General features: G+C 42.7%; 5 protein-coding genes across 11 annotated transcripts; 3 read left to right on the top strand and 2 right to left on the bottom strand.

The window, feature by feature from the left end:
• Window positions 1-44,413: 44,413 nt before the first annotated feature.
• Window positions 44,414-51,886, bottom strand: LOC311105037 (protein FAM199X-like). 3 transcript variants are annotated; one of them, XM_084147015.1, is made up of 7 exons: window positions 51,754-51,886; window positions 49,859-50,042; window positions 49,522-49,741; window positions 49,274-49,426; window positions 49,028-49,189; window positions 48,640-48,897; window positions 44,414-45,820 (listed from the first exon to the last, which is right to left on the bottom strand). In XM_084147015.1, exons 2-7 carry the CDS (start codon window positions 50,026-50,028, stop codon window positions 45,644-45,646), a joined length of 1,140 nt encoding a protein of 379 aa, XP_084003141.1. In that variant the 5' UTR covers window positions 50,029-50,042; window positions 51,754-51,886; the 3' UTR covers window positions 44,414-45,643. The 3 variants fall into 3 exon arrangements, with proteins under 3 accessions (XP_084003141.1, XP_084003142.1, XP_084003143.1); XM_084147016.1 differs by having other exon boundaries at window positions 51,723-51,794; XM_084147017.1 differs by lacking the exon at window positions 51,754-51,886 and adding an exon at window positions 50,166-50,694.
• Window positions 51,887-58,052: 6,166 nt separating this feature from the next.
• On the top strand, window positions 58,053-64,449 carry commd5 (COMM domain containing 5). Its single transcript, XM_084147363.1, has 7 exons — window positions 58,053-58,358; window positions 58,495-58,655; window positions 58,789-58,817; window positions 59,450-59,500; window positions 61,181-61,276; window positions 61,549-61,624; window positions 62,314-64,449. The coding sequence occupies exons 1-7, from the start codon at window positions 58,217-58,219 to the stop codon at window positions 62,413-62,415; spliced, it is 657 nt and encodes a 218-aa protein (XP_084003489.1). The 5' UTR covers window positions 58,053-58,216; the 3' UTR covers window positions 62,416-64,449.
• A 5,342-nt stretch (window positions 64,450-69,791) lies between these two features.
• Window positions 69,792-76,572, top strand: LOC311105254 (LON peptidase N-terminal domain and RING finger protein 3-like). Its single transcript, XM_084147343.1, has 10 exons — window positions 69,792-70,558; window positions 71,389-71,507; window positions 71,617-71,889; window positions 72,001-72,223; window positions 73,682-73,772; window positions 74,176-74,412; window positions 74,568-74,726; window positions 75,059-75,221; window positions 75,333-75,482; window positions 75,586-76,572. Exons 1-10 carry the CDS (start codon window positions 69,913-69,915, stop codon window positions 75,745-75,747), a joined length of 2,223 nt encoding a protein of 740 aa, XP_084003469.1. The 5' UTR covers window positions 69,792-69,912; the 3' UTR covers window positions 75,748-76,572.
• An 8,367-nt stretch (window positions 76,573-84,939) lies between these two features.
• LOC311105151 (uncharacterized protein) lies at window positions 84,940-113,148 on the bottom strand. Of its 4 annotated transcripts, XM_084147193.1 has the most exons (13): window positions 105,383-105,622; window positions 98,695-98,777; window positions 95,532-95,706; window positions 94,808-94,940; window positions 93,296-93,436; window positions 92,735-92,800; window positions 89,271-89,432; window positions 88,869-88,956; window positions 88,572-88,694; window positions 87,057-88,487; window positions 86,468-86,610; window positions 86,098-86,185; window positions 84,940-85,789 (listed from the first exon to the last, which is right to left on the bottom strand). In XM_084147193.1, the coding sequence occupies exons 1-13, from the start codon at window positions 105,415-105,417 to the stop codon at window positions 85,635-85,637; spliced, it is 2,823 nt and encodes a 940-aa protein (XP_084003319.1). In that variant the 5' UTR covers window positions 105,418-105,622; the 3' UTR covers window positions 84,940-85,634. The 4 variants fall into 4 exon arrangements, with proteins under 4 accessions (XP_084003319.1, XP_084003318.1, XP_084003316.1 ...); XM_084147192.1 differs by lacking the exon at window positions 105,383-105,622 and adding an exon at window positions 113,067-113,148 and having other exon boundaries at window positions 87,057-88,694; XM_084147190.1 differs by having other exon boundaries at window positions 87,057-88,694.
• Window positions 113,149-115,690: 2,542 nt separating this feature from the next.
• On the top strand, window positions 115,691-122,997 carry ids (iduronate 2-sulfatase). 2 transcript variants are annotated; one of them, XM_084146888.1, is made up of 9 exons: window positions 115,691-115,937; window positions 116,279-116,415; window positions 116,558-116,735; window positions 117,276-117,364; window positions 117,644-117,844; window positions 118,339-118,509; window positions 118,827-118,953; window positions 119,299-119,472; window positions 121,834-122,997. In XM_084146888.1, exons 1-9 carry the CDS (start codon window positions 115,862-115,864, stop codon window positions 122,361-122,363), a joined length of 1,683 nt encoding a protein of 560 aa, XP_084003014.1. In that variant the 5' UTR covers window positions 115,691-115,861; the 3' UTR covers window positions 122,364-122,997. The 2 variants fall into 2 exon arrangements, with proteins under 2 accessions (XP_084003014.1, XP_084003015.1); XM_084146889.1 differs by having other exon boundaries at window positions 115,732-115,937; window positions 116,558-116,709.
• Window positions 122,998-144,179: the final 21,182 nt, after the last annotated feature.

Raw genomic sequence — 144,179 nt, 5'->3', positions numbered from 1 at the left:
ATCAACTTTCAAAGCAGAATAACGTTCCCATTGTTCCTCATCTGTAGTGTATGATATACAATTTTCTAGCTTTGAGTCTCTACTTTTATCCAATGTAAAAAACACAATTTCTAATATTGCTACATAAGACCGAATCGAGCCGGTCGGTCACAAATAATTCCAATCCCAATTGAAAGGCAAATGCAGTTTAGCGTTTTGGGATGGGTGAAAGGCAAATGCAGTTTTGCATTTTGGGATGGGTGACTTTAGGACCATGCGGATGCCTAGGAGCAGGAGGGAAGGCTGTTTGTATGGCTGGCTAGCTTTATGGAGAGCAGAGATCTATATAACGGAGATGCTCATGTCTCCGCCCTAACAATGGGGGTGTCGTTGTCCCAAAGGCGGGAAGGCAGGCGACAAGTGTAGGTCCAAAATGAACCTATAGAAACTGAGAGATTTGGGCGAGAGTGAAACCTCTCGCTTCGCCTCTTCCTCTCCGTGGAGAGCACATCGAGGCAGCTGCCAGAAACAGCTGGACTTTTTATCAACACATTGCAGAAGATGGCTGTAGTAGATGGCTTTGACTATGTAACTGCTGTTTGACTTGACATGAAACTAAACTAGAGTTTTGTGGGGATCTAGATGTGATGACTAGCTTAGAAAGAATGCATTAATGATCAAACATAAAAGGTTTGTACTGTACTGATATAAATTGTTTCACATAACAAGCTGTGATTCATGTGAGGAACGTTAGGGGGTAGGATGAGATAAGACTTGTATTTCTCACAGACACATACACACTGCCTCTTTGTTAAACCATCATACTCAAGGACATGTGTACTACAAAAAGTTCTGACTTTCTGGATAAGTTGCAAAACGACTAGACACCTGGCAACAGTGAAGCGCCAAGGGTCTGGGACCAGCCTGTGCGCCAACGATTGGCTGAGTAAGTCTAAACCACGCTCAGTCTCTACTCTGATTGGCCAGCAGGGAGCGGGAACTATCTCTGTCAGAGTATTTTAAGAAGAACTCATAACAATGGCTTAGTTTTCTGAGTGCCCTGCGTGGTATTTCAGTGGACCCGTAAATATGAACATCATATTTACCATTGAAGTGTTTCCATTAATTAAAATACTAGTCTATTTTAGAAGACGTGTGTTGACCTCTTTTGTTCCTAATACCAGATTTGAATTGACGCAATTTAACAGTTTTAATCCCGGTGCTGAGCTAGTGCATTGCAGGCAGCTAATTCTTGTATGACATGTGTTCATAGAATGTTAAGTGCCCTACTGACTGAGGTGAATGAAGCTACAGCTACAAGGTGATTGATAATGTCTGGAGTCAATTTTGGTAGTTTTTGCTGTTCTCCAGATTGCCTTTGAGAGTTTTTAAATTGTGTATAAATGCAGTAAATGAGCTTCAAATTTGGGATGTTTTGCCATACACTAGATTTAGCTGAAATGATGCACTTCTGCCCAATATTCTCCCAACCTGGTCTCAGAGCAATTCGTATTATTCTGTATGTAATTCCGAGACACTCCATTTAGTATGATATGTTGCATTTTGTATGGTATGTATTAATTTGTGGATGTCCATCACCCATTTCGTATGATATGTTACGAATTACAATTCATATTATATGTTACGAATTAGCAAAATGTACAATATGTTACGAATTTGGAGAATATTTGATATGGTACGCATTCTAGCTAGGTGGCTAGTTGGCTAACGTTAGCTAGCTGGCTAACGTTAGCTAGGCTAGGGGTTAGGGTTAAGTTAAGGAATTAGGTTAAATGGTTAGGGGAAGGGTTAGCTAAAAGGGTTACGGTTAGGGTTAGGGCAAGTGTTAGCTAACATGCTAAGTAGTTGCAGAGCAGCTACAAAATAGTAAGTAGTTGAAAAGTTGCTAATTAGCTAAAATACTAAAGATTTCTGTGATAAGATTCAAACTCGCAACCATTGGGTTGCTAGATGTTCAAGTTATACGCCCACCCTTACCAACCACCCTACTTTTGTTTTGCCTTAAGTAACCATCTGTTTTATGTAACCGTACCAAACATAGGCCCCTTACTTTTTTCAATCTTTACTAACAACATGCATTTGAGTAAAGCCAGTGTGTCTATGTATGCAGATGATTCAACACTATACACGTCAGCTACTACAGCGACTGAAATGACTGCAACACTTAAAGAGCTGCAGTTAGTTTCAGATTGGGTGGCAAGGAATAAATTAGTCCTAAATATTTCAAAAACTAAAAGCATTGTATTTGGGACAAATCATTCACTAAACCCTAAACCTCAACTAAATCTTATAATAAATTATGTGGAAATTGAGCAACTTGAGGTGACTAAACTGCTTGGAGTAACCCTGGATTGTAAACTGTCATGGTCAAAACATATTGATACAACAGTAGCTAAGATGGGGAGAAGTCTGTCCATAATAAAGTACTACTCTACGTTCTTAACAGCACTATCAACAAGGCAGGTCCTACAGGCTCTAGTTTTGTTGCACCTGGACTACTGTTCAGTTGTGTGGTCAGGTGCCACAAAAGGGACTTGCAATTGCAATTGGCTCAGAACAGGGCAGCACGGCTGGCCCTTGGATGTACACAGAGAGCATGTCAATCTCTCCTGGCTCAAAGTGGGGGAGAGATTGCATTCATCACTACTTGTATTTGTGAGAGGTATTGACATGTTGAAAGCCCAAGATGTCTGTTTAAACTACTAGCACACAGCGCAGACACCCATGCATACCCCACAAGACATGCCACCAGAGGTCTCTTCACATTCCCCAAATCCAGAACAGACTATGGGAGGTGCACAGTACTACATAGAGCCATGACTCCATGGAACTCTATTCCACATTAGGTAACTGATGCAAACAGTAGAATCGGATTAAAAAAACAGATAAAAAATACACCTTATGGAACAGCGGGGACTGTGAAGCAACACAAACATAGGCACAGACGCATGCGTATACACACGTACACATGGATTTTGTGTTGTAGATATGTGGAAGTGGAGTAGGGGCCTGAGGGCACACACTTAGTGTGTTGTGAAATATGTTATGAATGTATTGTAATGTTTTTAAAATTGTATAACTGCCTTGAATTTGCCGGACCCCAGGAAGAGTATGGGGATCCATAATAAATACAAATAACATAAGTGACCGACCGTCTAGATTCGGTCTCATGTAGCAAAATTTGAAATGGTGTTTTTTACAGTCCCTGTCGATGAAAATCATCCCCACAGCATGATGCTGCCACCACCATGTTCACTGTTGGGATGGTGTTCTCGGGGTGATGAGAGGTGTTGGGTTTGCGCCAGACATAGCGTTTTCCTTGATGGCCAAAAAGCTCAATTTTAGTCTCATCTGACCATAGTACCTTCTTCCATATGTTTGGGGAGTCTCCCACATGCCTTTTGGCAAAAACGTGTTTTCTTTTTTTTTCTTTAAGCAATGGCTTTTTTCTGGCCACTTTTCCGTAAAGCCCAACAGAATAAAATTCCAAAAGGCTTTGATATGCAATCATTGACCTGCCTTGCTGAGGACTGTGTCCCAAATGGCACCTATGGGCCCAGGTCAAAGGGAGTGCACTATATAGAGAATAGGATGCTATTTGGGACACACACAAGGAGCCTTTTTGAATCCAGCAAGAGTTCACTTTGCTGCTGAACACTGGATTCCGTGTTAATAGAAGTATTTCATCTGTGATGTCCTCTATGACCTTTAGATGGGAACCTCTTCAATGTACACAGCATAATGAGATGTACCTGGGAACATCTGCAGGGCATCCATCATTGACAGCCCAGCCAACTATCGCAAACAGTTATTTTTTTTTTTTTGGGGGGGGGTAGATCAGTCTAATATTGCAGACAGATTGTAACTTCCATCAATGTAATTGTCTGCATCACTTCCAATCCCCCATGTTTATATATATATACAGTGAGGGAAAAAAGTATTTGATCCCCTGCTGATTTTGTACATTTGCCCACTGACAAAGACATGATCAGTCTATAATTTTAATGGTAGGTTTATTTGAACCGTGAGAGACAGAATAACAACACAAAAATCCAGAAAAACGCATGTCAAAAATGTTATAAATTGATTTGCATTTTTAATGAGGGAAATAAGTATTTGAACCCCTCTCAATTAGAAATATTTCTGGCTCCCAGGTGTCTTTTATACAGGTAACGAGCTGAGATTAGGAGCACACTCTTAATGGGAGTGCTCCTAATCTCAGCTTGTTACCTGTATAAAAGACACCTGTCCACAGAAGCAATCAATCAGATTCCAAACTCTCCACCATGGCCAAGAGCAAAGAGCTCTCCAAGGAAGAAACACAAAAGAACTGTCAATCTCCCTCGGCATGGGGCTCCATGCAAGATCTCACCTCGTGGAGTTGCAATGATCATGAGAACGGTGAGGAATCAGCCCAGAACTACACGGGAGGATCTTGTCAATGATCTCAAGGCAGCTGGGACCATAGTCACCAAGAAAACAATTGGTAACACACTACGCCGTAAAGGACTGAAATCCTGCAACGCCCGCAAGGTCCCCCTACTCAAGAAAGCACATGTACAGGCCCGTCTGAAGTTTGCCAATGAACATCTGAATGATTCAGAGGAGAACTGGGTGAAAGTGTTGTGGTCAGATGAGACCAAAATCGAGCTCTTTGGCATCAACTCAACTCGCCGTGTTCGGAGGAGGAGGAATGCTGCCTATGACCCCAAGAACACCATCCCCACCGTCGAACATGGAGGTGGAAACATTATGCTTTGGGGGTGTTTTTCTGCTAAGGGGACTGGACAACTTCACCACATCAAAGGGACGATGGACGGGCCATGTACCGTCAAATCTTGGGTGAGAACCTTCTTCCCTCAGCCAGGGCATTGAAAATGGGTCGTGGATGGGTATTCCAGCATGTCAATGACCCCAAACACACGACCAAGGCAATAAGGAGTGGCTCAAGAAGAAGCACATTAAGGTCCTGGAGTGGCCTAGCCAGTCTCCAGACCTTAATCCCATAGAAAACCTGTGGAGGGAGCTGAAGGTTTGAGTTGCCAAACGTCACCCTCAAAGCCTTAATGTCTTGGAGAAGATCTGCAAAGAGGAGTGGAACAAAATCCCTCCTAAGATGTATGCAAACCTGGTGGCCAACAACAAGAAACGTCTGACCTCTGTGATTGCCAACAAGGGTTTTGCAACCAAGTACTAAGTCATGTTTTGCAGAGGGGTAAAATACTTATTTACCTCATTAAAATGCAAATCAATCTATATGATTTTTGACAAGCGTTTTTCTGGATCTTTTTTGTTGTTATTCTGTCTCTCACTGTTCAAATAAACCTACCATTAAAATGATAGACTGATCATGTCTTTGTCAGTGGAAAAACGTACAAAATCAGCAGGGGATCAAATACTTTTTTCCCTCACTGTAGGAGTGGTTAAAACATGCTAATAGCGGTCCTCTTAGTATATCAAAAAAGGTTTGGTATACTTCGACTGGTATGCCATCCAACCCTGGAGTTTTCCCAGACTTAAAGTCTTTAATTGCATCCAGAAGTTCCTCCTCTGTAATTTCACCTTCACATTAGTCTTTTTGTATGGCTGTTAATTTTACATTGTCAATGGAAAAAAAAACTCTACAATTAGCTTCAGTTAGAGGAGATGGAGGCAACTGAAACGAAAACATATGCTTAAAGTATCTTGTTTCCTCCTTCAAAATATCATTTGGTGAATCATGGGTTACTCCATCAATTTTAACCAATTTCATTAAATTACATTTGGTAGCATTCCTATTTTGAAGATTAAAAAATAATTTGGTGCATTTTCCCCCATATTCCATCCAGTTTGTTTTATTTTTATAATAAATTACACTTGATCTTTCTTGAATAAGTTTCTCCATTTCTTTTAGTTTTTCCTCTAATTTATACTGAGCCTCTATGTTACAGTTTTTATTGCCATCTACAGTGGGGAGAACAAGTATTTGATACACTGCCGATTTTGCAGGTTTTCCTACTTACAAAGCATGTAGAGGTCTGTAATTTTTATCATAGGTACACTTAAACTGTGAGAGATGGAATCTAAAATCTAGAAAATCACATTGTATGATTTTTAAGTAATTAATTTGCATTTTATTGCATGACATAAGTATTTGATCACCTACCAACCAGTAAGAATTCCGGCTCTCACAGACCTGTTAGTTTTTCTTTAAGAAGCCCTCCTGTTCTCCACTCATTACCTATATTAACTGCACCTGTTTGAACTCGTTACCTGTATAAATGACACCTGTCCAAACACTCAATCAAACAGACTCCAACCTCTCCACAATGGCCAAGACCAGAGAGATGTGTAAGGACATCAGGGATAAAATTGTTGACCTGCACAAGGCTGGGATGGGCTACAGGACAATAGGCAAGCAGCTTGGTGAGAAGGCAACAACTGTTGGCGCAATTATTAGAAAATGGAAGAAGTTCAAGATGACGGTCAACCACCCTCGGTCTGGGGCTCCATGCAAGATCTCACCTCGTGGGGCATCAATGATCATGAGGAAGGTTAGGGATCAGCCCAGAACTACACGGCAGGACCTGGTCAATGACCTGAAGAGAGCTGGGACCACAGTCTCAAAGAAAACCATTAGTAACACATCACGCCGTCATGGATTAAAATCCTGCAGCGCACGCAAGGTCCCTCTGCTCAAGCCAGCGCATGTCCAGGCCCGTCTGAAGTTTGCCAATGACCATCTGGATGATCCAGAGGAGGAATGGGAGAAGGTCATGTGGTCTGATGAGACAAAAATAGAGCTTTTTGGTCTAAACTCCACTCACCGTGTTTGGAGGAAGAAGAAGGATGAGTACAACCCCAAGAACACCATCCCAACAGTGAAGCATGGAGGTGGAAACATCATTCTTTGGGGATGCTTTTCTGCAAAGGGGACAGGACGACTGCACCATATTGAGGGGAGGATGGATGGGGCCATGTATCGCGAGATCTTGGCCAACAACCTCCTTCCCTCAGAAAGAGCATTGAAGATGGGTCGTGGCTGGGTCTTCCAGCATGACAACGACCTGAAACACACAGCCAGGGCAACTAAGGAGTGGCTCCATAAGAAGCATCTCAAGGTCCTGGAGTGGCCTAGCCAGTCTCCAGACCTGAACTCAATAGAAAATCTTTGGAGGTAGCTGAAAGTCCGTATTGCCCAGCGACAGCCCCAAAACTAAAACTACTAAGTATCCCTTCAATTGTTCTCCACTAATTCCCTGCTAAAGCCCCTCCCCATCCCAAGTTGAGCCGTCATCCCAGTGATCGGCATCCCACCCACATCCCTCCGGATCCCTAGGGCCCAGAAAGGCACAAAACAGAAGCAGATTAACCACCAAAAGCATTTCCAATGCTGTCACCTCTATATATAACTATTTAAAAATATATACAGTGGGGGAAAAAAGTATTTAGTCAGCCACCAATTGTGCAAGTTCTCCCACTTAAAAAGATGAGAGAGGCCTGTAATTTTCATCATAGGTACACGTCAACTATGACAGACAAATTGAGAAAAAAAATCACATTGTAGGATTTTTAATGAATTTATTTGCAAATTATGGTGGAAAATAAGTATTTGGTCACCTACAAACAAGCAAGATTTCTGGCTCTCACAGACCTGTAACTTCTTATTTAAGAGGCTCCTCTGTCCTCCACTCGTTACCTGTATAAATGGCACCTGTTTGAACTTGTTATCAGTATAAAAGACACCTGTCCACAACCTCAAACAGTCACACTCCAAACTCCACTATGGCCAAGACCAAAGAGCTGTCAAAGGACACCAGAAACAAAATTGTAGACCTGCACCAGGCTGGGAAGACTGAATCTGCAATAGGTAAGCAGCTTGGTTTGAAGAAATCAACTGTGGGAGCAATTATTAGGAAATGGAAGACATACAAGACCACTGATAATCTCCCTCGATCTGGGGCTCCACGCAAGATCTCACCCCGTGGGGTGAAAATGATCACAAGAACGGTGAGCAAAGATCCCAGAACCACACGGGGGGACCTAGTGAATGACCTACAGAGAGCTGGGACCAAAGTAACAAAGCCTACCATCAGTAACACACTACGCCGCCAGGGACTCAAATCCTGCAGTGCGAGACGTGTCCCCCTGCTTAAGCCAGTACATGTCCAGGCCCGTCTGAAGTTTGCTAGAGTGCATTTGGATGATCCAGAAGAGGATTGGGAGAATGTCATATGGTCAGATGAAACCAAAATAGAACTTTTTGGTAAAAATTCAACTCGTCGTGTTTGGAGGACAGGAATGCTGAGTTGCATCCAAAGAACACCATACCTACTGTGAAGCATGGGGGTGGAACCATCATGCTTTGGGGCTGTTTTTCTGCAAAGGGACCAGGACGACTGATCCGTGTAAAGGAAATAATGAATGGGGCCATGTATCGTGAGATTTTGAGTGAAAACCTCCTTCCATCAGCAAGGGCATTGAAGATGAAGCATGGCTGGGTCTTTCAGCATGACAATGATCCCAAACACACCGCCCGGGCAACGAAGGAGTGGCTTCGTAAGAAGCATTTCAAGGTCCTGGAATGGCCTAGCCAGTCTCCAGATCTCAACCCCATAGAAAATCTTTGGAGGGAGTTGAAAGTCCGTGTTGCCCAGCGACAGCCCCAAAACATCACTGCTCTAGAGGAGATCTGCATGGAGGAATGGGCCAAAATACCAGCAACAGTGTGTGAAAACCTTGTGAAGACTTACAGAAAACGTTTGACCTGTGTCATTGCCAACAAAGGGTATATAACAAAGTATTAAGAAACTTTGGTTATTGACCAAATACTTATTTTCCACCATGATTTGCAAATAAATTCCTTAAAAATCCTACAATGTGATTTTCTGGAATTTTTTTTCTCATTTTGTCTTTCATAGTTGACATGTACCTATGATGAAAATTACAGGCCTCTCTCATCTTTTTAAGTGGGAGAACTTGCACAATTGGTGGCTGACCTAAATACTTTTTCCCCCCACTGTATCTATTCATGTCACGATCGTCACATGATGAAGCGGACCAAGGCGCAGCGTGATAGGCGTACATCTTTTAATGAGTACTTTACAACATGAACAAAACGATACGTGAAGTCTAAAGGTTCACCAACACAAACCTATACAGAACAAGATCCCACAAATAACTAGTGCCAACAGGCTGCCTAAGTATGGTTCCCAATCAGAGACAACGAGAATCAGCTGCCTCTGATTGGGAACCACCCTGGCCAACATAGAAAACACGAACTAGAACACAACATAGAAAATCACACATTGAAAATCCACACCCTGGCTCAACATACAGTGGGGAAAAAAAGTATTTAGTCAGCCACCAATTGTGCAAGTTCTCCCACTTAAAAAGATGAGAGACGCCTGTAATTTTCATCATAGGTACACGTCAACTATGACAGACAAATTGAGGAAAAAAAATCCAGAAAATCACATTGTAGGATTTTTTATGAATTAATTTGCAAATGATGGTGGAAAATAAGTATTTGGTCACCTACAAACAAGCAAGATTTCTGGCTCTCACAGACCTGTAACTTCTTCTTTAAGAGGCTCCTCTGTCCTCCACTCGTTACCTGTATTAATGGCACCTGTTTGAACTTGTTATCAGTATAAAAGACACCTGTCCACAACCTCAAACAGTCACACTCCAAACTCCACTATGGCCAAGACCAAAGAGCTGTCAAAGGACACCAGAAACAAAATTGTAGACCTGCACCAGACTGGGAAGACTGAATCTGCAATAGGTAAGCAGCTTGGTTTGAAGAAATCAACTGTGGGAGCAATTATTAGGAAATGGAAGACATACAAGACCACTGATAATCTCCCTCGATCTGGGGCTCCACGCAAGATCTCACCCCGTGGGGTCAAAATGATCACAAGAATGGTGAGCAAAAATCCCAGAACCACACGGGGGGACCTAGTGAATGACCTGCAGAGAGCTGGGACCAAAGTAACAAAGCCTACCATCAGTAACACACTACGCCGCCAGGGACTCAAATCCTGCAGTGCGAGACGTGTCCCCCTGCTTAAGCCAGTACATGTCCAGGCCCGTCTGAAGTTTGCTAGAGTGCATTTGGATGATCCAGAAGAGGATTGGGAGAATGTCATATGGTCAGATGAAACCAAAATAGAACTTTTTGGTAAAAACTCAACTCGTCGTGTTTGGAGGACAAAGAATGCTGAGTTGCACCATACCTACTGTGAAGCATGGGGGTGGAAACATCATGCTTTGGGGCTGTTTTTCTGCAAAGGGACCAGGACGACTGATCCGTGTAAAGGAAAGAATGAATGGGGCCATGTATCGTGAGATTTTGAGTGAAAACCTCCTTCCATCAGCAAGGGCATTGAAGATGAAACGTGGCTGGGTCTTTCAGCATGACAATGATCCCAAACACACCGCCCGGGCAACGAAGGAGTGGCTTCGTAAGAAGCATTTCAAGGTCCTGGAGTGGCCTAGCCAGTCTCCAGATCTCAACCCTATAGAAAATCTTTGGAGGGAGTTGAAAGTCCGTGTTGCCCAGCGACAGCCCCAAAACATCACTGCTCTAGAGGAGATCTGCATGGAGGAATGGGCCAAAATACCAGCAACAGTGTGTGAAAACCTTGTGAAGACTTACAGAAAACGTTTGACCTGTGTCATTGCCAACAAAGGGTTTATAACAAAGTATTGAGAAACTTTTGTTATTGACCAAATAGTTATTTTCCACCATAATTTGCAAATAAATTCATTAAAAATCCTACTATGTGATTTTCTGGAATTTTATTTCTCATTTTGTCTGTCATAGTTGATGTGTACCTATGATGAAAATTACAGGCCTCTCTCATCTTTTTAAGTGGGAGAACTTGCACAATTGGTGGCTGACTAAATACTTTTTTTCCCCACTGTATAAGAGTCCCCAGAGCCAGGGCGTGACAATTCAAATATCTTGCATATCTTATTTTCCATCATTATCAATAAATATGCGTAATAATGTTGGCATTTCATACGTAGGATTTTAACATATAACCCGGATTGCCATTGTATTACATTTAATTTATTGACAAGCAATTATTATCCTAGCAAATAATTACCGCGGTCCATCCCATACCCCCCCCCCACCCCCCCCCCCCCCAACATCCCCACCCCCCCACAACAGATGCCGGCCAAACACACACGCACATACTCACATACTTCAACACACTCATCCCCCCTCCTCCACAATCCACCATAAAATCAGATACTCAACCGTTGTTATATCCCAGAGCCCAACTCAAGAAAGGACCTGATTTACGAGTGCACATACAGTTACAGCTGATTGAGAAAGCATGCAAGATTGAGCAGAAATTGACAACAATGTCAGATTTGATTATTCTACTTATTTTATGTCAAGTCCTAGGTGATGGAGATCAGATCCACCCTCTTCACCTGAGACACAAACACTCTGGTCCCCCGTTGTAACCATTTTTCCCAAGCATCTCCGTGCAGTCAGACCTTTGATTATTTTGTGCCACCTGGGCCACAATGATAAACCCCCTCTCTGATTGTCCGAGTGTGACCCCCTCCCCATGGGTTACTGCAGCCAGTGTTGCCAGCACTGCCACTACCTGGGTGGGGGTACCCCACCGGAATCCCCACCGGCTAGGTAAAAGGTCGTCAAGGTTCTCATTAGCAGCTTTGAGAATTTCCTTGTATATAATGCTCTCCCATCAGGGGGCTCTGGCTTTGTAGGACCAACCCTGCCAGGCAGGCTCAGAATCTTGAGGGGGCGGTGCTGCTCAAGTAGGTCTCTGACCGCATTTATTTCTCTGTTTAGGCTGCATACTCACAGCAGGTCCATAAAAGAGATGGGAACTTCTCTTTGGTGTATGGGTCACTCAGGTGGGTGTCCAGGATATAGGGTTGGGGATCTTTCCATCATGATAGGACAATTTAAAAAAAATTAGATGTATACTATATTTAGCTATGTACAGTATATCCCTCATCTACACAAAATTGAAAGCTCTCCCTCACTACCCCTGCTCATAGACACCCGTCGGCTCTAGGATATGCAACCATTTCCCCTCTCACTCAATTAACACCGCACCTTTCCAAACACAAAAATGTACACCACATGGTTGACTGCGGAGGAAATGGGCCGAGCGTGCAAACGCACCCACTTCCCACACCTGCCGCAAGGGGGAAAGGACGCCAGGGAGAACACAGGACCAACCCCAACAACCTTCCGCCAAAACAACAATTGCCCGCCAAAAAAGCCATGTTCTAATTAGTTGTATTTGAAGATGTATTATTCTGCTTGTTATCTTTTCTTGTTATATCGTTTTACCCTTTTTTAAATACTATACTTACTATAAATGTTATTTAATATTCCAATCCCTATCATTGCTAGTATTGGGTGTTCCATTATTCAACTCCTCTATTACAACTTTTAGAATAGCCATGGAGTAGTCTTTGTGTCTCTGAACATTTGGTTGTCAATATATAGTTTATCGACCACAAGTACCACACGTTTCCCTTTTAATCTATTTTCCTTGAAGATCGGATACAGAACTTTGCGCCTTTCTGCAATCTCCCTCGGGAACTGATCATTCATGCCTATTTTCGTGCCAGCAAGTCTTTTTCCTAGGCTTTTAACCATAACTTTATCCTTAAAAAATGCAAATTTGGCAACGATCGGGCGATCATATTTCTGTCCTCTTTGTCGAATCGGTGTAAACGTTCGAGTTGGATTTTATCGACAGCCTCGAGTGGTATTTGAAGCGCTCTATGCAGGAAATCCTTCAAAATATTCTCGGTTATTTCTCCCTCCTTTTCCTGAATACCCGTTAGTACTAGATTTTCTCTCATCGATCTAGTTTGGATGTCTAGTAAGGCTTCTCTCAGAAGGTTGTTCTCCTTTTTAAGTTCCCGAACGTCCGTTTCCATCTTAGTTACTGTCACTTTAAATTTTTTGTTTTCTGTTTCCATTATCGATGTTTTTTCGTCACACATTTTAAGACTCACTTTCAACTCTTTTACGTCCTTAATGACCAATTCTAGTATGCCCAATTTGTCATTTATCGACCTCAACAGGTCGCTTTCCACACTTACCAGACCCAGTGATGAAAAGCCTATATCATCTGTATCAGTCGACGAGTCGCGTTTCCTCTTGGGGATTGGTTCTCCTCGTTTATCTTCCGCCATGTTTGGGTGTTGCGTGTTGTTGTAATATTTGTCAATATATTTCTCTAGCCTTATGATTTGTTTTGTGTTATTATCCAGATTGAATTTTATTTACTGCGAATATATGAAATGCTAATATTTAGTCTAACTTACTGATTTCGAATATTATGTTTTTATCTTGAGGTGGTTTGTACCGCTTTCTATTCAATACGCCATCTTGTCTCCAAACTGCTCTTACAGCAGGTTGAATACTGGAAACCGCTGTACTATACTCAACTGTACAGTACAGGTTAAATAAGACAGCTCTCTCAAGGTATTTACAGGTAATTCATATTTTTTTCACTTCCCCTACATTTCTATCGCTGCTGATCTACAGTTGCCGGCGACAGTGCTCTGGAATAGCAATGATTAATGCCAACCATGTCCTATGACATTGTGCTGGTAGTTACAGTAAAATCACGCATGAGCAAATGTGGAATTATGATACGGCATACTGAGGCACATACAGTACCAGTCAAAAGTTTGGACACAACTACTCATTCAAGGGTTTTTCTTTATTTTTACAATGTTCTACATTGTAGAATAATAGTGAAGACATCAAAACTAGGAAATAACACATATGGAATAATGGGTAACCAAAAAAGTGTTAAACAAATCAAAATATATTTAAATATTATACTTCAAATAGCCACCGTTTGCCTTGATGACAGCTTTTCACACTCTTGGCATTCTCTCATCCAGCTTCACCTGGAATGCTTTTCCAACAGTCTTGAAGGTGTTCCCACATATGCTGAGCACTTGTTGGCTGCTTTTCCTTCACTCTGCGGTCCAACTCATCCCAAACCATCTCAATTGGGTTGAGGTCGGGGGATTGTGGATTTCAGGTCATCTGATGCAGCACTCCATCACTCTTCTTCTTGGTCAAATAGCCATTACACAGCCTGGAGGTGTGTTGGATTATTGTCCTGTTGAAAAACAAATGATAGTCCGACTAAGCCCAAACCAGATGGGATGGCGTATCGCTGCAGAATGCTGCGGTAGCCATGCTGGTTAAGTGTGCCTTGAATTCTAAATAAATCACAGACAGTGTCACCCGCAAAGCACCCCCACTACACATGTGGAGGTCATGCGTTCACCCACACAGCATCTCACAACGACACGGCGGTTGGAACCAAAAATCTCAAATTTGGAATTTCCACCGGTCTAATGTCCATTGCTCGTGTTTCTTGGCCCAAGCAGGTCTCTTCTTCTTATTGGTGTCCTTTAGTAGTGGTTTCTTTGCAGCATTTCGCCCATGAAGGCCTGATTCACACAGTCCCCTCTGAACAGTTGATGTTGAGATGTGTCTGTGACTTGAACTCTGTGAAGCATTTATTTGGGCTGCAATTTCTGAGGCTGGTAACTCTAATGAACTTATCCTCTGCAGCAGAGGTAACTCTGGGTCTTCCATTCCTGTGGCGGTCCTCATGAGAGCCAGTTTCATTATAGCGCTTGATGGTTTTCGCTACTGCACTTGAAGAAACTTTCAAAGTTCTTGAAATGTTTCCGTATTGACTGACCTTCGTGTCTTAAAGTAATGATGGACTGTAATTTCTCTTTCCTTATTTGAGCTGTTCTTGCCATAATATGGACTTGGTCTTTTACCAAATAGGGCTATCTTCTGTATACCCCCCCTACCTACAACTGATTGTCTCAAACGCATTAAGAAGGATAGAAATTCCACAAATTAACTTTTAAGAAGACACACCTGTTAATTGAAATGCATTCCAGGTGACTACCTCATGAAGCTGGTTGAGAGAATGCCAAGAGTGTACAAAGCTGTCATCAAGGCACACGGTGGCTATTTGAAGAATATCAAATGTTTTGGTTACTACATGATTCCATATGTGTTATTTCATAGTTTTGATGTCTTCACTATTATTCTACAATGGAAAACAATTTTAAAATAAAGAAATACCCTTGAATGAGTAGGTGTGTCTGACTAAGTCACAGACATACACGTATGCACAGTTTGCACACGCATACTCACAAACACACACATGCACACACACGCATGCACATGCTCACACACGCTCACCCTTGCATTCACTACTAATGTACTACTGAGAGACTTAAAGCAATTGATTATTTCTGACAATGGGGCCATCCAATGGATTTCTGTCCTCCAGGAAGAAAGTTTGAGTTCCTTGTGAGTGAGTTGTGATCCTGGAGTGACGACCATCCTAACTCGCCCAGACATGCTGTTTCAAGTAATGAAGGGGCAGTTGGTGAGGTAGGGCAGAGTGAACTGACAGGTGCCACAACCAGCCATCCACAACTGAACCGCCGGCTAGATTCCGTGCCCATATCACATCACCTCATGTCCCCCTCCACTCGGCTGTCAATGGCAGGGATGTCTCCACAGTGTCGACCTGCGACAGACCCCCTGATCCAGGGTCCAGTTCTACAGTGATGCTGTTACAGAATCCTGACACAGTTCCACTCCTCCTCAGTCCTCTGTGGGGTCTAGTCTACATGCTACACCAGAGGCCAGGGAGGGTCACTGCCTCCCTCCAGACCGTCCTCCTGTATGGTTGCCACATACACAATGGATCATGTCCCATCACCTCGCTTTACAAGCCACAGTAAATAGACAACCACCACTGATTTGGACTGCTAATCATACTGTACAACAAAAAACTACAAGCAAAGAGACAACAATGTTGTCATGAAACCCCTGGATAACAATATCTCATTCCAAATCATGTTTATATACTGTAAGCCTAAGATTTTCTTCATAGCAGCTTCTACAAAGATAGCAAGACAGTGAAAACAAAACATCTTCTAAATTGCCCCCCAGACATAAGTAACATAGTTTTGTATCATTGGTATAGTACATGGAGTAAATTAATGTCCTGCCCTGCTGAAGAAGCTGGCTCTCCTTTCCCAAATGATTCACTCAGTATCAGTGTTAGGCCTAGTTAGTACGTGTTTTATTACACTATGAGTACAGTCACAGGGACTTGGATATTTCACTCACAGCATAGTGAGGCACAGAACAGTTAAAACTCATCATTAGGAATAATTTAGGGTGATGCTTAAACTAATTGCCACAATCTCACAGCTCCTCCTTGTGGATAAGATTGCCAACATAACATCACAAATTTGCTCGTCATTCCACCGGGAGGAAGTATGTGAGCACAGAGATGCTCTGCTAACTTACAGAGAAGCAATGTGATGAAATTGTTGGCATGATATTCATAGTCATGACATGAGCCGCTCATAAAACTGTTGGAGATTGGGCCGTTACCCTCTAGTTTGATATAAAACTGTTGGAGATTGGGCCGTTACCCTCTAGTTTGATATAAAACTGTTGGAGATGGGGCCGACACCCTTTAGTTTGATATTAAACTGTTGGAGATGGGGCCGTTACCCTTTAGTTTGATATAAAACTTTTGGAGATGGGGTCGTTACCCTTTAGTTTGATATAGAACTGTTGGAGATGGGGCCGTTACCCTCTAGTTTAGTATAAAACTGTTGGAGATGGGGCCGTTACCCTCTAGTTTGGTATAAAACTGTTGGAGATGGGGTCGTTACCCTCTAGTTTGATATAAAACTGTTGGAGATGGGGCCGTTACCCTCTAGTTTGATATAAAACTGTTGGAGATGGGGCAGTTACCCTCTAGTTTGATATAAAACTGTTGGAGATGGGGCCGTTACCCTCTAGTTTGATATAAAACTGTTGGAGATGGGGTCGTTACCCTCTAGTTTGATATAAAACTGTTGGAGATGGGGTCGTTACCCTCTAGTTTGATATAAAACTGTTGAAGATGGGGCCGTTACCCTTTAGTTTGATATAAAACTGTTGGAGATGGGGCCGTTACCCTCTAGTTTGATATAAAACTGTTGGAGATGGGGCCGTTACCCTCTAGTTTTATATAAAACTGTTGGAGATGGGGCCGTTACCCTCTAGTTTGATATAAAACTGTTGGAGATGGGGCCGTTACCCTCTAGTTTGATATAAAACTGTTGGAGATGGGGTCATTACCCTCTAGTTTGATGTAAAACTTGCTGGCTTGTTTTTTGCTAAATCTCGGCCGATAACACACCATTAAAAATAGGGGGAATCTAAAAAGAGCATAGTGAATTATGGTTGCCTTTCAACTTTGAAACAACTTGGGCTCTGCGGCAGAGGAGACAACAGCTCTTTTGGTTGGAAGGGTTTTATCATTCCCCTCTCCCATCCACCCACCCACAGAGCAGAGGGTCTGCCACCACCTGTTCCCCACCAACACTGCAGCATCAGCCATTCATCTTTAATGGGGGCACAGTCACACACCCAACATGCCACGTTTAGGCTATTGTAACATCAGAAGTATGTAACTACTGTAGATTACGTCAGACATTACACAAACTCCATTTACGAAACAATCAAATACAAAAAAACTTAGCGCTGGATAGATAGTGGTGATAAAGTTAATGAAATATTTCAATGATGCAGCATGCAGTCAGTCCTTGATTATTCTACAGTTCATCCCCATAGTTATGAAGAGAAAGATCCAGCTAGCCTCCTCCATCTGTTGAATAGAACCTGTCCACGGATGTCACCAGCATGTTACAGAGACATCACATCAAGTCAAGACAACCTTTACCCGGCAACAGAAAAAAACCCTGGCACAAACAAAAAGGTAAGGGTGACAAGTTCTGAAGTTCTGACTCGTCTTTAGTTGGCTTTGCTGGACTTGTTTAACTTTTTAGCAGAAGTGACGTAGAGGGCTTATTCACACGTTGGGCTGTCCTTATCCTTCAATCAGTGCCGTTGCTCACCACGGTGCATCATTCATAATTTGTGGAGTATGACTAATGGCTCCCTGTACCACTGTGCAGTAAAACTCTGGAGCATTCACATTTTAGGATTTGGGACAAAGCAAAATTAGCATGTTGTGGAAATCAACTTTCACCGTACTTGGTGTTATACACACATTTTGGAATTCTACTTTAATTATTTATGCAGACAAACACTCGTCCCCTATTCCCTTCCTCAGCTGGGAAGCATCTCTTCTCTTTGTTCCAGAAGAAAAGGAACTGGCTAATTAACGTGCTAGAGGAGGGAGGGTGTTTGTGGAGACTCTCTCAACTGTTGATTTGGAGAGAAAAATGCAGTGGAGAACTTTTAATGAGATCAGCGGACGCTCCCATTATTTTTCGATTATACATATCATTTCCCTGTCATATCAATTACATAGCCTTCTCTCTCTTTCTCTCTCTCTCTCTCTCTCTCTCTCTCTCTCTCTCTCTCTCTCTCTCTCTCTCTCTCTCTCTCTCTCTCTCTCTCTCTCTCTCTCTCAATTTCAATTCAATTCAATTTAAGGGATTTATTGGCATGGGATACATATGTTAACATTGCCAAAGCAAGTGAAGTAGATAGTAAACAAAAGTGAAATAAAAAATAAATATTAACAGTAAACATTACACTCAGAAGTTCCAAAAGAATAAAGACATTTCAAATGTCATATTATGTATATATATACAGTGTTGTAACAATGTGCAAATAGTTAAAGTACAAATGGGAAAATAAATAAATATGGGTTGTATTTACAATGGTGTTTGTTCTTCACTGGTTGCCCTTTTCTTGTGGCAACAGGTCACAAATCTTGCTGCTGTGATGCACACTGTGGTTTTTCACCCAGTAGATAAGGGAGTTTATCAAAATTGGGTTTGTTTTCGAATTCTTTGTGGATCGCTGTAATCTGAGGGAAATAAGTGTCTCTAATATGGTCATACATTTTCCTTAAGTTTGGGTCAGTCACAGTGGTCAGGTATTCCGCCACTGTGTACTCTCTGTTTAGAGCCAAATACCATTCTAGTTTGCTCTGTTTTTTTATTAATTATTTCCAATGTGTCAAGTAATTCTCTTTCTGTTTTCTCATGATTTGGTTGGGTCTAATTCTCTCTCTCTCTCAATCTCTCTCTCTCTCTCTCTCTCTCTCTCTCTCTCTCTCTCTCTCTCTCTCTCTCTCTCTCTCTCTCTCTCTCTCTCTCTCTCACACACTCACACACACACACACACACACACACGGGCCAAAGAGCGAGACAGACTCAGCTGGTAGAGCATGCCGCTTGCAACGCCAGGGTTGTGGGTTCGATTCCCATAGGGGACCAGTACGAAAAAAATATGAAAATATATGCATTCACCACTGTAAGTCTCTCTGGATAATGTAGAGAGAGAGAGAGAGATACTGACCCGGTTATTTCTCAACCTGAACTGGATGTGATCTAAAGGAACAAGTTTGAATCTCCAACCTGGGAGGAGAACCAGGGAAGCGGAGGAGCTTCAGATTACTGTCACGTCTCAGGAATGATTTCACGTTCAGGATTCCTTGTCTTTTTAAGAGCAAGAAACAAGCCTAGCTTCATCCTTCACTGTGAATTTGGAACCATAACGAAGAACCTCATGACAACAGCAGGAACAAACATACCATGATCATGGGTGTCAAGGCTGCTTTTGAAATGATTGCCCTGGCTTTGTATGTTTGAATTACTAAATGCACCCCCCCCCCCCAAAAAACACAGAGATACGGGTTGATGTCAATTTGTTGCTAAAGCTCCCTTGAGTTGTCTCCCCCAAGCAGCCTGTCCCCATCTAAAATAGTTTTAATAATTGAATGAATTGTATACAGAAAATATTTGGCAGCCTATATATGGAGGACAGTGGGCATACATGCAGAAATGAGGTCAATGGAACGCAGACCATGGGGGAAAGCGCAAGGATGCTATTCAAAATATTTGATCTAACAAAGTGGATATTCGCAAAATCCGTCATGATTTATGTATTCTAACAGGCCCACAATATGGTTACTAAAATCCGATTTGGATATATTTGTCTGTTTTCGCTGTATAATATTTAGATGTTGTCCTTGATTTGGTTTAGAAAAAAAGTTATGCTAAATGCTTTGTAAATTCTGTTTGTATAAGCTGGTAGTATAGCTAGCCATATATACTGAACAAAAATATAAACGCAACCTGCAACAATTTCAAAGATTTTACTGAGGTACAGTTCATAGAAGGAGCCCAGTCAATTGAAATAAATTCATTAGGCCCTAATGTATGCATTTCACATGACTGGGCAGGGGAGCAGCCATGGGTGGGACTGGGAGGGCATAGGCCCACCCACTTGGGAGCCAGGTCCACCCACTGAGGAGCCAGGCCCAGCCAATCAGAATTAGTTTTTCCCCACAAAAGGGCTTTATTACTGAGAGAAATACTCCTCAGTACCCCTCCTCCCCCTCCTCAGATGATCCCGCAGGTGAAGAAGCCGGATGTGGAGGTCCTGGGCTGGCGTGGTTACACATGGTCTGCGGTTGTGAGGCTGGTTGGACGTTCAGACAAATTCTCTACAACGATGGCTAATGGTCGAGAAATTAACATTCAATTATCTGGAAACAGCTCTGTTGGACATTCCTGCAGTCAGTATGCCAATTGCATGTTCCCTCAAAACTTGAGACATATGTGGCATTGTGTTGTGTGACAAAACTGCACATTTTAGAGTGGCCTTTTATTGTCCCCAGCACAAGGTGCACCTGTGTAATGATCATGCTGTTTAATCAGCTTCTTGATATGCCACACCTGTCAGGTGGATGGATTATCTTGGCAAATGAGAAATGCTCGCTAACAGGGATGTAAACAAAATTGTGTACAACATTTTAGAGAAATAAGCTTTTTGTGCATATGGAACATTTCTGGGATCTTTTATTTCAGCTCATGAAAAATGGGACCAACACTTTACATGTTGCGTATATATTTTTGTTCAGTATAGAAATCGGTCGTTGTAGTTGAAGCCATTTTTAAATGTAATTCAGTTGACTGGTGATGATGACATGAACATAAATTGAACAAAAATATAAAGGCAACATGTAAAGTGGTGGTCCCATGTGTGGAATACACGTATAAACACTAGGCTAAATGTAGCCTAATTGAGATGGGTGGCAATGAGCTGATTCTGAATCTTTGTGTATGTGGTGTTTCCGTGGCATTTCCATTGTTTTGGTCAAATTCCATTGATCTCTTTATTGCATCGATATCTGAACGAATAAGACAATCATGTGGCAGTTATTTTCTGTTTAAAAAAAAAAAACGCTTACAAAATAGCCTTTAATCTTAATATTAGTGTCTTTCCCTAGATAAATGCTCTATTGTGAGCAATGCACTGATGTGATTTGTGTTAAACGATAACTCATGACCAATGATCTGCTTGCAACTCTCATCAATTAAATATGAAGGATAGCTTTTTGATAGAGAGAGCGAGAGAGAGCGAGAGAGAGCGAGAGAGAGAGAGAGAGAGAGAGAGAGAGAGAGATTGAGAGAGAGAGAGAGAGAGAGAGAGAGAGAAAGAGAGAGAGAGAGAGAGAGAGAGAGAGAGAGAGAGAGAGAGAGAGAGAGAGAGAGAGAGAGAGAGAGAGAGAGAGAGAGAGAGAGAGAGAGAGAGAATTAGACCCAACCAAATCATGAGAAAACAAAAAGAGAATTACTTAACACATTGGAAAGAATTAACAAAAAAACAGAGCAAACTAGAATGCTATTTGGCTCTAAACAGAGAGTACACAGTGGCGGAATACCTGACCACTGTGACTGACCCAAACTTAAGGAAAGCTTTGACTATGTACAGACTCAGTGAGCATAGCCTTGCTATTGAGAAAGGCCGCCGTAGGCAGACCTGGCTCTCAAGAGAAGACACACTGCCCACAAAATGAGGTGGAAACTGAGCTGCACTTCCTAACCTCCTGCCAAATGTATGACCATATCTGTTGTGCTTCTGAAAATGATTTACTAGTGTAAATAATGAAAAGGACAAAACGTTACATTGTCTTTGAATGCTGAAGAAATCACTGTGTGTTTGTGAGAAAATATGTGTTTGGTTTTGCCTGGTGTGCTTCAACTGTAAATACCTGAAATGTTTCTGTAATTCTCACGACTTCCCTATAGGCTGTTACAACTATAGATAACAAGTGAAGCAAGGATGAACAGTAGATCCTGGACAACTAAGAAAGGGCAATACTATGACAGCCAGTGAGGTGCTTAGATTCATGTTCTGACCTGCAAAGTCCTCTACAGCTTCCTGTAGTCTGTAAGAAGTCCAAATATCAAAACTTGTATCGTATATGATACATAAAACAATACAGTGACACATGCCTAAGTGAGTTCAAATGAATGTCAAATGAATTCCAGTACTATAATATACAGTACTTTATGCTTATCCGAGAAGCCTTTCTCCTCTGCCATGTGTCAATCAACCAGGGTCTTAGCATGCATCCACTGTCTCATCACTCCTGTCAAGATTACTTTTGCCTGATGAGACTAGTGTTGGCTAGTGTTGACTGGCATGACCTACTATCACAGAGGATGGCTCTAGGCTCTAGGGTTTGATCATCCCTGAGTTCAGGAACTTAAACCAGCTACTGGCAGCTAGAGGCTGGAAAAGAATCACATTCAATAATTCCTGAAGTCCCACCACCTGCAATTATAATCACTAGGGATATTGATTAATTTCACTATTAAGTGTACTCTCTCACTGTCCTAAAGGTACAGTCAATATCAGAGAACAACATTGGAAGTTGCTATGTGAGAGCAGGAGAATATCTAGACCCAAGCAATGCTATCATTTATTTAGATTTGATAATAATCCTCCCCAGTCTAGCCCCTGCAAGACTCTAGCCTAACAATACCTGATACCTGTCTTTTGTGATTCTACACTGTAACTGAGGAACCATTCGAGTGATGACTGTCCTCGGTGTGTGATGCCATGCATCAGCCAGTGTTGGGGACCACAGTGAGGCCATTAGATGGCCTGCATCACACTGCAACTCCTCTAATCAAGGAGAAAAGCAAATGCCACGTGTTTGAAGGAGCCCTTCAATTGTGCCCTCTTTGTTGCCGTCAGAATAATCAGACTCACAGGCTAATTAAGAGGAGCCTTCATGCCTCCACATTAAGTGACATTAGACCCATCTGCAGTGTCCCCTCCTCCGGTGACACCCTCCTGGGCAGGGAGCCGAGATGGTGAGGCCCACTCCGCTATCACTGGCAGCACAGCCTGCCTGATGGATCAGTTAAATGTGACAGGGTCTGTGCTGTTGTCAGGGACCTGCCTCCCTGTGTGATGGGCTCTGTAGGTGACTTTACTGTTGGGTTTGAAGGGGTGGGGATCAGTGTGTGTGTGTGTGTGTGTGTGTGTGTGTGTGTGTGTGTGTGTGTGTGTGTGTGTGTGTGTGTGTGTGTGTGTGTGTGTGTGTGTGTGTGTGTGTGTGTGTGTGTGTGTGCGTGTGTGCGTGTGTTTGTGTGCGCGTGCATGCTTTTGTGTGTGTGTGTGTGTGTGTGCATGCATGCGTGGGTGTATGTATGTAAGAACAAGAGAGAGAGAGAAAGCTGTCATTAAGGTGTCTCTAATGTCTTAGTTGAGGTGCTGATGGTGATGACACCACATCGCCCAACACGCACAACAGCCTTGAACCACTGGCTCTTGATACCATTAAACCTACATCACTTAGGCATGGAGCTCAAGAGGCTGGTTGATAGTTAGTCTCAAGAGGCTGGTTGATAGTTAATCTCAAGAGGCTGGTTGATAGTTAGTCTCAAGAGGCTGGTTGATAGTTAGTCTCAAAAGGCTGGTTTACAGTTAGGCTCAAGAGGCTGGTTTATAGTTAGTCTCAAGAGGCTGGTTTATTGTTAGTCTCAAGAGGCTGGTTGATAGTTACAGTGAGGGAAAAAAGTATTTGATTCCCTGCTGATTTTGTACGTTTGCCCACTGACAAAGACATAATCAGTCTATAATTTTAATGGTAGGTTTATTTGAACAGTGAGAGACAGAATAACAACAAAAAAATCCAGAAATACGCATGTCAAAAATGTTATACATTTTAACAAGGGAAATAAGTATTATTACTTGGTGGCATAACCTTTGTTGGCAATCACAGAGGTCAGACGTTTCTTGTAGTTGGCCACCAGGTTTGCACACATCTCAGGAGGGATTTTGTCCCACTCCTCTTTGCAGATCTTCTCCAAGTCATTAAGGTTTTGAGGCTGACGTTTGGCAACTCGAACCTTCAGCTCCCTCCACAGATTATCTATGGGATTAAGGTCTGGAGACTGGCTAGGCCACTCCAGGACCTTAATGTGCTTCTTCTTGAGCCACTCCTTTGTTGCCTTGGCCGTGTGTTTTGGGTCATTGTCATGCTGGAATACCCATCCACGACACATTTTCAATGCCCTGGCTGAGGGAAGGAGGTTCTCACCCAAGATTTGACGGTACATGGCCCCGTCCATCCTCCCTTTGATGCGGTTGTCCTGTCCCCTTAGCAGAAAAACACCCCCAAAGCATAATGTTTCCACCTCCATGTTTGACGGTGGGGATGGTGTTCTTGGGGTCATAGACAGCATTCCTCCTCCTCCAAACACGTCGAGTTGAGTTGATGCCAAAGAGCTCCATTTTGGTCTCATCTGACCACAACACTTTCACACAGTTCTCCTCTGAATCATTCAGATGTTCATTGGCAAACTTCAGACGGGCCTGTATATGCGCTTTCTTGAGCAGGGGGACCTTGCGGGCGCTGCAGGATTTCAGTCCTTCACGGCGTAGTGTGTTACCAATTGTTTTCTTGGTGACTATGGTCCCAGCTGCCTTGAGATAATTGACAAGATCCTCCCGTGTAGTTCTGGGCTGATTCCTCACCGTTCTCATGATCATTGCAACTCCACGAGGTGAGATCTTGCATGGAGCCCCAGGTCGAGGGAGATTGACAGTTATTTTGTGTTTCTTCCATTTGCGAATAATCGCACCAACTGTTGTCACCTTCTCACCAAGCTGCTTGGCGATGGTCTTGTAGCCCATTCCAGCCTTGTGTAGGTCTACAATCTTGTTCCTGACATCCTTGGAGAGCTCTTTGGTCTTGGCCATGGTGGAGAGTTTGGAATCTGATTGATTGATTGCTTCTGTGGACAGGTGTCTTTTATACAGGTAACAAGCTGAGATTAGGAGCACTCCCTTTAAGAGTGTGCTCCTAATCTCAGCTCGTTACCTGTATAAAAGACACCTGGGAGCCAGAAATCTTTCTGATTGAGAGGGGTCAAATACTTATTTCCCTCATTAAAATGCAAATCAATTTATAACATTTTTGACATGCGTTTTTCTGGATTTTTGTATTGTTATTCTGTCTCTCACTGTTCAAATAAACCTACCATTAAAATTATAGACTGATCATTTCTTTGTCAGTGGGCAAACATACAAAATCAGCAGGGGATCAAATACTTTTTTCCCTCACTGTAGTCTCAAGAGGCTGGTTGATAATTAGTCTCAAGAGGATGGTTGATAGTTAGTCTCAAGAGACTGGTTGACAGTTAGTCTCACCTATCAGATGTTCCCATATATGTTCTGTAATGGCTTCAAGTGGCATTATGTTCTATGTGCTGTACACATTTTTATTATGTTTATTTTATACATAAACTATATTGTGATACATTCCAATATAGTCTAATTACTTGAATGAAAAAGACAACAACAGGAACCTACCACAACAGAAGTAAACAGTCTAGCTATGTTGTACACAGTGAGACCTGAAGGGGCACAGATCTGTTGCAGTGAGAGCAGAATGTATTTGATGATTGTAATTAGTGTCCAATTATCTGAAACATAGACAGAACCGGTGAACAAAGGTGGCTCATAAGGTCTGAAACTCTTCTCAAACACTGGTCCTTAAAGAGCATTCAGCTAGATGTACAGCCAATGCAACACATTGTATTTTCCTTCAGCAGACAGTGTATTATACCCACCTTATTGCTAAAGCTAGGAATATCCCTCTAATCAAAACATAGCCACGCTTGTCATGAACTTTATTAAGGCCAACAAGTGGGAGAGAAGCCCAGACTACAAATCAAATCAAATCAAATTTTACTCATCACAACACGTGTTTAGCAGATGTTATTGCGGGTGTAGCGAAATGCTTGTGCTTCAAAGTAGTTGCTCTAGCCTAAATTGCATTTCTCTTAGATGAACAAAGAAATAGAAATCCAGGTGGTTAAACTGCTGTACCACAGCTGGCTTCAGAGACCACAGATTACTGTCAACATTAAGAAACATATACAGAAAATTAAATGGAAAACCCAATGTTCTTCCAGAGGAAAACCCAATGTTATTCCAGAGAAAACCCAATGTTCTTCGAGAGAAAACTCAATGTTCTTCCAGAAAACACATAGGAAAAGGGTACTGTCTGTTCATATATCAATGATGGACTGATTCTATAGACTGATTCTGATATCTGATGTAGATTGATTATTTAGCCTAATTTCTCCTTCCCATAATTCCAATCGCTTAAATATGCCATGAGAGCATATTGGGAAAGAAGAGATAGCCTTCATCGATAGGATGAGTCAATCTGTTTCATGATAATTATGCATGTATAGATGCTACAGTCGACAGAGAGTGTCATTCTCATGAAAATGCAGATGGTATTGTGTAAACTAGCATGGCCAATAGAACCCTGACTTAAACAACATACTGCAAGAAACACTATGCGCTCATTACTGTACATTTATTACACAACATGAACAATATTGTTATATTTGAAGCAAACACACTGCAAACAACCCACACAGTAGATAGGTAATGTACAGTTAACAGGACTCCATGGGCTCTGGCTCTTACCCTGAGAGCATCTTTGGCCTCACTGAACCATTATTGCATATTAAAGACGTCGTAATGCACCATCAGGTTTATGGCCCACTAATTCTGACTCCCTGCTGCCCAGCAAATCAGCACTTTACAGCCCATAAAGAGCCAATAATCGGCCCTAAACGAGTGTTAGAAAAACTGTGTCAAACACATGGCTTCCTTCCTCTATCAGGCTTTCAATGGAGAGAGACAGTGTCCAATGAATTAGCTCTGTATCTAAATCAGTATGAACCATCAAAAAGCTGCAAAATTAAACTATATTAAAAACCTACTAAAACAGTTCCGAGAAATGAAAATTGGTGTATAGCAAAATATGGAATGTAATTGAACCAAAATTGCCTTGGGGCTAATCCTGTGGAAGGCCAATAATTGACAGTGGTGTTTTGAGGTAATTATTAAAGCAAACACTTGACATATGAGAGAGGGTTGTAATAGGGAGATGTGGTGAATGATCAAGATGACCCCTCAGTATTTTGAGGAGGAAGTCTCTCTCTCTCTCTCTCTCTCTCTCTCTCTCTCTCTCTCTCTCTCTCTCTCTCTCTCTCTCTCTCTCTCTCTCTCTCTCCCCTTTATCTCTCTCTCTCTCTTTCTTTTCCCTTTATCACTCTCTCTTTTCCTGCCTCGGGTTCATCAACCGTAGGGATGTAGGGGGATGGCACTCAGTCTGGCGCAGGATGACAGGAAAGGATGAGGAGCCTCTACAGGTCAGTCCTCGCAGGACTCTAATGAGGTCTCTGCAGGTCAGTCCTCACAGGACTCTAATGAGGGAGTGGTGAATGCTGCCGTAGGGCAATATGCTGATCTGGACACAAACCCAAGCTGTGAAAATAGAAGAATAGCTAAAGCAAAAATAAATGTGATGAACGATTATCATCGAATGATTCCATGCTGGCTTGCATCCCAAACCAAGATAGAATTTTGAGAGATAATGAATTTGGCATTACAAAAGACATGTCAGACGTTACAGGGAAGAGAAGACTGATCAGTGTAGCGCAGTGGTCAGTAGATTGAATGGGACCACCGTTATTTTGAATTGTACTTCAACAGAAAATAACTTGTTTTCCACAGTCTCGGAGCAAGATGTCAGAATCTATCAATCTGGCTCAGTCTCAGCGCAGGACAAGAGCTTCCAACACTCTTCACGTCCCCCGATAACCCAAAGAGTCACCCCTCCTCTTCCCATTCTCTCTATACACATGTACACTTTTCCAGTTAACTTCTTCTGAAAAGTGAGCAATTCAGGGCTGAGCACATTCTGTCGTTGTTTGTCACAAAGACCCAGATCCCAGAGGTGTTTAATTGACTGCCACATGGGCTATGGTTCTGAGCAATGATCCAACAATTGATTTACTTTGAAGCATTCTTCTTTGGCCAAGTGTCAACGTAAAGCAAAGCGGTTTGCTATTACACAAGAGAAGAGAAATCTAATTATTTAAACCCTTATGACCACTACCATTTTGTGAATATTCATGTTTTCACTGTGTGCTCAAGTTGCATCTTAAACATAAGGGTCATTCCTGTGGATGAAATATTATTTCCTAAATTTTACAAATATAGATTTAGAATGTACCTTAGATATTATTCCACAGTGTATTACTGCCATCCAGTGGAATGAACCACAATAACTGTTGTGAGGCTTCGCTTTCTCCCTGTGTGGAACATCATAGGACAAATTAATTACATAATCTGATAGAAAATGGTTCAGATTGGTTGGTTTTCAACTTGTTGACTTGAAAATCAAACATGGTGATGCAGCGCACATGCACACACACCGATCTAACATTATCCTCACTGATTCATATCCATTTATGTCAAATATCCACTCCAGTGGCATGTTAATTCAAAAATATGATGTGCATAAGTGAAGCCGTGCTGGTGCACATTACCACTTTTCAAATTCCCAGCATTCCCAGCGCATTGCCCAGATGAAATGAATAGGATCCTGGTCATCTTCAAAAAGAGTGCTTGGTCAATTAGTCAGTTAGTCTGTATGCTGCTATTTTCTAAGTCTGTGCAGCAGAGAACAGGCTATAGCTCGCTGATTGAAGGACAGGCTGGCTGGGCTTCCAAATCAATGTGCGTGGCGATATTGACACCCTGTGTTTGCGTGAGAAAGTGAGATATTGAGGTTGGCAGTTTCAAATAGGATCCCTTCCTGGCACTTCCCTACTAATAGTTACTGTCATAAATCATGAAGAGACTGATCTCCTGTACATTTATCAGAGCCCCCTCCATGCTTCCATTAAACCACATTAACACCAACTTGTGGGCTGGCCTCCATATGCCTGCCTCCTCACTGATCAAATTAAATTAGCTGATTTTCACAGTCCTGATTTCAAATAGCCCCAGGAGTGTTTGGAATGTATCTATCAATGTGGGTTTTGAATAATTAATGACATTATTCTGGGCAAGTGCTACTATTGCTTGATCTGATTTGTGCTGTATGGACAACAATCAGTCACAACATTCTGAAATATGCACCAAAGAGCAAGTAAGCCTGAGCTTACGAGCCTATGTGAGAGCCCTGACTCTCCAAAAGCTCTCTGCAGCAATGTAGCTGTCGATGGAGAATGCCGCAATGATGGAAACCTCTGTCCTGCCACTACCAGCATGACATAGCATGCTAAGGTTAATAAAACATCTTTATAGATAGAATCCATTAACTCTTATTTGTAAAGAATTTACAAGAGGAGAGAGTTCCATATGTAGTTGATTTATTGACCAATGGAGCCAGGAGAAAATTCAGGCAAGAGACATTTCAGACTTTCTAGGACAATTTTTCTCATTAGGTCTGGTGTTGCATGTATACAAATATGTTACAGCTTTCAACGAAGATATGCTTAATTTGGTAATTTACAGTGCATTTGGAAAGTATTCAGACCCCTTGACTTTTTCCACATTTTGTTATGTTACAGTTTTATTCTTAAATGGATTAAATTGTTTTTTCCCCCTCATCAAATACAAAATACCCCATAAAGCAAAAACAGGTTCTTAGACATTTTTACTAATTTATTAAAAATAAATAACTGAAATATTATTATTTTTATTTTATTTTTATATTATTCTCGCAAATATATATACATACATACACATACATACATATAAATACATATTAATTCATATATTTACACATCCTTTAAAATATATATATTTCCCTTTATTACAGTCCAACCCCACCACCCCTTCCCTAATTGGAGTAAACTAGTGAACAACAATGATTTGGCCTCTACTTCCAGCTTATACATTTTATGGACACAGTCAATTTTACAATAATTCTATTTTGTTTGTTTTTACTCCTGAACTTCCTCTACCCTCAACCTCTCCTATCATTTTCATGATGTCCATCCGGTTTGCTTCTATATGCCATATCATTCTAACTGTACTCTTTCACAAAAGCTCTCAACCTATAACCTATATACTTATTATGGACACAGTATGCTTTACATTAGTTATCTTGTTAATAACTGAAATATTACATTTACATAAGTATTCAGTACTTTGTTGAAGCACCTTTGGCAGCGATTACAGCCTCGAGGCTTCTTGGGTATGCCGCTTGGCACACCTGTAATTGGGGAGTTTTTCCCATTTCTCTCTGCAGATCCTCTCAAGCTCTGTCAGGTTGGATGGGGAGTGTGGCTGCACAGTTATTTTCAGGTCTCTCCAGAGATGTTCGATCGGGTTCAAGTCCGGGCTCTGGCTGGGCCACTCAAGGACATTCAGAGACTTGTCCCGAAGCCACTCCTGCGTTGTCTTGGCTGTGTGAAGATGAACCTTCGCCCCAGTCTGAGGTCCTGGGCGCTCTGAAGCAGGTTTTCATCAAGGATCTCTCTGTTCTTTGCTCCGTTCATCTTTCCCTCGATCCTGACTAGTCTCCCAGCTCCTGCCGCTAAAAAACATCCCCACAGTATGATGCTGCCACCACCATGCTTCGCCATAGGGATGGTGCCAGGTTTCCTCCAGACGTGAGGCTTGGGATTCAGGCCAAAGAGTTCAATCTTGGTTTCATCAGACCAGAGAATTTCGTTTCTCATGGTCTGAGAGTTTTTAGGTGATTTTGGAGAACTCTGAGCGGTCTGTCATGTGCCTTTTACTGAGGAGTGGCTTCCGTCTGGCCACTCTACCATAAAGGCCTGATTGGTGGAGTGCTGCAGAGATGGTTGTCCTTCTGGAAGGTTCTCCCCTCACCACATAGGAACTCTGGAGCTCTGTCAGAGTGACCATTGGGTTCTTGGTCACCTCCCTAACCAAGGCCCTTCTCCCCCGATTGCTCAGTTTGGACGGGCGGCCAGCTCTAGGAAGAGTCTTGGTGGTTCCAAACTTCTTCCATTTAAGAATGATGGAGGCCACTGCGCTCTTGGGGATCTTCAATGCTGCAGACATTTTTTGGTACCCTTCCCCAGATCTGTGCCTCAACACAATCCTGTCTCGGAGATCTACGGACAATTCCTTCGACCTCATGGCTTGGTTTTTGCTCTGACATGCACTGTCAACTGTGGGACCTTATATAGACAGGTGTGTGCCTTTCCAAATCATGTCCAATCAATTGAATTTACCACAGGAGGACTCCAATCAAGTTGTAGAAACATCTCAAGGATGGTCAATGGAAACAGGATGCACCTGAGCTCAATTTCGAGTCTCATAGCAAAGTGTCTGAATACTTATGTAAATCGGGTATTTCAGTTTTTTATTTTTAATAAATTTGCAAAAATTTCTAAAAACCTGTTTTTGCTTTGTCATTATGGGGTATTGTGACTAGATTGATGAGGATTTGTATTTATTTAATCCATTTTAGAATAAGGCTGTAACGTCACAAACTGTGGAAAAAGTCAAGGGGCCTGAATACTTTCTGAAGGCACTGTATGTGGTGATGAAGGCACAACAAATTTAAACAGCGCCTCTTCAACTTCAGGAGGATGAAGAAATTCGCCTTGGCCCCTAAGAACATCACCAACTTCTACAGATGCACCTTCGAGAGCATTCTGTCTGGCTGTATCACCGCCTGGTACGGCAACTGCACCGCCTGCAACCGCAGGGCTCTACTGAGGGTGATGCAATCAGCCCAACGCATCGCCGTAGGAACACTGCCTGCCCTCCTGGACATCTACAGCACCTGGTCTCACAGGAAGGCCAAGAAGATCATCGAGGACCTCAGCCACCCAAGCCATGGCCTGTTCACCCTGCCACCATCTAGAAGGCAGAGACAGTACAGGTGCATCACAGCTGGGACTGAGAGACTGAAAAACAGCTTCTATCTCCAGGCTATCAGAACGTTAAACAGTCATCACTAGCCGGCCTCCGCCCAGTACCCTGCCCTGAACCTTAGACACTGTCACTAGCCGGCTACCACCCGGTACTCTACCCGGAACCTTAGAGACTGTTGCCCTATGTACATAGAGTCATTGAACACTGGTCACTTTAATAATGTTTCCACACGGTTTTACCCAATTTATATGTATATACTGTATTCTAGTCCAGGCTCATGCTATATAACTACTGCTGTACACACCTTTTCTATTCATATACTGTCAATACTGTCTATACACACCATATACAGTGGGGAGAACAAGTATTTGATACACTGCCGATTTTGCAGGTTTTCCTACTTGCAAAGCATGTAGAGGTCATTTTTATCACAGGTACACTTCAACTGTGAGAGACGGAATCTAAAACAAAAATCCAGAAAATCACATTGTATGATTTTTAAGTAATTAATTTGCATTTTATTGCATGACATAAGTATTTGATACATCAGAAAAGCAGAACTTAATATTTGGTACAGAAACCTTTGTTTGCAATGATAGAGATCATACGTTTCCTGTAGGTCTTGACCAGGTTTGTACACACTGCAGCAGGGATTTTGGCCCAATCCTCCATAAAGACCTTCTCCAGATCCTTCAGGTTTCGGGGCTGTCGCTGGGCAATACAGACTTTCAGCTCCCTCCAAATATTTTCTATTGGGTTCAGGTCTGGAGACTGGCTAGGCCACTCCAGGACCTTGAGATGCTTCTCACGGAGCCACTCCTTAGTTGCCCTGGCTGTGTGTTTCGGGTCATTGTCATGCTGGAAGACCCAGCCACGACCCATCTTCAATCCTCTTACTGAGGGAAGGAGGTTGTTGGCCAAGATCTCGCGATACATGGCCCCATCCATCCTCCCCTCAATACGGTGCAGTCGTCCTGTCCCCTTTGCAGAAAAGCATCCCCAAAGAATGATGTTTCCACCTCCATGCTTCACTGTTGGGATGGTGTTCTTGTGGTTGTACTCATCCTTCTTCATCCTCCAAACACAGCGAGTGGAGTTTAGACCAAAAAGCTCTATTTTTGTCTCATCAGACCACATGACCTTCTCCCATTCCTCCTCTGGATCATCCAGATGGTCATTGGCAAACTTCAGACGGGCCTGGACATGCGCTGGCTTGAGCAGGGGGACCTTGCGTGCGCTGCAGGATTTTAATCCATGACGGCGTAGTGTGTTACTAATGGTTTTCTTTGAGACTGTGGTCCCAGCTCTCTTCAGGTCATTGACCAGGTCCTGCTGTGTAGTTCTGGGCTGATCCCTCACCTTCCTCATGATCATTGATGCCCCACGAGGTGAGATCTTGCATGGAGCCCCAGACCGAGGGTGGTTGACCGTCATCTTGAACTTCTTCCATTTTCTAATAATTGCGCCAACAGTTGTTGCCTTCTCACCAAGCTGCTTGCCTATTGTCCTGTAGCCCATCCCAGCCTTGTGCAGGTCTACAATATATTTTTTTAGGGGGTAGATCAGCTATAATATTTCAGATAGAGTGTAACTTCCATCAATGTAATTGTCTGCATCACTTCCAATCCCCCATATGTTTTTTTCTCTCGCAAGTATATATATATATATATATATATATATATATATATATACATACATACACATACACATACATACACACACACACACATATATATATATCATATATATATATACATACATACATACATATACTGTCACGCCCTGGCTCTGGGGACTTTTATATGTTGAGACAGGGTGTTAGTTTCTATGTGTTAGTTTCTGGGTGTTAGGTTCTATGTTTCGTTTTCTATGTTCTTGTTCTAGTTTATGTGTTTTCTATGTTGGCCGAGGTGGTTCTCAATTAGAGACAGCTGTGGCTCATTGTCTCTGATTGGGAACCATACTTAGGCAGCGTGTTGTGCACTTGTCTTTTGTGGGATCTTGTTCCGTGTAGGTTTGTGTTTATGACCGAGGACTTCACGTTTCGTTTTGTTATTGTTAATAGTACTCAATAAAAGATGTACGCATTTCACGCTGCGCCTTGGTCCACTCATTACGACGATCGTGACATCTACACACACACATATCCTTTTTTAAATTATATTTCCCTTCATTACTTTCCAACCCCACCACCCCTTTCCCAATTGGAGTAAACTAATGGTGAAATTTCTAAAAAAGGTGAAAATAATTCTTACATGAATCAAAATCAAATCCAATTTTATTTGTCACATGCGCCAAATACAACAGGTGTAGACCTTACAGTGTAATGCTTACTTACAAGCCCTTAACCAACAATGCAGTTCAAGAAATAGAGTTAAGAAAATATTTACTAAATAAACTAAAGTAAAGTTTCACAATTCCTGACATTTAATCCTAGTAAAACTTCCCTGTCTTAGGTCAGTTAAGATCACCACTTTATTTTAAGAATGTGGAATGTCAGAATAATAGTAGGGAGAATGAATTATTTAAGCTTTTATTTATTTCATCACATTCCCAGTGGGTCAGAAGTTTACATACACTCAATTAGTATTTGGTAGCATTGCCTTTAAATTGTTTACCTTTGGTCAAACGTTTCGGGTAGCTGGCTCCAGGTCATCTATAAATCACTGCTAGGCAAATCCCAGCCTTATCTTAGCTCATTGGTCACCATAGCAACACCCACCCGTAGTATGCGCTCCAGCAGGTATATCTCACTGGTCATCCCCAAAGCCAACACATTTTACATTTACATTTTAGTCATTTAGCAGACGGTCTTATCCAGAGCGACTTACAGTTAGTGAGTGCATACATTTTCATACTGGCCCCCCGTGGGAATCGAACCCACAACCCTGGCGTTGCAAACGCCATGCTCTACACCTCCTTTGGCCGCCATTCTTTCCAGTTCTCTGCTGCCAATGACTGGAACTAACTGCAAAAATCTCTGAAGCTGGAGACTCTTATCTCCCTCTCTAACTTTAAGCATCAGTTGTCAGAGCAGCTTACCGATCACTGCACCTGTACACAGCCCATCTGTAATTAGCCCACCCAACTACCTCATCCCCATATTGTTCCTTATTTTGCTCATTTGCACCCCAGTATCTCTATTTGCACATCATCTTCTGCACATCTATCTCTCCAGTGTTAACACTAAATTGTAATTATTTTGCACTATGGCCTATTTATTGCCTTACCTCCATAACTTACTACATTTGTTTTTGACTGTACGTTTTGTTTAACTCTGTGTTGTTGTTGTTGTTTTTATCGCACTGCTTTGATTTATCTTGGCCAGGTCGCAGTTGTGAATGAGAACTTGTTCTCAACTGGCTTACCTGGTTAAATAAAGGTAAAAAAAAAAAAGCTTCCCACAATAAGTTGGGTGAATTTTGGCCCATTCCTCCTGACAGAGCTGGTGTAACTGAGTCAGGTTTGTAGGCCTCCTTGCTCGCACACGCTTTTTCAGTTCTGCCCACAAATGTTCTATAGGATTGAGATCAGGGCTTTGTGATGGCCACTCCAATACCTTGACTTTGTTGTCGTTAAGCCATTTTTCCACAACTTTGGACGTATGCTTGGGGTCATTGTCCATTTGGAAGACCCATTTGCGACCAAGCTTTAACTTCCTGACTGATGTCTTGAGATGTTGCTTCAATATATCCACATCATTTTCCTTCCTCATGATGCCATCTATTTTGTGAAGTGCACCAGTCCCTCCTGCAGCAAAGCACCCACACAGCATGATGCTGCCACCTCTGTGCTTCACGGTTGGGATGGTGTTCTTCAGCTTGCAAGCCATCCCCTTTTTCCTCCAAACATAACGATGGTCATTATGGCCAAACAGTTCTATTTTTGTTTCATCAGACCAAAGGACATTTCTCCAAAGAGTACGATCTTTGTCCCCATGTGCAGTTGCAAACCGTAGTCTGGATTTTTTATGGCTGTTTTGGAGCAGTGGCTTCTTCCTTGCTGAGCGGCCTTTCAGGTTATGGCAATATAGGACTCGTTTTACTGTGGATATAGATACTTTTGCACCTGTTTCCTCCAGCATCTTCACAAGGTCCTTTGCTGTTGTTCTGGGATTGATTTCCACTTTTCGCACCAAAGTACGTTCATCTCTAGGAGACAGAACACGTCTCCTTCCTGAGTGCCATGACATAATTTTCAATGCAAAGAGTCAGGGTGGCCATTTGATTAATTGTTCAGTAGTCTTATGGCTTGGGGGTAGAAGCTGTTAAGGAGCCTTTTGGACCTAGACTTGGCGCTCCGTTATCGCTTGGTTGCAGAGAGAACAGTCTATGACTTGGGTGACTGGGGTCTTTGACCATTTTTTGTGCCTTCCTCTGACACCGCCTAGTATATAGGTCCTGTATGGCAGGAAGCTTGGCCCCAGTGATGTACTGGGCTGTACGCACTACCCTCTGTAACACCTTATGGTCGTATGCCTAGCAGCTGCCATACCAGGCGGTGATGCAACCGGTCAGGATACTCTCGATGTTGCAGCTGTATGACTTTTTGAGGATCTGGGGACCCATGCAAATCTTTTCAGTCTGCTGAGGGGGAAAAGGTGTTGTCGTGCCCTCTTCACGACTTTCTTGGTGTGTTTGGACCATGATAGTTGGTTGGTGATGTGGACACCAAGGAACTTGAAACTCTCGACCCATTCCATTACTGCCCTGTCGATGTGAATGGGGGCGTGTTCGGAGAGGATCTTGCTCACGTTGAGGGAGAGGTTGTTGTCCTGGCATCACACTGCCAGGTCTCTGACCTTCTCCTTATAGGCTGTCTCATTGTTGTCGGTGATCAAGCCTACCACCGTTGTGTCTTCAGCAAACGTAATGATGGTGTTGGAGTCGTGCTTGGCCACGCAGTCGTGGGTGAACAGGGAGTACAGGAGGGGACTAAGCACGCACCCCTGAGGGGCCCCCGTGTTGGGGATCAGCGTTGCAGATGTGTTGTTGCCTACACTTACCACCTGGGGGCAGCCCATCAGGATGTCCAGGATCCAGTTGCAGAGGGAGGTGTTTAGTCCCAGGGTCCTTAGCTTAGTGATGAGCTTTGTGGGCACTATGGTGTTGAACACTGAGCTGTAGTCAATGAACAGCATTCTCACATAGGTGTTCCTTTTGTCCAGGTGGGAAAGGGCAGTGTGGAGTGCGATTGAGATTGCGTCATCTGTGGATCTGTTGGGACGGTTTGTGAATTGGAGTGGATCTAGGGTTTCCGGGATGACGGTGTTGATGTGAGCCATGGCCAGCCTTTCAAAGCACTTCATGGCTACCGACGTGAGTGCTACGGGGCGGTAGTCATTTAGGCAGGTTACCTTCGCTTTGTTGGGCACAGGGACTATGGTGGTCTGCTTCAAACATGTAGGTATTACAGACTCGGTCAGGGAGAGGTTGAAAATGTCAGTGAAGATAGATAGATGACTAACTGTGTACTTTTACCAAACAGTGGATGCCATGGGCCGTACATCTCTCAAAGGGACTGAGAGTCAATCCAACAAGTCCAAGCAGATGTCAATAACACATCATATTGCTCCAGAGGAGAACAAACAACAGACTTCACAGCTACAAGAAGATACCAGGAAGGAGCTCCCAGTATATACTAGTAAAGAGACAGAGGTAGGCTCCAGCAGAGACCAAACAGAGCAGCTGAAAGCAGAAAGTCTAGGTGGACACAACTTCAACTCAACGAAGCAACAACGTTATCGAACCACCTTTACTGATTTCCAGCTGGACCAACTGGAGAGGGCTTTCCTCAAATCTCATTATCCAGACATTTTTGCCAGGTAATAACATTATGCTATTACTACTGGTTATTGACATTAATAGTGGGGGTTTTGTTACTATGAAGTATACGACATACCTCACCTTTCAATCATGTTTTATTTTAAAAGACTGTTCAAACCGTTCATAGAGCAATGGCTCTTTATTTCCCTAGAGAAGAACTGGCTACACGTCTAACTTTGACGGAGGCAAGGGTCCAGGTACAGATACTCAATCATTAGTTTTTGCCCTTTATACTGTAAGCAGGTAGCTTAGTGGGTAAGAGCGTTGTGCCAGTAACCGAAAGGTCGCTGGTTCTAATCCCCGAGCCGACTAGGTAAAAAATCTGTCGATGTGCCCTTGAGCAAGGCACTTAACCCTAATTGCTTCTGTAAGTCGCTCTGGATAAGAGCGTCTGCTAAATGACTAAAATGTAATGTAAATGTAGTCCTTGGAGCTGATTCTAATTTAGTGTGAGGCTGCAACACATAGTAGTCAGTCATGGATCCATCAATAGGCTCCTGACGTTTCTCCACTTGCTACACCTGTCTGTGTCCAGGTGTGGTTCCAAAACCGAAGAGCCAAGTGGCGTAAGCTTGAGAAGGCTGGCGTGTTGAGCTCGGTCCCTGGGCTACCTCTAACCAACCCCCTGTTCCTGGATGTCCCCCTGCACCAGGCCTCTGTGGTGGAGCCATCCTGGGGGGAGCCCCACACACAGCCTCTCTGCATGGGCCTGACTCTGTGGGAACCCTGGGTATTGGCACTCTGGCCTGGGCCTCAATGTGTGGACATCTTCTTATCCATCCAAACTTCAGCAGGTACTGTATTTAAGTCTTCTGTTGAGACGGACATACAATGCCTTCGGTAAGTATTCAGACCCCTTGACTTTTTCCACATTTTGTTACGTTACAGCCTTATTCTAAAGTTGATTAAATAAAACATTTTCCTCAGCAATCTACACACAATACCCCATAATGACAAAGTGAAAACAGGTTGCTAGACATTTTTGCAAATTTATTAAAAATGAACAACAGAAATACCCGATTTACATAAGTATTCAGACCCTTTGCTATGAGACTTGAAATTGAGCTCAGGTGCATCCTGTTTCCATTGCCATCCTTGAGATGTTTCTACAACTTGATTGGAGTCCACCTGTGGTAAATTCAATTGATTGGACATGATTTGGAAAGGCACACACCTGTCTATATAAGGTCCTACAATTTACAGTGCATGTCAGAGCAAAAACCAAGCCATGTGGTCGAAGGAATTGTCCGTAGAGCTCCGAGACAGGATTGTGTCGAGGCACAGATCTGGGGAAGGGTACCAAAAAATGTCTGCAGCATTGAAGGGTACAAAAAAATGTCTGCAGCAAGAACACAGTGGCCTCCATCATTCTTAAAGGGAAGAAGTTTGGAACCACCAAGACTCTTCCTAGGGCTGGCCGCCCGGCCAAACTGAGCAATCAGGGGAGAAGGGTCTTGGTCAGGGAGGTGCCAAGAACCCGATGGTTACTCTGACAGAGCTCTATAGTTCCTCTGTGAAGTTGGCAGAACCTTCCAGAAGGACAACCATCTCCGCAGCACTCCACCAATCAGGCCTTTATGGTAGAGTGGCCAGACGGAAGCCACTCCTCAGTAAAAGGCACATGACAGCCCGCTTGGAGTTTGCCAAAAGGCACCTAAAGACTCTCAGACCATGATAAACAAGATTCTATGGTCTGATGAAACCAAGATTGAACTCTTTGGCCTGAATGCCAAGCGTCACGTCTGGAGGAAACCTGGCACCATCCCTACGGTGAAGCATGGTGGTGGCAGCATCATGCTGTGGGGATGCTTTTCAGCGGCAGGGAGTGGGAGACTAGTCAGGATCGAGGGAAAGATGAACGGAGCAAAGTACAGAGAGATCCTTGATGAAAACCTGCTCCAGAGCACTCAGGACCTCAAAGGTTCACCTTCCAACAGGACAACGACCCTAAGCACACAGCCAAGACAACGCAGGAGTGGCTTCGTGACAAGTCTCTGAATGTCCTTGAGTGGCCCAGCCAGAGCCCGGACTTGAACTCGATCAAACATCTCTGGAGAGACCTGAAAATAGCTGTGCAGCGACGCTCGCCATCCAACCTGACAGAGCTTGAGAGGATCTGCAGAGAAGAATGGGAGAAACTCCCCAAATACAGGTGCCAAGCTTGTAGCATCATACCCAAGAAGCCTTGATGCTGTAATCACTGCCAAAGGTGCTTCAACATAGTACTGAGTAAAGGGTCTGAATACTTATGTAAATGTGATATTTCTGTTTTTTATTTGTAATAAATTAGCAAACATTTATAAAAGCCTGTTTTTGCTTTGTCATTATGGGGTATTGTTTGTAGATTGATGAGGGGAAAATTTTTTTTTAATCAATTTTAGAATAAGGCTGTAACGTAACAAAATGTGGAAAAAGTCAAGGGGTCTGAATACTTTCCAAAGGCACTGTATGTTATGTAATGTGTAGAGATTAGAATTCGGATTTACTCAGTGGCTGATCTGAAAAACACTTGCATAGCTACACATCTTGGTAATGGTTAGGACAGACTAAACCCAACCCTAACACCATGAGGGAGAGGGGTCTATGTGTTTTGGGGTTTCATTTGGCGATATACTACACTCTTAGAAAAAAGGGTTCCAAAAGGGTTCTTCGGCTGTCCCCATAGGAGAACCCTTTTGGGTTCCAGGTAGAACCCTTTTTGGTTCCACGTTGAACCCTCTGTGAAAAAGGTTCTACATGGAACTCAAAAGGGTTCTACCTGGAACCAAAAAGGGTTCTCCAAAGGGCTCTCCTATGGGGACAGCCAAATAACCCTTTTAGGTTCTAGGGGGACCTTGCGTGCGCTGCAGGATTTTAATCCAACGCGTAGTTTGTTACTAATGGTTTTCTTTGAGACTGTAGTCCCAGCTCTCTTCAGGTCATTGACCAGGTCCTGCCGTGTAGTTCTGGGCTGATCCCTCACCTTCCTCATGATCATTGATGCCCCACGAGTTGAGATCTTGCATGGAGCCCCAGACCGAGGGTGATTGACCGTCATCTTGAGCTTCTTCCATTTTCTAATAATTGCACCAACAGTTGTTGCCTTCTCACCAAGCTGCTTGCCTATTGTCCTGTAGCCCATCCCAGCCTTGTGCAGGTCTACAATTTTATCCCTGATGTCTTTACACAGCTCTCTGGTCTTGGCCATTGTGGAGAGGTTGGAGTCTGTTTGATTTAGTGTGTGGACAGGTGTCTTTTATACAGGTAATGAGTTCAAACAGGTGCAGTTAATACAGGTAATGAGTGGAGAACAGGAGGGCTTCTTAAAGAAAAACTAACAGGTCTGTGAGAGACGGAATTCTTACTGGTTGGTAGGTGATCAAATACTTATGTCATGCAATAAAATGCAAATTAATTACTTAAAAATCATACAATGTGATATTCTGGATTTTTGTTTTAGATTCCGTCTCTCACAGTTGAAGTGTACCTACGATAAAAATTACAGACCTCTACATGCTTTGTAAGTAGGAAAACCTGCAAAATCGGCAGTGTATCAAATACTTGTTCTCCCCACTGTAGGTCCTGCCTTATCTTACCAGACAAATAACACACATATTGTTGACCATTATTGTTCAACTAGCAATGCAGACAGGGGCCATTCAAATGTTTCATGGGTGAAGAGACTGACGTTCACGACCACATTTTCAAAATAAACTTTACTCATCCGCATCTCTGCCGATTCACCCTATCAGCTCTAACTGATATCATCAGCACTAGTGTTCCTACACAAGCTTGACTATGTTCTCCTGAAATAAATAAATGAATAGGAAGTTTATTTCTTCCGATTAGGGTTGTAAACATTGCTGGTGTGCTTAGTATTCAGTAAGAAGCACAGGGACCAATTTGTGGCTCTGATTCACCTATTCTCTTGGATGGGGACAAATACAACCATCAGAAAGGCAGTGGTGCAAGACCAAATACTTATTTCTACAGGACAGTCTGTCTGTGTACACTACAGAAAAGAAAGGTAGCGGCTGCATTGTGTTAAGTTGCGTCAATTCAAATCTGGTATTAGGAACAAAAGAGGTCAACACGACTTCTAAAATAGACTAGTATTTTAATTAATGCAAAATACTTCAATGGTAAATATGATGTTCGTATATACGGGTCCACTGAAATACCACGCAGGGCACTCAGAGAACTAAGCCATTGTTATGAGTTCTTCTTAAAATACTCTGACAGAGATAGTTCCCGCTCCCTGCTGGGCCTATCAGAGTAGAGACTGAGCGTGGTTTAGACTTACTCAGCCTATCCGTTGGCGCACAGGCTGGTCCCAGCCCCTTGGCGCTCCACTGTTGCACACTGTTGCCAGGCATAAGTTGTTTTCATCACAACCTGTAGAGTCAGCACCCATAGACACTGTTCCCCTGTACCTACGTCCTTGAGCGCGGTTCACAGATCACAAAGAGGCAGTGTTCGTGTCTGTGAGAAATACAAGTCTTATCTCATCCTACCCCCTAACGTTCCTCACATGAATCACAGCTTGTTATGTGAAACAATTTATATCAGTACAGTACAAACCTTTTATGTTTAATCATTAATGCATTCTTTCTAAGCTAGTCATCACATCTAGATCCCCACAATTGGCAATTGGTTGTTCTCATACAGGATATTTTCTCAAATTATGCAGACTTTGCCTCCCTCAGCGCAATTCAGAGAAATAGTGGGTGCATCAGTACTGTATCTGATGCTTTTCTTGGAAAAGAGGATGTGGTGAGTAGAGAGGGCCCGTCCTTTCTCAGTAAGATTTCAATGTTTCTTTGTAAGTATAAATAACCACTAGAAGTTCATGCTCTGGCATCATCGGTTCGCTGCCACATGAGTTGCCCTATTATTACATCAGTTCTTCAGCACTTCTTGCTCCATAAATTGTATACTATTCAATTGCTTGGGTCAACAGAAAATTGATTAAAAAGGACATTACATTGTGCATGATATAAGGCTTGATGCACTGGTGTAGCAGTAGCAGTGTCGATGGCTGTGTAACGGTCCCATTCCCTGTTGCAGCCATTCTCAGCCCGTTATTTATTTTTGCTAGGTAGTTAACGTTAGCTAGCGCTAGTTGGCTGTACCTGCAGCAAAACTTTCTCCACCTATAGCTTGGCCTCAATCTTCTTTTTGAAATGGCGAGCCAACGTTTTCAGCACTTTTATTTTCATGACTGATCAAAACTCCTTTTTATTATAGCTCTCTCTTGTCCCTCTGCAGCAGACATAGTGAACAATATGTTTTGAACAATAAATCAAAATCGCAGTATCGAACCGCAATACATATAGAATCGCAATACATATCTTATCGGCACCTAAGTATCGTGATAATATCGTATCGTGAGGTCCCTGGCAATTCCCAGCCCTCCTACTCACCTGTGAACAACAGGCACATCTAATTTACAGTAGTCTTTTTTCTCAAAGTTGCCGGAATGTCACATGCATCTCCTTATTTCAGTACATTCATAACAGCCTAAACATTACAAAACGTATATTCCATCAAATAGGACTGACGTAATTAGACACTCTCTCATAGACCTCCGTACAAAAAAATGCTTATCTTACATGGACATATTTTGGGTGGAGTAAATCATTTCGCTTCGTCTCTTCCTCTCTGGATATACTTGCCAGACTTTATTCCAAGTGCAGACAAAATAACCAGATTTGATTGAGTTTCAGGCATCCATTTCAGGGAAATAAGCCTCTAAAACAGTACATGTCAGATACGCCACATGAACGATTACTTTCTCGATTAACATCTTAAGTATTACATTATAAGAGCTAAGTTTAAATCAGATAATTTAGCATCCACTATTTTTAGTTAGTGGTTGGAATAACCATTTTTTAAAAGATCCAATATGATATGGAACATCCATCACCATTACGGTCTAGCTGAGTATGTGCTTGTATCTCTTCCAGATAACGCTAATGGAGCTAAACAAACACATTTCTAATGTACCCTGGACAGTGAGGAGTCACTAACACACAGATTAATCACAGATCAATTCCATCGCCTTCATTTACTCACTATCTGCCCCTTTAGAACAGTTGTCTCGGTTTATACCTATGATGTATTTCTTCTAGCTAATGCACTACCTATTGACCTTCAGTCTATGACAGAGGAAATTGATTTGCAATGAAGCTCAAATGATGAACTCCTTAGCCACCGCATCCTGTTACACAATGAAATACACTATTTTAGTCTTAACAAATGTCAGCCACAGAAGAAACCTGTTTATGTAATGACTAAGTATAGGCTAGTAAAATGAGGTGTAATAAAGTCATATTTAGCATGTTTTTTGTGAATACATTTCGGTTGTGTAATTCTAATTTGTCTCAAGAGATGTTGTATATTGCCCTTGTTAATGGCCAAGGTGTGAACACATCTTGGAAGACATTGCCCCCTTGTGGCCATTTGCATTGCAAAAGCCAATCTAGAAGTAGTTTATCAATTGATAAAGGTGATACCTCTAATGAAAACTAAAAGAAACAAAGGAAAATATGATGCATCGATGGCAATTTATTCCTCATTCTGCGTTACATTACTATTGAAACTGAGTTCTGGTATGCTTCTGTTCTGCAACACTATATTTCCAACACCTCGGGCAGGTCAGTAAATACATGGTTGTGACATACACAACAACTTATATAATTGGACTTCCAAGAAAGCAGCAACAAATACGTCCCATCTTGGTCCGTTGACCTTTCCTCCCCAGAATGAATGGTACAACAATTACAGAAATAGTTGTTTCATGGCTATTAATCATCTCTTTCATTCAAAATAAAGATATACTCACAATATCTAGTTGATCTATATTGTTTTCAGAATTACTTAAAAGCATAACTTTATACAGAAAAGACTAAGCAAACTAATGCTTCTAAGGTAAATACATTTTCTAATGTACAGCAGTTAGTGTTACCTGTTGAAGTTTAAAGAATAAAGCGTTCTACAGGATAGCCAAGGAGCCAAGGATAGCCAAGGAGTAAGCCAGGACATCATGAAATACCTTCCCATTCAAAGACAATGCAGTCATAGACATTTTCATGTCATTCAGAAACATAAAAATATCTCCCGTGTGCAATGCAATGGATATCTGCATTATTTTACATGTCATGCTCAACCCTAGACTCCATGCACAAAAGACATGGAAAATAAAAAGCTATGGAGAGTTGTTAGAGGCCAACACTGTATTACCATGTAACCATGTTGCATTTATGAATGTGTAAGCCTTCATATTTTAACTTAAAGGGGAAACTTGATGTAAAAACTGTTCTTTATGATTAACTGCATTTATACAAATTAAATAAAAACAAAAGAAGCTGTGTTAAGCATTTATAACTCATTATGCCAATGGTGATGACTTCCCATGCAGTGACTCAGTGTTCCCTCTATGCCTTCAAGATTAAATGAACCACAAAGAATTAGGAAGTTTAAGCTTATTTTAAGTTACATTTGGTCGTTTTACTTGAATACTCACATTCAATATTTGCCTCAGCAGAATCCTACTCCCAATGTTCATACATTAAGACATAAAGCTATGGAGAGAAAAAAGAGAACTAGAACCATTTTTGTGTGTGCAGGCGTCCAGATCTAAGGACATCAATTAGAACTCAAGAACGGTCCCAATTGGGCAGCTTTGCTTCAATATGACTGGGTGTGGGACCAGCTGTGACATTACTGGAGGATGTTATTGTGAGGCTTAGAGGGAACACTGACTCATTCATTCTTGTCACATCAAGACGTCGACCACGTCTTCTACACGGTCCTCCTCCTCTGTGACTTTGAGTGACAGCACCTCTTCGTTGAGGAACAGGCCACTCAGCCTCTCCTTGCGGGCCTGTCTCTGTTCCTTCAGCTGTCTCTTACGCAGGGCTTTCTGCTGCAGCTTCCTCTGCTTAGAGCGTTTCTACAACAAATAGGACAAGAAGATAAGAGATGTGTGGCAGTGGCACACCAAGCACACAACAAAGGCTCAGGCTACGGTTCCATGACTCAAATGTAGGCTAAATGGTTTTTACTTGAGGCAGGGGATCCATTTTCCATTATATCTGGTCACCTCATCTTACAGAAGGTCACCTACATTGAGAATATTTCCCCGTTATCGCTGCGCAAAACTACTAAACTGTAGGAGTGTGTACATATCAAATAGGAATCCATTTGAATACCTCGTGTAGAGTAATTCCCACCACGAGGTGACTGCAATAATTATGCAAGGAGGAATATATACATTGATGTCCCAATAAGTGACATATTTTTGGTTGTTTTGGCTCTGTACTCCAGCACTTTGGATTTTAAATGACACGATGACTATGAGGTTAAAATGTAGACTGTCAGCTTTAATTTGAGGGTATTTTTTAGAATATGCTTCTAAACACTTCTACATTAAATGTAACCTCATTCATTGTATCATTTCAAAGCCAACGTGCTGGAGTAGAGCTAAAACAAACTGTTTAAATATTTTTGAACCTCACTGCAGCCTTCAAAGTGAACGTTCGTTCATTGTGTTTTTTCACAATGCAGGTCTCCCGCTTTCCCTCTGGCTTGTCAACATCCTCCGTTTCAGTGTCAGTTTATTTTTTCCACTTGTCTGTGCCTCCCATCCGTGGTTCAGTAGCTAGTATACTAGCACAGTTTGTAGCATTTTTAAGCTAACTACTCGACCAGGCATACAATTACAGGAAGAAGAGGGAAGCAAAATTACGTCATCTAAATACTCCTCCCTGGTGGACTTCTTTAAAATCTATTCTAGGGAGATTAAAGCTAGTTAAACATAAAATACTGCGTAATACTGGATAAGATTTATTTTTGTATTACGCGAGATGCTGTTGGCGCTGGTAAATACTTTCTTCTGAGCTTCCCTGTCGAGGGAGATTTCCAAATCATTGGTCCAATTCTCTAGGGAGGATAGAGCATCACCCACTTCTGTCAGTTTTTTAAATACATTTTGGAAGTAATATTTCTTGAACTCCGGTTGTCTAAGAGAAATTGGCTTAGCTCTGATATACAGTGCATTCGGAAAGTATTCAGACCACTTGACGTTTTCCACATTTTGTTATGTTACAGCCATATTCTAAAATGGATTACATTATTTTTGTTCCTCAATCTACACACAATACCTCATCATGACAAAGCGAACAGGTCGGTAGACATTTTTGCACATTTATTAAAAATAAAAAACAGAAAAACCATATTTACATAAGTATTCAGACCCTTTGCTATGAGACTAGAAATTGAGCTCAGGTGCATTCTGTTTCCAATGATCATCCTTCAGATGTTTCTACAACTTGACTGGAGTCCACCTGTGGTAAATTCAATTGATTGGACATGATTTGGAAAGGCACACACCTGTCTATATAAGGTCCCACAGTGCATGTCAGAGCATAAACCAAGCCATGAGGTCGAAATAATTATCCGTAGAGCTCCGAAACAGGATTGTGTCGAGGCACAGATCTGGGGAAGGGTACCAAAAAAGGTTTGCAGCATTGAAGATCCCCAAGAACACAGTGGCCTCCATCGTTCTTAAATGGAAGAAGTCTGGAACCACCAAGACTCTTCCTAGAGCTGGCCGCCTGGCCAAACTGAGCAATCAGGGGAGAAGGGCCTTGGTCAGGAAGGTGACCAAGAACCCGATGGTCACTATGACAAAGCTCCAGAGTTCCACTGTGGAGATGGGAGAACCTTCCAGAAGGACAACCATCTCTGCAGCACTGGAACAATCTGGCCTTTATGGTAGTGGCCAGACGGAAGCCACTCCTCAGTAAAAGGCACATGACAGCCCGCTTGGAGTTTGCCAAAAGGCACCTAAAGACTCTCAGACCATGAGAAACAAGATTCTCTGGTCTGATGAAACCAAGATTGAACTCTTTGGCCTGAATGCCAAGCGTCACATCTGGAGGAAACCAGGCACCATCCCTACTTTGAAGCATGGTGGTGGCAGCATCATGGTGTGGGGATGTTTTTCAGCGGCATGGACTGGGACACTAGTCAGGATCGAGGGAAAGATGAACGGAGCAAAGTACAGAGAGATCCTTGATGAAAACCTGCTCCAGAGCACTCAGGACCTCAGACTGGGGAGAAGGTTCACCTTCCAACAGGACAACGACCCTAAGCACACAGCCAAGACAACGCAGGAGTGGCTTCGGGACAAGTCTTTGAATGTCCTTGAGTGACACAGCCAGAGCCCGGACTTGAATACGATTGACCATCTCTGCAGAGACCTGAAAATAGCTGTGCAGTGACGCTCCCCATCCAATCTGACAGAGCTTGAGAGGATCTGCAGAGAAGAATGGGAGAAACTCCCCAAATACAGGTGTGCCAAGCTTGTAGCGTCATACACAAGACTAGAGGCTGTAATTGCTCCCAAAGGTGCTTCAACAAAGTATTGAGTAAAGGGTCTGAATACTTATGTAAATGTGATATTTCAGTATATATGTATTTTTTTTGCAAAGAAAAATAAAATTCCCTGTTTTTCTTGGTCATTATGGGGTATTGTGTGTAATTTATGAGGGGGAAAAACGATTTACTCCATTTTAGAATAAGGCTGTAATGTAACAAAATGTGTTAAAAGTCCAGGGGTCTGAATACTTTCAGAATGCACTGTATGTTGTTGCTTTGGGTCGAATTGCAATTTAGATTTAAGTAGCTGTTTAATCTGTATTGAAAACTTGAGGAGCTATTCAAAAGCCATAGTGAACTTTAACAGTCAGAGTGAAACCCCTTCCTTACCTTGGAGTCACGGATGCGCTCAGCGGCACTGGACAGGTTCCCGTCGCTGTGGGCACGGCTGATGTTAGCTGTGCTGCAGTTGGACGTGGAGCCTGTGGATCCGGTGGAGCTGCTGGCACTGCTGACCAAGCTAGCATTGCTGCTGCTTGCCCCACTCACCCCACTAGTGCTAGCACTGCTGTGGCCATTCCTCTTCCAGCTGTCCCGGGTGCTGCTGGGGCGCTGCCGCGGACTGTGCTCCCGGATGTAGTTCCTCACCTGGAGGATAGGAATGTTAAAGCTTCACACATCTGAAAAGTTTAATTATTTATTTATTTAGATCAGAGTACACTGCACAGCACACAGTGTCACAATTTTAAAATGTTGTCATATTGTGCCATTCACTCACCTGTTTCAGTTTCTCATCTGTCAGGCAGTTGAGCTCAATTATGAACTCGCTGTCTGTAGGGGATATCTGTGCACACGGGTCAATGATCTTGATGATGTCCAACTGCTCTCGTAGCCCCATCTCTGTGCTGACCTTTCTGCTCAGATATTCAATATATTCCACCTGATAGAGAGATAAAGCATGTAACATCTGCAACCACTGCTTTATAATTCCTGGCATTGTGAATTTGAGAGCTGGTCTCCATACCTGTTCATCATTGGTCATAGCACTCCAGGGGAGCTCATCCAAATTTCTATGTGGTTTGGTCTTTCTATTGGAGGAGAGGCAAGGGGAGCTGGGAACACTGGGTATGATGTCAGAGAGCACATCACTTCCACTGGTTATGTCACTTCCAGGCAACTGTGGATAAACAAAAAACATTATTAACCCAAATGGAACAACCACCAACATAACTCGACAATAATATTTATGTTATCGCATTGGGGGGGACATACCTGCCACTCAAATTCGCTGTCTGACCAGTCCCAGTAAGTGCTGATAGAGGAAGACACGTCACTGCAGACGCTGCCCTCCGGGAACAGGTCAAAGGAGGTGAACTCCTGGTCGTCCAAAAGGGAGTAGCAGTCCTCCTGGTCTCCCACGGAGACGGAGGAGAACAGCTCCTCACTGCATTCTGAGCTGGCCACACTGGTTCCACAAGAAGTCAGGTTCCATCTGAAAACAGTCAACAAAAGGGACATTTTGGTGTGGTTAGTTTAGCCTGTTACAATACTGTCTTGATTTAAAAAGTGGAATGCAAGTCAAAAACAAGTAGCTAGCCATCAGCCTTACCTGTTACTATGGAAGCGGCGTAGAGGGTCTGTCCGGTGACAAGAGGATAACTGACAGCCAAAGTCACTGACATCCAATGTGCCTGCCTCACTGATGTTCCCTCGCTGAGACAGCAGTAGTGGAAAGTGCTCCTCGGGAGAGAGGAATTTTTCGTAACGAGCCTCAGACATTTTGTTTTCTCCACCTGAGAAAAACAGTGGGAAATAAGTGTAATTAGAAAATGTTTCATAGTTAGCTAGCTAGCTAGCTGGACAAATGTTAAACAAGGCTCCTTTCACTTGGATAATTAAGCAGATTAGCTACCTACCTACATGACCAAAAGTATGTGGACACCTGCTCGTCGAACATCTCATTCCAAATTCATGGGCCTTAATATGGAGTTGGTCCCTCCTTTGCTGTTATAACAGCCTCCACTCTTCTGGGAAGGCTTTCAACTAGATGTTGGAACATTGCTGCAGGGACGTGCTTCCATTCAGCCACAAGAGCATTAATGAGGTTGGGCACTGATGTTGGGCGATTAGGCCTGGCTCGCAGTCGGCGTTCCAATTAATCCCAAAGGCGTTTGATCAGGTTGAGGTCAGGGCTCTGTGCAGGCCAGTCAAGGTCTTCCACACCGATCTCAACAAACCGTTTCTGTTTGGACCTCGCTTTGTGCACAGGGGCATTGTCATGCTGAAACAGGAAAGGGCCTTCCCCAAACTGTTGCCAAAGTTGGAAGCACATAATCGTCTAGAATGTCATTGTATGCTGTAGCGTTAAGATTTCCCTTCAATGGAACTAAAGGGCCTCGCCCGAACCATGAAAAACAGCCCCAGACTATTATTCCTCGTCCACCAAACTTTACAATAGGCACTATGCATTGGGGCAGGTAGTGTTCTCCTGGCATTCGACCAAACCTAGATTAGTCTGTCGGACCGTCAGATGGTGAAGCGTGATTCATCACTCCAGAGTCCAATGGCGGCGAGTTTACACCACTCCAGCCGACGCCTGGCATTGCTCATGGTGATCTTAGGCTTGTGTGTGGCTGCTCGGCCGTGGAAACCCATTTCATGAAGCTCCCAACGAACAGTTCTTGCGCTGACATTGCTTCCAGAGGCAGTTTGGAAATCGGTAGTGAGTGTTGCAAAATACAATTTTTACACGCTACCTGCTTCAGCACTCGGTGGTCCTGTTTGTGTGGCCTACCACTTCGCAGCTGAGCCGTTGTTGTTCCTAGGCATTTCCACTTCATAATAACATAACTTACAGTTGACCTGGGCAGCTCTAGCAGGGCAGAAATGTGACGAACTGACTTGTTGGAAAGGTGCCACGTTGAAAGTCACTGCTCTTCAGATCAGTAAATCAATTTTACTGCCAATGTTTGTCTAGAGATTGCATGGCTGTGTGCTCGACTTTATACACCTGTCGGCAATGGGTGTAGCTGAAATAGCCGAATCCACTCATTTTAAGGTGTGTCCACATTCTTTTGTACATATAGTGAATCTATCTGAGCTTGGTTGGCAAGCGTAGCGACTAGCGGTCTGTTAACAAAACATTGCTAACAACGGCTAACTATCTAGTTAGCTAGCTTCCCAAGCAAGCTTCCGAGTTGGTTAGCGTCAGTTAACTAACAAGGTAACTTTACAGTAGATAGCTAACTTGTTCATTTCAAGTGTTAACGACATGGTACATGCTAATTATCTAGTTAGCTAGTTCTTTTGGGACAAAAAATACAACAATTTTGAAGGCAAACAACGAGGCCTCGTTAGCGTTAGCTAAATCCTCTGCGAAATCGAAAAGGCAGAGAGCTAACGTTAGCTGGCTTGTTCGAGATAATCCATTAGCAAATAATACGCCCAACATTATTTGCCGCGGAACATCTTGCCAGGTCGAAAGAAGTTGACCAAGCAACAAACCTGCCGTTGTTCAAAGAAAAACAGTTATTTCCTCCTCCATTTGCAAATTCCCCTCGCCGAGCAAATTCTTTTGACAACACTACGCAACTTCGCAATCACACACACGTCAATTCGACGCTTTGAAAACTACTGCGCCCCCTTGAAAATAGGAAGTAGATTCGTCTTCTTGTCCTTCTTCTGTGGATTTTATATGGCGGATGGCAACCAACTTTAAGGTGCATTACCGCCACCAACTGGACTGGAGTGTGGACCAGAGACCGTGAAGTTATAAATCCTACCCAATAATCTCGTCTCCCTAAGGAAACTAAAGACATAATTAAATACTAAATCCCCTGAAGATTTTCCCCAGCAGTTCACTTAATCCTGACTCTTCAATCCCATTACTCCACTCCTCAAATCTAATAACAATCACTCCCTTTCACTCACATTTCTGGCACTGAAATAGAACATGTTCCACTGTCTCCATCTCCTCCTGACAATGATCACACCTCCCAGTCAGATGTCTCCCCACCCCTTTCAATGTGCCTTGTGTGTCCCAGTCTCAGCCTTGGGACTACACTTTCCTTCCTTCTCTCTCTGCCTGAGGACCTCCCTGCCCCCACCTTTTCCTGGATCTTATACAGGCGTCTTCCCTTTCTCTCCCTGTTCCACAATCCTTGCCACTTATTTTTTAACCACTGTTCTTATTAATCCCTTGGCTTCTGCTTTACTGATTGACAATTCCATCTCAACATTAGGATGTTTAAGAGCCTGTTTGGCAATAATATCAATTTCCTCATTCCCCTCTACTCCCACATGAGCTGGTACCCAGAGGAACATCACAAATAACCCCCATGTTTCACCCTATACAAACACTGCAAAACCTCATACAATACATCCTGTCTGCTCTGAGACACACATGAATTTAAACTCATCAGTGCTGCACAGGAGTCGGAGCAGATGACTACCCTGTCTGGCCACACCTCCTCCACCCACTCTGCAGCTAATAGTATGGCCAACAACACCATTGTGTAAACAGATAAATGATTTGTTGCTCATTTCGTCACTGCCACCTTAAAATCAGAAACACTAAAAGCTGCTCTTGTCCTCCCTGTTTTAGGATCCTTAGATCCATCTGTGAATATATTCAAGAAAGCATAGTATTGTGTTCTTAAATGTTCACTTACAACTGAATCTACTCCTTCCTCAACATCTCTTACCCTCTCAAGCATCTTCTTCTTCTGTTCTTCTTCTGTGGGTTTTATGGCAGACTACAACCCAAAAAGGTGTATTGCCTCCACCAATTGGACGGGTTGAAAAACCAAAACAAGGTAAAAAATAAAATCCATATGTGATAGGAAAACTAACTTAATCCACCCAAATAAAATAGTACATTGACAAAAACAAAACAAAACTCCCACTTCTTCCTTCTTCTTTCAAATCTCCATATCTCCCTTCTCCGGCTCTAGGGCCTGAGAGGGTGGTACGGCTTGTGACAATATTCCATGTAACTCCTCAGCCGCCGAGAAATCTTTTAGTCCCAGGAACCGCTCCGCCGCTTCCACAATGATATCCATCTTCCCGGACCTTCTCTCCACCTTGGCAGTGCCATTAATCACCATAGCTTTAAAGGCCACAAAGTCCACCTTATTAACCTTTCAAATGTCAGGGTCCTGCTGGTGAAAGACATCCCATGCATCCTGCAGTGAAGGCCTATGCACCACCATGGACTCTTCAGGAGCACCATTCAAACTCTCAACCCTTTTAACAGCTGCTGCATATGAAATGCTCTGGATAGCCCTGACTTTGGCCACCTCATTCTCTTTCACCCTTGTCGGGCAATCGAAAGATGTAGCTTCATGGTTCCCACCACAATTGCAACATGTCACATGTTCCTCACTTTTAAAACACATGATATGATCTTTTCCACAACTTGGACATCTCGGCTTCTCCCTTCTGCAAACACTTGAAAAATAACCAAAAGCTTTACAATTATCACACTGCATTTGTATGGGATAAATGCTCTAACTCCGTAGTTTATATACACCAACTGGATTTGAGTAGGGAGCGACTCCATATCAAAAAACAAAAGAACAGATAGACTTCACTTTTTCAACATACGATTCATCCAACGTGCATCAATCACTCCAGGAATATTTTTAATCTCTTCAAAATCGACTTCCCACGAGACGCCAGATATAACCCCCCTGTTCCTAAGAGACACACACGAGACTTCAAACTGATCAAATCGGGTGAGACGCAACGCACGTTCCTTCTGATCCGCAGAAGCACAAACAAATCTAAACAAGCCCGCCTCTCGTGATCCTCCCCGCCTTCACTTTACCCAACACTCTCCACCAGTTTGGATATCTCAAATGGTTTCTTCAAGATTGGTAATCTGTACAGCTGCTCCTCATTAACAAACCGTACTCCTAATAGACACGAAGGGACATTCTCATCACTGTACACTGCTTTACTCCGTTTCCATTCTTTTGGACAGTACTCCAATTCTCCTTGATTCTACCGCCATTGCATTCAGAATCCACTTCATCGTCCGCTTCCGCCATCGTCTTTCCGTCCGACGTTCTACCCTCTCCACAAGAGGATGTAGATGGCATGTCACGGAAAATACTACTATAAGCACAAATAGAACAATGAGACAGATATTTCACCGAACGTATAAATCTGAAGCATCCCCTTGGCGTTTCCAATCACTACCAAATATGGTAGTGAGAGGAAGCCCAGAGGGCAGTGGGAGAAGGAAAGAGTTTTACATTTATGTCATTTAGCAGACGCTCTTATCCAGAGCGACTTACAGTTAGTGAGTGCATACATTTTTTTTTTTTTTCATACTGGCCCCTTGTGGGAATCGAACCCACAACCCTGGCGTTGCAAACGCCATGCTCTACCAACTGCTTCTAAGCAGATCACTGGATCCATAGTTCCCCTACCCTTCCTGAACCCACTCTGATGTGGCATACTAGCCCTCTGCTCTCCAGGAAGTAAATTAGCCTCTCCGTAATCATACGTTCCATAATCTTACATACATGTGATGTTAAAGCTATTGGCCGATTACTTGTTGGCTTCGTTGGATCCTTCCCGGGCTTCCGGATTGGTACCACTACTGCCTCCTTCCAACTGTCTGGTAGTTTCCCCTCCTCCCTAACTCTGTTGTACAACACCAATACCTTATCCTGTGCCTCATCACTAAGATGGGCCAACATAACATAACATAGCACACCTCATCTTTCCCAGGTGAAGTTAACCCACCCTTACCTATTTCTCTTTTCACCTCTGCCCTGGTAAATGGTGCACTCAACGCATAATTTACATCCTCCAGGATGCTCCTCTCTCGTGTTCTCTCTCCCCCTCTGCCCCTCCTCTGACAGATTTGCGGAGTTATGCACTTGGACAAATGCTTTGGCCATCATCTCTGCTTTCTCCTCATCTGTTACTGCCACATCCTTCCCACTCGTCAACACTGGATAATCCCATTCCCTTCTGATCCCACTCATCCTCTTAATCATCCTCCACACTTCTCCCACAGGTGTCGCCCTTCCAATGGTGTCACAGAACCGATGCCAACATGACCTCTTGCCTGACGGATAGTTCTCACTATGGCCTGGGCCTGGTTATACTGAATCAGATGTTGGAAGTTATGCGTCCTTTTCAGTACTCTAAATGCCCTGTTCCTCACCATTGCCCCACATTCCTCCGTCCACCATGGGACTGCTTTCCTCCTCCTCCTCCCTGAACTCTTAGGTATAGCCTCAGTAGCTGCCCCCACTAACGCTGTTCTCACCCAGTTATTCATACTATCTACATCCCCTCTCATATCCACCCGAGCCATCACCTGCTCACTCAGCTCCTGAAACTGATCGAAGGCGTTTCCTAACAGAAATATGCAAATATATGCAAGAACACTCCAATTGGATCTCGCTAGCTCGTGCTTGGCTCTGCCCACCTCCTTGCTTGTTCTGACCCCTATGACTAATTTGTCTTGGTTTGGTTATACAAATCTTTGCTACACAGTACCAGTCATAATACACACCTACTCATTCAAGGGTTTATCTTTATTTTTACTATTTTCTACATTGTAGAATAATAGTGAAGACATCAAAACTATGAAATAACACATATGGAATCATGTAGTAACCAAAAAAGTGTTAAACAAATCAAAATATATTTTATATTTCAGATTCTTCAAATAGCCACCCTTTGCCTTGATGACAGCTTTGCACACTCTTGGCATTCTCTCAACCAGCTTCACCTGGAATGCTTTTCCAACAGTCTTGAAGGAGTTCCCACATATGCTGAGCACTTGTTGGCTGCTTTTCCTTCACTCTGCTGTCCGACTCATCCCAAACCATCTCAATTGGGTTGAGGTCGGGGGATTGTGGAGGCCAGGTCATCTGATGCAGCCCTCCATCACTCTCCTTCTTGGTAAAATAGCCCTTACACAACCTGGAGGTGTGTTGTGTCATTGTCCTGTTGGTATGACACAACACACAACCAGATGGGATGGTGTATCGCTGCAGAATGCTGTGGTAGCCATGCTGGTTAAGTGTGCCTTGAATTCTAAATAAATCACAGAGAGTGTCACCAGCAAAGCACCTCCTCCTCCATGCTTTAAGGTGGGAACTACACATGCGGAGATCATCCGTTCACCCACACCACTTCTCACAAAGACACGGCGAATGGAACCAAAAATCTCAAATTTGCAATGGTCTAATGTCCATTGCTGGTGTTTCTTGGCCCAAGCAAGTATCTTCTTATTATTGGTGTCCTTTAGTAGTGGTTTCTTTGCAGCAATTTGACCATGAAGGCATGATTCACACAGTCAGTTCTGAGCAGTTGATGTTGAGATGTGTCTGTTAATTGAACTCTGTGACTATAATGAACTTATCCACTGCAGCAGAGCTAACTCTGGGTCTTTCATTCCTGTGGTGGTCCTCATGAGAGCCAGTTTCATCATAGCTCTTGGTTGTTTTTGTGACTGCACTTGAAGAAACTTTTAAAGTTCTTGAAATGTTCTGTATTGACTGACCTTCATGTCTTAAAGTAATGATGGACTGTCATTTCTCTTTGCTTATTTGAGCTGTTCTTGCCATAATATGGACTTGTCTTTTACCAAATAGGGCTATCCTCTGTATAACCCCACTACCATGTCACAACACAACTAATTGACTCAAACGCATTAAGAAGTAAATCAATTCCACAAATTAACTTTTAAGAAGGCACACCTGTTAATTGAAATGCATTCCAGGTGACTACCTCATGAAGCTGGTTGAGAGAATGCCAAGAGTGTGCAAAGCTGTCATCAAGGCAAAGGGTGGCTATTTGAAGAATCTCAAATATTCTACAATGTAAAAAATAGTAAAAATAAAGAAAAACCCTTGAATGAGTAGGTGTGTCCAAACTTTTGACTGGTAGTGTACATGTGAACTCCTTTTCTTTCCTATATTCCTTTCCTCTCTCCCTTTCCTTTCCTCGTTCCCTACCTCCCTTTCCTCTCCTCCTTCCCTATCTCCCTTTCCTTAACTTTTTTCCTAGCTAGGAAAGGAGGAAAATCAAGGGTTAGAAAAGGAGGAAAGGAAGCTAGAAAGGAGGGAAATAAAGGGAGTCGCGGTCTTTGTGGAGCGACGGGTAACAGTGCTTCGAGGGTGACTGTTGTCAATGTGTGCAGAGGGTCCCTGGTTCAAGCCCAGGTAGGGTCGAGGAGAGGGACGGAAATAAAACTGTTACATAAATATAACCTATTTTTGTAGCCCCGTGTAGCTCAGTTGGTAGAGCATGTCGCTTGCAACGCCAGGGTTGTGGGTTCGATTCCCACAGGGGGCCAGTATGAAAAAATAAAATAAAAATAATAAGTGTGTCTGGATAAGAGTGTCTGCTAAATGACAAAAAAAAAAAAAAAAGCTAGGAAAGGTATCTAGGGAATAAAATGGAGGAAATGAAAGGAAGCTAGGAAAGGAAGTTAGGAAGGATTTTTTTTTATAAAGATGTTTTATTGTCACATACACCGGATATGTGCAGGGAAATTAATCACAGGCTATGCTGTGGGGCTGCAGATGGATGCCTCTCGGTTGGGAGGTTGGAAGGGATTATGGAGATGCAGGAGGGTTTGTTTTTGTTAAAAGTTAGTAGGGCTCTTTTTATTTACTTAGTAGTACAGGATTAGGTAGGAGGGTTTCATAGATGTATTTTTTTGTGTTTGTTTGTTTTATTTTATTCTAAAGTCTGTAAACTATGCTTGACCACACCCTTCAGTACAGTAGGAGGCGGCAGGCACCTTTAACGTTTATTTGCAGACCGCCATTAGAAGAAGAAGAAGGCATATCATGTGATCTACCATTACGGAAATGGTCTGGAATAAATAAACCGAGAAACTAGTCAGCTAGCCAGGTCAAATACATCATCATTTGAAAATAAGTTACACTAATGTAGGTGTGTTCGAGAAGTTTAGCTATATATATGAAATATCATGTCTTCAAGCCATGCCAAAGTCGCGGTTGGTGTATCCAAAGACTCGAGTTTTTTGGGAGGGAGGATACCATCGGAAATCGAAATCATGGCTAAACAGCTGAAGGATTTAGACCAAGAAATGTTTAGGAAAATACTGAAAGGTTGGTTATTAAATTGCATGCCATTAACTTAGGTATATTGTTAAATTAATTAGTTTCCATTTCTCTCTCTCCCCCCGGTTTGTCCACACACACACGTTAACCATTTTGACATCACTTTTCTTGTGTCTATTCCCAGCGGTGGTGAATGCTATTGAGGGCAAGGACTGCAGAGAAGCAATGAAGGCTATTGCGGAAAATGCTGCCCTCCCTGAAGAACGGTTGAGTTATGTTGTGGCTGGAATGTACAGACTCCTAAAAGAGGCATTACGTATCCCCACATCATCTTTAAAACAAGAGGTAAGGAACTGGTTGTTGTTATGTTGTATTAAAACCATACTCTCATACACAATGCTCAGGTTGGATTTCTAGACAACGTCTGATTTCATGACTCCTTCATAACGTCTACAATAAAATGTTTTACCTCTTCTAGGTCTTCAAAGAAGATCTAAGGGAACTAAAGTAGGTTCTTCCATGTGTCACCTTCAGCACCTCATCACATCTCAAAGCTGTGAAGCATCACAGTTTATCTTGCCTATATCAAGGAATTTAACAACTACTTACAATAGGCCAGGGATCATCAACTAGATTCAGCCACGGATGGTAGGGGGCCTAATTACAAATAATTTGTAGACCGTAAATTGTCCGCAAGAAGCCCAAACAGATATTTGACCAAAACATAATCATTTCAAACCCTGCTTGTATTTATATACGATCACGTGTCTCTCTGTTTTTACAGTCTATTATTTGCTCAGAGAACTTAGGGGGCCAAATAAAACCACCCACGGGCTAAATTCGTCCTGCGGGCCGCCAGTTGGGGAACCCTGCAATAGGCAATCCAAGAACCCCATAATTTGTTTATAACAGAAGGAGCTGGCAGTATATTAGATCACACACATTACAAAATGTCAGTGTGTAAATGACCCCAAAGGTTTTTTTGTGTTTTTTTTTGTTGCATTTATCGTAATATGAAACACTGACTATACACTTGGCAGTCTACATTATTCAAAGCAATGATTCATACTGTACCATCAAAATATTATATGGAAATGTTTTGAATTGTTTTCAGCTGACATTCCATTCTTTCATTGTAGGATAGCTGAGGAATTCATCATAGACTTTGCAAGTGTGGTGTTTGGCAATCGGTATGTTGACTGTTATGGCTTAACATTAGCCTATAGTCCCACAATTAATTTTGTTGTTATACAGTGCATTCGGAAAGTATTCAGACCCCTTCCCTTTTTCCACATTTTGTTACGTTACAGCCTTATTCTAAAATGGATTAAATAGATTTATTTCCTCATCGATCTACACACAATACCCCATAATGACAAAGCAAAAACAGGTTTTTAGAAATGTTTGCAAATGTATTCAAAATAAACAACATAAATACCTTATATACATAACTATTCAGACCCTTTGCTATGAGACTCGAAGTTGAGCTCAGGTGAATCCTGTTTCCATTGATCATCCTTGAAATGTTTCTACAATTTGATTGGAGTCCACCTGTGGTAAATTCAATTGATTGGACATGATTTGGAAAGGCACACACCTGTCTATAAGGTCCCACAGTTGACAGTGCATGTCAAAGCAAAAACCAAGCCATGAAGTCGAAGGAATTGTCAGAAGAGCTCCGAGACAGGATTGTGTTGAGGCACAGATCTGGGGAAGGGTACCAAAGAATGTCAGCAGCATTGAAGGTCCCCAAGAAGACTGTGGCCTCCATCATTGTTAAAGGGAAGAAGTTTGGAACCACCAAGAACCTTCCTAGAGCTGGCCGCCCGGCCAAACTGAGCAATCTGGGGAGAAGGGCCTTGGTCAGGGAGGTGACCAAGAACCCGATGGTCACTCTGACAGAGCTCCAGAGTTCCTCTGTGGAGATGGGAAAACCTTCCAGATGGACAACCATCTCTGCAGCACTCCACCAAATCAGGCCTTTATGGTAGAGTGGCCAGACGGAAGCCACTCCTCAGTAAAAGGCACACGACGGCCCGCTTGGAGTTTGCCAAAAGGCACCTAAAGGACTCTCAGACCATGAGAAACAAGATTCTCTGGTCTGATGAAACCAAGATTGAACTCTTTGGCCTGAATGCCAAGCGTCACGTCTGGAGGAAACCTGGCACCATCCCTACAGTGAAGCGTGGTGGCAGCATCATGCTGTGGGGATGTTTTTCAGCAGCAGGAACTGGGAGACTAGTCAGGATCGAGGGAAAGATGAACGGAGCAAAGAACAGTGGCCCAGCCAGATCCCGGACTTGAACCCGATCGAACATCTCTGGAGAGACCTGAAAATAGCTGTGCAGCGACGCTCCCCATCCAACCTGTCAGAGCTTGAGCGGATCTGCAGAGAAGAATGGGAGAAACTCCCTAAATACAGGTGAGCCAAGGTTATAGCGTCAGACCCAAGAAGACTTGAGGCTGTAATCGCTGCCAAAGGTGCTTTAACAAAGTACTGAGTAAAGGGTCTGAATACTTATGTAAATGTAATATTTTATTTTATACATTTGCAAAAATGTCTAAAAACCAGTTTTTGCTTTGTCATTATGGGGTATTGTGTGTAGATTGATAAGGGGGGAAAAACAATGTAATCAATTTATGAATCGGGCTGTAACGTAACAACATTTTGAAAAAAATCAAGGGGTCTGAATACTTTCCGAATGCACAAAATGACAAACTTCATGAAAAGGTTATTTATTTCTTAAACTAAAATCCAGGTTTTCCAGCACTTAAGTGGTGGGTTTATTGTGCACAGAGAAACCTGTGGTGCTGACTCTGTGATTGTGGATCAGCTCACTGTCCCTTGCTTTCACTGTGGTTGTTTTCAGACGAACAACACTGGAGGCAGTGACTATGCAGCAGGGGCCTCGATTACCCTCCCTTAAGGATTTTAGATGGAGAGTGGATGTGGCCATTTCAACAAGGTACACTATACTTTCTTCACTATAACATAGGAGGGTCAACTTTTTGAAGGAGAAATTGAACAGAGAGAATTAAACTGAGAAAATATTGTGAGAACTGTAAATGTCCATGAAATGCATGCAGTGTTATCATTATATAGTAGTACAATAAATGGTTTGATAAATAGTAAACACATTTCATTATTGTGTAGTGAGAATTTAAAAATAAAACATAATTGCTTAAAGGCTCTGATTTAATAATACATGCATCACATAGTCTGTTGTTTTCTTGGAAGCTCCCTAGCTCGTGCCTTGCAGCCCTCCATTTTAATGCAGATGAAGCTCTCAGATGGAAAGGCCCATCGCTTTGAGGTAAAAATACTGTAACAACTTGCTGGTTATGGCTTTGATATGCATGTCTCCTCACAACTGGCTTACAAGGGTGAGGTTGATTTTAAGTTTGTCTAATGCATATAAAGATTGTTACGTGTAATTACTCAGCCTGTAATTATGTAGGCTTATCACAGTTGTAAGTAGGTTACTATGTAACAGTGTGCCCCTGCATTATACAACTGTAGCGACGACATGGTTTAGACTAGAGAATATGGTTAACATCTGTTTGAGACTATCAACATCTTATGGTGAAGGATTATGATATAACTGTCTGGTATTTCCAACACTTCCCTCAAACATAAATATTGTACTGTGTTCAAACAAGCGATCAGACATTGCATTTATTCCATAGTCCATTTGTATGACAGAGCTTGGTATCAGCATTCATAGTGTTAATAAGTGTTATTTCCTTCAATACAATTGGGTAATTTAAAGGTAGACTCAGCGATATGACCTAGATGCAGAAAGAAAACAGCATAGTTGATCAATTTCTACAACAACTAAGAGCGTTGAAGCGCGAGGCTCAACTTCTCCGCTGTTTTGGTCCCGTGGCTACCATGTTGTAAAAGCGTGAAGCGAACCCGTGCACATGCGCAGATACTGTGTGATGGCGAAGTTGTGCATCTCACTCATCGCAGTATCTGCGTGCTGCTTTTGTTTCTCTCTAGGTGCCTGTTTCCAAGTTTCAAGAACTCCGGTACAACGTTGCGCTTATTCTTAAAGAGATGAATGATCTGGAGAAGAGAAGCGTTTTGAAGATTCAAGATTAACTGAGCATGTCAGTAAGGTTATTAAAGGCCAGTAAGTGGTTTCATCAGGCAGGGTTTCTGCCATAAAACGGATTTATATCATTTTGACATGTCATGTGTAGATATTAAATATGATCAATTGTACAAAAATGGGTGTTGTGTTATTTTAAATATCAAATGTTTTTATTAGCATTTGACTTAATAAGGGTGTTAACGGTAAATGTATTGTTTGTGTGTTTTATAATCATCTGGTTACTTAAAGTTCAGTTCAAAGTAAAGTTGACCTAGAATTGCTAAGGTGACATGGGGAAAAGTTATGGGTCAGCCACAGGATTTAGGCTAAACCTCATCCAGGCCTAGACGAACTGACTGGGTTACACCGATGACCCACTTTCAGAGTCACTGTAAAAGAAGGTTGACCTGTCTGAAAATGGGATTGAGTTAATTTGCAAGCTCAGACGACCAACCTGTGTGGAGGAATTTGGGTAACCGCGTAACCCCCTAACTGTCTTTAGTCCTTGATTAAGAACACATTGTCCATGTAATACTGCCTGTAGCACAATGCCTAATGAATGTGTCACATTAGTAAAACAAGCTCAAGAATTTGTAATTTACATTTACATTTACGTCATTTAGCAGACGCTCTTATCCAGAGCGACTTACAAATTGGTGCATTCACCCTATAGCCAGTGGGATAACCACTTTACAATTTTTTTTATTTTATTATTATTTTTGGGGGGGGTAGAAGGATTACTTTATCCTATCCCAGGTATTCCTTAAAGAGGTGGGGTTTCAAATGTCTCCGGAAGGTGGTGAGTGACTCCGCTGTCCTGGCGTCGTGAGGGAGCTTGTTCCACCATTGGGGTGCCAGAGCAGCGAACAGTTTTGACTGGGCTGAGCGGGAACTATGCTTCCGCAGAGGAAGGGGAGCCAGCAGGCCAGAGGTGGATGAACGCAATGCCCTCGTTTGGGTGTAGGGACTGATCAGAGCCTGAAGGTACGGAGGTGCCGTTCCCCTCACTGCTCCATAGGCAAGCACCATGGTCTTGTAACGGATGCGAGCTTCAACTGGAAGCCAGTGGAGTGTGCGGAGGAGGGGGGTGACGTGAGAGAACTTGGGAAGGTTGAACACCAGACGGGCTGCGGCATTCTGGATGAGTTGTAGGGGTTTAATGGCACAGGCAGGGAGCCCAGCCAACAGCGAGTTGCAGTAATCCAGACGGGAGAGGACAAGTGCCTGGATTAGGACCTGTGCCGCTTCCTGTGTAAGGCAGGGTCGTACTCTCCGAATGTTGTAGAGCATGAACCTGCAGGATCGGGTCACCGCCTTGATGTTAGCGGAGAACGACAGGGTGTTGTCCAGGGTCACGCCAAGGCTCTTCGCTCTCTGGGAGGAGGACACAACGGAGTTGTCAACCGTGATGGCGAGATCATGGAACGGGCAGTCCTTCCCCGGGAGGAAGAGCAGCTCCGTCTTGCCGAGGTTCAGCTTGAGGTGGTGATCCGTCATCCATACTGATATGTCTGCCAGACATGCAGAGATGCGATTCGCCACCTGGTTATCAGAAGGGGGAAAGGAGAAGATTAGTTGTGTATCGTCAGCGTAGCAATGATAGGAGAGGCCATGTGAGGATATGACAGAGCCAAGTGACTTGGTGTATAGGGAGAAAAGGAGAGGGCCTAGAACTGAGCCCTGGGGGACACCAGTGGTGAGAGCACGTGGTGCGGAGACAGCTTCTCGCCACGCCACTTGGTAGGAGCGACCGGTCAGGTAGGACGCAATCCAGGAGTGAGCCGCGCCGGAGATGCCCAGCTCGGAGAGGGTGGAGAGGAGGATCTGATGGTTCACAGTATCAAAGGCAGCAGACAGGTCTAGAAGGACAAGAGCAGAGGAGAGAGAGTTAGCTTTAGCAGTGCGGAGAGCCTCCGTGACACAGAGAAGAGCAGTCTCAGTTGAATGACCAGTCCTGAAACCTGACTGGTTTGGATCAAGAAGGTCATTCTGAGAGAGATAGCAAGATAGTTGGCTAAAGACGGCACGCTCAATAGTTTTCGAAAGAAAAGAAAGAAGGGATACTGGTCTGTAGTTGTTGACATCAGTGGGATCGAGTGTTGGTTTTTTGAGAAGGGGTGCAACTCTCGCTCTCTTGAAGACGGAAGGGACATAGCCAGCGGTCAAGGATGAGTTGATCAGCGAGGTGAGGTAGGGGAGAAGGTCACCGGAGATGGTCTGGAGAAGAGAGGAGGGGATGGGGTCAAGCGGGCAGGTTGTTGGGCGGCCTGCAGTCACTAGTCGCACAATTTTATCTGGAGAGAGAGGGGAGAAAGAAGTCAAAGCATAGGGTAGGGCAGTGTGAGCAGGACCAGCAGTGTCATTAGACTTAACAAACGAGGATCGGATGTCGTCAACCTTCTTTTCAAAGTGGTTGACGAAGTCATCCACAGAGAGGGAGGAGGGTGGGGGGGAGGATTCAGCAGTGAGGAGAATGTGGCAAAGAGCTTCCTAGGGTTAGAGGCAGATGCTTGGAATTTAGAGTGGTAGAAAGTGGCCTTAGCAGCAGAAACAGATGAAGAAAATGTAGAGAGGAGGGAGTGAAAAGATGCCAGGTCGGCAGGGAGTTTAGTATTCTTCCATTTCCGCTCAGCTGCCCGGAGCTCTGTTCTGTGAGCTCGCAATGAGTCATCAAGCCACGGAGCTGGAGGGGAGGACCGAGCCGGCCGGGAGGATAGGGGACACAGGGAGTCAAAGGATGCAGAAAGGGAGGAGAGGAGGGTTGAGGAGGCAGAATCAGGAGATTGGAGGGAGAAGGATTGAGCAGAGGGAAGAGATGATAGGATGGAAGAGGAGAGAGTAGTGGGAGAGAGAGAGCGAAGGTTGCGGCGGCGCATTACCATCTGTGTAGGGGCAGAGTGAGTAGTGTTGGAGGAGAGCGAGAGAGAAAAGGATACAAAGTAGTGGTCGGAGACATGGAGGGGAGTTGCAGTGAGATTAGTAGAAGAGCAACATCTAGTAAAGATGAAGTCAAGCGTATTGCCTGCCTTGTGAGTAGGGGGGGACGGTGAGAGCGTGAGGTCAAAAGAGGAGAGGAGTGGAAAGAAGGAGGCAGAGAGAAATGAGTCAAATGTAGACGTAGGGAGGTTGAAATCCCCCAAAACTGTGAAGGGTGAGCCATCCTCAGGAAAGGAACTTATCAAGGCGTCAAGCTCATTGATGAACTCTCCAAGGGAACCTGGAGGGCGATAGATGACAAGGATATTAAGCTTAAATGGGCTAGTGACTGTGACAGCGTGGAATTCAAATGAGGAGATAGACAGATGGGTTAGGGGAAAAATTGAGAATGACCACTTGGGAGAGATGAGGATTCCTGTGCCACCACCCCTCTGACCAGATGCTCTCGGGGTATGCGAGAACACATGGTCAGACGAGGAGAGAGCAGTAGGAGTAGCAGTGTTTTCAGTGGTAATCCATGTTTCCGTCAGCGCCAGGAAGTCGAGGGACTGGAGGGTAGCATAGGCTGGGATGAAGTCAGCCTTGTTGGCAGCAGAACGGCAGTTCCAGAGGCTGCCTGAGACCTGGAACTCCAGGTGTGTGGTGCGTGCAGGGACCACCAGGTTAGAGAGGCAGCAGACATGTCACTTTATAGCCTACTGCAACATACTCTCTCAGAAAAAGTGTGCTATGTAGAACCATTTGTCCCTGTAGGAGAACCCTCTGAAAACCCTATTTGGTAGCACATAGAACATCTGCTTCCAAATCAAATTTTATTTGTCACATACAGTGGCTTGCGAAAGTATTCACCCCCCTTGGCATTTTTCCTATTTTGTTGCCTTACAACCTGGAATTAAAAATGGATTTCTGGGGGGGTTTGTATCATTTGATTTATACAACTTGCCTACCACTTTGAAGATGCAAAATATTTTTTTTTGTGAAACACAAGAAATAAGGCAAAAAAAACAGAACACTTGAGCGTGCGTAACTATTCACCCCCCCCAAAGTCAATACATTGTAGAGCCACCTTTTGTAGCAATTACAGCTGCAAGTCTCTTGGGGTATGTCTCTATAAACTTGGCACATCTAGCCACTGGGATTTTTGCCCATTCTTCAAGGCAAAACTGCTCCAGCTCCTTCAAGTTGGATGGGTTCCGCTGGTGTACAGCAATCTTTAAGTCATACCACAGATTCTCAATTGGATTGAGGTCTGGGCTTTGACTAGGCCATTCCAAGACATTTACATGTTTCCCCTTAAACCACTCGAGTGTTGCTTTAGCAGTATGCTTAGGGTCATTGTCCTGCTGGAAGGTGAACCTCCATCCCAGTCTCAAATCTCTGGAAGACTGAAACAGGTTTCCCTCAAGAATTTCCCTGTATTTAGCGCCATCCATCATTCCTTCAATTCTGACCAGTTTCCCAGTCCCTGCTGATGAAAAACATCCCCACTGCATGATGCTGCCACCACCATGCTTCACTGTGGGGATGGTGTTCTCAGGGTGATGAGGTGTTGGGTTTGCGCTCATCTGACCAGAGTACCTTCTTCCATATGTTTGGGGAGTCTCCCACATGCCTTTTGGTGAACACCAAACGTGTTTGCTTATTTTTTTCTTTAAGCAATTGGCTTTTTTTCTGGCCACTCTTCAGCTTAAAGTGGTCCTATGGACAGATACTCCATTCTCCTCTGTGGAGCTTTGCAGCTCCTTCAGGGTTATCTTTGGTCTCTTTGTTGCCTCTGATTAATGTCCTCCTTATCCCGGTTGGAGGATACCCGGATCTGAAGGGAATACACAGGAAATCCAGAATCCTCCAACCAACAATTTTGGAGAATCATTGAATTTATTGAAAGTTCCTGGGATTTTGCATCCCTACTCCAACGTGTCTAAAGTCTGACTGTATTGATTAGTAGTCTGGTAGAGAGTTGGTCTATATCATATCATCTGTTTATGTGGTCAACCAGGAGTGGATATTTGTTCAACTTTGTTTGGTCACCTGTTGTACTATGCTTGTGATCTTTTGTACTGTACTCAAAGAGAGACAGAGACAGAGACAGAGAAAGAGAGACAGAGATAGTGACTAAGTAACTCTTGGTGCTGTGCCTCCCTAGACCACCAGGAGGCAGAAGAGAGTGAACCGGGTGAGCAGCATGGATCTTTAGGTCGATACCAACATGGGGTTTGGGTAACATGGGGTTTTGGTATCATGGGGTTTTAGTAACATGGGATTTTTAATTATTTTAAGAGAGTTGCTCAATTACGTCTGTTTTGTGTTCCAGAATGTATTGCTTTTTGCTTTTGTCGTTATGTCTTTATCTTACTTAGTATTCTCTTATGTTCTTTATCTTGAAGTGTTTCCATTATTAGTCCATGTATTATTATAATCATCTGGTCATTCTTTGTATTTTGAAACATTTGAATAAAGGGGTCATCTTTTTCTCAAGTCATTTTAGTTTGTTGTTGGGGTTTGTTGTGTTGTTTATCTCATGATGTTATTGATTATAAATGTTATGATATTGATTAGGATGCAGATTATTGTTATGACGTTAGTAGTATATAGATGATGTTATTGATTATAAATGTTATGTTGATTAGGATGTAGATTATGTTTTTAGTAGTATAGAGATAATGATGTTATTGATTATAAATGTTATGATATTGATTAGGATGCAGATTATTGTTATGATGTTAGTAGTATATAGATAATGTTATTGATTATAAATGTTATATTGATTATGATGTAGATTATTGTTATGTTGTTAGTAGTATAGAGATAATTATGTTATTGATTATAAATGTTATGATATTGATTATTATGTAGATTATTGTGATGTTAGTAGTATAGAGAATGATATTATTGATTACAAATGTCATGATATTGATTATGATCTATATTATTGCTATGATGTTGTTAGTAGTATATAGATAATGATGTTATTGATTATACATGTTTGGATATTGATTGATGTAGATTATTGTTATGATGTTAGTAGTATATAGATGATGTTATTGATTATAAATGTTATGATATTGATTAGGATGTAGATTATTATTATTATTATTATGTTAGTAGGCAGGTAGCTTAGTGGTTAAGAGCGTAGTGCCAGTAACCGAAAGGTCGCTGGTTCTAATCCCCGAGCCGACTAGGTGAAAAATCTGTCGATGTGCCCTTGAGCAAGGCACTTAACCCTAATTGCTCCTGTAAATCGCTCTGGATAAGAACGTCTGCTAAATGACTAAAATGTAAATGTCTGAGTTTTGGTGGGCGGCCCTCTCTTGGCAGGTTTGTTGTGGTGCCATATTCTTTACATTTGTTAATAATGGATTTAATGGTGCTCCGTGGGATGTTCAAAGTTTCTGGTATTTTTTTATAACCCAACCCTGATCTGTACTTCTCCACAACTTTGTCCCTGACCTGTTTGGCGAGCTCCTTGGTCTTCATGGTGCCGCTTGCTTAGTGGTGTTGCAGACTCTGGGGCCTTTCAGAACAGGTGTGTATATATACTGAGATAATGAGACAGATCATATGACACTTAGATTGCACACAGGTGGACTTTATTTAACTAATTATGTGACTTCTGAAGGTAATTGGTTGCACCAGATCTTATTTAGGGGCTTCATAGCAAAGGGGGTGAATACATATGCACGCACCACTTTTCCTTTATTTATTTTTTTAAACAAGTAATTTTTTTCATTTCACTTCACCAATTTGGACTATTTTGTGAATGTCCATTACATGAAATCCAAATAAAAATCAATTTAAATTACAGGTTGTAATGCAACAAAATAGGAAAAACGCCAATGGGTATGAATACTTTTGCAAGGCACTGTACACACGTGTTTAGCAGATGTTATTGCGGGTGTAGCAAAATGCTTGTGCTTCTAGCTCAGACAATGCAGTAATATTTAAGAAGTAATATCTAACCATTTCACAACATATACCCAATACACACAAATCTAAGTAAGGAATGGAATTAAGAATATATACATGTATGGACGAGCAAATAGCACCTTTGAGATGGTTCTATGTGGAACCAAAAAGGGTTCTATCTGGATCCTTTTTTTTTTTTTTAGAGGGTTCTCCATAACACTCATTTTTTTCTGAGTGTAGAATGTGTCCATTGCTACGTGCATATGCTCTACCGTCCAAGAGACCAGTGATGGAATGCCTTCAGCCTACATACATATATACAAGTATTACGCATTTGACCCATTTCAGAACATTGACCGACTTCTATCCACAGTCCAGAAGCTCTCTGTGTTACAACTGAATTGTTATTAGGCAACCGCGTTAGAAACCTGTCCAATAGGAAGAGCTGGCTGTGGTCACATGACAGTTTATGTAACATTGTTTTTTTATTTTTTTTATTTTTACGATGACAATATTATTAATGGTGTAGGATCACGTCGTCTCAGAGTAGTGAGCTGAGCAGAGGCGAAGACCTCAGAAAATGAGATAAATAGAGAACGACCTGTTTCTTCCAAAAAGGAAAGATTAATTTCGCAAGACTATACCACACAACAGCAGTCATTATGGGAACGGATAGTACAGATTGTATGCTGCTTCTTGCGGCAGAAGCGTTTAAATCTAAAAACTTCGGGCTCGCTGCAGACATATACGAATGTCAAATGCTGCACCTGCGCGACCCTGGTACGCAGCAAGATCTGTTGGTGAAACGGGCGGATGCCCTGGCATTTGCTGGCAAATTGACCGAAGCCTTCGAAATCTACCGAAAAGCTGCTGAAATCGAGAGACTACGACCAGTCCATCTCGAGAATCTTATTATATATCTCTCTAACAGTATTAAAAGAAAGGATGGGACAGACAGTCAAAGCAACAGGCAGGAGACGAACTCTTATTGCGTTGGATATGATGCATTTACCTGCAGAATATGTTATGGATTTCTATACGAGCCAGTTACCTTGCCTTGTGGACACTGCTTTTGCAAAAAGTGCCTGGACAGAGAACAAATTAATGTCTGCTGCAAAGAGTGCAATGACATTACCAAATTCAATGATGTGGACAATTATAGAGTAAATGTTGTTCTTAGTAACTTGTTATCAAAGTGGTTTCCAGTTCAATTACTTGCTGTTCATCTGAGACGTGGGGGGAATGGCCTATATTCAGAGAAAATAATGGATGCGGCTTTGGACAAATACAACGAAGCAGTACAAATAGGTATGGTATTTTACCTTTTCATTTAAATCAATGTTCTAAATGGTATCGAACTCATTCTAAATTAAATTAAATGAATGGCCTATATCCTATGCAATGTTGCAACAGTATGTAGGCTACTGTTTCCAGTGCGTATGGGCTGGCTTAATTGACAGCTGAATCAGCAGGTTTGATGTAACATTGGGTGTGGTGTAAACTGCGCTACATTGTAACAATTCTATGGGGAAATTATTATAACAATGTATCCTGTTTATTACTTGGCTTTAACCCCTTAATTCTGAGAGAGTCGTGCTTATGTCACACATGGGTGTGTGAAGGTTAAATAAGATGTTATGTTGGCTAGGCCAGGGTTTCCCAAACCGGGCCCCAGGACCGAGTTTGGGAAACCCTGTGCTAGGCGACCAAACATTGAGTAACATGTGAGCCATGGCATTTTGTTGTGATTGTGTAACAGACAATTAAAGGAATGTGGGTCAAGGGTAATCAAAGTTCAACAGTAGACACCGCAGTATTGGTTCCACTGTCATTATTGATTAGACACATACTTCTTCAAATGTTGAACAACAATAATCTTTCAACAATAATCCAAAATCCCCACATTTTCACTGTGATCTGAAGAAAACTGGTCTTGTGTGACATTCAATTATAGAATGATGGAATAATGAATATATTATCACTTTCAGCCCCTATTTCAATTTCTATTGAATTTGACCTTGATTTTTGAGATGCCAAATGTCCACATTATATTGTATAAAGATATATTGTACAGTTATAGTTCTGGCACAAAGTAAATCTCTGTCCTTCCAAGTGAATATGTTGTATTTCTTTTCCAGCTCCAAGGGACCATGTTCTGTACAGCAACCGATCACAGATCAATTCCAGTCTGAAGAATTACCAGGATGCCCTTCATGATGCAGAGATGGCATGCAAACTCATGCCTCTTTGGTCCATGGTGAGGGTTGGACGTTTTGCCATGTTTAATTTAGATCTACCATCAGAACTTCACAATGCAAAGAAATGGTAGGATTTGCACTGATTACTCAACATTATTTTTCTTCCAGGGACATATTAGAAAAGCACAAGCTCTTGTCACTCTGGGGAAATGTGAAGAAGCGTTAAGAGAGTACCTGGTCGTCATTGCATTAGACCCTGAAAGTAAATTGGCAAAAACAGAGGCACAAAAGATTCTGAGTGATCTCCTGGCCCCTGTCACTGATCAAGTACACAACAGAATCCTAGACTGCACAAGTCTTCTATCTTCCAGAAGTAGATTTAAAGGTGGCATCCTGAACACCTCAAGCTGCATCATCACCACATCCTCCAAGTCTTACAAGGTAAGATAAGTCATCCATCTTCTTTTTCTATATAATACAGTACTATCTTATAGTGCCTGGAGTTAAGCTCATGAATTTACTAAAATGTCCTATCATCACCCTTTCTCACAGGATTACAAGAATATCATCACCTCTGACGAGAAGTTGACGTTGTCGCCCACACTGAGTGAATCTAAGACAGATGGCTCGTTTGAGACGTGCAGCGGAAAGAAAGGAGCACATCAGGTGAATGTCTGCCATTCCAGCGTCACCAACAGGAGTGTCTTCCTCAAACGTAGCTCATCCGAGGACAGCGAAGTGGACAGTATCGACATCTGCAAGCGTTCCAAATCTGGTAAGTTTAAAGAACTCTGGTCTCGCCCCTTAAATGCTCTTCAATTCAATAGAGCTTTATTGGCATGATGTACAGTGGGGGGGGGGGGAAAGTATTTAGTCAGCCACCAATTGTACAAGTTCTCCCACTTAAAAAGATGAGAGAGGCCTGTAATTTTCATCATAGGTACACGTCAACTATGACAGACAAATTTGAGAAAAACAAATCCAGAAAATCACATTGTAGGATTTTTAATGAATTTATTTGCAAATTATGGTGGAAAATAAGTATTTGGTCACCTACAAACAAGCAAGATTTCTGGCTTTCACAGACCTGTAACTTCTTCTTTAAGAGGCTCCTCTGTCCTCCACTCGTTACCTGTATTAATGGCACCTGTTTGAACTTGTTATCAGTATAAAAGACACCTGTCCACAACCTCAAACAGTCACACTCCAAACTCCACTATGGCCAAGACCAAAGAGCTGTCAAAGGACACCAGAAACAAAATTGTAGACCTGCACCAGGCTGGGAAGACTGAATCTGCAATAGGTAAGCAGCTTGGTTTGAAGAAATCAACTGTGGGAGCAATTATTAGGAAATGGAAGACATACAAGACCACTGATAATCTCCCTCGATCTGGGGCTCCACGCAAGATCTCACCCCGTGGGGTCAAAATGATCACAAGAACGGTGAGCAAAAATCCCAGAACCACACGGGGGGACCTGCAGAGAGCTGGGACCAAAGTAACAAAGCCTACCATCAGTAACACACTACGCCGCCAGGGACTCAAATCCTGCAGTGCGAGACGTGTCCCCCTGCTTAAGCCAGTACATGTCCAGGCCCGTCTGAAGGTTGCTAGAGTGCATTTGGATGATCCAGAAGAGGATTGGGAGAATGTCATATGGTCAGATGAAACCAAAATATAACTTTTTGGTAAAAACTCAACTCGTCGTGTTTGGAGGACAAAGAATGCTGAGTTGCATCCAAAGAACACCATACCTACTGTGAAGCATGGGGGTGGAAACATCATGCTTTGGGGCTGTTTTTCTGCAAAGGGACCAGGACGACTGATCCGTGTAAAGGAAAGAATGAATGGGGCCATGTATCGTGAGATTTTTAGTGAAAACCTCCTTCCATCAGCAAGGGCATTGAAAACGTTTGACCTGTGTCATTGCCAACAAATGGTATATAACAAAGTATTGAGAAACTTTTGTTATTGGCCAAATACTTATTTTCCACCATCATTTGCAAATAAATTCATAAAAAATCCTACAATGTGATTTTCTGGAATTCTTTTTCTCATTTTGTCTGTCATAGTTGACATGTACCTATGATGAAAATTACAGGCCTCTCTCATCTTTTTAAGTGGGAGAACTTGCACAATTGGTGGCTGACTAAATACTTTTTCCCCCCACTGTATACTGTAAGTGAAGTAGTCGTTGAGATTCACCATCTAACTCAAATGGTTCCCTTTTACAGAAGTGACCCAGAATGAACAAGCAACTTCCTGGAGTACAGTGCTTGCTGGCCTCATAGACCCGACTGACCTGGAGTGTTCTCTGTGTATGAGGTGAGCACTACCATCCATGACAATACGTGTAGCTGAATTGTAGTATTTGCCACTTAAGGCTGAAAGGATAGTAATATAGTGTGCTGCTTTTAATTCTGATGTTCTAGGATTAACAGTCATTTTCTTAGCCTCACACAAGTCAGTTATTTTACAAGTGAACACAAGATATCGATCTTCCTTTCTGATAGTATTAAGCAATAAAGATGAATAGGTAAACATTTAGCCTTATTTTTACCATTATAGCTTACATTTCATTATCAAACAATGTAATGGAAATGCAATGAGCTATATGTAAATAAGAACCTGAACGTAATCAACAATAGAGTAGTGAGAGATGTTCTGAGTGTCATTGTACCACTCCATTGCACTATATTGTGTCCTTTCTCTCCATGGTATACCCTAGACTATTTTATGAACCAGTCACCACTCCTTGCGGACACACCTTCTGTCTGAAATGCCTCGAGCGATGCCTGGACTACAACCCCAAGTGTCCTCTCTGCAAGATGGAGCTGAAAGAGTATCTGGCAGAAAGTAAATACAACAAGACTGTCTTGGTGGAGAACCTCATCTGCAAGTATCTGCCATCTGAGCTCATGGACAGGCAGAAAGTCAACGCGGAGGAGATTGCAGACTTATCCAAGTAAGAATCACGTCAGCATACAGACACTCTCCCATTGATCCAGTACTGTGTAACAAAGACATGTAACATGACATTTATGTTTCTTCACCTGTAACTTTGGATATATTATTTCCTCAAACTAATACTTTTCTCTACTTTGATTTCTTCTTTTGCAGTCTAAACAAGAACGTGCCTATATTTGTTTGCACCATGGCCTTCCCCACCGTTCCATGCCCGCTTCACGTCTTCGAGCCCTGCTACCGGCTGATGATCCGCAGGTGTATGGAGATGGGTACCAAGCAGTTTGGAATGTGCCTCGATGATAACCTCAAAGGGTGAGTAAAGCCTGGACAAAGCAGAGAAACATTGTGTTGCGTGTTCCTCAGTCAGACAGGGGATATCGGCGTCGTCTGGCAATTCATGTTAACAACTCAAAAGCCCCATTGGGTCAACTCTCTTGTTTGGCCCCATTGGGTCAACTCTCTTGTTTGGCCCCATTGAGGGCCTTAGGCTATTATCAGAGCTGAGCAGGTCTTGCATGTCATTTTGTAAAAGCAACTTCAGATAGTTTATATAGCCTACTTTATTGTTTGGTCCCTCTGTGAATGCCTTAGGCACGTTTTTGGTCTTATTTGCTTACCATATCTACTTTTTTGCCTTCCCATAGATTTGCAGATTACGGTTGCCTCCTGGAGATCCGAAACGTGGAATGCTTTGCAGACGGCCGCTCCGTTGTGGACACCATTGGAAAAAGAAGGTTTAAAGTCATTGAGCACCACCAGAGAGATGGTTACAACACAGCAGACATTCAATACCTGGAAGACGTTAAGGTCATTATTAATCGCATGAACTAAAGCATTTGCGTGAATGTTGTCTGAACATGTTTAAAGTGTATTAGTGTATCTCGCTGTGCTACTGAAGGCTGTTCTTGTTTTGTATAGGTGGAGGGTGTGACAGAGAAGGAGCTGCAGAGTCTCCATGATGCAGTGTACGACCAGGCCTTAATCTGGGTCAACTCCCTCAAAGCAGAACAGATGGAGCGGATCGTGGGGCACTTTGGGCCCATGCCGGAGAAAGACTCTGAACCACAGGTAAATATGTGAACCCTGGATACAGATCGTATATGTTAACTCTATTTTGATACAGTTTGTATTGAACAGGTTATGGATGGATTCTTCTGGTTGTCCCCTGTAGGCCAGTCCCAATGGGCCGTCCTGGTGCTGGTGGCTGCTGGCAGTCCTTCCCCTGGAGGGTCGAGCCCAGCTGCCCTTCCTGGCCCTGACCTCCCTGAAGGACAGACTCTGTGGCATCCGCAGAGTACTCCTCTTCATGACCCGCAACTGCTCCTCTCGGTGACTCCAACCCTCACACAACCATCCATCTCCTCCATGTGGATGTCTGTTTTGTCTGAAAGACCAAATGGTAACGAAAGCCTTCTGTGTAAATAGGTTATTGTCAAGTGGGCTTTGATTAGATTTCCAAAATGTGATGATGATTATTTCTTCCTTCCAAGGATTAGAAGAGGCTACTTATGGAGTGAATATTTTAATCAGTGTGCTTTAAAGACAATGATTGATTTAGTTTTTGTTATTATTTATAAACACTGCGTGTGCATGCAACATGTTTACATCCCTGGGAGGGATGACAAACTCTAAACTATTACATAACTTTTTATTTCCAAAGAGTTTATTAACCACCACAAATTACATATTATCAAAACCAAAACCCCTGAAAATGTAGAAAATTTGTGGACAAAATGACGATATAGTACTGGTTCTGCTGCTGCTTTAACTATATTATTCAGATAATATGATTTTCTCCCTGTTTTGGTGTAGATGAATGCAATACACCTCCAGTTGAAATGAGCTATCTCCTACTTACGATGGAATATGTATTGTTATTTATATGACCTACTTTGCACTTTAGTTGCAGCATAAGTGATACTCACATTTTCTTCATGCATGGTGAGCAAAGATGGGTTGTGAGATTAGCCTTTAAGAAAGGAAAACCTTTTATTGTTTTGTTGGATGCTACATGTTTCTTTGTCTGACATACTTTTTTCATAGTTTTCTACTGTTATTTCTATGTTATGATTATCACCTTTTTATACAGACAATGGTTATGTTGTAAAATCTTGTGGAAATGTGTTAATGAACAACAATTATATTTTGTATTCCAAGGGCCAATTGTAAGTAATTGTATTTATATAGGGCTGCCTTGTCTCTTATTTTTTGCAACATATATGCTCATAAATTAGAGATGACAGAAGTGACGAACAAACTAAAAGTGATTGCAATAACGGTTACCACTTGTGCAGCGTGATTCCTGGCTAGTATACATAAGGCAACGACGTGAATGTGAACATGCAAATAACTGTAGACGAGGGAAATATCAACTTTTAGAGTGTAGAGCGTGGTGGATTTATCAGCCTTTCCACTTTTACCACTTTCCAATATTCTCAGTTTGATTTGCGAAAAACCTTTTGCATTTGGTTGTCCTGACCTAAGCCCAAGACACTCTGAAATTATTTTCCTAACACATTACAGTCAGATGAAAGTCTAACCATTCTAAAAACTCATGAAGGAGTTGGAAGACTTATTTCTGACATTTGAACTGTCATCATCTTGTCTTTCAAGTTATTGTCCCATAAACGGTAGCATCAATCACTCAGTAATTTCTAATCTTTTTCAACATTTAGTGCCTTAAGTTGGATTTCTTCCATGATGCCAGTACCATAAAGCTCAAACTATGTAGCAGAATTCAGACTAAGGTTGCGTTCCATCGAGGCAGCAGAATTCAGACTAAGGTTGCGTTCCATCGAGGCAGCAGAATTCAGACTAAGGTTGCGTTCCATCGAGGCAGCAGAATTCAGACTAAGGTTGCGTTCCATCGAGGCAGCAGAATTCAGACTAAGGTTGCGTTCCATCGAGGCAGCAGATTTCAGACAGGTTGCGTTCCATCGAGGCAGCAGAATTCAGACTAAGGTTGCGTTCCATCGAGGAAGATTTGGCTTAAAGTCCAAACTATTTTGCTGAGGAGACAGTCATTTTAAACAATTCCAGTCCTGGTTCATTGTGAGTATTGCTGTTGTGGTAAGAAATATTGGTATTATATTGTATATCTTATCCCAACTAAATGAAAATCATCTTAATGCAAGAACACAATGAGGATTTTCAGTTGGACTTTCATAAACAACAACATTGAGCCTTGGTTAAGATTGAGTTAAAAAATGTCAGGATTATAGTTAATTGATTGGCATGTCAATTCAAGTATATCATTTTTACTCTCCAACATCACACATTTGCATGTATATTAATTTGATATGGCTGTTGCATATAAGCCAAATTGTCATTCATCTATGCAAAGATGCATTTTACCCATTTACATCAGAAAATGCCAAACCAATAGAAATGCAAAGGTAGTATCTTCCTGACCTTTTTGAATTCCACATTGAACCTTGCACTAATGATCGAAGCCAATCTACCTCTGACACACTGACCTGTAGCTCTTCCACCACAGAACATGCTAATTGATTCAAATTGGCATGTCATTTGTTTCTGTGGAGATGAGGTGACCATGGATGGAGTCTTTTTTTTGGTGATTGTATTACACAGGTATAATTGCCTCTAACTGTATGTGTTTACAAAATAAATAGAATGTATGTTGTAGGCATCTTATCTGACGTTATATTTCTGTTTTGATGGAAATGTAGTCATTGCAATGTTATACAATGTACAGAAAACACACTTCTGAATAAATATATATTTATGGAATAAGAGCTAAACCGATGGTCTTTCATTTGAAGTCTCTCTTGTCTCGTGTTCTACATTTTTCTCCTTTGGTTACGTGTTAGTCTAAAGCAGTATCAATGTAGCTCTTTAGAAATGTCTAGAATGTTGGGACATAACAGAAAGCTTATGTAGGGCTGCATTGACTTTACACAACAGTGTGAATGTAGGTCACGGTTTAGGAGGAAGGAAACACCATTCCACTCCCCCTGCCCCACTGACCCACATTCTGCAGCCCTGCCTTTTTGCTGGAGGAGATGACCTGACCCATACCGAACCACACCTCCCTGACTGGGAGGGATAATGGACTCCGAGGAAGAGGGGACAAGTAGCACCAATGTAATTAGCAGGCTGTCTGTCTGGTGGGAGTAAGGGAGGGGGAAGCCATGGGGATATGTTTAATAGGGCTTACATAACGGGGCAGAGTCAGACATTACGTCAACTTTGAAATGAGGTCAGCATCTGCAGAGTATCAGGGTATCTTGTTCTGCCTTTGAGAGCAGTCGGTCCTGGAATCATGCCAAAATGGCAAGAAACTATTTTTTCCCCGTCTTTGTTCTTTTGAATAAGGTGTCATGCTTTGTTTATTCAGGACAGAAAAATGCAGAAACAAACTTTAGTGAGTGACAAATGGGGTCTCAAAGGTGTGAAGCGACTAAACCAGATACTATTAAACTGTACCGAGAGCCCCACTGGAACTAAAGAGTATAAAGATCCTCTTTCTCAGCATATGCCTTAAATGAGATCCTTCATCAGTGTGTCCTAGCCACTTAACACTAGTCTTATGTTACACGCCAAGTAAGGTTATGTAACTGAAATGATAAGGTCACTAGAGGGGTTGCTATGGGAACTTGGCAGATACACCTTCCCCCAATTTTATAAAACATGTAACACCATGACATAAGTAGGGCAAAGCAGTGCATTGTGGGAAAACTGGTTACCTAACTTACCCAGAAAAGGCATCTGGGAGGTTAAGTGCCTGTATGTGTGCTGATGTGTCGACAGAACTTGCGCTTAGTGCTAGATAGTCCATTGTAAACAGTATGGGAAACTGCGTGAGAGAGAGGGCTGTGTGTCAGAGGGCTAGAATGTGTCCATGTGAGAAGTGTGTGACTGTGTGTGCCACAAGCTCATATGATACAGTGTTAACTGTGAGGAGGTGTGTCTACTCACATGCTCAATGTACTGTACAGCCTCCCATGATGGGCTGGGGAGTGAAACTGCACAGTAGATGATGGCCCCGAGATGCTGCTGCCTGTGACTGATAGCCCTGAGATGCTGCTGCATTTGGCTGATAGCCCTGAGATGCTGCTGCATGTGACTGATAGCTCTGAGATGCTGCTGCCTGTAGCTGATAGCTCTGAGATGCTGCTGCCTGTGATGATAGCCCTGAGATGCTGCTGCCTGTGGCTGATAGCCCTGAGATGCTGCTGCATGTGGCTGATAGCCCTGAGATGCTGCTGCATGTGACTGATAGCCCTGAGATGCTGCTGCCTGTAGCTGATAGCTCTGAGATGTTACTGCCTTTGGCTGATAGCCCTGAGATGCTGCTGCATGTGACTGATAGCTCTGAGATGCTGCTGCCTGTAGCTGATAGCTCTGAGATGTTACTGCCTTTGGCTGATAGCCCTGAGATGCTGCTGCCTGTGGCTGATAGCCCTGAGATGCTGCTGCCTGTGGCTGATAGCTCTGAGATACTGCTGCCTGTGGCTGATAGCTCTGAGATGCTGCTGCCTGTGATGATAGCCCTGAGATGCTGCTGCCTGTGGCTGATAGCCCTGAGATGCTGCTGCCTGTGGCTGATAGCCCTGAGATGCTGCTGCCTGTGGCTGATAGCCTTGAGATGCTGCTGCCTGTGGCTGATAGCTCTGAGATGCTGCTGCCTGTGGCTGATAGCTCTGAGATGTTACTGCCTGTGGCTGATAGCTCTGAGATGCTGCTGCCTGTGGCTGATAGCTCTGAGATGCTGGCTATGGATGGATTGCACAGAGGGTGGGCTCTGGCTTCGATACGGTCTCCTATCGCTTCAATGCTGCCAACACTTCCATACTTTCACACTGTGCTGGCTGTGCTTGTAATGTGCAGACAGCCTGCCCTCATGTCTCAGCCTTAAGCTGCTGGCGAGGCTGAGGCGTCATCACTGCAAATAAATTCATGCTATTTTAATGTGCTTAATCGAAGTGTTGTGTAATGGTTATCACATTGCAGCGGATATTGCAGGGTTTGTCTTTGTATCCCTCAAAGCTTTGTCTGTGATGAGGAATAGTCAATCTAAAGAGTATACATCCTAGTTTACAACACGTGACAACAGTTGTGACACAACAGAGAGTTTGTCTGCCAACATTTTTTTTACACAGGCACTGTGGAGACACCACCCAATGATTGTGTAATGATTTTTGTGCAGGCGAACTGTTGTATCACAAAAATGTTGTATCATAACCATTTTGTAAAATGCATTTTACATCAGTTGTACAAGTTGTATTGTGTATGTGGCCATAGTGTTATCTTGTATTCCACTTGTCTACTCTAATTCAATTAAATAAAGACGTATTCTTTAAACACCAGATGAGGGGGCCATTAGATTGCAAATGCTTTTCAAAAGCAATGTTTGAGAGGGCTATCAACATGAGCTGAAACACAGGAAACATCTCTGCCACTGAAACATTCCTGACTCTTGGGAATGTGTGGTCTGTGCCTCCAACAAATCACCCCATGGGCTTAAATGGAAGGTTGTGGAACACAAAAGAGATTTCATGAGTCAGTGCCTCGGTTATCTCCCCTCTCCGATCCACTTTTGTCATCTGAAAGTACAGGGCCGTGAAAAAGTATTTGTCCCCTTTCTGATCTTCTCTATCTTTGCATATTTTTGATACTGAACATTATCAGAACTTCAACCAAAACCTGATATTAGATAAAGGGAACCTGAGTGAACAAATAACAAAAAAAAAAGATACTTATTTTATTTATTTAATTAACAAAGTTATGCAACACCCAATTCCCCTGTGTGAAAAAGTAATTGCCCTGTTACACTCAATAACTGGTTGTGCCACTTTTAGCTGCAATGACTGCAACCAAATGCTTCCTGTAGTTGTTGATCACTCTCTCACATCACTGTGGAGGAATTTTGGCCCACTCTTCCATGCATAACTGCTTTAACTCAGTGACATTTGTGGGTTTTCAAGCATGAACTGCTCGTTTCAAGTCAAGCCACAACATCTCAATTGGGATTAGGTCTGCACTTTGACTAGGCCGTTCCAAAACTTCACATTTAGGTTTCGCCAGACATAATGGTGGTGGTAGTGTGATGGTTTGGGGATGCTTTGCTGCCTCAAGACCTGGACGACTTGCCTTAATAGAAGGAACCATGAATTCTGCTCTTTATCAGAGAATTCTACAGGAGAATGTCAGGCCATCCGTCTGTGAGCTGAAGCTGAAGCGCAGCTGGGTCATGCAGCAAGACAATGATCCAAAACACACAATCAAGTTTACATGAAAATGGCTAAAAAGCAACAAATGTGAAGTTTTGGAACAGCTTGGTCAAAGTGCAGACCTAATCCCGATTGGGATGTTGTGGCAGGACTTAAAATTAGCATTGTGGCAGGACTTGATATTAGCAATTCATGCTTGAAAACCCACAAATGTCCCTGAGTTAAAGCAATTCTGCATGGAAGAGTGGGCCAAAATTCCTCCACAGCGACGTGAGAGACTGATCAACAACTACAGGAAGCATTTGGTTGGAGTCATTGCAGCTAAAGGTGGCACAACCAGTTATTGAGTGTAAGGGGGCAATTACTTTTCACACAGGGGCATTGGGTGTTGCTTAACTCTGTTAATGAAATAAGTAAGTCATTGTTGCGTTATTTGTTCACTCAGGTTCCCTTTATCTAATATTAGGTTTTGGTTGAAGATCTGATAACATTCAGTATAAAAAATATGCTAAAGTTGAGAAAATTAGAAAGGGGGCAAATACTTTTTCACAGCAATGTACATGCTTTTATGTGCATGATGTAACAAATACCCCCTCTCCAGCCAGGTCACTGTCAGTGGGATTCAGTAGTAATAAAGTGGACACTATGGACATCGAGAAAACTGTAGAATCACACTTCTTTAGTGAGGTGAAGCTCAATTCACTAAGTTGTCAAAACGAAATAATACCTAGCATTTAATAAGGTTTTATGTGTGTAACCCTTTAACACTGTGACCATAGAAGCAAATGTCTGGGCTAACATATCTGCACTTTGAAAGCTGCAGCTGAACGGCCTTTATATAACAGTACCCGACCCGGGCCATCCACTGGGTGTGTAGGTGCCTTATTCACCTAGACATAATAAAGCCTTTGATATGAGTAATGTGCTTGTGTAACACAGCAGAATGTGGCACAGAGGTTTGCAATGGCAGCGCAGCCCGAGAAGGTCAAGCGAGCCATGCCGTTCCAAGTGTGGTTGTATAACATGTAATTGGGTACAGTAAGCTACTTAGTTACAAATACTAGTACAGAGGAAGGAAGATAGTGTGCCTGCTTAGTCATATCATGTAAAATTAAGTTCCATCCAAGTCATTACAAACCAGAAGGTATTTCCAGGTACAGTATGTGGAATGTGTACTGTGCAATGCAGGCATGGCTTACTGGCCACAGGCAGTGTTAATGCTCCCTCTAACTTCATTTACATGCTACTGCAGTTCTAATGGATCAACACAGAATGCTTTGAGTTTTACATAGGTCAGCTCAGCTAATCACAGGTAATAGTATTTAATCAACATTTATTGGTAATTCACAATAATTTTTGTAGTTACATGAAATAATTTTGGGTTGCATGAAATGAGAGTTAAAGCTATAGTTAGTCAATTAATATATTGAATAGACATTTTCTCAAAACAAAGATTTGTTTATTTTTATTGCATGTTTTATTGGGTGTGCCCCTTTACATTAGGTTTGCATTGCAACCTTGGCTGCAACCACATCAAATAGCAAACCTTGCCAATGATGATGATGATGCAACCCTCACTTAACAGCCTTTTGAAGTTGAGGCTGAGCACCAACATGTGGTCGAAGAACGCGAACCCCAAGGACAACATCCTCAGAGTGGCAGTAGTTCTGCTGTGTGTGCTAGTGGTCATCCTGCGATGGGAAGGAGAGAGAAGAGTCACAGTTGCACTAATCTCGCTGCTCTGCTAGACCGATACGGATCTAGCAGCAAGTCCTCCCATGCTCTGGGCTGAAACAGTTCTACGGCTTTTGTTGATGCTAAGATTCCATCCTTCACGTGGGAGCTCTGTCTCTCTGTCAACCTCTGTCTTTTTATCAGCCTGGTGGCCCACATCAGGAGGTGGGTGGGGTCTTAGGCGGGTGTCGGGGTCACAATTTTCCAAATGCATTTTGTTGTTGTTGTATTGTGTATTTAAGTTCAGTCAGTGCTCCATGTCACTGTCGCTTCAGTTCTCCCTCAGCACCTGCAGTCCATCCCAGCACCTTCAGTCTGGACTCCACTGATGGGCAGAGTGATGTCACTATAAGTTCCACTGCCACTGAATCTAGATGGTGTCTGAGTGCCAATGACCTGTCCCCTTGTTTCTGAAAAAAACCCAATAATTGATTGCTTAGATTCTCCCTCAACGTCAATGTTTGACAAAGATTTGATGACTACAAAACACATGGGTACATCAACTCTCAAGACACCCTGTAATGGAGTCACATATAATTTGTGTAAAAATAGTTTGTGGCAAATATCTAGATGAAGATGGTGGTAAAAGTCATGGTTGTTGTGGGTTCTGTTGTCATGAAGGACAGCTCTCTATAATGAAGTGTCAAACTCACAGTGCTATAAATACTCCCAGAGCACTGAAGCATGTGCTGCCAGTGCAAAGTGTCCTCTCCATGCAAACATACTTTCTTGGTCCCACAAGGACATTGCAGTTGAAGAGCTAGATCTGGGTGAGCAGCAGCAGTTGAAAGGTCTCCTGTGGTTTGAATTGAAGAGTGCAGACCATAAGGATATGGAAAGATTCTCTATGGAGGAATGGTCTAAGATCCTTCCCAATGTGTCCTCCAAAATCATAAAACATTTTAGAAAAAGGCTCAGGTTGCTTGAGTACTGAAAACAGGGGATCCAATCATTTAAACCCCTATCTTTGAGATTGTTTTTTATTACTTAAAACATATATATCCTTCTCTGAGCAATTGTACTAGTATAAAATAACTGTACTTTTTATTTTATTTTATACAATATAGCTCAGTATTTGTCTTTTTTGCTCATCTTTATCAATGGATCCAATAATTCCGGACCCCACTGTATATTCACAAATTCATGAATTGAGCCAGAAGGTTGATGGAACAAGCTCACTCTCCCTGCCTGTTTCATCACACTGGTGTGGTGTCAGAAGTGGGATATCCACTGTAGTCGGTGAACCCTCAATCTTCTGGCCTGTAGCCCTGCGCACCATCGACTGTGCCACAAAAGCATGCTCAAGTGGCAGAGTTGATATCCGTGCTTATAAACACAGGGTCACTACAGTAAGGTTGTTCCCACTAGGGCCATACACATTTGATTATGTATAACGGATTTCATTTTTAGAAAAGTGAGGCGAGTGAGCGAATAAATAAATAAAAAAATACTATTTTAACCCCTTGTAAAAATACTATGGTTATTATTTTGATTCCCATGATTTGATCCAATGCGATTTAACCAAATCCGAACTACCACACAAAAGCGAAGTGAATCTTTCTAATAGTCAAAAATAATAGTTTAAAATAATCGGTTTCCATTTTCGGGGGGGGGGGGTTGAAATGTGAAGTGGGGCATCTGTTAAACAGTAAAAAAAAATATCTATATTTGTCAGCTCGATTGCTAGTAGGTACAAAGTGGAGCAACTGTCAGATGTAACTTCCTTGTATCTTACTGTTCTTGAGTTCAGATGACAAACAGAAACAGCATTTGTTCATTACCGCACATTTTATGTACAAGACATGTACGCACGTCTAAAGGTAATACAAAAATAAAACAAAAATACATCAAACATGAGAGATTGAATAAATAAAAAGAAGAAACCTTCAGCTCTTTCTTTCCGTCCATGCTTATTCATCCCCAAATCAAAGATCAAGGTTTAAGGTTTTGACACACCTGAACCTCACTCATACAGGCTGACATTATCAGCTAAGAAATTTAAACAAATAACTAATTTAGTCATTGGTCTGTCTTACTTAAAGACATATAATGTCAACTGAATTCAATCGTATGCCTTATCAATCAATAATTCAAAACCTTTACTCATTTGGCCCAATTCCCAACTTACTCCTTTCACTGCAGCGTGTGATTGGAGGGTTTCAGTGTCTGACCAATCAGAAGCTTGAAGGTATTAGAAGAGCAGAAGAAGTAGAAAACAAAATATATACTCTGGGTGTGCAAATGCATTCTGATCCATCAGCGGACGGATTGTTCGGTGGGGTTTGGCCCATCTTCACTGCACTATCTGGGGCATCTCGCTCCAGGCTTTGGCCTTCTTCTTAGCCAGGGCCAACCATGGGGGCTGGGCTGTAGGGGCTGGGTGAGCCAGGGCTCTCTTCCCTTCCTTCTCAACCACAACAGGCTTGGAGATCTCCAGGGAACACGATACTATGGACAACGAACAGAGAATATCTTTAGAGATTCATTCACTTTTGGCATTATCTCAAAGAGACAAATGTGATCAAAAAATTCAATTTCAAAGTCAATTTTGATAAAAGGTACTTTGTGGTAGGACTACTTTTTTAGTTGTCGTCTCATTTCAGGCATGTAATTGAAGATTAGTAGTGCTCAGGTAGGGATCCACAAGGGGGCAGCAGTGTATCAATCACACTCAGTCTTTGGTGAGAACAATGAAAACACTTTAATAAGAAAGAGATGCATGTGAGGTAGCAGAGTGGGACACTGATGAGTCTAACCTTTTACAGGAGATCCTGGAGGCTTGGCTTGGTCTTTTTTGACAGGACTTGTCAATGTACGAATTGAACTTTTTCTGTTAGGCTCCTCCTGGAAATATAGGTTTTGTGAAGAGATGAATTAAGTGCTTATTCATTCCAATATAACAAAGTAAATGGAACCTACACAACTTTACAGTCATAAAACATTAGTTATTGCATCAACATAAATGATAAAGAGCTGCCCAAAAATACGTATTTTGCTCTGTGTGAGGACTGGATGAATAAATGGATGGATGGATTGATTGATTGACGAGTCAACTGTTTTCCTCTCTCAAACAGTGGGCTTCTCGGTAAACAGAAGAACACATGAAACAATGTGCACCAGCCCTACCGTCTCTGCAGGGACCTTCTCTGTGGTTTCCTCCAATGAGTTCTCTTTTAAGATCCTCTGCTTTTGTCTGGCCACTGAGACCCAGTTTGGTGATTGAGATCCCCCACTAGATCCCCCACTAGGCACTCGACCCACAGACAGATCTGAAACAAAAGAACACAGGAGAAATGTCTTCAACTGGTGTGGGATATATAGGAGTGGCCTGGTAACTTCATTTGGCATAATGTTTTTGTTTGGAGTGGGAATGGAAGATAAAGAGGTAGGTGCAAACGAATGAAAGACAAATGTAGAAAAACAAAACCATTCCAGCTAATTTGTTGCTCGAAATAGTAATATGGAGGAATCTCTCCTTGGTGTTTATGTGTCTCTTTTTAGATAGCTCTCAATAAGTCTGATCTCAACAGCAATCATGGACCTGTTTCAGTATGAATTGTTAGTCCAAAGTTAGAACAGCAGTCTTAAGTCTTAAAAGCTCAACATTGTAAAATGGATCCAAACAAAGGTGACCTTACAAGTGAAGGATATGCCAAATATCACACGTGTCTGTAAACACTGACTGGTGTGATGGTGACTAAGATGGTTTTAGTACCTGGTGTTCTCTTTGGCTTGACCATATCATCCAGCTCTGAGGGCTTTCTGGGCAGGGCAGGTTTGCTGTTTGGCTGTGGTTCAGTGAACAAGGCCCTCTGTGGCTCTATGGGAAGTGGGTGTGCTGGGGGATTTTCACTCTCTGAGCCTAAGCGAAGCATACCCACAGAGGTCTTCCTCAGCCTGACACCAAACGGATTCTCAGTGGTCTCTTCCTCCTGGGATGCAGGGGGAGTGTCTTCAGGGGGCATGATGGGTGCTGTGGTACTCTGTGTTGGGCTGGGACTAGCAGGGACTTCAGCCCCCACAGGGCTAAGTGGCTCCACTCCACTTGGGGGGTCTCTTTTTGCTTCCACAGCCCCAGGCACAGTGACAGAGGGGGAGGGAGATGGAAAAGGGGAGGTTAGCTCTTTGGTGGCCAACCTTTGCCAGGCAGGGGCAATGGTGAACCTGGGTCTACTCTGCTCAGAGCCACCAGATGGTTTCCCAGGATTCTCTGTGGCAGTTGGTCCACTACAGTGCTCCTGGGGGCTCTGCTCTGGGCCAGCGGCTGCACTGGCACTGGTTATACTGGGCTGATCAGTTGTTACACTGGGCTCTTTCTGGTCCTGTGTGGTGTGTGCAGGGGCCTCCGGCGGGTCCAGGGACTCTGGAGGAGGTGTACTGCTGTTTAGCAGCTGGGAGACACAGGCTTGGTCTGTGACTGTTTGGTCAGGCAGCTCAGTGGGGCACTCAGGGCTCTCACAAGCTCTCTCAGGGTCTCTGTCATTGTCTGGTACCTGCTGGAAATCATCCTCCACAGAGGTTGGCATTACATCCTCTTCCTCCTCTGGCTCCAATAAGGCTGTCTGTACTGGCACCTCTGAGACTGGCTCCATTTTGTCCTCCTCTGCTTCCTCTGTTTCCTTCTCCTCTACCTCTGCCCCCTCCCCACTGTTCTCTTCCTCCTCTTCCACTGAAGGCATGCACTGATCTTCTTTGGTTAAGTACTCAGGGTTGATTTCCTCTGCATCTTCCTCTTCCTCCTTTGGTTTGAAATGTTCTACCACTAACTCCTCCTCAGATTCATAAGGCTCACCCTCCACCTCCTCTTGGGGCTCTGCTGGGCAGTCAGGTCCATCACTGGGGAGACAGGCTTCTTCCTGTGGGTCCGATGCCACCTCATCCACCCCGCTCTCAGCCTCTGACCCCTCCATATTCACCTCTACCTCCAGGAGCACAGCCTCTGTCTCCAGCCCCAGGACAGATGTCAGGGGACCCTTGAGGAAGCTCAACACCTCCTGGAGTAGAGAGCCTCCCTCCACAGCCACCTCACACCCAGGAGGGGCCAGGAGGAAGTCATCATCTCCAATAGGGGGCTCCAGAGAGTTCAGGGAGCCAAGCAGTGGGGCGGTCTGGGTCCGGAACCGGGGAGCTGGAGCCTCAGCCTGGCCTGAAAGACATTCCTCAGAGTCAGAGTCATTCTCTAAGGAGGGGGAGGGGGCATCCTGAGCATGAGACACTTCCTGTTGGTCACCCTGCTTATCCTCCTCTTCATCTGGGGCTGACCGCTCGGCCTGCTGGGACACCACGACCTCATCTGTCTGGTCCTCCTCCTTGTCCTCCTCCTCGGCAGCACCAGCCTGCTCGCGTTTCACATCTGGAACATACATAACTACGTCAGAGCAGAGCCCCACTAAGTCCCTATATCATTATCATCTTATTATCAGTCAATGTATTGAGTAAGAATGATTATCTTTCCCATATTTTACCAATATTTACGCTTTCGTATATATCTGTGTATTGTTACTGTGATAAGGATAATTAATATTACCTTGCTCCTCCTCCTCCACAGATTCTGGAATGACAACATTCAGTCTTTCCTCCTGGAATGATTCTCCCTCAGCCCTGCCATCAACCCTCTGAACAGAGAAGAGTCATTTCATCTTAACGATACAGTTCATTTAAAGATCATTAAGCTTTCCAGCTTCAGTCATATGGGACATGTTTTACACAGATCTGGTAGACTCATGAGCCATGCACGCTGACGGCAGGCTGGTGCGTTGTGGTTGGGCTACATGGGCTGGACTCTCTTGGCTTATTGGATAGATTTTTGGAGGGGTTCTGCTCTAGTGATCAGAGAGTTAGGCTAGGCATGGAACAGGGGGTGTTGGGGGTGTGTTGGCTAGGTAAGTGGAGTGAAGCGGATGGTTGTGTTGGGATGGGTATATCTTACAGTGGTGGGCCTCCTCGTCTTGGTGCAGGCCTTGTGTCGGACATCTAGGCGGTGGCGAGCGGCAGTGTTGTCCAGGCAGCCCATGGGACTGGCAGGCTGGCTGAAGTCTACAGGCAGGAGGACCAGGGGACTGACCGATCTGGAGCCTGCCTCACAGGACATCTACACATGAGAGAGGCCATGTTGACACAGCAAATAAATACAATTATTACAACCTCAATGTCTTCAGACATCTGTCCACACACGTCAGAACTTTCTGCTGATGCCAGATACCAGCTAAACAGATTCAAGAATGCTGTTTTGCTGTTCACCTGATACAGATGAACCCTATCCTGAGACATGGCTCAGTCTCCTACTCAAGACAAAGGAAAAGCATTCAGACAAACAGAGGGAGGACTGACTGTCTAAACAGCTGGATAAACAATGTCAGGGACGCCATTATCAAGACCTCTCAGCAGCTAAAAATACCCAGCCGCTGAAGTCCCAGGCAGACCTACATCCTGGCATTTTTTTGCCTGGCTCCCCCTTACATTAGCTGAATACAGGCCTCCACTCTCAGCCCACTGGAATGTAGGTCTAACCTACTGTTTCTGACAGCAATTCACCCTAAAAGGTAAAGAGATGGACAGGAGACAGGAGGGCGAATGACCTTCAGCGACACCCTGACTTACTTTAAGTGATCTGCAATGACAACCTGTCTATCCTAAAATGAGGAATAGTGAGCTCAAAAGAAGACGCCTCTGAGCTAACATCTTGCTTTCATACAAAAAATGGATGCTTAGGATAAATAGCTATCTGGCATATACTATACAGATTTAACACAAACATATTACCAAATAGGATTGCTCCCATTATGGGCATCACAGTGTATTTGCCCTGTGCAACCAGAGACAGGTAGTCATACGTGAAACTACCTCTGTGTTGGTAATGTATCCAGCAGAGTAGGTTAGATCATTAGATATAGTCCTATTTGTAAGTCGCTCTGGATAAGAGCGTCTGCTAAATGACGTAAATGTAAATGTAAATATAGTACATTAAATGTATTGTATTTGGTATTGTATCCAGCAGAGTGGGTTAGATCATTATATATAGTAAATTAAATGTATTGTGTTTGGTATTGTATCCAGAAGAGTGGATTAGATAAGTAAATGCAATGTATTGTGTTTGGTATTGTATCCAGCAGAGTGGATTAGATAAGTAAATGCAATGTATTGTGTTTGGTATTGTATCCAGCAGAGTGGATTAGATAAGTAAATGCAATGTATTGTGTTTGGTATTGTATCCAGCAGAGTGGATTAGATAAGTAAATGCAATGTATTGTGTTTGGTATTGTATCCAGCAGAGTGGATTAGATAAGTAAATGCAATGTATTGTGTTTGGTATTGTATCCAGCAGAGTGGATTAGATAAGTAAATGCAATGTATTGTGTTTGGTATTGTATCCAGTAGAGTGGATTAGATCATTAGATATAGTAAATTAAATGTATTGTGTTTGTTCTATAGCCAGACTCTATAACCAGAGCTCAGCTTGGCAGGGCCCCCTGACTGTGATTTGTGTTATGTCCCCATTTGTAGCAAACACCCTGAATGCCAGAGAAAACCATTGGAATTAATTCAGACCACACAGGAGACTCAAGAGCAACCCCCCCTCCCCCCAAAACCAACAGCACACTCCCTTTCATGGCTTGAAAAACCATCTTCTAGCTTGTTACAGCTCTGGGTCCAGCTGAAGCATCACAAACGAGGCAAAACACAAGCACATGACAACTATTTGGAGGTTCAGGCACAAACTAGTGCATCTGTGTATGTGTGTGTGTTTGCTTGTCATTGAGGTTGAACAGACAGCAACTACTGAAAATCACACCTTGGTAAGATAGTACCCCAGTTCTACGTGCCTATGGGACTGTCCCCTATCTTCCTGACATCCCACAAGACAGCAGTTTAGACTTTATCCCCACCTATATGTACATATCTACCTCAACTACCTCGTGCCCCTCCCTGCACATCGACTGGTACTGGTACCCCGTGTATATAGTAAATCCTTACTCATTGTGTATTTATTCCTCGTGTTATTATTTTTCTATTATTTCAATTTCTTCTCTCTACATTGTTAGGAAGGGCCCGTAAGCATTTCACTGTTAGTCTACACTTGTTGTTTACAAAGCACGTGACAAACAAAATTGGATTTTAAAATGCTGAATGGAGTTAGGTACCCTTCTGACCTCCTGTTAAACTCATGGCTATGTGGAAAAGACAGCTGATTGAGAAAGATGGTCTACCATCATTGATAGAAAAACAATAGAAGCTACGTGCTATTTGAGGGCCGTGTAAGCCTTTTTAAGTCAACCAAATGCCAAATTGTAGTCTCCCTTTTAGGACACTCCTTTCACAACTTCAAAGGATTATTTGGAGTCTCTTGGCAGATTCCTTACAATCCTGTTCATTTGAGAAAGCCTTAAAAGATTCAATCAGCATTCATAGAAACTAGCCAAGTGTCTATTCCATCCAATGGTCCCATTGTGCGGAATGTAAGCGTGCCAGCTAAGATAATAACGCTAACGTACGTGCTGAGGGAGCTACACTTCACACAGCATGTACCACGGCTCATTAATCACTTCCAGTAATTTGATCATGTGACTCTTTTACCAAATCAGTCAGAGAGAGAGAGAGAGAGAGAGAGGCAGAAAAGAGCAGTTTCTAAGGATCTTAAATTCTGATATGTATAACAAAACAAACCATTGTGTACATGTATGGTGTAAATATGGCCTGCACAAGCTGCTCTGAGCCTCAAATAAATAAATACAATTTAGTTTTCTGCAATTCTGCACATTTTGCCATGGGGCAGAGAGATTTAACAATTGTATAACTCATTTCATGCAATTCTACTCATTTTGCCATAGTTATAGTGGAGGCAAATATTTGCAGTTTTTCATATGATAACTATGATCAATGGACCCCACCCCAGTTGGTAATTTGACCATGCTTACTACAAGTTTAGATAGCTGGCCGCTAGACTAACTTACCAATCTACATTTTCCTTCTGACATGGGCTAATTGAGTGACTGCTGATGCACAACCAAATTTCGAAATTGCACCGCGGGCCACCAGTTGCCCATCCCTGGTCTACATATTGTGGATGTATACAGCTCAACAATGTCTCCATCCTGATTCACTCCTATTGCTCAACACCGCATCTGACATGGAAGCTTTCATACTTCATCAAAAGACACACAGCTTCATACGTCATCAAAAGAAAGATGTACTCTAAGACATCAACTCATGTAATACGTCTGGGGGACATTAATTTATTATTCTTAAAATCAAATGACAATATAACCCACTCAACTTCTGATTGGTCATGGTGATCAAATGACCAGGAGGATTGTTCACCATGTCCACTGAACAGGAAGCACATGACTGCAATAACAAAGTAGCATACTGGAGACATGGATAACTGGTTATTACCTGGTCTTCATCGCTGTCGGTCCCTTCCAGACTCAGGGAGCGGTTCCTCTGCACCAGTTTGGAAGACTGGAATGAGACACAGACAGGATGAGTGACAATGCAGTTAGAAAGAGGGTGATCGGCAGTAATAGATCAGTAGACCACAGGTGGTTGGAAGCACCTTAATTGGGGAGGACGGGCTCATTGTAATGGCTGGAACGGAATTACTGGAATGGTATCAAACACATGGTTTCCATATGTTTTAATACCATTCCATTCCAGGCATTATTATGAGCCGTCCTCCCCTCACCAGCCTCCTGTGCTGTAGAAGTAAGCATGAATGCATGGAGTCATCCTCATGGTAGCTTTCATGAAACATGAATGTGTGGTATGTATTGTATGTGACAGGGATCGTGTGACTGCAGTCACATAGCACATACCACACAATTATAATCATAATAGGGACTGAAGATGAGAATTAGCTATGTAGCTAATCTGGTGCGTGCAATGATCGCTAACATGAAGTTGACCCCATAGACCCCATGAATACTATGCGAGTCCTGACTGCATAATGATGCGTACCCTGTGGGACACCCCAGCCAGGACAGTGTGCAGGGTGGAGTACTCTGGTGGGCTGCAGGGTAGGCCGTCATCCTCCGAAAGAGTCCCTGCATCATCCATCTTCTTCACACACAGAGACGGAGGAGAACCTAGCCTGATGACCTGTTTCATCAGAGACAGAGGAGAGCCTGATGACCTGTTTCATCAGAGACAGAGGAGAGCCTGATGGCCTGTTTCAACAGAGACAGAGGAGAGCCTGATGGCCTGTTTCATCAGAGACAGAGGAGAGCCTGATGGCCTGTTTCAACAGAGACAGAGGACAGCCTGATGGCCTGTTTCAACAGAGGCGGATGAGAGCCTGATGGCCTGTTTCATCAGAGACAGAGGAGAGCCTGATGGCCTGTTTCATCAGAGACGGAGGAGAGCCTGATTGTTTCAGCTGGAGCTGCAGGGGAATAACATACTTATCAACCACTCCTATCAGCTATTTTCAAGTGTTTCCAGTACTTTTGTGTTAATAGGGAGTGGCTATCATGATGTGTGTGCAGGATTAGTACACTAAGCAGAGTGGCTTTTCCTGTCAGACCAAGTGTCTCTGAGACCACGCTTTTCCTGTCAGACCAAGTATTCTCTGAGACCACGCTTTTCCTGTCAGACCAAGTGTCTCTGAGACCACGCTTTTCCTGTCAGACCAAGTATTCTCTGAGACCACGCTTTTCCTGTCAGACCAAGTATTCTCTGAGACCACGCTTTTCCTGTCAGACCAAGTGTTCTCTGAGACAACGCTTTTCCTGTCAGACCAAGTGTTCTCTGAGACAACGCTTTTCCTGTCAGACCAAGTGTTCTCTGAGACCACACTTTTCCTGTCAGATCAAGTATTCTCCGAGACCATGCTATCCAACCCAGTTGTAGAGAACTCTTCTCAAAGTGGAATGATAAGTGAAAGTGAGTTAAGAAGCAATAGGTCCACTCTAGCTGAGAAATAGACTTTGCGTGGTGAAAGAAAGCGGTACCACAGATACACAAACGGAATATACTCTATCAGTATGAGCTCAGCTGCTCCCAAGGACACAGTCTCAGGTCTGTCTCCTCCAAGGCTTTAGAATCCCCATTCTTCTCCAAATGGCTGAACAACACCAGCCAAGTCTCTCTCTCGATTATCTCCTCCTTGTTCTAGCATGTTGTTGTGCCTAGTCAACACTAGCTGTATTATGCTTCAGACTTCTGTACGTACACTCTGACCCTCTGTGGGATTCTGTCCAGAACAGGTAGTGACAACTAAGGATGAGCCTTCGCTAGCGCCCAGTCTAACCGGCTTATGACCAGACTGGCTAATTTTATACCCAGGTTGTACAGACAGAGTGCCAATGCTAATACCGATGAAGAGAGCTGAATTTAGGAGATAGTAACATGAGCTATGGAGACACATTGTTTTCACACGTTGTGGGTGTAAAGTATAGAATTATAGCTACAACAGGTCATTTTCCAGCCAGTCCCAGTATGGAGGAATAGGACAGAGGATCTACTACCCACCTGTAGAGACTTGACTTTCCCATGGATGCTGTCCTGAGAGACTCCAAGACTCTCAGTCACCTCTGACAGGGGAGATTCAGAGACAAAGACACTGTCATGTGACAGAGTCTTATTCCCCATATTTATTTTGGGCCTTTGAAAGAAAGAAATAGAACAACTGAGTATGAGACATCATGTTAAATGACTGATCAGAACATCTGAGCTCCTAGGCATTAGCAGTTAGGCAGTGGCTGAGTCGTCTCCATTCAATCATGTAGGACTAAATCTAATCAAGTTTGTAGAAAAACCTAAAGGAGCAGTAATGACAAGTCACTAGCCCTGACTGTGTCCCAAATGGCACCCTACTCCATGTATAGTGCACTACGTTTGACCAGAACCCTATGGACCCTGGTCAAAAGTTGTGCACTAAATAGGGAGCCATTTGGAACGCAAGCCCTGGGGAAGACATCTGCAGCAGGTAGCCTATAATGCTGCATGCTTAATGAATGAAAATTCACTAAGATCTAAAATGAGCGGAGAAGACTTGGTTTATTATTCAGGTGACTAAGCGGTATGCAGAACGTTAATTCCTAGCAGTCCACTCTAAATTAGAACAAATATGTACCTTTAAAGTTGTATACATACGTAGAGGAGACTTCACGCTACCCGGTAGAAATTAAATGACGCATTTGTTCCTTGGGAATCAAATTAAATTGCTTGTATTGTGAAAATAATATCATCTTACCCAGAGCCCTTGTCTTTCTCAGAGCGGATGAGAAGTGTAGGTTTGGGGGCGTTGACATTGTCACTAGAATGGCTACACTTCAACCCACTGTCCTCCCCGGCAGGAGCAGCGGCCTCCTTTCTCTTCTTCTTAGCAAATAAGTTCTTGAAGGTCTGGAACTTGGACTTCTTCTTGCCTACAATGAAGATCACATCAAGAATAGAGCATGGCAGAGGTTATTCATCTCCAGTTAACAATGGGACCTATTCCTTCACTACCTTTTACACCAGTTTTTAACCATATTCTTTCACGTCTTTTCACCACTGAACAAAGAAGATCACCTAACAAAGCTTTGTAACGAACCTCTATCATTATTTGAAATGTAACTATTCCCTCATGTGAACTCAAGTAAAGTGAGAGTAATTTACCCTGTTGGTCATAAACCCAGGTAGCATTAATGAGATAGTAAAATACTCCCATTGTTCCATTTACATTAGCACCACAGTGGAAATTCTCAACACCTCTTTTTAACTACTTCAAGGGCTTTTTTGTGAGTGAAAACTCCCTCTCCCTAAACCTTTGTTGAGAATAATAGCAGACCGAGATCTGAGACATTTGCTGGAGTGAGCTGGGTGGTGCCTACAGTTCATTAATACATCAAGCTATTTTAGAAACAATATGTCAATTACACCAAAGTAGCAGCAGAACCAGAAACAAAGCAGAATGGCCAATTCTTAAAAGAGAAGGTCAAGTTAGTTGGATCCATAGAAATGTTGCCAATATTTGGGAGGGGATGACTGCAACGTGAAAAATCCTAGGATGGAGACCTTTAGCAGCCAGGAATGTAATCATCTGATTAAAGAGTGAGCTCTGCCTTGGAGGAGTGAAGCTTGCTAGTGAGAGACTATATTTATATATAAAGCCACACAATCTCGTGACTGGCTCACATACTCTGGAAAACACTTGAGATCCAATTGTAGACAAGGCCTAGAGCTGGCATGATCAACACTTTAAATTGGCCCATTCAGTTTGGCTGGAGAAGTCAACAATCAATGGAAAACTCCATCCCAGTAGGAGAGGTACTACATACTTGGATACATACTGTTCAAATAGCTGAGAATGTAAACTTGAAGACATTTTTGTCCAGAGAGGGTCTTTTTGGCAAACAGGCTAAATGTAGGCCTAGATGGGATACATGAAGGAGACGCATGACCAGGAGATAAACAGTCAGAAACAGAAATGTTCTGTCCCACTGAATATCCTTGTTGATCTGGAGAGCACTGCCGTAACCAACCACAACTTACTCCCCTTGAGCTGATGTTAAACCTATTACAAACTGTTATCCCAGGTAAACGTGGTCCTTTGTAGCTCAGTTGGTAGAGCATGGCGCTTGTAACGCCAGGGTAGGGGGTCTATTCCCGGGACCACCCATATGTAAAATGTATGCACGCATGACTAAGTCACTTTGGATAAAGGCGTCTGCTAATTGGCATATATTATCATATACACTCACTGCCCAGTTTATTATTAGGTACACCACCCCGTTCATGAAAACGTATCGCTCCTACACAGTGAGTCACGAGGCCGTGGCTTGCTATATAAAGCAGGCAGACAGGCATCCAGTCACTGTTCGATTGAACATTAGAATGGGCAAAACGAGTGACCTTTCACGCGCGACAGTGTCTAGGGTTTACAGAGACGGTGCGACAAACAAAACACAGCTCCTTGATGAGAGAGGTGGAAGGAGAATGGCAAGAATCATGCAAGCTAACAGGCGGGCCACAAACAGACAAATAACAGCGCAGTACAACAGTGGTGTGCAGAACGGCATCTCGGAACGCACAACTTGTCAGTCCTCGTCACGGATTGCTATTACCGCAGACGATCACAACAGGTTCAACTCCTATCAACTAAAAACAAGAAGTGTCTCCAGTGGGCATGCGATCACCAACACTGGACAATTGAGGAGTATAAAAACATTGCCTGGTCCGACGAATTCAGGTTCCTGTTGCGTCAAGCTGATGGCAGAGTCAGGATTTGGCATAAGCAGCATGAATCCATGTACCCATCCTGCCTCGTACAGGCTGGTGGCGGTGGTGTACTGGTGTGGGGAATGTTTTCCTGGCACACGTTAGGTCTCTTGATACCAAATCAGCAACTAACGTTTCCGACACCTTATAGAATCTATTCCCCGAAGAATTCAGGCTGTTCTAGAGGCAAAGTGTGGTCCGACGCGGTACTAAATGGGTGTACCTAATAAAACTGTGTATTATAAATCTAAAAATCTTTGAAGAGTCATGACCAAGAACGATCTAGTCTGTAGTACACATATAACTATTATCTTGACTGCAGATTAACTCCTTGGAAAATTCCCCCCTCTCCCCCACTACCCTCTCAGGCCGCCACGAGGATACTGCCATGGGGCAGCTGCCCATCAGGGTATGCCAAATTATCCCCTGGCCCGCCAGCACACCTCCAGCCACTGACAAATTATTAATTTTAATGGACTTCGCCCTCCGTGCTCTGCTTTAGAAGTTCAATCCGATAGAGATTATTCCCCTTGTCAGTTGGACCTATTCCTGAAGGATAGGGCTAATCCACGTCCCGGCTAGCCCTCCGGAGACGGTGCCCAGCCTGACCTTGCAGTCCCTGACTTCCTTGTTCCCAGAGCGCATCACAGCAGGGTGAAGGGTTGGAAGACAGACTGTGGAAAAATATGTTCTTATGGGAGATGATGGGAGCTGATGAGATATATTTTTTGTACTTCATTTCCTGCCAATAAAACTGTAAGAAAATCTCCTTCTTAAGCTTGACCTGATCCTCCCTGAAGCCCAGTGCTTTCCGCAAGAGAGATAATAGCACACTGGTCTAGAAGAAACACTGATACTTTAGCATTGATCTTGTGGAGGGATTCTCACCATGATAAAATCATCTCACTTCAACTTGCAATGAACCCCAAGGCTTCGCAGACACAAATCTTCAGAGGAGGCGTTGATCAACATAAACAAGGAAGTAGTGTTGCCATTCCCTTCCTACAGATTAGATACTGTAAATCTGATCAGATAGGATCTGCCGTTACACATTCACCATAGCACTACCACAGACAGACAGAGTTCCCCATGACCAGAGAATAGTGAAGAGCCTCTTTAAAAGGCTAGCAAAGGCATTTCAAGTGTGGGTTTACCTGTGCACTCTTCTGTTGTGTCTGCTGGATCCTGGTTGGTCAACACATCTGATGGTCCAGAGGCCATGATGCTGCAGTCGCTGCTGGGAGGGAGAGAGTAATTTACTATGGAGCAGAGGGAGAGAGTAATTTACTATGGAGCAGAGGGAGAGAGTAATTTACTATGGAGCAGAGGGAGAGAGTCATTTACTATGGAGCAGAGGGAGAGAGTCATTTACTATGGAGCAGAGGGAGAGAGTCATTTACTATGGAGCAGAGGGAGAGAGTCATTTACTTTGGAGCAGAGGGAGAGAGTCATTTACTATGGAGCAGAGGGAGAGAGTCATTTACTATGGAGCAGAGGGAGAGAGTCATTTACTATGGAGTAGAGGGAGAGAGTCATTTACTATGGAGTAGAGGGAGAGAGTCATTTACTATGGAGCAGAGGGAGATAATTAACTATATTATAGAGGGAAGCCTTCCAGGGATTTGGGCAACTAATAATGAGACCACAGTCAGTTTAGACTATGTACAATGTAGATTCAATCAGGCACTGCATTTCATTCATCCCTATTTACTGTAACTCATCTGTGTGCATCTCCACTGAGGGCAACAACCACTTCCATAACCCTGCTCTCTATATAAGGAGAGATCAGGGATGGTCTCAGCCTACCAGTCTATCTCTACTACAATTCCCTCAGTGACACCACCCTGCCATGGCACAGGAAGAGGCTGAGATAAGCAGCCTGTGCCTGGGGCAGATTACTGGAGGGGACTGCCTGGAGCTGGAGCTAGCTCTGGTCTGGAGCTCCCAGCAGGATAGCCTCAGACCCGCCATGCCGACCCAGCAGGAGGAAGCCATCAGCGGGTCAGTGACAGCTAGTCTTAACCCCTGGCCCCACGGAATGGCTAAACAGGATGTGGAGGCAATTTGGAGTTCGACCGCACATGCAAAACTAGTTACTCCGTTAATAAGGCAATTACCTCCTCGGCCTATATGGCTTTCTGCCAACTCTGTCAAGGACCTGATGAGCTTAGAGCTCAGAATGGCTATTATTTGTGAAAATCTACATCCATGGCTCGGGGGTGGTCTTAATAAAGAATTCTCAAATACAATATCTTATGATTGACTTGTTTATTTCCATATTATCTTAAGTCTGGATGTGATGATTATAAGAACAGGGAACAACCAACAGAAACAGTGAACGAAAGGAAAATAAGTTACAATACTAAAACTTTGAATCATTACACCCAGCAGCGTAGTACAAATATATGAGGCAGTCAGGGAATAAATATAAACCCAGCTGAGAAAACCCAGAGGCGGTACTGTCTCATGGGAATTAGCAGCTGCAGTGCGTACTGGACTCCACTTCCTGGTGTGACATAAGCTGCTGGGAGCCTCCTGTGTCTGCTGTTACTTAACATCTACAGTTACATCCCTGCTGAAGTCCAAGGCCCTGTCCCAATAGCTTGAAGCTATTCAACTCAGCCTGAGTCTACCCCATCCACGTCAATGTTGCATGAGTGGGGAAACATATTGCACAAAAACTTGTTCAATAAGAACCAAATGTTCCTTGTGTGAGATAAAAAATGTGCCTTTTGTATCTGAAATCTTCTTCAATAATAAATAAACACATGGCAACTTCATTACTCCAGCTGTGAGAATATCATATGTTGAACTCCAAACTGCAGGCCTTTCTCTGTGCCACAAAAACATTTGATTACATTAGTTTAATTAGTTTATTTCAACAATTTACAAACCCTTGACAGTTATAAATAAACGTACATTCCAACTGGCTTCCCCGTTCCCCTGGCAACGCTTGTACCAAACAGAGCAACAGACAGGCCCACTCCAGACTAGCTAAACTACTAGACAACACATTGTCTGAGAAACTGAACCTTCTCTCAACTGAAGATATAATAAACATTGTAAGTATTATTTTAGTGAGTTGAAACATTCCACAGTGTTCGTCAGTGTAATGTAAACATGTTTCCCATGCCAATAAAGTCCTTTGAATTGAGAGAGAGATCCAATCTGCCTCTTCATTTCCTCGGTCATCTCTGAGTAAATGTTCCCTGCTTCACAGAGAAATAACACTTCAGAGATACAGAGACAATGTGTGACTGAAAACCCCCACAATGTGTGACTGTGTGACTGAAAACCCCCACCACCAATACCAAGGGAGACTATGTGTGACTGAAAACCCCCACCACCAATACAAAGACATCTACAACACAAACACACAGACACACCACACACAGTCGATTAAGACTAGGGGATGATAAGAGAGAGACTGGGGACCAGTATAGACTAGACCAAGGGAAGGAGTACTAGTTGTGCTTGTGACCAACAGAGAGCATTCTGGGGAGAATGCAGCCTGGGGTTGTTGTCACAGCTAGCCTATGAACCATAACCTCCCAGGGTCTGACCATGTGACCAACCCCAGTCACACAGCTCTGCTTCCATAGAGGAACATCCTCTAGAAAAGGAGACAGCACAACTGAGTACGCACAACGCAGTGGGGCAGCATGGTTCAGGGGCAGGAGGGTTCAGCTGGGCTAATGGACTGACCTTGGACTGCCTCCAATACTGACCAGCAGTAATGACGTCCTCTGTTTCATGTCTTAACTTTTCAGGGGTTGAAAGGGAAGAGAGTTGGTGGGAAGGAGCAGTATTACATGATAAGAACAAAATAGTTTGTTAGATAAACAACAACATTATTTAGAAGATGATAAAATATTTGAGCACAGGGAGTTCAACAGATGAGTCAGCCAGTTCCAAGACACAGCCAGGTTTGAGTATTGTTTTTGTACTGGCGATCCCCTATTTCAGTACTGGCGATCCCCTATTTCAGTACTGGAGATGCCCTATTTCAGTACTGGCGATCCCCTATTTCAGTACTGGAGATGCCCTATTTCAGTACTGGAGATGCCCTATTTCAGAGCCAGATGTGAGGAGTCACCTATGTTATGCAATCGAGGATTAGAGGATAGCAACTAGCGAGGTGTACGAGACAGACAACACCTTGATTATAATGTTCACACACACTCATCAGCAGTCAGTAGACTGCCATCTGGTCTAAGTCTTTCACAGCTGATGTTGACAAGGCCCAATCCATAGACTCGAAATCCACCTTTGCTGTGCTGAACATATTGTGTGATTGAAGCCTCACAGTGTCCTCTGAGACCGTCTTCTTGTCAACATCCAGGATACTTCTAATATTTGTGGAAAAGGAAATAGAGTTTGTAGGAGTTCATGTTATTTTATATCAAAGCATATCTAAAGTCAATCCAAACTAATCTGCTTCTGGAACAGTGCAAACCATCAACTCGGTTAAATAAGCAATTACATTATCTTAAAGTAGGGACGGTACACAACACATTCTACTCAGTTATGTTGAACACAAAAATCCCCTGAAACGGCAAGGTTTTCATGCCTCTTTTTTTAAAGGTAAAAAATAAAACGCTCCATGTGAATATTGTTAGTAGTAGAGCCAAGCAATGATACTGGCCATTTTGTTTTGTAGTTTATACAGGCATGCCTTTAATTTCAACTGGCGCGAGAGTCCTCTGGCAGTCTAAATGATACACATAGCCTGTGGAGTATGGAGCAATGAGGACAGATATACAGTGCATTTGGAAAGTATTCAGACCCCTTGACTTTTTCCACATTTTGTTTTCGTTACAGCCTTCCTCATTAATCTACACACAATACCCCATAATGACAAAGCGAAAACAGGTTTTTAGAAATGTACCACCTGTGGTAAATTCAATTGATTGGACATGATTTGGAAAGGCACACACACCTGTTTATATAAAGGTCACACAGATGACAGTGCATGTCAGAGCAAAAACCAAGCCATGAGGTCGAAGGAATTGTCCATAGAGCTCCGAGACAGGATTGTGTTGAGGCACAGATCTGGGGAAGGGTACCAAAAATGTATGCAGCATTGAAGGTCCCCAAGAAGACTGTGGCCTCCATCATTCTTAAATGGAAGAAGTTTGGAACCACCAAGACTCTTCCTAGAGCTGGCCGCTGGCCAAACTGAGCAATCTGGGGAAAAGGGCCTTGGTCAGGGAGGTGACCAAGAACCCGATGGTCACTCTGACAGAGCTCCAGTTCCTCTGTGGAGATGGGAGAAACTTCCAGAAGGACAACCATCTCTGCAGCACTCCACCAAATCAGGCCTTTATGGTAGAGTGGCCAGATGGAAGCCACTCCTCAGTAAAAGGCACATGATAGCCCGCTTGGAGTTTGCCAAAAGGCACCTAAAGACTCTCAGACCATGAGAAACAAGATTATCTGGTCTGATGAAACCAAGATTGAACTCTTTGGCCTGAATGCCAAGCGTCACATCTGGAGGAAACCTGGCACCACCCTACGGTGAAGCATGGTAGTGGCAGTATCATGCTGCGGGGGTGTTTTTCAGCGGCAGGGACTGGGAGACCAGTCAGGATTGAGGGAAAGATGAACAGCGCAAAGTACAGGGAGATCCTTGATGAAAACCTGCTCCAGAGCGCTCAGGACCTCAGACTGGGGCGAAGGTTCACCTTCCAACAGGACAATGACCTTAAGCACACAGCCAAGACAACGCAGGAGTGGCTTGGGGACAAGTCTCTGAATGTCCTTGAGTGGCCCAGCCAGAGCCCGGATTTGAATCCGATCGAACATCTCTGGAGACCCCTGAAAATAGCTGTGCAGCGACGCTCCCCATCCAACCTGACAGAGCTTGAGATGATCTGCAGAAAAGAATGGGAATAACTCCCCAAATACAGGTGTGCCAAGCTTGTAGCGTCATACCCAAGAAGACTCGAGGCTGTAATCGCTGCCAAAGGTGCTTCAAAGTATTTAGTAAAGGGTCTGAATACTTATGCAAATGTGATCTGTTTATATATAAATAAATGTACAAAAATGTATAGAAACCTGTTTTTGCTTTGTCATTATGGGGTATTGTGTATAGATTGATGAGGGAAAAAAATTATTTAAGCCATTTTAGAATAAGGCTGTAACGTAACAAAATATGGACAAAGTCAAGGGGTCTGAATACTTTCCGAATGCACTGTATATGATGTGTAGTGTAGTTCGTTAGTAGTGGGTGTAGTAGATCAGTAGCCCTACATAAGGATGTTCAAACTGAATGCAATCTGGGTAAACGGATCTCAGTCATTTTCCTAGAAACCATCCATTCCCCAGAACATATCAAGATGATCACAACAACCAAACAGGAGAAGCACAGTACCCAGGACAAGGCTACTGCAGGGCACAGCTGCCTGGAAGGAAGAACTCCTACAGTGGGCTGACTTTTAGGATATCAAGGAAGGATGTGTTCTCTTTTTTTATTGAGGTTCAACCCACCATTCTCTGCTATGCTGAGTGAATACTTTTCATTGGGTTGAGCCCCCATATGAGGCTGCATATCCAAAGTGGTTGGTCTGCTCAGCACAGTTTTTCTTTTTCAAAGTTCTTTCAGCTGTTGAGTAAAACCTTAGATACCTTAATGTTTGTGTTGAACCAGAGACACAAAACCATGGAATTTCCTTTCCCGCTTTCTAAATGAAAGGAGTGACTAAGTCTGACTAAGAAATAAGCTTCTTGAATGTATAAGTTGTATCAAGGGTGCATTCAGTACGGAAGGGTTAGGCTACACATCTGTCCCAAATACGAGGTGTGTGTAGCAAGAAATACATTGTGTGTTGCGCTCACATGATGTTGTGTGCAACAGGGCTTAACATGCGTGAATGCATTCATCTAGCTTGAACATATTAATCCAACAAGAGGAAAAATAAACATTTGGTGTTAGTAGTATAGCACAGTTCAATACAGCCCTCCTTACCCCTGTTCTAGAGGACAAGGAGGATTAAACCAGATCAGACACAAGTTCCATCTGGAAAAGGTGAGGCTTTACGGTCCAATGAAGACTGACTGTTTAAATGAGAACCATGTGAAACAGTGCAGGTGTTCCACACATCTTTTGTACTCTTTCATACTGTATATCATATGGTCTCCATTTCTAAGTCAGTCTGTGTACAAGATGTCACATGAAAGCCATTACTTAGCCAGACTGCTGCTAAGAGGAACTTAGTTGGGACAGCTGACAGACACAAACCATGAAATGGGTGTTTGGGATGTGGTGGTGGATGGATGTGAATAAACCGTGGCAGTCAGTTACTCTGGGGGAGAAGAGCAGATCCCTTTCAGGCTGATTTACTGTTAAGTGAGTCAGTTCACAGTTAAAAAAGGGCTGCCTGGCTCTCGTTCACATATTTGATAAATGAACTGAGTGAGGGGTCAATAAAGCTTTTATTGTCTTTTTAATGTCATGAGACACAAGGATAAAGGGGGAGATGGTTCTTTAACACTGCAAATAAACAGCCCCTATACAGCGCATTTCCAACCTAGTCCACAAGGCTACAACAGCGGTCTTAGTTTCAAATAACTCTATTTATTCATATGTTATGACTTGCAGAATCAATGCAGGCCTACTGTGTCCTAGTATTAGGGTTCAGAATCAGAACATAATTATAGCCCTTCTCTAAAACAGACATGTACACATGCCATGTACATTAAGCAGACTGCCAGGGACACATAGCATAAATGAGTACGTTCACTTCAGATAAATGCTCTGGCAATAGATTTATTTCCTCTGTCTTCATTCCTTGCCAGGATATCAAACGTCTCTAACCAGACTAGTAGAGAGAACAGACTTACTTCTTTCCCTGCAAGCAGCTGTAAAATCCAGCCATGGTTTCTAGATGGGAAGGTTCAAGAGATACAGTAGGCAGTACATCCTTTACCAGCTTGTCTGAGTGATGACGGCAAATGGAAGAGTCCCTGTGCAAGCCCCAACTGCAACGTTAAAGGCCACCAGTCCACTACACACTAACACCCCTCTTCTTCATGTACAGAATGGCAGAAAGACCATGATAAAGACACAGAACCAACTTTGAGGCTGCCTGCCTGCCCTCCCAGTGACTAGCCTACAGTGGGAGGACACTAGTGTGAACTAACAGCCCGCCCCAAGCTACTCTTCCCAGCCCTCTCCACCTCCCACTTCCTCCCCGTCATTAGCCTAATCCCGAGCGGCAGCCTGCAGCTATTGCCTCAACCAGGCAGCTTACTTCCAGCCGATCTGACCCGTGTCTCTGTGATAATTAGATAGGGGGTGTCGTGAGGAGACGAGGGGATTGTCTTGGCTAGGAACTCAGTCTATCCTATCCCCATCAGAAAAACAAAACAGCCCAACCAAGAGTACCACCCTGCCATAGAGTCTGAGGCAACACAGACAACAGATGTCTAAATCTTAACCTTTAACTATGGCTAACTATGGTTCAACCTTCATGTCATTCATGTTGGGATGTCAAGTCATATGGACGACTAAGTAGAAAATCAATATGGGCTATTGATTGCACAGGTTTGATAATATGCCTAATTATCAGATAAACAGTATAAACTGTCATTCAGTTACCAAACTTTGCATCTGCACTGTTCTTCAAGTAAATGCGTTTTTGTAACATTTTCTGTGGAAATTGTTAACAGTAGTTATTGTGCATAGAGTTGTATGGTTTGTTTAACTGCAATCAGTGGTTTTGGTTTGACATACATTTTAAAGTGAACACTAAGTCTCTGCATCATTCTGTTACCGTGGAATTGCTCAGAAGTATGTTATGGCAGAATGCTAACTTGTGCAAAACAATAAACACAATAAACACTAACACAACGTTTTACTTATTAATAATTCAAGCCAGCCTGAAAGTTTTTAACTAAACATCTCTATGTGAGATCGGGGTCTGTAAAGGATTTCGTAAAGCTGGATCAGAATACACCCAAAATGGCCAGATCTGCTTGGAATCTATGTAAACAGTCATCGACTCCAACTCTATTAACTCCAGACCTCTGAGGCTCCATTTCAAAATGAAATATTTCCCTCATCCTGAAAGTGTAAACACATTAGAAGCTTGTGTCACAGAGAGTGACCACAGCACTTCTACCACAACGTTTACTCTACTTAATGGCATTTCAAAGGAATATGACTTGGGTGATTACAAATAATTGATCAAATACATCATTAGAATCAATAGACTTAGCTTAATGTATACAATCTGGTGTCTACTATACACCGACAGAAATCACACGCAGCTATCATCTTAGTATTCAAACATCCAGACAGACTACCAGATACAGAATAGATTATCACACATGGGAAATCTCTATAAACTATATGTGGACTTATTTTAAAAAACACATCATATATCCCTCTGTTTTTAAAACTAGGAGCAATGTCTGTCAGTTTTTCTCCTTGATTTTTTGTGTGGTATTTCCTGAAACATTTTTAAACTGCCCCCACAGAAACCCATGCTTGCTTTGCTCATAACTGAGAAAGTAGAGCAACTAAGGATGGTGAGAAGGACAGTATGTACATTGGAGTTAGTTTAGGAGATAATTTCTCAGTGCAAATGCAAATATCAAGCATTGCTCAAGCCTGGACAACACTGTGATTGTCCTCAACTTTGTGGTTTACCAAGATACTGTAGTTGAAAATCAGGGTAAAATAACATACTGTTTTCAACTTACTTATATAAAGTTGAATTCTGAAGAGTTCAATATTTGCCCATGATTGAGCAGGAGGCCCCTTTCACCCTGTTCTGTTGAATCCCTCATCCCCTCAACAGTTTGCTCTGACTCAGGTTTCTTTAGTCAACCCCTGCAGAGTACTGTTTCTTTTCTTTACAAAACGCTCTGAATTCCTGCTCACATCTGGAACACATCTTCTACGAGCAGCGATCTCTCTGGCTCTAATCAACTCTAATTAAGGCCATGTATGCAGCAGAACTGTAAATAACAAAAACATGATACTGTAAAACTGAGCTAGCCATGCTGGGTGGGCTGAGGCTGAATGTGTCACGGACAGACAGGGATGTCTATACAGCAGCAAGAACACACAGTACTCCTGTCCCCTCTGTCTGGCCTAGTTTTCTTCTCATGGTGCTGGAAACCTTTTAGAGCTGACCCTTAAAGCGACCCGCTCTGCTCTACCACTTTCCACATGAAAAGGGATCCTGCTGGGTTTTACTGCTAGATGAAACGGTTAAAGGCCCTCTAGTCTGCCTTTTACCTACAGTTGTTACTGTTTTCACAAGGCATTCCTTCCATTCCAAATAATTTGCTGCACAACATGTGTGGGCCGTGAGGACACAAGAGAAAGTATTTATCTGAAGGGTTTAATTGCATGGTGATAAAAAAAAAAAATGAAAGCCACAATTATTTGATTAAGTGTTTTGCTCTTGGCTGTATCCTCTATTGAAAACATGGAATTAGTGCCATGGCTCAATCTGGTTGGTCCTACTGGTTGGCTGGGTGTGGTTTACAAGACTGAGGACAACCGTGACCACTATACTGACCCATGTTAAACATTGTGGACCAGCTGCCAAAGCCAATAAGCTTTCTTCATGCCAATATGCTTCGTAATATTGCCATATATCATTGTTAGAAAAATTAATGGTCAAGGACAATGCAGATTAAATGTTGCGTTCAATTTGTACAATGAACTGCTACAACAATCCAGAGAGCACTGCAACCTTGATATCTTTATCCTTTAAAATCCATATACAATACCACCTATAAAGACATATACAAGGGGATATTTCTTCAAGATGTGCCGATATACGTTTGCCTGGCTACCGTCCACATCGCTCAGGGCAAACGCCACGCCTCGTTTGGAGCGATTGATAGAGCAGCAGAATTCAATTCAGAATGAGTCATCAGGCAAGATGTAGCCTCAAATTAATAACAAACCTTATCATCCTCTTATCATCAGATAACTAAGGGAGGCTCTTTAAAAGCCATGATGGAACTTCATTGCATTTGTCATTAGTGTGGTGCCCAGTTCTGCTGACATGTACAGTATTTAGGTATTAGGCAGGCCTATAGGTATACTTTATAAAGGAAACTCCTAGGTTGGAGCCCCTGCTTCTGTGTGTCTGGAACATCTGCAGCAAAATGTGATTATTTCCTTTGTTTTCATTCCACACAGTGGGTCAAGTCAACCCGTCTGTCCAGCACCAAACCAGCTCCTACAGGATCAGTGCTCCACCACTGCACTGACACAGGATGCAGGAGAAGGTGTTGTACAATGCAAGGACTGACAAACTTGTTTAAGTTAAATAGATACTGTAGCCTATATACAAATACATTTCGTCACTGTCACCTGATGATGTGTTTGGTCAGTTCTGCCCTCAGGAATGTGGGGGAACATAATTGAGGCACTAGACAAGTAGGCTATGTTCAGCAAGTCAACACTTCAGTTTGCCAAGTAACTCAACTCCTCCACGGAGTTGAGCGCAGACTAGAGTTTTTGAAATGAACCTCCGACTCGCTATACGTTGATACTTCAAAAATGTACATTCTTAAACCCTTACCGTGTACCTATGTTTGTCCTCTGTTATTGCGAGCCTTTCTTTGTTTGCTGAAATACATACTTTTTAATAAAACGTTAATAAAATACAACCACCGACTGTTTCCTTGTTGAGATTCAATAGAGCCCCACAGTGGTGTCAGAATACCCATAAAACCTAGCAGTCAAACAGGGAAATGGTTCCAATCCTTTTTCCACCATTCATTTTTCCCATAGGGAATTTTAGGAACACTTAAAATAAGGGCTGTGTTTCATGTAGGTTTACCCTGGTGTGACGTTTTGATAACCATGTAAATCTCTCTCAGACAAGGTGACTTTTATCAATATATTTAGCTCTATTTACTCTCATACAGTGAGGGAAAAAAGTATTTGATCCCCTGCTGATTTTGTACGTTTGCCCACTGACAAAGACATGATCAGTCTATAATTTGAATGGTAGGTTTATTTGAACAGTGAGAGACAGAATAACAACAACAAAATCCAGAAAAACGCATGTCAAACATTTTACAAATTGATTTGCATTTTAATGAGGGAAATAAGTATTTCACCCCTCTGAAAAACATGACTTAGTACTTGGTGGCAAAACCCTTGTTGGCAATCACAGAGGTCAGACGTTTCTTGTAGTTGGCCACCAGGTTTGCACACATCTCAGGAGGGATTTTGTCCCACTCCTCTTTGCAGATCTTCTCCAAGTCATTAAGGTTTCGAGGCTGACGTTTGGCAACTCGAACCTTCAGCTCCCTCCACAGATTATCTATGGGATTAAGGTCTGGAGACTGGCTAGGCCACTCCAGGACCTTAATGTGCTTCTTCTTGAGCGACTCCTTTGTTGCCTTGGCCGTGTGTTTTGGGTCACTGTCATGCTGGAATACCCATCCACGACCCATTTTCAACGCCCTGGCTGAGGGAAGGAGGTTCTCACCCAAGATTTGACGGTACATGGCCCCGTCCATCCTCCCTTTGATGCGGTTGTCCTGTCCCCGTAGCAGAAAAACACGCCCAAAGCATAATGTTTCCACCTCCATGTTTGATGGTGGGGATGGTGTTCTTGGGGTCATTGGCAGCATTCCTCCTCCTCCAAACATGGCGAGTTGAGATGATGCCAAAGAGCTCGATTTTGGTCTCATCTGACCACAACACTTTCACCCAGTTCTCCTCTGAATCATTCAGATGTTCATTGGCAAACTTCAGACGGGCATGTATATGTGCTTTCTTGAGCAGGGGGACCTTGCGGGCGCTGCAGGATTTCAGTCCTTCACGGCATGGTGTGTTACCAATTGTTTTCTTGGTGACTATGGTCCCAGCTGCCTTGAGATCATTGACAAGATCCTCCCGTGTAGTTCTGGGCTGATTCCTCACCGTTCTCATGATCATTGCAACTCCACGAGGTGAGATCTTGCATGGAGCCCCAGGCCGAGGGAGATTGACAGTTCTTTTGTGTTTCTTCCATTTGCAAATAATCGCACCAACTGTTGTCACCTTCTCACCAAGCTGCTTGGCGATGGTCTTGTAGCCCATTCCAGCCTTGTGTAGGTCTACAATCTTGTCCCTGACATCCTTGGAGAGCTCTTTGGTCTTGGCCATGGTGGAGAGTTTGGAATCTGATTGATTGATTGCTTCTGTGGACAGGTGTCTTTTATACAGGTAACAAGCTGAGATTAGGAGCACTCCCTTTAAGAGTGTGCTCCTAATCTCAGCTCGTTACCTGTATAAAAGACACCTGGGAGCCAGAAATCTTTCTGATTGAGAGGAGGTCAAATACTTATTTCCCTCATTAAAATGCAAATCAATTTATAACATTTTTGACATGCGTTTTTCTGGATTTTTTTGTTGTTATTCTGTCTCTCACTGTTCAAATAAACCTACCATTAAAATTATAGACTGATCATTTCTTTTTCAGTGGGCAAACGTACAAAATCAGCAGGGGATCAAATACTTTTTTCCCTCACTGTATCCGCAATTCATGCAAGACTACAAATCCCTGCAAGCTCCTGCATGTCATCTCTAGCTGACACCTTTGCTAACAGGTATTGTGTCAATTTAAAACTTGCACAATTTAAAGACATTTTGCCAATTTATTCATTACTAACTTTAGCTAACATTACATAGTTCATCCTTTGCCTCGATTCGGCAGTCTTGTCCACATCATCATGGCATTTGTAGTTCTTAATGATAGCAACATTAGCAGCTAATTAGCATTTTATTTTGGGGGGTAAATACAGGTGAATTCCTTGTTTGACCGCTAGAGGAAACAGTCGGTGGTAGCCAGAATAGATTCCGACCCTACGCTTGCTTACAGCTGCCCTGGGGTCAGACAGACTTCCTGTTTAGATTAAGACACTGCGGTGCTGGCGCAAGATATTCCTCAGAAAACGTACCCCAATCCAGGGATGAGAAATTGCATTATAGTCAGAATTGTCCCATTATCCAACTATTACACCGAGAAGATTGAACGACTGATGGTTATTTAGCAGTCGTTCAATCTTGGTGTAGCAGTTGAGATAATGGGACAATTCGTAGTACAGCGCCATTTCTCATCCCTGGATTGAGGTACATTTTCCGAGCCATATATATACTGAATAAAAATATAACCGCAACAATTTCAATTTTACTGAGTTACAGTTCATAAGGAAAGTCAATTGATTAGGCCCTAATCTATGCATTTCACATGACTGGGCAGGGGCGCAGCCATGGGTGGGCCTGGGAGGGCATAGGCCCACCCACTTGGGAGCCAGGCCCACCCAACCAGAATCTGTTTTCCCCACAAAAGGGCTTTATTACAGACAGAAATACTCCATTCAATTCTCTAGCAACAGCTCTGGTGGACATTCCTGCAGTCAGCATGCCAATTGCACGCTCCCTCAAAACTTGAGACATCTGTGGCATTGTGTTGTGTGACAAAACTGCACATTTTAGAATGCCCTTTTATTGTCCCCATCACAATGTGCACCTGTGTAATGATCATGCTGATTAAACAGCTTATTGATATACCGCACCTGTCAGGTGGATGGATTATCTTGACAAAGGATAAAATGCTCACTAACATGGAAACAAATTTGTGCACAAACTATGAGAGAAATAAGCTTTTTGTGCTTATGGAAAATTCCTGGGATCTTTTATTTCAGCTCTTGAAACATTGGAACAGCACTACACATTGCGTTTATATTTTTGTTCAGTGAAGCTTCGGCTCTGTGGTCTTTTAAGATAAACAGGAAGCCTGTCCGACCCAAGTGCAGCTGTAAGCAAGAGTAGGATTTGAATCTATTCTTGCTGAGTCAGTGGTTGTGTTTGATTAAGGTTTTATTAAAAACTATCGATTTCAGCAAAAAAAGAAATGCACACAACAACAGAGGACAAACATAGGTACATGGTAAGGGTTTAAGAATTTACATTTTTGAAGTATCAATTTATAGAGTCAGAGGTTCATTTAAAAAAACTCTAGTAGCCTATGCCTCAACTCCGTGGAGGAGTTGAGGTACTTGGCAACAGTGAACAGCCTTTTATATCCCTAGAAAATTAGATGGGGCGTTACGATTTATGTATTCGAATAAGGAATATAAAGTTATTGATGGACAGATCATACCAGAGTTAGCTGCTGGCAATAAGCAACTGGACTAAATTGTATTGACCACACCCTATTGAAACAGCGTAAAAACACTAATCACCATTATCCTTCTGTGTTGCAAAGAGAAGGCAATAATAGGCTATTGAAAAAAAATAAAAAAACGTTGCGTTAAAAATCATTTTAAGAGGACGACGACTCACAAGCTAAAGAGAACATCGGATTATGTCCCAGGAGTTCTTTCAAGTGAGAGGTATATAATTCAGTACCATCGCATCGGTAAAGTTGAAGAAACCATCAACTGAATTCAACAGGCTTTTTGCGAATCTAAAATTGAAAATAACTGGAGCGAACCATATGGAAGATTAGCCTATCAAACAATTGTCTCTAGGTTCGTCTTGAAAGAAAGTGGTACTTACAAACTGAGTTATATATTTCAGAGTATGCAGTCATCCATCAAAGTCAAGAAGACATCGGTGATTTGTGATGATTAGATCTGGCCCATTGAGGTCTCGTGTCTTCAACTAGCCTGCAGCGCTGGAGTACCGCCCATGCTGTCCGCGAGGAAGTCGCCAAATTGTGTGCACCAGTTGACTCACTGGGAATTTGCTTTAGATAAAGATCAACTGTAAAATGAACCACAAACAATTTACCCCAAACAATAATTTAACAATTTAGGCCTACGTTATCAGAGTCAAAGATGATACAACATTGTAAAGTTTACGGGCCCCTGGGAGTCTGAGGCCCCTAGCTATTGCTTCTTCTATTTATGAATTTTCTGGTCAAATTCCCAAATTTTATGTCCATAGATAATCAGGTGCTTGACTCGGACTGAAATAGGTTGGTACTCAATTTGGGTGCTGGTACTGCTTATATATAGGTGCAGGAGCTACACAATACTTTTGAGCTAATATTCTATAAGAGGAAGATGGGCTTAAGCAGTGGAAAAGTTGAGGTGCCGGTACTCGGCTCCAGTGAGCTCCTGCCCAAGTCAAACACTGTAGCTAACACATCTGAGCTGGGGAACTTGGAGAATTGATGGGAAAATATATGGCCAGCAATGCTCTCTAGTGGTAGCTTTTTTGTATGGATCTTAAATGATATTGGCTGACAATTTGACAAATCTATGCATTATACAAGTTGACCACAACATTTCCAGGATGATTTTATTCAGAAAATAGAAGACATGTATTTGACATTTAAATGTTAGCAATTTGGCATAGTTATCCAAAGAGACTAACAGGCAGGTAAACTAAGTCCAAATAAACAACCACACATCGGTCATTGCAATCAGCTAAAAACTCATCAGTGCTGGAAAGAGATGGAGATATTTTCACCATAGGCAGACTCAAAGACGGATGGTAAAGGCCTACAGTAGGAAGAAACGTAGTAGGAAGTAGAAGTGATCCAGGCTCTGTCATAGCCGGCCGCGACCGGGAGACCCATGTGGCGGCGCACAATTGGCCCAGCGTCGTCCAGGGTAGGGGAGGGAATGGCTGGCAGGGAAGTAGCTCGGTTGGTAGAGCATGGCGTTTGCAACGCCAGGGTTGTGGATTCGATTCACACGGGGGGCAAGTATAAAAAAATAATGTATGCACTAACTGTAAGTCGCTCTGGATAAGAGCGTCTGCTAAATGACTAAAATGTAAAATGTAAGTGGTAGGAAGTAGGATTTGGCAACGACGTCATTGGAATAGTCACTCCCAGACTCTTCAATAACCTTGGCGTTTGAACCATTGAGATCTGGCAACGAAGTCATTGGAATAGTCACCCCCCAGACTCTTCAATAACCTTGGCGTTTGAACCATTGAGATCTGGCAACGAAGTCATTGGAATAGTCACCCCCCAGACTCTTCAATAACCCTGGCTTTTGAACCATTGAGATCTGGCAACGACGTCATTGGAATAGTCACCCCATGCAACTCGTCACTTCTATCAAACTACAGAGTAAAGTGGTGGGTGAGACAATGGGTACCTTTCAGCTGGTGCTCCTTGGGCCATGCTGGGAATTTCGCCTGGATCCCACGGAAAGAAAATATATATAAATCAATCACACCACTTTTTAATGCTTTCCTAAAATACCATTCAAGCCACTGATTATAGCATCACTGCTATTTAAAATCATGAAATGTTATTTTTCTAGCTCCCTGGAGCAATTGTCAAATGCAATGTAATATGAATGAATAGCCTATACATCTATCGAAAAGAGGAATAGGAAGATGCTATTAAAACTTGTCAGATTTCAACAAAAATCCCCTTGGTAATTTCTGCTTCTTCATCCTCACACAATCAACAACACATGCACACAAATCTCAGTGCCAACCAACCTGCATGAGCCCAAAGCCGTTCCCAAGGTCTTCCCAGCCATGGTCCAAATGAATGGAAGTAAATGGTAGTGGAAACGCCTTTAGCGTAAATATTGATACACTAACCATCATATCGAAGTTAAATTTGGAGTCACACGATGATATGGTGTGTGTATCAATAGCCTATCAAGGGTCTTATTCTGGTGACATGATGATCGATGCTTGACTGCCGTTTGACAAATAAAAATATTATCGCTCTTATCCATAATAATCTCATCATGTAGATAGCCAACCCGCACAGCCGACCCGCAGTGCATCTGCGAGCTGTTGGCACATGTGCTATTTAACAACAGCTTTTGTGACAAAACTATCTGTAGAGTTGAAAATGCGATGGAAACACATTGTACTTTAGATTTTTATTCCGTACATGAAAATTTAAGCAAAAAAGTACATTGTGTGTATTACGTCATCACGCACTGCTTTTTATCTGCAACAAGTCCATTTGGTGAAAACATACCACTGGTGGGAAAATTCACATTTTCTTTATGCGGATTCTTGAATATTCGCATAAAAATCCGTCGCCAATTGGATAGAAAGGTAGCTACTCACTGATTTTATTTGTATATAATAATTTTGTGCATATTGAAAATGACAAGTTTACCAGTCAACTGCATAAATAAAGGCGGGGCGTCTAAGTTTCAGAGCATGACGTTGCCTTTCCAACGACCAATGGAAACAGAGAGAGGGGAGGTCCTTTCAGCCAGGAAGGTATTTCAGCAGACACAATGCGATCGATATTTTGACACAGTGAATAATTGTCGCGTGTGTATATGCCCATGCAATACCATTATAGAACACGTACGAGCTACATTAGCTTACCATCTTCTTAGCAACTGTGTTGCCGCACGATGTCCCTGTCTGTCCAGAAATCATTTTGGTTCCTGATTCTGTGTATTTTCTCTCATGACGTTGTTGCAAGAAGAGGTAACTAACTTTTCGAAAACCTTTATAATAACCCAACATCAACAAGAAGCGATTTTTGAAAGGCATCTATGTGAAAACGTATAATTGCTCAGTAACATTGTTGCAATTTAGTTATGTTGCTCAATGTCTGTCGTTTGTTCAAAGCTTGCTACGTAGCTGATTTTAAGGCGGGGCAACTATGGCTGCGTTTACACAGGCAGCCAAATTCTGATATTTTGCAAGATTATTGGCAAAATACCTGATCTGATTGGTCAAAAGACCAATTAGTAGAAAATGATTCAGAATTGGGCTGCCTGTGTAAACGCAGCCATTGTAACCTTGACTAATTTGTTTTTCTTTAGTTAGGCGCAATGTTCTCTTCATCATGGCTGATGATTTGAGACCAACATTAGGATGCTACGGGGATCCTGTTGTAAAGTCACCAAACATTGATCAACTTGCCTCTAAAAGTAATGTATTTCACAACGCATATGCCCAGGTACGCCTATAACAGATAAAGATAAGTGATTTAACGCTGTAGCCCAAGCCTACTTTAGTTGGCAATCCGTTCTCTACCAATGATTGTAACTATATAAATTAATCTCCCATTTGTCTTGATCTTTCTGTCATTCAATTTGTAGCAAGCAGTGTGTGGACCAAGTCGGACCTCCTTACTAACAAGTCGTAGACCTGACACAACCCGGTTATATGACTTTAATTCCTACTGGCGAGTACATGCGGGAAACTACACCACTCTCCCTCAGTACTTCAAGTCAAAGGGCTACACCACCATGTCGGTTGGAAAGGTTTTTCACCCAGGTTAAAGGAATCCTAGCCATTTGTCAGCATGTTGACATTTATTGGGATGAGTCTTTTCCTGGATGCTGAGCGGTTTCCACTAGATGGGCCAGCCGCAATGTCAAAATTGGCTATATAGTAAACAAAATACATAACACATTTTTGTTTTGGTCTTAATTGAAGGTTAGGCATAAGGTTAGCATTGTGGTTAGGTTTCAAATCTGATGACTTTGTGGCTAGGCCAACTGGTGATCACACAGCAGAGCTGCCTCCAGGACAAGATTCATCCCAATAAATGCCAACCTGCCGTTTGTCTTAACCCTACTTAATATGTTAGTGCTTGGTGTATTCTTATCAGTCTACATTGAAAAATGAGTAACAATTATCGTGTTTTCCTCAGTGTCCACTGTGTTCAATGTTTTAAAATGCCTTACTGCTTAATTTGTGCAGTATCTCGTCATGTGACGTGAGTCTATCAAATTGCCAGAGGCTGTTTCTCATGTCTTCTTAATCCTCCTTAGTCTGTTGTGCTAATATCACTGTTATGTGCTTGTGTTGAAGGCATAGCCTCTAATCACTCGGATGATTACCCGTACAGCTGGTCTGTACCTCCTTATCATCCTCCCTCTTTCAAGTATGAAAATATGAAGGTCAGTGTTTGCCTTGACTGCTGCCATAACTCTCTAGTCTACAGATGCTTTAGCCATGTATGGCTTAAATGTTGTCGGTATACTGAATTAATTCCATTCAGTATACAGACATTAATTTTAGGATATAAATGGCTACAGATGCTTATGGCTGTTGTCTGATTTGAGCCCTCTGTGTATTATGTCAAATCTAACTGCCTAATATAAGATGTTTCTCATGCATTTGAACAAATTCCAAAAGGTTAAATGTTTAGCATGAGAGAAATGTATTGCTTTGTTTAGGTTTGCAAGGGCAGTGATGGCAAACTGCATGCCAACCTGCTGTGCTCTGTGAATGTGTCCGAAACCCCTCTGGGGACACTGCCTGACATGGAGAGCACAGAGGAAGCCATCAGGCTGCTCAAGTCCACCAGAGATTCTGACAAACATTTCTTTCTGGCTGTTGGATTCCACAAACCTCACATTCCCTTCAGAATCCCACAGGTACTGCAGCTGCCTGGCTTACTTCATAACACCAGGAGTGGTTAAACCAGGGTTTCCCAAACTCTGTCCTCAGGTCCCAAGGGGTGCACATTTTGGTTTTTGCCCTAGCACTACACAGCTGACTCAAATAATCAAGCTTTGATCATTTGAATCAGCTGTTTTATTTATTTTTATTTCACCTTTATTTAACCAGGTAAGCCAGTTGAGAACAAGTTCTCATTTACAACTGCGACCTGGCCAAGATAAAGCAAAGCAGTGCGGTAAAAACAACAACAACTGTGTAGTGTTAGGGCAAAAAACATAACGTTCACTCCTTGGGGTCCCGAGGACCGAGTTTGGGAAATGCTGGGTTAAACCATGACATAGATTAGCAATACTTACTGTTCTCTCAATAGAATGTAGATGGTATGATTTGTAACATACTGATGAAACTGCCTTTGCACTTGGAAAATGTAATTTAATTCCTAAATTGCCTAACTCTTTGTGTGTATTAGGAGTTCTTGACACTCTATCCCCTGGATAAGATTACCCTGGCTCCAGATCCTGATGTTCCTAAAGGCCTCCCCAGCGTGGCCTACAATCCCTGGACTGACATCAGGAAAAGGGAAGATGTCCAAGCGCTAAACATCAGCTTCCCATATGGGCCAATCCCAAAGGATTTCCAGGTTGGTTAGGTGTAGTTTCCTGATTTTGTAGGAGCAAGGTATCTTTTCTATATGGTTTTCAATGTGGCTCTAGATGGTTGAAGCACAACTGGAAGCAAAGAAATCCACCAATCTGTTACACGATAGCTGCACGTTAGAGAGTGTCACTTGGGGGAAAAAGGCCCCTATGGCAGGTCAAATCAAATAGAGGCGATATGATGCAGACAAATGGTGAACTATTTAAACGCTTTTACAAAAATCTATACAGGTAGAAGCAGCATATTATACTTCAGCAGGTTGCATATTATTCATGACTATAGTATAAATGTTTGATTCAGCTCCAGATTCGACAGCACTATTATGCGTCTGTGTCATACATGGACTCCCAAGTGGGCCGGTTGTTGAATGCTCTGGATGATCTGGGACTGGCTGAAGACACTGTTGTGGTCTTTACATCTGACCATGGTAAGTAAACTCTTAGTTCTGTTTCAATACATTATGTACTGTAGAAAGAAATCTGCTGCATACATCACTGCTGTCTAGCCTATAATGGTTTGTCAGTGGCATTGACTTTTCAACAGGTAAATTGCTTTTGTAGTTCTTTGTCCACTAGATGGGGATGTGACATCAAAATTCTGCCTTTACTCTCCTGAAGCCTCAAGCTTGGATCCATTCAAAGCATATGTCGACTTTACTATGAACTGTTTCTTTATGCATGTTGCATAGCGATAATTAAATGTTTATAGTCTCATTGTTTAAATACATTGGCGTTTAGGTATGTATTTGTAATATGATTCATTTCTCTTACAGGATGGTCACTAGGGGAGCATGGGGAATGGGCCAAATACAGCAACTTTGACGTGGCCACTCGCGTTCCCCTAATGTTCTACGTAGCGGGTATGACTGCAGTCCGTCCTTGGCCAGAGGACGAGACCTTTCCCTACATGGATGTGTTTGGCCCAACACAGCATCACTTCACACAAGGTATACTATACACTCCTATAGTCAATAACTAGTTTTCATTCCTCGTGCACTTTTGTTTCATTGATCTGGCAAGACGTGATGATGATAGCAGTATGGTGGAAACTATCCAGTTATTTTTTTCTCTATCAGTGGTAGTGAAGGAGGATGCCATTAGGAAGATTCAATTGCATACTCCTCTCCCCTTGTCTCCTTCTCAAAACCCATTGGCGGAGAAGGTCAGAGGGGAGAGACCTCTGGCTTTCTCATCCAATGGGTTTTTAAGAAGGAGAGGATGTGAGGAGTAATGAATTGAGATCTTCCCATTCAGTAAATGGGCTGCGTTTAGACGGGCATTTCAATTCTGATATTTTTCTCACTAATTGGTATTTTGACCTATCAGATCAGCTCTGGAAAAAGAGCTGATGTGAAAAGACCTATTGTGATTGGTCAGAAGACCTAGTAGTGAAAACAATATCAGAATTGGGCTGGCTGTGTACAGTGGGGAGAACAAGTATTTGATACACTGCTGATTTTGCAGGTTTTCCTACTTACAAAGCATGAAGAGGTCTGTAATTTTTATCACAGGTACACTTCAACTGTGAGAGACGGAATCTAAAACAAAAATCCAGAAAATCACATTGTATGATTTTTAAGTAATTAATTAGCATTTTATTGCATGACATAAGTATTTGATACATCAGAAAAGCAGGACTTAATATTTGGTACAGAAACCTTTGTTTGCAATTACAGAGATCATACGTTTCCTGTAGGTCTTGACCAGGTTTGCACACACTGCAGCAGGGATTTTGGCCCACTCCTCCATACAGACCTTCTCCAGATCCTTCAGGTTTCGGGGCTGTCGCTGGGCAATATGGACTTTCAGCTCCCTCCAAAGATTTTCTATTGAGTTCAGGTCTGGAGACTGGCTAGGCACTCCAGGATGTTGAGATGCTTATTACGGAGCCACTCCTTAGTTGCCCTGGCTGTGTGTTTCGGGTCGTTGTCATGCTGGAAGACCCAGCCACGACCCATCTTCAATGCTCTTACTGAGGGAAGGAGGTTGTTGGCCAAGATCTCGCGATACATGGCCCCATCCATCCTCCCCTCAATACGGTGCAGTCGTCCTGTCCCCTTTGCAGAAAAGCATCCCCAAAGAATGATGTTTCCACCTCCATGCTTCACGGTTGGGATGGTGTTCTTGGGGTTGTACTCATCCTTCTTCTTCCTCCAAACACGGCGAGTGGAGTTTAGAACAAAAAGCTCTATTTTTGTCTCAGACCACATGACCTTCTCCCATTCCTCCTCTGGATCATCCAGATGGCATCATTGGCAAACTTCAGACGGGCCTGGACATGCGCTGACTTGAGCAGGGGGGCGTTGCGTGCGCTGCAGTATTTTAATCCATGACGGCGTAGTGTGCTACTAATGGTTTTCTTTGAGACTGTGGTCCCAGCTCTCTTCAGGTAATTGACCAGGTCCTGCCGTGTAGTTCTGGGCTGATCCCTCACCTTCCTCATGATCATTGATGCCCCACGAGGTGAGATCTTGCATGGAGCCCCAGACCGAGGGTGATTGACCGTCATCTTGAACTTCTTCCATTTTCTAATAATTGCGCCAACAGTTGTTGCCTTCTCACCAAGCTGCTTGCCTATTGTCCTGTAGCCCATCCCAGCCTTGTGCAGGTCTACAATTGTATCCCTGATGTCCTTACACAGCTCTCTGGTCTTGGCCATTGTGGAGAGGTTGGAGTCTGTTTGATTGAGTGTGTGGACAGTTATCTTTTATACAGGTAACGAGTTCAAACAGGTGCAGTTAATACAGGTAATGAGTGGAGAACAGGAGGGCTTCTTAAAGAAAAACTAACAGGTCTGTGAGAGCCGGAATTCTTACTGGTTGGTAGGTGATCAAATACTTATGTCATGCAATAAAATGCAAATTAATTACTTAAAAATCATACAATGTGATTTTCTGGATTTTTGTTTTAGATTCCGTCTCTCACAGTTGAAGCGTACCTATGATAAAAATTACAGACCTCTACATGCTTTGTAAGTAGGAAAACCTGCAAAATCGGCAGTGTATCAAATACTTGTTCTCCCCACTGTAAATGCAACCTTTGAGACACACTTCTATTCTTCTGTCTCTAAAAGTCATTCTTCCCCAGGACAGATTATTGGGAGAAGTTTGTGCTCCACTATCGCTGCATTTACACAATTCTGATCTTTTTCAGAGCTGATCTCATTGGTCAAAATGGCAATTGGTGAAAAACATCAGCATTAGGCTGCCTGTCTAAAAGCAGCCTATGTAACATTGTTATTCCCCATTTATAATGTAGTAGACTATCGGTTGTGGGGCTGTGACTCACTCTACCTCTCTTCTCCACAGGAGGAACGGAGAGCAATGTGAACGAGCTGCTAGATGTCTTCCCCACCGTGTCTGTCCTGGCTGGGCTGAAGCCCCCACTCCCCTGTCCCGACAACTCCTTCAACGTGGAGCTCTGCACAGAGGGACAGAACCTGGCCTACACCTTCAACCACAACAACAGCAGGAACTCTGAGGCCATTGCCTGCAGCCAGTACCCCCGGCCCGCAGACACCCCCCAGGAGAACTCTGACCTGCCCGACCTGAAGGACATCCGGATAATGGGCTATTCTCTGCGCTCCTGGGACTATCGCTTCACCCTGTGGGTGGGCTTCGACCCTGCTAGCTTCCAGGCTAACCTGTCAGACGTGCACGGTGGGGAGCTGTACCTCCTGGAGGAAGACCCAGGCCAGGACCACAACCTGTATAACAGCTCTGAGCACAGCCTGCTCCTCCGCAAGCTGAGCCAGAGCCATCAGCAGCCCTGGGCCCAGACCCTCAAACAACACCTCCTATACCTCACTGCAGGGACCAAATCTAAAGGGATGGCATGATGCTTTGTTTGGGTAATGAACTATTTATAAGGGAAGGTCTTCATTTTTGCTGTATTCATAAGGGATGTTTCCATTGTAGGAAAGTACCTGGAACTAGATTATGATTCACATTTTCTTTAGGTAGTTTGTAGTTAGGATATTATGTACTGTAGGTTAACCAATCTACAATACAGGGATTTAAGGTGCAAGCATTATCTTAGCATTTCTGAATGTTGGTGGTAACATTCAATGGCAAGGATTTGACTCGAGCTCTAAATTGAACATAAAATGAGCTCCATGGAAACCACCAAGATCACTCCCTTTGATCCCTGTTCACTGGTTATTAGTATGCTAGGTTTGAGACGAGTAGATTTATTTTGCAAGCATAAAGTATGATTTCCTAAGGGACTGTAACAAACTGCAATGGTGAAATGCATTATATAGCCTATTCTTTCACCTAGGGAAAAGATGACAAATCACTTGGATTTGTTGGTCATTAGGGCCAACATGGGGAGGTCTTGGTGAACATGCTGTACTGTAAAACTATCCACTTTCATGCTTTGCACATAGATGTTATTTATTGACACTGTATAGATATTTTTTTGAAATATGTTGTACAAGTATATGCATTTCAAAATGTATCCAATCCAAATAAGCTTGTCTCTTTTTTTTGTCTGGAATATATTCTTGTTAATGTACAGCAGGGGTGGATCCTTGGGGACCACAATGTATTCAGCGCCAGCAGACAGGCTTCATTGCCAGCTGGGCTGGAAAATTCCACTGTCTTGTTTTTTTTGCAGTCTGAAAGCGAGGTCAGTCCAGTTGGAGATGGATCCATGGGCTGATTGAAGCTGATATTTTAATTGCTTGCGCCAAAGGGGAATTGCATTTGTGCTCAAACTTTATCTGTGATTTTTAATTCTGTTTCAACTCCTGTTTCCAAGTTCTGCTAGAAAATGTTCCCCATTTAGTTTTCTTCCTCAGTGTCTTTCAGCTCCCAGACAGTGTGTTATAAGGAGAGAATGTGCATCTCCTCAGACGTAATGTTGGCCCAAAGTAATTTCTTACTACTCAAATAGTCCTTTTTACAAATACGTTGATTGTTCACTACTTATTTAGTAAGCGTGGGTCTACTGAAGTTGTTTCATTTAATTCCTTTTAGATGAAACCTCAAATGTAGTGCATACACTAAAATGGGTTAAGTTTACTATGTTAAGCACTGACACTCAACCTTGAGTTGTACCACCGTCATGATGTAATAGGGCAGAGCTTTATTCACTCACACAGGAATGTAATTGCCCTTAAGTAGACAAATATTAACTGAAAGATAATAATAATGTGACCTAATGCTGATGGATGACGTGCATTAACCATGCAAACCTTTTAATATGATTACAAACAAGGGATCAATGTGGACGTGGTCAGGGATCACGGCTTAAGATAATTATTGATCTGACACAACCACCATGTGATATCAGTGTGTGTGTGTTGTAAAGAATACCCATCTCATCCCAGGGTTGGTTTTGAAAGTCACATGCAGATTGGTTGGTTGTGTTTAGGAATCAAGCCCCATTTGTTAGAGGATTTAACAAATCCATATCAAATTAGTGTCACTTTATTGTCTTGTTGATTCAGATGCACCTTCTTAGGGTAACAGGTAATGGCAATTTATTCATGGGAAACATGCTCGAAAACGATCATCAATAATTAATGAATTGAGAGAATGTTGCTGAAAGACAAATCTTTGTTTTGGAAACTCCACTCCCAAGTTGGAGCAGCAGGACCTGCTGGAGGATGGAGAGTAAAGATGAGTTATTATCTGCCTATTGTCGGTCCCATGAAAGCCAGCTGGACTGTGTTAGGAACTAGTCTGACAACTATTACACTGGCAATCAGAGAGACTTGGAGATCATGAGCAAGCTCTCTCTCATAATGAAGTGGAAATTCTTTTGAACGTTGTCTGTCTGGTATGGAGATTGGTTATGGCTCACAGCAACTATTCATAACAACTGGTCTACATCAGCAATTCAATATGAACTCAGATTTACAAAAATGCCCAATGTTATGTTCTATGTTTAATCATTGATTTAGTTGATGTTTTTTGTCTGCCCTTGCCTGCATAATATGGTAATTAGAAACTATATTATTTCTCAAACTCAAGACTGCATTATACATACAGTATTTCATTGCATGGAATGCACTATGTCTCGAGGGCAAACGTGCCTGGTCATTGTAGCTTGGCTGAGAGGAGCAGCTGGTACACAGTGTTTAGTTCCAGAGGGTGTTGTGCTGTAGGACATGGCTGGTAGACAGTGTTTAGTTCCAGAGGGTGTTGTACTGTAGGACATGGCTGGTAGACAGTGTTTAGTTCCAGAGGGTGTTGTACTGTAGGACATGGCTGGTACACAGTGTTTAGTTCCAGAGGGTGTTGTACTGTAGGACATGGCTGGTACACAGTGTTTAGTTCCAGAGGGTGTTGTACTGTAGGACATGGCTGGTAGACAGCGGCGCTTCAGTGAATGGTGTGGCAGATATTACAGCCCAGGATCTGATGCCCTTCATCTGGCCTAGTGAGGGAGAGTGCCAGCCAGGCCAGCAGAGAGACTATGCCCCCCTCCTCCCCCCCCTGTTCCATCACCCCCTATCTCCTGGCACAGTGGAGCTGAGATGTTGCCCACATCCAGAGCAGAGGTCTGTCTCAGTAGTGAACATGTAGACAGCTGTGTTTAACAGAGCTTTCTGGGATAGGAGACAAGTGGTCAGTACTATGCTCTCAGCATACAGTAGCAATAAGGGGAGATTTCAGTGTTAAATGGATGGCTTCCAAAACCCCTTGTACAATGCTTTTGTTTGTAAGATTATATATATACTGAACAAAAATATAAACGCAACATGCAACAATTTCAAAGGTTTTACTGAGTTACAGTTCATATAAGGAAATTAGTCAATTGAAATAAATTCATTAGGCCCTTTTCAATGGATTTCACATGACTGGGCAGGGGCGCAGCCATGGGTGGGCCTGGGAGGGCATAGGCCCTTGGGAGCCAGGCCCAGACAATCAGAATGTTTTTTTCCCCCACCAAAGGGCTTTATTACAGACCGAGGTCCAGGGCTGGCGTGGTTATACCTTGGTCTGCAGTTGTGAGGCCAAATTCTCTAAAACAATATTGGAGGCGGCTTATGGTAGAGAAATCAACATTCAATTATCTGGCAACAGCTCTGGTGGACATTCCTGCAGTCAGAATGCCAATTGCATGCTCCCTCAAAACTTGAGACACCTGTGGCATTGTGTAGTGTGACAAGACTGCACATTTTAGAGTGGCATTTTATTGTCCCCAGCACAAGGTGCACCTGTGTAAAGATCACGCTGTTTAATCAGCTTCTTGACATGCCACACCTGTCAGGTGGATGGATTATCTTCGCAAAGGAGAAATGCTAATTACCAGTGATGTATACAAATTTGTGCACAACATTTTTGAGAAATAAGCTTTTTGTGCTTATGGAAAACTTCTGGGATCTTTTATTTCAGCTCATGAAACATGGGACCAACACTTGCGTTTATATTTTTGTTAATTGTAGTTTCAAATGGATATGATATGACTGTATCACAGGAGGTTGGTGGCGCCTTAATTGGGGAGGATGGGCTCGTGGTAATGGCTGGAGCGGAATTAGTGGAATGGTATCAAATACATCAAACACATGGTTTGATGCCATTCCATTTGCTTCATTCCAGCCATTATTATGAGCCGTCCTCCCCTCAGCAGCTTCCACTGGACTATATGTATGCCAAGAAACCTCCACTTACACTATTGTACTTGTCAGTCCTTTAACTAGACCTACTATCGGTGACTCTGTTTACCCGACTGTTTGTGTATTTAATGAGAATAACTTCAAAGATGCATAATTCATCATTTTTTACCTCCTTTTCTACTGACAGCTGCCATATGTTTAATTTCTGTCATAATCATCTCCATGGAGATGCATTACAGAGTAAAACAGATCCAGAGTTGACGCTCCATGTGAAAACATTCCATATCAGACAATGAAGTCAAGTTACTGATAAAACCCACTAAGATTTTTATACAAACATAATATTGCTGTCTGAAATTGTTATTCAAATGTTTATGACAATATCAATTAATATGCAAATGTCTTTTTTTGTGGTAAATAGGTTTTACGCATAAAGATGACCCAATTTCCAAAACCTGTCGATCTACTTAAATTATTCCATTAATTCTATAGTTTCTACTAGGGTGCTATGTGAGAGTATCTCACTGGACCTTAGGGACACTGGGAGGAGAAGGACTTGAGGTGTAAGATCATTACCCCAAGGTTCAGTCCCTCCTCTCCTCCCTCTATCCTCAGCATGGTGATGTGGGGGTCTGTGCCCTTCAGACTGCCATCTGCTGTGATGTGCTGTTATCTCCGATGGTACAGGGCCATCTGTTCACACTTTACCAAGTCAGAGAAGGAGGTGCTGGTAATGGTGCAGGCAGGGTGCTAAAACAGGAATCAGAGAAGGTGGTGTTGGTGGTGGTGCAGGCAGGGTGCTAAAACAGGAATCAGAGAAGGTGGTGTTGGTGGTGGTGCAGGCGGTGCTAAAACAGGAATCAGAGAAGGAGGTGCTGGTAATGGTGCAGGCAGGGTGCTAAAACAGGAATCATAGAAGGTGGTGCTGGTAATGGTGCAGGCAGGGTGCTAAAACAGGAATCAGAGAAGGTGGTGTTGGTGGTGGTGCAGGCAGGGTGCTAAAACAGGAATCAGAGAAGGTGGTGCTGGTGGTGGTGCAGGCGGTGCTAAAACAGGAATCAGAGAAGGTGGTGTTGGTGGTGGTGCAGGCGGTGCTAAAACAGGAATCATAACGACATGAGTTAGAATGAGGACACTACTTCTGAAAAAACACTGGCTAATCATAATAATCATAATAATACTCATAATAATAATAATAATAATAATATGAGGCTGTGGAATTAGAGGGAGATGCATCCCAGGGGCATTGCTAGATTCCTTAAATCACTCCAGCACATTAAGTGTAAAGAAATAGTTGTATATCACACTGCTGCTTTAAAGGACAGCTAGCCGCTTCTGTCTTAAACATACAATTAAAAGAGCTTTTGTGGTGGTGGAACTGTGAAAATTACAGCACAGCATTACAGCACATAGCCATGATGTAATTGGTGGAAATGCATCATTTATTTTTGCAGCAGCAGCTCAATCATCAAGGGAAGACTATCCAATATATTATTGAAAGAATGAAAGTATGGCTACAAAATATGATTTATACAATACACAGTTATTGTTGAGAAAAATAACATCCTAATGGGAGTAGTGAAATGTTTATATCAATTTGCAGCCTGTGATAAATGTCTTCGCCTAAATCTAAGCTGAGGAGACTGATTCCCTCTCATTAATTTGGTACAAACTCATTTGCATTATTCAGCCAAACATAAATACGTATTTTCTAATTGAAGAAGAACATGTTTCCATCACACTGCATGGTTTGGTGTTACTCGTCTGTACAGTATATAGTCACATTGTGACATATGAGATGCTTCATTTTTCCCTGTCAGGTAGATGAGATAACACAGTCATGAATGATGGGAGATTTCATCTTCAATAAACAGGGATCGAGAGTGAAAGGTTGATTGTGACTCATTAGTGACGGTAAGAGAAGTGTCTATACTGTGACAGGAACATAGCTACTATCACTGGGACACTACGCTGAGAATGACATAGGGGACCTGGAGGGACTGGTGTTCATTATCTGTTCCTCTGAGTGGATGCTGTTTGATCTGGTGGGATTTCTATCTCATATATAATTGCCATTGGTGCAACATGACCTTGTGCTCATCCATTTAGGCCCAGTCCCCTTTTAATATTTTAAGAATCCTTTTAAAACATCTTATGCATGCTGGTGTATACTAGAGTTCATCCTCTAAGCAGGCTTGCCCAGAGGGGACAATTATCAAGCAGACACTTTACATTTTCTCTGCTTCTGTGCTGGAGGTGTCTCCCTTTTGCAACTTGTAATAAACCAGATAGATTTTGTATGAACTACGACTGCTCTCCTTTTTGTTCAACTGGACATCCCTATTACACACTTCTTCTTCAACTGGGATACATTGCACAGGGACACCACTCTGAGGATGCATAGGAGACCTGGAGTCCCTTTATAACATATTATCCTGCATAGGAGACCTGGAGTCCCTTCATAACATGTTGTCCTGCATAGGAGACCTGTAGTCCCTTTATAACATGTTATCCTGCATAGGAGACCTGGAGTCCCTTCATAACATGTTATCCTGCATGACGCTGGAGTATAACGAGTCCATCCTTTAAAAGCTCACCCAGAGGGGACGTGTCTGAAAGAAGGAAAATTGAGTAAAAACATGTATTTCTTCCTCAGGAAAAGGATACACTGTATCAATTGAAAATACCCCCTCTACTATTTCATGATCAGTGGAATGGTTCATAAGAAAATGTACAATAGTTTGAAAATATTAAATCAATTATCAGGCAGACATTTGAGGAATTTATTGATCTCAGATCCCTATACATGACACAATAGGCAATATGTTTAGTAAGGACCCCATGAGTCAATATATGTTAGAATCACCTTTGGCAGCGATTACAGTTGAGTCTTTCTGGGTAAGTCTCTAAAGCCTTGTTCACACTGCAGGCTTTCATGCTCAAATCAGTTTTGTTTTTCAAATCCGTTTTGGACTACTGACTGTCCAAACAGCAAGTTACAAATAACCAAATCTGATTTGTGTGTGTTCAGACAGCAGTCATTTGCTGACAAGGCTATGCTAGTTGTCATAGTAACGACAGGTGTGCATTCAGTGGTGTAGGCTGATTGGTGGTGGTGTTCCTGCGTCCTATCACAATGCCTGCCATGGACGTTGCTTTGAATGTTAAGAATCATAATGTAAGAACACTTTTAAAGCCTCATAAAATAATCCAACTTTCAAAACAAGTCATTTTTGACTAGCCACAGCAGTCAACTAGCTAGCTAGGTAGCTGTTTAGCTTTCCAGCAAATTCACTAATTTGTTTGTAAACAATTAACAAGCTAGTTAGCTACCACATGTTCTTGTCAAACTGTCAACAGAATGAGTAGCTAGCAAGGAACATAATATGCTGAATAATAGTCTAAAAACCACTTGAGGGCAAATAAATCAGATTTGACCGTTCAGACACAAGTCACATGGCAGGAATCTGATTTTTATCTGACTTCAAACCACCTACAAAGGTGGTTGGAAATGTGGCTTGAAATATCCGATTCCATATACTTTTTGGCTGTTCAGATTGCAGGAACAACAACAGATTTGAGACGGATATGCAAAAAAAATGGATTTCAGTCACTTCGAACTGCGAATGTGAACAAGGCTTAAGCTCCTTCCACACCTGGATTGTGCAACATTTGCCCATTAGCCTTTTAAAAATTCTATAAGCTCTGTCATATTCGTAGTTGATTATTGCTAGACAACCATTTTCAGGTCTTGCCATAGATTTTCAAAACTGTAACTCGGCCACTCAGGAACATTTACTGTCTTCTTGGTAACCAACTCCAGTGTATATTTGGCCTTGTGTTTTAGGTTATTGTCCTGCTGAAAGGTGAATTAATCTCCCAGTGTTTGGTGAAAAGCAAACTGAACCAGGTTTTCCTCTAGGGTTTTGCCTGTGCTTAGCTCCATTCGTTAATTTTTTATCCTGAAAAACTCCCAGTCTTTAATGATTACAAGCATACCCATAACATGATGCAATCCACCACTATGCTTGACAATATGGAGAGTGGTACTCAGTAATGTGTTGTATTGGATTTGCCCCAAACATAACACTTTGTATTCAGGACAATTTTTTTGTCATAACAAAAGGGTGGAATACTTATTGACTCAAGACATTTCATTTTGATATTATGGGGTATTGTGTGTAGGCCAGTAACACAAAATCTCTATTGAATCAATTTTAAATTCAGGCTGTAAGCCTGTAACAAAACAAAATGTGGAAAAAGTCAAGAGTGTGAATACTTTCTGAAGGCACTGTATGTGACAGTGGCCATGCAATTGACTTTTGGTTTTAAATTGATTTGAAGATAATGTGGTTGAGCTACCAACCAGCATCCAATTCCCTTCACTCTCATCCCTGCCCATATGAATGATGTTCTGTCCTCACGCTAGCACAGCAGGACATGGCTAACATGCCGTCTGTGGAATGATGTTCTGTCCTCACGCTAGCACAGCAGGACATGGCTAACATGCCGTCTGTGGAATGATGTTCTGTCCTCACGCTAGCACAGCAGGATATGGCTAACATGCCGTCTGTGGAATGATGTTCTGTCCTCACGCTAGCACAGCAGGACATGGCTAACATACCGTCTGTGGAATGATGTTCTGTCCTCACGCTAGCACAGCAGGACATGGCTAACATGCCGTCTGTGGTATAAGTGAACCAGAGCCCAGATGAACAGGCTGGGAATGTGATTAAAATCACTTTATTGGTCAATTGCACACAAGGTCCAACCAAAATTTGACTTCTGCTTTTAACCCAACCCCTCTGAAAGACATACAGTATAGATGTTTTGGAGAGGTGCAGGGGGGCGTTCACACTGGGCGCCCAGGGAGGTGAAGTGCCTTACTGAAGGGCACAACAGCAGGCAATGGGCCCCGTGTAGCTCAGTTGGTAGAGCATGGCGCTTGCAACGCCAGGGTTGTGGGTTCGATTCCCACGGGGGGCCAGTATAAAATAAAAAAATAAATGTATGTATGCACTAACTGTAAGTCGCTCTGGATAAGAGTGTCTGCTAAATGACTAAAATGTAAAATGTAATGGCAACTAGGATTTGATACCAGCAACCCTCTGGTTGCCAGCTCACTTACCGTTAGATTTTTCCAGTCGGACCAGGGATTTGAACTGGCAACCCTCTGGTTGCTGGCTTGGCTCGCCTCCCTAACCGCTAGGCTACCAGCCACCCCAGGGTGACTGTGACAGAGGCCACCCTCTTTCTAATGGCACTTCAAACTGTTCCTGAACAGGGTCACTCCTCCGGCAGAGCAGAGACAAGACAGTATGATTAGCAAGTCCCTGAATCTGATTATGTCCTTCGCTCATTATCAACCTCTTTCCTAGCGCCAAGTGTGATCATTACAACTGAAAGCAATAGAAATGCCAGTGACTCAAAAAACAATCACTTAAATGGCATTGGAGTATCTTTGGATATAGTGGCTAAGAGACTGGAGGGGTCAGAGCTTTCCCCTTGGGCACGGGCCTGATATCAACACAATACAAAACTAGTGTTTTGCAGTCACTCGAGGACTACACATTGCCGTGCCTCCCAAGTAGATCGCATACTGCACGTACTACATACCCCAACTCCCTTTCCCCCTTCAAACAAATTGAAATTGAAATCAAATTCAGAATTTATTGGACCTCTATCTCTCAAAGGCGCCTCTTTGACGAGTGATGAAAGAAAACTCTGCTCTTGATAAATATTTAATTCCCACATCAAAGAGGGAAATTACACTAATTACTATTCTCTTGATTTTAATAATTTGGAATCTTTTAGAACTGTGACATAATTTGTTTTTTCATGTTTAACCTTGTATCTGGTTCTCATCAGAACCATGTATCTAGAGAGTTGGGCCAATGTGGTTTCTGCATTATGATACATTTACATGACAACATTCTATGGCAGCTATGTTAGCTCTCCATTAACATTACATTGGGAATATTTAAACAATGCTATGTAACTGAATGTCTAGAATTAGAACAATATTCTAAATACATTACTCTGTTTCTCATTAGAGGATGTCAGAGCAAGGTGATGGTGGTAAAGCAGGATTAAACACATACGCATTAACAATCACTCTAATTGGATTAAACACATAGGGATTAACAATCACTAACTGGATTAAACACATAGGCAGGCATTAACAATCACTCTAACTGGATTAAACACATAGGCATTAACAATCACTCTAACTGGATTAAACTATTAGGCAGTCATTAACAATCACTCTAACTGGATTAAACACATAGGGATTAACAATCACTCGAACTGGATTAAAGACATACAGTGGCTTGCGAAAGTATTCACCCCCTTGGCATTTTTCCTATTTTGTTGCCTAACAACCTGCAATTAAAATTGATTTTTGGGGGGTTTGTATCATTTGATTTACACAACATGCCTACCACTTTGAAGATACAAAATATTTTTTTTCACACACAAGAAATAAGACAAAAAAACAGAAAACTAGAGCGTGCATAACTATTCACTGGGCTTTGACTAGGCCATTCCAAGATATTTAAATGTTTCCCCTTAAACCACTCGAGTGTTCCTTTAGCAGTATGCTTAGGGTCATTGTCCTGTTGGAAGGTGAACCTCTGTCCCAGAATTTCCCTGTATTTAGCGCCATCCATCATTCCTTCAATTCTGACCAGTTTCCCAGTCCCTGCTGATGAAATATATCCCCACAGCATGATGCTGCCACCACCATGCTTCACTGTGGGGATGGTGTTCTCGGGGTGATGAGAGGTGTTGGGTTTGTGCCAGACATAGCGTTTTCCTTGATGGCCAAAAAGCTCAATTTTAGTCTCATCTGACCAGAGTACCTTCTTCCATATGTTTGGGGAGTCTCCCACATGCCTTTTGGCGAACACCAAACGTGTTTGGTTATTTTTTTCTTTAAGCAATGGCTTTTTTCTGGCCACTTCCTTAAAGCCCAGCTCTGTGGAGTGTACGGCTTAAAGTGGTCCTGTGGACAGATACTCCAATCTCCGCTGTGGAGCTTTGCAGCTCCTTCAGGGTTATCTTTGATCTCTTTGTTGCCTCTCTGATTAATGCCCTCCTTGCCTGGTCCGTGAGTTTTGGTGGGCGGCCATCTCTTGGCAGGTTTGTTGTGGTGCCATATTCTTTCCATTTTTTTATAATGGATTTAAGTGTGCTCCGTGGGATGTTCAAAGTTTCTGATATTTTTTTTATAACCCAACCCTGATCTGTACTTCTGCACAACTTTGTCCCTGACCTGTGTGGAGAGCTCCTTGGTCTTCATGGTGCCACTTGCTTGGTGGTGCCCCTTGCTTAGTGGTGTTGCAGACTATGGGGCCTTTCAGAACAGGTTTATATATACTGAAATCATGTGACAGATCATGTGACACTTAGATTGCACACAGGTTGACTTTATTTAACTAATTATGTGACTTCTGAAGGTAGTTGGTTGCACCAGATCTTATTTAGGGGCTTCATAGCAAAGGGGTGAATACATATGCTGTCACGTCTCCTCCCGTTGCTCCCCTCCGGCGCTCTGATTCGCCGGTCTACTGAGCCACCGGTCTGAGCGCACCACCTCGGTAACACCGGAATGGAAACCCAACGCACCCTAATCACCTCCAGCGCACCTGCACCTCATTATCTCATCACCACCCCTATTTAGCCCTGGACTGTTCTGTATGATGTTGTGTGTGAGTGTTTAGCTTCGTGTCATTTACTCTGTTATTTTTCTTTCTTATTGTTAAGTAAACCTTGACCTTGTTAATTCCTGCGTCTGCGTCCTGCCTCTTCGTATACTCAGTACTCGTCACATATGCATGCACCACTTTTCCATTCTTTATTTTTTAGAATTTTTTGAAACAAGTGATTGTTTTCATTTCACTTCAACAATTTGGACTATTTTGTGTATGTCCATTCCATGCAATCCAAATAAAAATCAATTTAAATTGCAGGTTGTAATGCAACAATAGGAAAAACGCCAAGGGGGATTTATACTTTTGCAAGGCACTGTAGGCAGGCATTAACAATCACTCTAACTGGATTAACAATCACCTCGAAGATTTTTTCTTCATCTAGTCTGGCGCGAAGGATATTCTACAGACACCCGATGAGGGTGTAAGTCGCTCTGGATAAGAGCGTCTGCTAAATGACTAAAATGTCAAATGTAAATGCCCGTCATTCGCATGAGAAAGAGACAGAGATATCGTGGACGTAGGTCCGGGTGCCTTGTAAGGATCCGACGTCGAGCGAGTAATCGGTCTCTTCTATCAATCCTATTAGCCAACGTATAATCATTTGAAAACAAAATGGACAACCTAAGATCAAGAATATCCTACCAACGGGACATAACATTTTTTAATATCTTATGTTTCACAGAGTCGTGGCTGAACGACGACATGGATAACATACAGCTGGCGGGATATACGCTACATCGGCAGGATATAACGGCTGACTCCGGTAAGACAAGGGGTGGCAGTCTGTGTATATTTGTAAACAACAGCTGGTGCATAAAATCTAATACTAAGGAAGTCTTGAGGTTTTGGTCGCCTGAGGTAGAGTATCTCATGATAAGCTGTAGACCACACTATTTACCAAGAGAGCTTTCTTCTATATTTTTCGTAGCTGTCTATTTACCACCACAAACCGATACTGGCACTAAGATTGCACTCAATGAGCTGTATAAAGCCATAAGCAAACAGGAAAACACTCATCCAGAGGCAGCGCTCCTAGTGGCCGGGGACTTTAATGCAGGGAAACTTAAATCCGTTCTACCTAATTTCTACCAGCATGTTAAATGTGCAACCAGAGGAAAAAAAAACTCTAGACCACCTTTACTCTACACACAAAGACACGTACAAAGCTCTCCCTCGCCCTCCATTTGGCAAATCTGACCGTAATTCAATCCTCCTGATTCCTGCTTATAAGCAAAAACTAAAGCAGGAAGCACCAGTGACTCGGTTAATAAGGAAGTTGTCAGATGACGCAGATGCTAAGCTACAGGACTGTTTTGCTAGCACAGACTGGAATATGTTCCGGGATTCTTCTGATGGCATTGAGGAGTACACCACATCAGTCACTGTCTTCATCAATAAGTGCTTCGATGACGTCGTCCCCACAGTGACCGTGCGTACATATCCCAACCAGAAGCCTTGGATTACAGGCAACATCCGCACTGAGCTAAAGGGTAGAGCTGCCGCTTTCAAGGAGCGGGACTCTAACCTGGACGCTTATAAGAAATCCCGCTATGCACGCTGACGAACCATCAAACAGGCAAAGAGTCAATACAGGACTAAGATTGAATCGTACTACACCGGCTCCAACGCTTGTCGGATGTGGCAGGGCTCGCAAAGTATTACAGACTACAAAGGGAAGCACAGCCGCGAGCTGCCCAGTGACACGAGCCTACCAGACAAGCTAATTCACTTCTATGCTCGCTTCGAGGCAAGCAACACTGAAGCATACATGAGAGCATCAGCTGTTCTGGATGACTATGTGATCAGGCTCTCCGTAGCCAATGTGAGTAAGACTTTTAAGCATGTCAACATTCAGACGGATTACCAGGACGTGTACTCTGAGCATGCGCTGACCAACTGGCAAGTGTCTTCACTGACATTTTCAACATGTTCCTGACTGAGTCTGTAATACCAACATGTTTCAAGCAGACCACCATAGTGAAGTGCTTTGAAAGGCTGGTCATGGCTCACATCAACACCATTATCCCAAAAACCCTAGACCCACTCCAATTTGCATACCGCCCCAACAGATCCACAGATGATGCAATCTCTATTGCACTCCACACTGCCCTTTCCTACCTGGACAAGAGGAACACCTACGTGAGAATGCAATTAATTGACTACAGCTCAGCGTTCAACACCATAGCGCCCTCAAAGCTCATCACTAAGCTAAGGACCCTGGGACTAAACACCTCCCTCTTCAACTGGATCCTGGACTTCCTGACGGGCCGCCCCCAGGTGGAAAGGGTAGGTAACAACACATCTGCCACGCTGATCTTCAACACGGGGGCCCCTCAGGGGTGATTGCTCAGTTCCCTCCTGTACTCCCTGTTCACCCATGACTGCATGGCCAGGCACGACTCCAACACCATCATTAAGTTTGCCGACGACACAACAGTGGAAGGCCTGATCACCGACAACGATGAGACAGCCTATAGGGAGGAGGTCAGAGACCTGGCCGTGTGGTGCTAGGATATCAACCTCTCCCTCAATGTGATCAAGACAAAGGAGATGATTGTGGACTACAGGGAAAAAAAGAGGACTGAGCATGTCCCCATTCTCATCGATGGGGCTTTAGTGGAACAGGTTGAGAGCTTCAAGTTCCTTGGTGTCCACATCACCAACAAACTATCATGGTCCAAACACACCAAGACAGTCGTGAAAAGGGCACGACAAAGCCTATTCCCCCTCGGGAGACAAAGGATTTGGCATGGGTCCTCAGATCCTCAAAACGTTCTACAGATGCCCCATCGAGAGCATCCTGAATGGTTGCATCACCGCCTGGTATGGCAACTGCTCGGCCTCCGACCGCAAGGCACTACAAGCCTCCTGCCATCCAGGACCTCTATACCAGGCGGTGTCAGAGGAAGGCCCTAAAAATTGTCAAAGACTCCAGCCACCCTAGTCATAGACTGTTCTCTCTGGTACCGGAGCGCCAAGTCTAGGTCCAAAAGGCTTCTTAACAGTTTCTACCCCCAAGCCATAAGACTCCTGAACAGCTAATCATGGCTACCCAGACTTTGCATTGTCCCCCCCACTCCACCCCACCCCCTCTTTTACGCTGCTGCTACTCTGTTTATTATCTATGCATAGTCACTTTAACTCTACCCACATGTACATATTACCTCAATTACCACGACTAACCAGTGCCCCCGCACATTGACTCTGTACGGGTACCCCCTTTATATAGTCTCCCTACTGTTATTTTATTGAAGCTCTTTAATTATTTTTTTATGTTGTTTTTTACTTAACACTTTTTTTCTTAAAACTGCATTGTTGGTTAAGGGCTTGTAAGTAAGCGTTTCACTGGAAGGTCTACACCTGTTGTATTCGGCACATGTGGCAAATCAAATTTGATTTGATAACTGGATTAAACACAAAGGCATTAACAATCACTCTACCTGGATTAAACACATAGGCAGGCATTAACAATCACTCTAACTGGATTAAACACATAGGCAGGCATTAACAATCACTCTAACTGGATTAAACACATAGGCAGGCATTAACAATCACTCTAACTGGATTAAACACATAGGCAGGCATTAACAATCACTCTAACTGGATTAAACACATAGGCATTAACAATCACTCTAACTGGAATAAACACATAGGTAGGCATTAACAATCACTGTAACTTTGTAAATCGCTCTGGATAAGAGCGTCTGCTAAATGATGTAAATGTAAATGTAACTGGATTAAACACATACACAGGCATTAACAATCACTCTACCTGGATTAAACACATAGGCTGTTACGATCGTCATGAAAAGTGGACCAAGGCGCAGCGTGATATGAGTACATACTTTAATAGGTACTTTTCAAAAACAACAAAACGATACGTGAAGTCCTCGGTCATACACAAACCTACACGGAACAAGATCCCACGAATCACAAGTGCACAAAAGGCTGCCTAAGTATGGTTCCCAATCAGAGACAACAAGCAACAGCTGATTCTCATTGCCTCTGATTGAGAACCACCCCGGCCAACATAGAAACACATAACCTAGAACAGAACATAGAAAACGAAACATAGACACTACACAAAGAAACTAACACCCTGGCTCAACATACAAGAGTCCCCAGAGCCAGGGCGTGACATAGGCAGTCATTAACAATCACTCTAACTGGATTAAACACATAAACAGGCATTAACAATGACTCCAACTGGATTAAACACATAGGCATTAATAATCACTCTAACTGGATTAAACACATAGACATTAACAATCACTCTAACTGGATTAAACACATAGGCAGTCATTAACAATGACTCCAACTGGATTAAACACATAGGCAGTCATTAACAATGACTCCAACTGGATTAAACACATAAACAGGCATTAACAATCACTCTTTCTGGATTAAACACATAGGCATTAACAATCACTCTAACTGGATTAAACACATAGGCATTAACAATCACTCTAACTGGATTAAACACATAGGCAGGCATGAACAATCACTCTATCTGGATTAAACACATAGGCATTAACAATCACTGTAACTTTGTAAGTCGCTCTGGATAAGAGCGTCTGCTAAATGATGTAAATATAAATGTAAATATAACTGGATTAAACATATACACAGGCATTAACAATCACTATATCTGGAATAAACACATAGGTAGGCATTAACAATTACTGTAACTTTGTAAATCGCTCTGGATAATAGCGTCTGCTAAATGATGTAAATGTAAATGTAACTGGATTAAACACATACACAGGCATTAACAATCACTCTAACTGGAAAAACACATAGTCATTAACAATCACTCTAACTGGATTAAACACATAGGCATTAACAATCACTCTAACTGGATTAAACACATAGACATTAACAATCACTCTAACTGGATTAAACACATAGGCAATTATTAACAATCACTCTAACTGGATTAAACACATAGGCAGTCATTAACAATCGCTCTAACTGGATTAAACACATAGGCATTAACAATCACTCTAACTGGATTAAACACATAAACAGGCATTAACAATCACTCTAACTGGATTAAACACATAAACAGGCATTAACAATCACTCTAACTGGATTAAACACATAGGCATTAACAATCACTCTACCTGGATTAAACACATAGGCAGTCATTAACAATCACTCTAACTGGATTAAAACCATAAACAGGCTGTCACACCCTGGCTCTGGGGACTCTATATGTTGAGCCAGGGTGTGTAGTTTCTATGTGTTCTTGTTCTATGTCGGTATTCTAGAGTTGTGTTTTCTATGTTGGCCAGTATGGTTCTCAATCAGAGGCAACGAGTATCAGCTGTTGCTTGTTGTCTCTGATTGGGAGCCATACTTAAGCAGACAGTTTACCCACAGTAGTTGTGGGATCTTGTTCCTTTTGGTTTGTTCCGTGTTGGTTGTGTTTAACCTAGGACGTCACGTTATCGTTTATTGTTTTGTTTGTGTTTATCACTTTGGTTAATAAAGTATGTTTGCCTTCAACGCTGCGCCTTGGTATACTCCGTTCAATGATCGTGACACAGGCATTAACAATGACTCCAACTGGATTAAACACATAGGTATTAACAATCACTCTAACTGGATTAAACACATAAACAGGCATTAACAATGACTCCAACTGGATTAAACACATAGGCAGTCATTAACAATGACTCCAACTGGATTAAACACATAAACAGGCATTAACAATCACTCTAACTGGATTAAACACATAGGCATTAACAATCACTCTAACTGGATTAAATACATAGGCATTAACAATCACTCTAACTGGAAAAACACATAGGCATTAACAATCACTCTAACTGGATTAAACACATAGGCATTAACAATCACTCTAACTGGATTAAACACATAGGCATTAACAATCACTCTAACTGGATTAAATACATAGGCATTAACAATCACTCTAACTGGAAAAACACATAGGCATTAACAATCACTCTAACTGGATTAAACACATAGGCAGTCATTAACAATCACTCTAACTGGATTAAAACCATTCTGGGTTAGTACAAACTCCTACGAATTAGTTGATGTCCAGCATTGCACAGTGTGAGGGCAAATTGATAAAACTAACTTTGAGAGTCAAATATTATCCTGCATATTCTTTCAATACTCCACACTATAATATGTAACTTAATTCTTGAAGATTTAAAACCAAGTGCTGTTGCGTCATCCAAGCTGTATTGTTCATGTTATTGTCCAAAGGGTGATTGCTTTGACATTTTGGAGTGGGGGCCAGAGACATTTTGGCTCTCTGAGAATTTATGTGATTGGAATCAAATGTTGAAATGTGATCCCTGGATTGGTTCACTGGAAAATAGCTTTTCTCCAGTGATCAAACTGGAACTTTGTGGTCTGGACAGGATTCACTATGGCAACTTGATATACAGCATTTTGCTCACACAATAACACCAACAACGTGTTACGTTTACTTAAGCCAAAAAGACAACCAACTGGATGATGCTACCAGAAACAATGTGAAAACTGTTTCTATGGATCTGGCTGAGCAACTTTTTATACCCAGCACCCCCCCCCCCCCCCCTCCCCCTCTCCCTCTCCCTCTCCCTCTCCCTCTCCCTCTCCCTCTCCCTCTCCCTCTCCCTCTCCCTCTCCCTCTCCCTCTCCCTCTCCCTCTCCCCCTCCCTCTCCCTCTCCCTCTCCCTCTCTCTCTCCCCCTCCCTCTTACTCCCCACACGCACACATTGGCTTCTCTCTCTCTTGGCTCTCATGCATTCAGCATATGCATTTGACATATTGTTTTGGAAAATGGCTGCAGGCCTCTTCCTCTGTGGCCTTTCTGCTCTTCAGACACTTACTGTCTCGTAATCTTTAGCTGTCACTTCCTGAGTAGGTGAAAATATGGGGAGAGAGAGAGAAAGAGAGGGAGAGAGATAGAGAGCGAGAGAGAGAGAGTGTGGACAAAGGGGTACATTGCTAATTGGACACCACAGATCCAGTTCCAAAGTGCATCACAGGTTTAATTGTTATTATCCAATTATGACGGTGTGTTGTGACTGGTAAGGTGAATAGGGGTGCCATTAAAACTTGTCAGTGGTTAAGCAGTACTGAAGGTTCTGTCAGAGGAATGATGTCGGATGCACTCTCACATGCCTCCCTAATAAAGCTGAATCCTTATTAATTGACGAACTGTCACAACAGCTGTGAGGAGGATTTAATTGGGTACAGGGATGTCATGCTGTAATGGCAACCTCTGGGACCTGCTGGCAAAAAGTATTTGTTATTGGCAGGTGGTCTATCAGCATGGGCTACTTCTCTACTGTAAGTCATTAGTCATTCTGATTGATAAGAAGTGTGGGATAAATAACCAAACTTATGAACGATAAGGTATATGCAAAAAGCCACTGTGTCTGGGGATTTTTCTGCATAGCTAATTCAATGTTTGAATAGGGGATAATCATAATATCATAATCATAATATAGATAATGAAGCTTGAGCTAAATCTGGTGCTATCCAATGCCATGCATTTTATTAGAGCATTCACAACATAGATTATCCACAGTTGTTAATGATGCTTTGAGCAACATACTGACATCATACCATAAAGAACGGTATCCTCTTTCTTTGACTGTTGCTGCCATTGTCCTTGTCGTTTTGGAGGAGGTAGCTAGTCTACTCTCTGTGTATAAGTGTTTTGGAGGAGGTAGCTAGTCTACTCTCTGTGTATAAGTGTTAAGAGTGCAGTTTCATTAGGGCCTGCTAAATGAGCACCATTATTAGGGGCCCTAGGGCCCAGCCTGGGAGTCGAATCAGTCTGCAGCACCCAGCCCCTGCCCCCAGCCACAACCATGTCTCCCTTCCCTTCCCGGGTGTAATTAACCAAGTGGCATGCCATGGAGCGGAGGAGAGGAGGAGCGGAGGAGAGGAGGAGCGGAGGAGAGGAGGAGCGGAGAACGCTTTTGTTCCAAAGCCCAGTAATGAGCCTCTGTTGCTCCTGCAACACATTAAACATTTACTGGCAGAGCAAAAATGTTCAGCTCCCTCTCCCTCTCCTCTCACACCAGAAGACGGAAAGGCTGCGTTTTGTATCTAGTGTTTTTATAGTCAGGGAACCATACTTTAACAGGAGATTTAGTCACTGTTTGTATGATCGTATGCAGTATGTGTGTGAATGCTCAGTTGTCATTGCTTTCAGTTTATGGAAACCTGTAGAATAGCTGTCAAGGTCAGGTGAGACAATTTCTTAAATAGCAACACAAAGGTAAAATCCTTTACTCACCTCTCACCTCAGCAACAGGTTAATGGTAATTCTAAGAAGATGGTGTCACAAATGACGTGTTAAGGATAGCTATAGACTAGTTAGTTTCCTGTCCTTGTGTCTGGTCAAAAATACTACTACTAGGACTACTTAACAATGCTATAATGTGCATCGAGTTACCACTACACAGTCAATAAACACAGTCTATAAACAGTTAGGCTATCGTATAGGATTCCTTTAGGCATACACCCATGGGTGCTGTAGACCATGTTTGGGAAGCATATAGCACTCTCCAGGGTTCCCATCATCTCTAGATAATAAAACATTTAGAAAACCTAGCTTAGGAGTGCAGTAGCAGTTGAGCCTGTCTTTTGCAGGGGAGAGTAGAGCATATTGACCTGGCACCGCAGCAGACTTCTTCTGCCTTGCTAAACTAGAGAACAGAAGAGGCAAGAGGTTACCATGGCAACAACCCAGAAAGCATATCTGTTTTTCCAAGAGTAGTGAACCTTCCTTGTGTTTCATTGTCTAAAGATGCCCGGGTAATGCAGCAGGAGTTAATAGGGTGAAAAGGAGATATTTGCAATTTCATATTCCTCATATTTGGCCTAATTAAGTGCACAGCCTCAATCAAAGTGTCTTTATCAGAAAGCGGCTTTAGAGGGGGAGAAATAGTAATTATGAATGAATCACTGGTTGTCTGCCAGAATAATATATTACAGACTCTGGGCTCGATTCAATCAAAGTCGCATGATGGTTTTCATTATAAGATATGTGTGCACACAGGCAGTAGTTTGTAAACAATGATACTTCATAAACATTAAGGTCGTTTTGATTTATTCCTCAAAGCCCTCTATCAACCATTCATTCCGTCCATCAAGACATCAAAATAATGTGATGGCCATTGTTATCTACATATTACTATTCATTTGACCCGCTATGTCAATTACAACAATGAGCCGGTGAATGTTTGATAAAGCAAATTTCTATAACTGGAAAGTGTTTACAGCTTCACCATTCCATTGTCATCGATCTCAGCCCCTCTCTGCCAGTGTGTATCTGAGCCCCTCTCTGCCAGTATATATCCCAGCCCCTCTCTGCCAGTGTGTATCCCAGCCCCTCTCTGCCAGTGTGTATCCCTCCACTGAGATGAGGAATGATAAAGAGAAGGATGGTGTTAATGTAGGTCACCCTGTAGCGAGGAGTCACTAGGAGCAGGGACACTGGCTAATGACATTACGGCAGGATAGGAGGTGGCTATGATCAATACCAGTACTTCATCATCAGGAGTCTCTGCACACACACACACACACACACACACACACACACACACACACACACACACACACACACACACACACACACACACACACACACAAACACACACACACACACACACAGGGAAAAGGTCAGTGCACTGCAGGAGCTGTAGCAGTACTCTGCCCAGTGATCAACCTTAGTCAAAAGACTCCATCTGAACACCTTAACCTCTCACTATGACTGGACTAGCATGGATATGATACATATAGCACAGAAACTGTTACTGAAATAAAACAAAAACATAATTATTTTGTGTCATTTATTTTCATGTTTTTGGTTATAAAAAAACAAGGAGTGGATAGTGAAAGTGATGAGAAAAGAGAAGAAGAGTGGATAGTGAAAGTGATGAGAAAAGAGAAGAGTGGATAGTGAAAGTGATGAGAAAAGAGAAGAAGAGTGGATAGTGAAAGTGATGAGAAAAGAGAAGAAGAGTGGATAGTGAAAGGCAATGAATACAAGGGAGAGGAGGGAAGAGGGGTCTGAAATGTTTGCATGCGACTAATCGTGAATGGTATGGCAATTTTGTCAGGGGAGGGATGTCTGCTTCTCTCCCAAGATTGATTAGGTACATCAAGGGAGCCACTTCCTCACCAGGGCGGAGACAGAGCGTAATATGGATTTGTCTCGGCGCTCATACTTCTTCATTTGTTTTCATTATGCAACGTCTAAATGGAGACCTACAAACAACAATGGCCGGATATCATCTCGGCTGCAATCAAGATTGGCCCGGCTGATTCATTGTTTTTGGGAGGCTTCCTCTCTCCAAGGGATTTGAATTGCCCGTTCGTCCTGTATCCCATCAGAGGG

This window comes from Coregonus lavaretus, assembly GCF_964263955.1.
Source record: "Coregonus lavaretus genome assembly, chromosome: 29".
NCBI classification, from domain to species: Eukaryota; Metazoa; Chordata; class Actinopteri; order Salmoniformes; family Salmonidae; genus Coregonus; species Coregonus lavaretus.
Note: the sequence above shows the minus strand (reverse complement) of the source record. Positions and strands in the feature narration are given on the sequence as shown.

What these genes read in the sequence shown, in the direction of transcription:
- LOC311105037 (XM_084147017.1), bottom strand. Translation starts at nt 50,211, where the DNA reads ATGAGATGTTCGACGAGCAGGTGTCCACATACTTTTGGTCATGTAG. An exon ending in CAGATGAGAAACTGAAACAG is followed by an intron (nt 48,898 to 49,027) that starts GTGAGTGAATGG and finishes CCTATCCTCCAG; the next exon opens with GTGAGGAACTACATCCGGGA. An exon ending in AGCGCATCCGTGACTCCAAG is followed by an intron (nt 45,821 to 48,639) that starts GTAAGGAAGGGG and finishes TATTTGTTGTAG; the next exon opens with AAACGCTCTAAGCAGAGGAA.
- commd5 (XM_084147363.1), top strand. Translation starts at nt 58,217, where the DNA reads ATGTCTTCAAGCCATGCCAAAGTCGCGGTTGGTGTATCCAAAGACTCG. An exon ending in CATCATCTTTAAAACAAGAG is followed by an intron (nt 58,656 to 58,788) that starts GTAAGGAACTGG and finishes TACCTCTTCTAG; the next exon opens with GTCTTCAAAGAAGATCTAAG. An exon ending in AGTGTGGTGTTTGGCAATCG is followed by an intron (nt 59,501 to 61,180) that starts GTATGTTGACTG and finishes GGTTGTTTTCAG; the next exon opens with ACGAACAACACTGGAGGCAG.
- LOC311105254 (XM_084147343.1), top strand. Translation starts at nt 69,913, where the DNA reads ATGGGAACGGATAGTACAGATTGTATGCTGCTTCTTGCGGCAGAAGCG. An exon ending in CAACGAAGCAGTACAAATAG is followed by an intron (nt 70,559 to 71,388) that starts GTATGGTATTTT and finishes TTTCTTTTCCAG; the next exon opens with CTCCAAGGGACCATGTTCTG. An exon ending in GAGATTGCAGACTTATCCAA is followed by an intron (nt 74,413 to 74,567) that starts GTAAGAATCACG and finishes CTTCTTTTGCAG; the next exon opens with TCTAAACAAGAACGTGCCTA.
- LOC311105151 (XM_084147190.1), bottom strand. Translation starts at nt 105,417, where the DNA reads ATGGCTGGATTTTACAGCTGCTTGCAGGGAAAGAA. An exon ending in CCGACAGCGATGAAGACCAG is followed by an intron (nt 89,433 to 92,734) that starts GTAATAACCAGT and finishes TCTCATGTGTAG; the next exon opens with ATGTCCTGTGAGGCAGGCTC. An exon ending in AGACGAGGAGGCCCACCACT is followed by an intron (nt 88,957 to 89,270) that starts GTAAGATATACC and finishes TTCTCTGTTCAG; the next exon opens with AGGGTTGATGGCAGGGCTGA.
- ids (XM_084146888.1), top strand. Translation starts at nt 115,862, where the DNA reads ATGTCCCTGTCTGTCCAGAAATCATTTTGGTTCCTGATTCTGTGTATT. An exon ending in TTCCCTTCAGAATCCCACAG is followed by an intron (nt 117,845 to 118,338) that starts GTACTGCAGCTG and finishes TGTGTGTATTAG; the next exon opens with GAGTTCTTGACACTCTATCC. An exon ending in ACAGCATCACTTCACACAAG is followed by an intron (nt 119,473 to 121,833) that starts GTATACTATACA and finishes TCTTCTCCACAG; the next exon opens with GAGGAACGGAGAGCAATGTG.